This window comes from Chenopodium quinoa, unplaced genomic scaffold (assembly GCF_001683475.1).
Source record: "Chenopodium quinoa cultivar QQ74 unplaced genomic scaffold, ASM168347v1, whole genome shotgun sequence".
Classification (NCBI taxonomy): Eukaryota; Viridiplantae; Streptophyta; class Magnoliopsida; order Caryophyllales; family Amaranthaceae; genus Chenopodium; species Chenopodium quinoa.
In genome coordinates, this window is record NW_018743292.1 from 9,635,625 (window position 1) to 9,779,803 (window position 144,179).

At 37.3% G+C, this 144,179-nt stretch overlaps 6 protein-coding genes, 1 long non-coding RNA gene and 1 pseudogene across 7 annotated transcripts; 5 read left to right on the forward strand and 3 right to left on the reverse strand.

Annotated features, from left to right (window-relative positions):
- Nucleotides 1-11,545: 11,545 nt before the first annotated feature.
- LOC110736057 (histidine-containing phosphotransfer protein 1-like) lies at nt 11,546-14,173 on the reverse strand. The gene is made up of 6 exons (XM_021916207.1): nt 13,916-14,173; nt 13,690-13,820; nt 13,529-13,597; nt 12,317-12,388; nt 12,128-12,200; nt 11,546-11,840 (listed from the first exon to the last, which is right to left on the reverse strand). The coding sequence occupies exons 1-6, from the start codon at nt 13,979-13,981 to the stop codon at nt 11,784-11,786; spliced, it is 468 nt and encodes a 155-aa protein (XP_021771899.1). The 5' UTR covers nt 13,982-14,173; the 3' UTR covers nt 11,546-11,783.
- Nucleotides 14,174-20,649: 6,476 nt separating this feature from the next.
- Nucleotides 20,650-30,275, reverse strand: LOC110736936 (autophagy-related protein 18h-like). Its single transcript, XM_021917276.1, has 9 exons — nt 29,776-30,275; nt 27,295-27,753; nt 26,370-26,813; nt 26,027-26,272; nt 24,899-25,684; nt 24,365-24,543; nt 22,789-22,895; nt 22,174-22,710; nt 20,650-21,092 (listed from the first exon to the last, which is right to left on the reverse strand). The coding sequence occupies exons 1-9, from the start codon at nt 29,941-29,943 to the stop codon at nt 21,088-21,090; spliced, it is 2,931 nt and encodes a 976-aa protein (XP_021772968.1). The 5' UTR covers nt 29,944-30,275; the 3' UTR covers nt 20,650-21,087.
- Nucleotides 30,276-48,302: 18,027 nt separating this feature from the next.
- LOC110735916 (receptor-like cytosolic serine/threonine-protein kinase RBK2) lies at nt 48,303-53,737 on the reverse strand. Its single transcript, XM_021916091.1, has 9 exons — nt 53,709-53,737; nt 51,628-51,719; nt 51,175-51,528; nt 50,740-50,991; nt 50,496-50,650; nt 50,267-50,346; nt 50,060-50,195; nt 49,537-49,686; nt 48,303-48,930 (listed from the first exon to the last, which is right to left on the reverse strand). Exons 1-9 carry the CDS (start codon nt 53,735-53,737, stop codon nt 48,754-48,756), a joined length of 1,425 nt encoding a protein of 474 aa, XP_021771783.1. The 3' UTR covers nt 48,303-48,753.
- A 1,970-nt stretch (nt 53,738-55,707) lies between these two features.
- On the forward strand, nt 55,708-61,156 carry LOC110736939 (annotated as a pseudogene).
- A 392-nt stretch (nt 61,157-61,548) lies between these two features.
- LOC110736937 (sugar transporter ERD6-like 5) lies at nt 61,549-76,306 on the forward strand. Its single transcript, XM_021917277.1, has 19 exons — nt 61,549-62,117; nt 68,319-68,381; nt 68,545-68,634; nt 68,725-68,784; nt 68,884-68,949; nt 69,038-69,103; nt 69,212-69,287; nt 69,370-69,434; nt 69,516-69,570; nt 74,206-74,243; nt 74,332-74,412; nt 74,510-74,594; nt 74,880-74,923; nt 75,013-75,075; nt 75,147-75,206; nt 75,298-75,351; nt 75,592-75,651; nt 75,738-75,852; nt 75,942-76,306. The coding sequence occupies exons 1-19, from the start codon at nt 61,935-61,937 to the stop codon at nt 76,061-76,063; spliced, it is 1,446 nt and encodes a 481-aa protein (XP_021772969.1). The 5' UTR covers nt 61,549-61,934; the 3' UTR covers nt 76,064-76,306.
- Nucleotides 76,307-81,948: 5,642 nt separating this feature from the next.
- Nucleotides 81,949-83,649, forward strand: LOC110736058. The gene is made up of 4 exons (XR_002514192.1): nt 81,949-82,007; nt 82,081-82,959; nt 83,074-83,188; nt 83,297-83,649. It is a non-coding gene; the product is annotated as an uncharacterized LOC110736058 (long non-coding RNA).
- Nucleotides 83,650-109,430: 25,781 nt separating this feature from the next.
- Nucleotides 109,431-110,924, forward strand: LOC110735917. Its single transcript, XM_021916092.1, has 4 exons — nt 109,431-109,602; nt 109,760-109,878; nt 109,996-110,435; nt 110,477-110,924. Exons 1-4 carry the CDS (start codon nt 109,431-109,433, stop codon nt 110,922-110,924), a joined length of 1,179 nt encoding a protein of 392 aa, XP_021771784.1.
- A 1,609-nt stretch (nt 110,925-112,533) lies between these two features.
- LOC110736940 (sugar transporter ERD6-like 5) lies at nt 112,534-118,379 on the forward strand. Its single transcript, XM_021917278.1, has 16 exons — nt 112,534-112,874; nt 113,954-114,016; nt 114,143-114,232; nt 114,322-114,381; nt 114,484-114,549; nt 114,661-114,726; nt 114,814-114,889; nt 115,013-115,077; nt 115,180-115,272; nt 115,863-116,072; nt 116,177-116,239; nt 116,344-116,403; nt 116,553-116,606; nt 116,731-116,790; nt 116,886-117,000; nt 117,965-118,379. Exons 1-16 carry the CDS (start codon nt 112,707-112,709, stop codon nt 118,087-118,089), a joined length of 1,434 nt encoding a protein of 477 aa, XP_021772970.1. The 5' UTR covers nt 112,534-112,706; the 3' UTR covers nt 118,090-118,379.
- The last annotated feature ends 25,800 nt before the right edge of the window (nt 118,380-144,179 follow it).

Consider the following 144,179-nt stretch of genomic DNA (forward strand, 5'->3'; position numbering starts at 1 on the left):
TTAGAAGTACATTTTATTGATTAATTACAAAATAATCATGCAATTCGCCCCACGTTCAAGTTCAAACGTTACATATGCAGTAGAGCTCTACTTTGACGATGATCTTGATTCCAATCTTCTAAAATAAATACTACAACCCTAACCATCATACACCCCAAAAATTCCTAACCATGACCGAACCCGAAATCCATTCACGTCCAAGCATCACCCTCTTCACCAGTTCACCACATCAAACCCTAGTGGCACCCAAGACCGTGACCTAGCCCACAATCTTTGCACCGTAGTCACCAATTTTTTCAACAACGAAACCTCATCACGTGTACATGGACTAGTCCTCCCGGTATCCCTTGACTTGGAGACAGCTACTATGTTTGATCAAGGGGATGACAATTACATGTTTTTTTTTTGTTCTCGATTACATAGGGCACGTAAATGATATAAGGAAAGTCTTTGCTCGGAGATGGCCTTAAAGGGTTTCGACGTTAAGGGCAATTACCACGAGAAGGGGTGGGTGCCGGCTGTTCAAGTGGCTAAGCAAACATGGAAGCAATATTATGGACATAAGGCACATGATGAAATTAAAAGTGTTGGAAGGAATTTTGTGAGGGAAATGATCATGAATTAAGTGGAATTGTTACTAAGGTTGCAATTGTGCAAGCTTCTCCTAGGCGAGTTTTGTGGAAGATTTTACCGTTACTACGAAAAGATGAAGATGAAGAGGATGATTTTAGTTTAATTAGCATACATGCATGGATCAGAGTTGTAGTAATTTTCATATTTATTTATTTATTTATTTATTTTTTTTTTAAATTTTAGTTTTAATATTATGTGTTTCTTGGAAATAATTGATTCGGTTTATGTGTGGATTTTGCAAATTGTATCAAAGTTTTGTTTATGTGTGATTCATTTTATTGGAGATCAGATAATAGAGAATGAGTATATATGAAAATAATATTTTAATTTGATATTTTGGTAGTTTGATAAGTTTAGGAAACTAGTTATTTAATTTGTTTCCTAATTGTGTTTATTCTAAAGTAATATTGTGTTTGGTTGTTTGCTTAATCTCCAAGTTTATGAGCTAGTATACATTGTAAATTTTGTACTCATTTGCTTCTGCTATAACCAAGGTCAATTGAATTGACATATTAATTATATGTATTTTTTATGATTTAATATATATGTTTTTTTAATTATTAAATTTATATATATGAATTAATTTATTTACATTTGATAAAGATTTGTAGGTAAGATTAAGAAATTTTGCGTTGCAATAACAGAGAGAATAAGGAAAATAATAAATGTGCATTATTGCATTCCGTAAAGGATGATGCCATCATAATCAGCTATGAACTATGGTGATGGTTTGTGTGTTTTTCAATTTTATTAGGTGCTCAAAATATGTTACATGCATTTAAAATGCTTAACAAATAATTGTTTCAAAAAAAAGAAAAAAAAAACTTAACAAATAAGAAAATTTATAATTGTATAAAACTAGTTCCAAAATAGATAGACTATTTGACGGTTCATTGATAAAATCAATAACTCAATATATTGAAATTTACTTTATTTCAATAATCTATCATTATTTTATAATGAATTTATTCGTAATTATAAAGTTTAAAATAAAACAGTCAAAGACATACCTAGGTCGTGCAAAACCAGATTTATTGGAGATATATCAGATACAATAAATAGGACGTTTTCCCAAACTAAGCTTCATTTGCAAAGTATTTTGCAAAATGGTTGCGTGGCAAAAGTATTTACCAAACAAAGCTTGCAGGGTAAAACGCTGTCTCGGACAGAGTTTTATACCCTTTTTTTTTAAAAAAAAAAATTAATTTATAAAACGATGTCTGGGTCAGCGTTTTACATTTTGACTTTTTTTTTTTTTTAATTTCGTAATATGTAAAACGCTGTCCCGAACAGCGTTTTACATATTGACTTTTTTTTTTAGAAAAATAACCAAATTTTAAAAAGAAAAAAAAAATTAGTACACTAACCTTTTTTTTTATTATTATTTAAAAAAAAAATAAGATACTCCATGTAAACATACTCCACGTTCTCCATTGAAGCAGCAACCATTATTGTAAGGTAGAAAATTGTATTGATTAATGTACAAGTATAAAGCGAGATTTATAGATACAATAAGCAGTAGCTACAATAGTTATCTATACTACAATAATTATCTATTAAGCTAGATACTAGGAAAAGATAATATAACAAGCTAGGATAATATCAAATAATACTAGCTGATAATACTAGCTGTTGCCATTGAGATGCCGGTGGATAATATCAAGCATCTCTATCAATTACAACATACTCCACCTAAGGTGACTGATAATAGGTGCTAGTACACGACCCATAGTTTGGAAACAAGTGGCTTCCGACTAATTACTAACACCGATTGCACAGCACACCTCTCATTTGCATCCATTTTGAGTCTTCAACACCTTCCGACTTGCAGGTAGTAACCGAAAAGATTGATAACCGTACTCCAATGAGCAAGGATACAACAGAGATCCAGCATTCCCACATGAAAGAGAATTCCATTTGCAGAGATTTTTTAAATCACAATTGTGAAGTCACCTGAAATACGAAGTAACATAGAGCCTCATAGCAATATCCAGAGGCCCATCATCTCCACCAACAGCATGCTTCAATGGAGAATGCTGTAATGGTTGCTGCTTCAATGGAGAACATGGGGTATGCTTCAATAGAGAACGTGGAGTATATGTTTTTTTTTTTTTTTTTTTTTTTTAAAAAAAAAAAAATGTTAGTGAAACGCTGCCTCCTAATTTTGTTTTTTTTTTAAATAAAAAATTTGGTTATTTTTCTAAAAAAAAAATGTCAATAAGTAAAACACTGTACGGGACAGTGTTTTACATATTACGAAATTAAAAAAAAAAAAGTCAAAATGTAAAACGCTGTCCCCGACAGCGTTTTATAAATTAATTTTTTTTTAAAAAAAAAAACAGGGTATATTGTCTGGAACAGCGTTTTACCCTGCAAGCTTAGTTTGGTAAATACTTTTGCCACGCAACCATTTTGCAAAATACTTTGCAAATGAAGCTTAGTTTGGGAAAACGTCTCAATAAATATTGGAATAGCTTTACATAAATAACCCTAAGTATTTTATTTTCATCTATTAAAAAAAAGTATTTTATTTTCATATCAATATAAAAAATACATCACACAAAAATATTTTTTGATATTTATATTTATATTTATTTGGATTTTTTGACAATTACCACCTATATTTTTTTTTTTTGAATTTTACCACCTACTATTTTTTAAAACGTCAAAACTTCCCACCTACTTGACTCTCAACTCAAATGTGACGTCATGTGGGGCCCACTAACAACCTTCCCACCCTTTTCCCTCCCTTTCTTTCTTTCTCTCAATTTCTCATTCCCCTATATTGTACTCCTCTCAAAAGTGGGAAAAAACTTCAAATTGTGAAATAATTAACATGAATATGTAATTTAATTTGAAGTTTTTCCCCAATTTTGAGAGGAGAACAAAATAGGGGAATGATCGAGAAATTGAGAGAAATAAAGAAAATGAGGAAAATAGGGCGAGAACGTAGTTAGTGAACTTTTACTATGTCTGTTTACCCTAAGTTGTCAACTACCTATTTCACATAGCTAGAATCAACATCTTCTGGTATATCATCAAATGAATTGACCCTCCCCCCATTGTATATCATTTGACCACCAGCTTCAACCCATTCCCCACCATGATGAACTATTATGCAAGGTTTCAAATGCATCATATCTGTTACAAACATGGGAATATTGTTCAAAATTAAATGTCAAATCACTCATTTGTGCATCAAAATGGACATTAATGTCCTTGTTCAGCCACGCATGGAGGTCGCGGCCATCATTGAACAGCACATCCCGAAGTATCCACTCCTGTATGCTAGCCCTTGGGCCATGGAAAGGGTAGCTGAAGTTAGGTGGCGAAGGCGCCACCAGACCCGCCACTTCTTGCAGGTCTTTTCGACACTGGCCTGGTCCTCCCAAAGCAGGCGCTTGAAGATGTGAGCGACCAACACATCCTGCTGGCTGAATAGAGGGTGTGCATCAGAAAGGGCGTCCATACCTAAAGGCCAACATTTTTTAATCAAGTCAGTGAGGTCTACTTACACTACGGCTCTCTTGAACAAACTACCAACAAACATAATTTTCTCCCTTTTTTAACAACAAATACAACATAACAACAAAGATTAAAAGCTTAGTTTAATCTAAGTCAAACACTTTTGCAACAAAATAAAGCAAAATTAACATATTTTACTCAAGCGAAAAAGACAAACTAACACTTTTATGAAGAACACAACAACCAATCAACCAACACAAGATTCATGAACATAAAGACAAAGAAAGGGAATATACCTTCTCCTGAAGTTAATTTCGCTACTTTCCTGTCTCTTTCTTCAAATAGATCAATGGCAGGCCAACTCATGAATATTCTATTGTAACTTTTTGTTTTTGGAGCTTTTTAATGGAGAAAATCTTTGAAGCCCCCCCCCCCCCTCCCGTTTTACTTGCTTATATAAGGAAATGGGAAGTAAAGGTTGTCTGAAATGAGGAGGGAGAAATAAGGGGTATTCTTAGGAAGCTTGCAAGAAAAGCTTTGTGAAGAAGCATTTCCCGCCACAAGTTGCTGGAGCATCGAGATATGAGAAGGCATCAATTCTCAGTTACCAATGCACCTTCATCATTACTCTGTTTTTCGAATTTCATTAATTCTTTTTTTTTTTTTTTTTTTTTTTTTTTTTTTTTTTTTTGCCTTAAACCGGTTATATATAACCGGTTAGTACAAGTCACGTGCCCACAATATTCTGTCCGGAAAGTACTCTCCCAAAGTTCAGTACCCAATTTGCTACTTCTGAAAGTTGCAACAACCAAGATAGTTTAGTACCTTGTCTTATACTTCACTCCATTATTATTCACAAATTTTACTTTGGCTAGAATAGTTATGATAACATATAGCTATATGAGATCTTTTTAAATCGTATCAATTTATATTTTAACTAGATTATGGTCCCGTGCAATGCACGGATTTACCAAATTTTATAAAAGTTTGTATTTCAACAATTTTTTATAAAATTTTTTTCCATTTATAAAAAGTATGACAAAGGTCAATATATTTTAAATAAATGCTTCATGGTAAACTTTAAGTTGTACATACCCGTATAATATATATACTCCATACAAATTTATACTATATTAAAAATTATGCATATCTTTTTTAATAATAATATTTTGCTTAAATTTTCTATAAGTTGTTACAAAATATGACTTTCTCCACCGACTCCATCATTAAAGCACCGCCATCTCCCCACCAACCACTAATTAACCCCATCGCCATCACTGTCTCCTCATCAACCACCACCACTAACACCAACAGCCACCAGGACCACCACCACCATCAGAGGCTTCGAAAGTTGTTTTATTTAAAAAAAATTAAGAAATGCCTAAATATATTGTAACCCGCAGGTGGAAACGCCTAGATTTTTCATTCCCACCTGCAAGTTACGAAATATCTAGGTGTTTCCACCTTAGGGTATCGAAAATTTTGGGCGTTTTTCGACTACCATCAAAAACTCCTTCGCAGTTCGCACCCCACCTAGCTTCTCTGCCGCCAATTCTTACAAATGGTTCAATGGGAGCAAGAATTTCCAGCAGCAACATTTGGAACAAACTTTAAACTCCTAATTTTTTTTGTTAATTAAGGATTTCTACTTTCTAGAGGTCCAAATTTCAATCATATAATGCGGGAATACTCCTATGTTGTTACGTGTTAATTTTGTCATATTGATTGTTGTGATACTTTGGGAATTATGTATAGTGTATTACTGTATTAACTAGAATGATAATGTGCTCAATGGATGAAAGATTGAAAGCTCATAAGCCACCTTTAATGGAGAATTTAGAAGGATGGCTGGATGAGAGTGAGAAGGAGGGGGGGGGGGGGGGAATGGTCCATTTAAGACTTTAAGTTATAAAATGGGGGCGTTAGTATGTAAAATGAGGGCGACGTTTAACAACACCCAATTTAAATGTATAGAATATGTACTTTAACTGCAAAGAAAATGTCTAATCTATATATATCTCTTATCTCTAACAACTTGCCTTGTAAAAGGGTAAGAAATATTTTCGTCATCATTTAATCTAAAGATAAACCTCTGAACCCTGATTTATTTATTTATTTATTTTTTTTTATTTTTTTTTATTTTTGGGTATAATCTCATCTTTATAACTACACGTAATATTAGGTTAAAAAAATCTTAAAAACAATTGCCTCGGATTATTTTAGGGTTGGACTCTCTTTTATACTCCTAGCTAATACGAAATTCCTAAGATTTTCAATTCCGTAAAGCGTCTCTTTCTTTCAAAAAAAAAAAAATCTCTTGAGAGCTAGTTTAGCAGTATGATTATGGTTGATTGGTCTACGTTGCCCTTTGATCTTCTCATTGCAATTGCACTAAAATTATATTCCATTTATGACTTACTTTATTTATGCACTAAAATGATGTGTTCACCATAATCAAGCGAGAGCTGAATAATTCAGCCACACCTTGGCTACTGCTAGCCGATCCCAACCCCAAACTCGAGGTTTGTTCGTGTCGTAGTAAAATCTTTGAATTCAACAAAGTTAAGTGTATAGATTTGAAAATCCCACAAGCTTATAGAAGGCGGTGTCTTGGTTCTGCGTATGGATGGATTGTGATGATAGGTTTGGACGACAGGCAAGTTTCGTTATTTAATCCCGTCACTAAAGCACAACTAACCCTACCATCCCTTGCATCTTTGCCGGTGTTACGGAATTCTTCTAGGAGATATGAAATTATGCGGAGAGCAATAATGGATGTTTGGAAACCCATTGAATTTACAGTACTCAAGGCAATTGTATTAAAAATCGATGACAACAGACTTTGTTGTAATGGTAATCTATTATCACAATTTACAGCCTATAATAATACCCCCTTAACGTCTCTTTAACATATATGCGTAAATAGTTACAATCCAAACATATTTCAATAATAACAAAATAAAATTATGGATTTTCACTATATACTCCCGAGTAATTTTTTTATTCATCATATACCCTTCATATTCACCATATAATCATGAATTTCACAAAAATGTCGCTAAATATCCTTAATGACTAACGACAGTTTACTCTGTTAGTCATTAAGGTTAATTAAGTCACGTGGTAGCTTCCAATTGGCTATTTTTTTTAAAAATATTGTATTACTTATTTGAAAAATTAAAATATTGTATTACTTATTTGAAAAAAAAACCCCCCTTTTTCGATCTATTGCCATCCCCATCCCCTTGCCGGCAATCGGCCAGTCCCTTTCCGTCGCCGGGGCCAGGCCTCCCCCGTCGGCGACCGGCTAGTCTCTTTCCGTCATCGGCATCAGGCCTCCCCCAGCCGGCGGCTACCACCGTTACATCCCCACCCCTCCCTAATGCCCCAAACCTCTATTTTTCTCTCTCCTTCTGCACGAGCCCATACCCCTCCCCCATTCCGATGCCAGCATCGACCCTACCCTACGCCCCAGCGTCCCTCTCCCTTGCCCCTAAATCACGATCCCCCATTCTCTCCCACAAAACCCTAGAAAAACCCATCCCCGACCCCTAAAACCTCTCAATCGCCTTTCCTCCACCATCGAAAACCCTAACCACTAGGGTTTCAGGGTGGGCGAGGGGCGATTAGGGGGTTTCAAGGGTGGGGGGTGGGTTTTTCTAGGGTTTCGTTTGAGGGAAAAGCGTTTCGGGGTCGGGATCGTGGTATAGGGGGAGTGGTGACGATGGGGGAGGAGCGACGCCGCTACGGGAGAGGGTTTTTGGGCGTTAGCCGCAGGAGGGGGACTGGGGCGCCACCTAGGATGAGGGATGGTGGCAGCGAGTCTGGTGGAGGTGTGGTTGGTTTGGTGGGTTTTTTTAATAACTATTTTTTTAATTGTTATTTTAAGGTTTTTTTTAATAATTAGTTTAATTTAATAATTTAAAGGAACAATCAATCAGAAGTTGCCACGTGGCCTAATTAACCTCACTGTCGTTAGTCATTAAGTGCATTGAGTGACATTTTTGTGAAACTCATGACTATGTGGTGAATTTGAAAAATTTCATGGGTATATGGTAAATAAAAAATTACTCAGGAGTATATAGTAAAAAATTCGTAATTTCAATATGTATGCACATGTTGACCCACCAGGCCACCATGAGTCCATGAACCAATTTTAAATATGCCTTGAATCAGTTAGACATAATTCGTAATTGAACACAAATTTTATTTGACAACTTAAGCAATACTCCCTCCGTATTTTATACATGCTCCACTTTCCTTTGCGGTCGTATTTTATTACTTGCTCTATTTCCTTTTTTGTAAATTTTTAACAATATTATACTATTTACCTCTCCACTAGTGATCCTCTCACATCATATTTTAACTAGTTTTTAGGCCCGAACGATGCCCCGGATTACCGCATTATTTCCATGATAGAAATCCTTATTAATATTTAATTTTGATAGAATGACAAATAATATGGTAATAGCTTAGTAGCTAACATGTTAGAGTTTAAGTTGAAGGTTGAAGGTTGTGGGTTTGAATCTTGTAAGATATCCATACTTTTGAACATATGGAATGAAAAGTACTTGTACCATCTCTCTTATAGAGGCGTAACATGTACCAAGGACGACTATCAACTGAAGTGCCCTGCTATAGGTGTATTTTATTATTATTATTATTATTATTATTATTATTATTATTATTATTATTATTATTATTATTATTATTATTATTATTATTATTAATTACTCCATATTATTAACTTTATTTCTTTGTAGTTTCTTTTTTTATGTTTCTGTCGACCTTGTCTATTTTATTTTCATAGGGTTTAGATTGTTTTTCTAGTTTTTGAAGTTCACATCGTTAAATTAATCATTTAAAATTCCATGTTTTTCTATATTTTTTCTGCAACTCGACTACCAAAATTCTAATACTCAAAGAAATAAATTATTGTTAAAATCAAATATTGTCTGAAATTAATTTTACTTTTATTTGACTAAAATCATTATGATAAAATAAATCTTGTAAACGTCTAAATTTATATCTTATTCGTATAACCTGATCAAACAAAGAATGTAGAATTGTAGAGTAATAATCATATACTTTATGCAACTCAGCAATTTAACCACCGAATTTCTGATATAAAGAAATAAATTATTGTTAGAGAGAGAAGAGGAAGCTTTCCTTAATGGTTTTAATCTTTATCTTACACTTATAATCAGAGAGATAACTTTGATTTTTTTTTTTCTTTTTTTTTGGAAAGGGGATAACTCTGATATATCATTAGTTTACATATAACAAACTTTCCTTAAATAATAGTTTGTTACGAGATACAAAATACCAAATATTACATGTATCCCATATTATATTGATCTTGGGAAATGGACGGAAGGATTGAAAACCTATAATTTGCTAATACATTAAATAGAGCTTAAAAAGACACTAAAAAACTAGTGCGTTAAGTAAAAGGGGAAAATAAAGTGTTCATGGCTAACAACACATATTGAGTGACTCGGTAGCTATAACTGTGGGTACCTGTAATTAGTCCCTTCTCTAAGAAAAAGAAAACCTAAAACCTTTCCCTAATAACATAAATAGCTTAATATTTTTGTAAGAGACTTTCCATCATGTACAACATTTTATACATTTCCTATACTATTTTTTAATTAACCATAAATCTCTTTATGTTGGTACATGATGATATCCATTGGTTTTGTTGTTGTTGTTGTTATACTATTTAACCATTATCATATCTACTCTCATGATATTAAAATGATAACAATTATAGCATAATATCTAAGATATAGATTTTTTTTTTGAAGGGAAGATCAATTCATTAATAAGAAGTCATACAACATCTACAAAAGAAATAAAAAACGATAAATACAATGAAAATTGGATCAAATAATAATTCTAATTCTGTAGAACTACGATCGCAAGTGAGATTTGACATTGATGAATACCCTTATCTCTTAAATCGCTGTCCTCTGCAGCCTTCTACAAGGGGCCTTGCGATGTTTGATAGTTTTTGAATTGAACAAAATATGATTCAATTAGATATATCTTAATATCAAAGATATATGTATATATTTGACAATACAATGGTAAGGGGCATTATACATGCCAAAAACTAGTTAACATATGTAGTACCTACTATATAAATCCCCAAATTTTCCTTATGGAAGACCCCAAATATTTCATTTTGGGGAGCAGTGTTGAGAAAAATAAAATATCTAAGTCGAGGAATGAGAATTCATGGCTAAGCTAAAACTAACCTTCCATTACTTTGTTGACGGGATATTAACACCCAAAAAAAAAAAAAAAAAAAAAAAAAGTAATAACACCCAAATAACAAGTTAAGGACCAACCCTAATAAGAACCAAAACAAATCACAAAATTAAAAATCCCCAAAATTACATGAATCCAAAATCCAAAAGTCTTCTAAAGGAGCTTAATTTATTTTGTATTATATTGAAGGAATATTATGGTCAAAGTTTATTTCCTTTCAAATAAGCATTTCAAATTAAACAAACAAAAAGAACGGAAAGAATATGATATTTCATTAATCGGCCATTTTATTTTATTTTTCTTGAAAACAAATTCTTTTTTTTTTTTTAATGAAAGTAACACTCAAAAACGTTGAATGATTAAAAGGGTTATTTTATGTGTTGGATTTGTCAAATGTCAAAAACAAAAAAAAAAATGTGTTGGATTTGTCAAAAAAAAAAAATAATAATAAATAAATAAATAAAAAATTATGTGTTGGAGATACGATTATAAAAGTAAGCGCTAAAAGATTATAAATTAGAGGTATACTCCAAGAATCAAGCTAAGAATATACCCAAAATAGTGGTATGTCGCACAGTTGAAGACTTTAAAATAACAAAGGGCCAACTATGGACTAAGTTACTATTACATTTAATTAAATAATGACATTTTTCATACTATTTTTAAATTTGCCCCAACTTATCGCAACAGTGGTATACCATAAAAACAATGTTGCATTTTCAGAGACAATAAACTCTGACTTTCCTTGCTTTTATTATAAGAAAAAATTTATAAATATATATATAGATAAAATTTATAAATAAACATTTAAAATTTTGAATTAAAAAGAGCATAAAAACCACACATTATTATTTATTACTTCGTAATTTAGTAAGAATGTATTTGCAATTGTAATTTTATATTAAAAAAAAAATCATTTCGAAAGTAAAAGAAGGTACATAAAATTATCATATTTTGGAAATTAAATTTCAGTTTAATAACCTAAAAAACCAAGTTAAGGTTGAATATGCCACGGAAAAAATAAATCGATGTAACCTTTTTTTGTGACAAATAAGTTATAATGCTAGCCAGGTTCTAGCTAGTAAAAATTGACAGATATATGTAGACCAAAATATAACAAAAATATGTTTCAAAAAAAAAATATAACAAAAAGATGTTTCAAAAAAAAAAAATATAACAAATATAAAATAGAGCATGCATGCATATAGATTAATAATTGTCTTACAAAGGTTCATAAGAAAACCTTAAAATTAAAGGAATATATTAAAGATAGTACTATATTGTCTATTTTATTTAATATAAAGAGCTAGCAAAACACGAAAACATTCTTCTACCATCCAACGCTCCAATTGATCAGCAACCACCATGCATGCATGAATCACGATGTTGCTAGCTGATGATCGACGACACTACTAATAACCCACTGGCTTTGGAACTATGCCTCCGGCTGCCCGAATCTGCTGCTCCAGCTACACACATTCATAAGCACACATTATTAGCACGTCGCAATATTAGGTTATCGATCACCCCCTCCCTACCATATTAGTTGTAACATTTTTTTTTTTTTGCAACTCTAGACCCTTTTATGGATATGATCGACTTGATGAGCTAAGAAGTTTAAATTAATAAGTGTCTGATTAACAATTTTGAACATTATTACTTGAAGCCTTGAACATTATTACTTGATCACAAATTAAAGCATCGAGTTAATCAATTAAGTGTACGTAATTTAAGAGTAATGAAAATTTCTACTCACAATAAGTAAGGCCTCCAGCTTGAGCTTCACCAGTGCAAATGCATTGCTTGTTTGTTCCCAGCACTTAAAGCACCTATATATAATAAAGTGTTTTTAATAAAATGAAGTCTTTAAATATTTTTAGAACTATATTATAATATAAATATACAAAGTGATAATATGTACAAAAATACATAGTATAAAGCATACCCTTCAATGTCTTGCTCTTTACAGCAAGCTACAAATGCATTACATGCATTCAGCACACAGATTGCACCGATGCTGCAGTAATTAAGAGAAGAGAAAATTATCAATCATTTGCAAACATTTTAATTTCTTGATTATTAGTCAAATAATTATATCCATTTTTTGGAGAAAAAAAATAATAAATAAATAAAAACTGTTTGTGGTAACTTGCTAGAAGAACAAAGTGTGTGAGTGTGTGACATGTGTGAGCGTTTAAGGTCAATAGTCAAAACATATTTTTAGCTCATCACAGAATATAATACTTGATTATAAAGTATACTTTTAAGGGCAAATATTCACCCAAAAACATCAACGAAAAATATATATAGTGTTGTGGAATGATATCCGAATCTCGTAATCTATATTCTTGTAAAATGATAATTGACACGTCGGAATCAAATCTTGTAATTCTCAATTATTGTTAAAAAAAAAATTTAATATCAACTCAAAAGAGAGATGTCGGAATTAAATTTCGTAATCATTAGTCTATATCAATATATAATATCCGATATGTCAAAATTAAACTTTGTAATCCTCAATTATTATTGAAGCAAAATATAATACAAACAAATCTCGTAATTCATATTCTAGTGGAATGAAAACCGACACATCAGAAATTATTAAACCTCGTAATTCTCATTTATTCTTGAAACAAAATTTAATACAGACTCAAAAAAAGATATGTCGGAATTTAATTTCGTAATCTATAGTCTTGTGGAAAATACATACCCGACATATCAAAATTAAATCTCGTAATCCTCAATTGCTCTTGAAACAAAATCTATTACGTACGTACAAGCAAAAGGGCTTTTTTTTTTTTTTTTTTTCGACAGTCAAACAAAGGGTTGCTAGCAACTAAATAAAGTAAAAAAGAACTCAACTTGAATAACGAAATAAAAAGCAGTAATCGAATAAAACTCAAGAAAATGGAAGAAGTATTTTTTTTTATTTATCTTTTATTTTTCACTAACACCCTTTCTGTTAAAATTTTATCATTTAAAAAAATTGTCAAAGCAACTAAACTAGATAAAAAATAATATCAATTAAGCCCAGATTCTCTGAATGTTGTCAGATTATAAATTATGATATACCTTCATTAGCAATCAATTACACTCTTAATCAACAATTAATATCAACATTAACAACCAATTACAAATAATGAGAAAGATTAATTACCTTGAACTGCTGCCCTTTATATTATGGATAGTCTTATCAAGTTTCACGAAGTCCACATATTGCTGTTGCCTGCATAATTTCATCCATTCATTAAGATAAAATGAATTAATTAATTTAATTAATCACACTAAAAAATATTTAATTAGAGAGAGAAACTAAACAGATCCAGAGCCAAGCTATGTATGAGTTTTGGCATATCTCCAAGATAACTACTCAGAATTTCTGATAAAAAATTTGGGTTGGAATTATCTTGCATATTTTGGACACGATTGAATTGATCATCCATAATCCCCTGTTTTTACAAGAAAATAAAACAGAGATTAATAATTAAGAAGCTTAATTAGAGTGAGAAACAAGATTAATAACATTAATTACAATAACTAGTACCTGAGCAATCAAAGAGATGGCATACTCAGCATATTTGTTCTGCATTTCAACAACTCTAGAATTCATTTTTTTTTCAAGAAAATTTTCTCTCTCTAAAATAAAAGAAGAATGTAAAATGAGAATTTCTTTTGTTGTGATTTTTATGAGAAGGGGTTATTCATTTATATAGTAGTAGAATTGATAATTGTATGTATGTATAATGTGACATGAATAATGTAGTCAATTAGTCAAAGAGAAGAACACATTAATTAGTGAGTTACTATTGTTTGGCGTTTAATTTTTTCTTGTGTAATAATCGTGTAATTTGGCTAAGAACGCTTTTTTTGTGTGTTAGAGTCACATGGTAATGACACATTTGAATAAAGCCCCCACCAAAGCAGTTTAGGCCTTAATTTTTGGCCCATGTTTTTCATTCCAACTCACATGATAGTGCACATAAAACATTCCATTTGTAAATCTAAAAGAATTTCTACTTGCGTTGTTTTCATGACAACGTTTACGTTTATTTGTCTATCTTCTAAAAAAAATAAAATAAAAAACTTGTTCGAATTATACACTTTTACGTACATACTTGTATAAATTAAATGCGTATCTAAGATTTTTTGCGTTCATTGGACATGATTTATTGTCAATTCAATACACGCTCATATTTTTAGAAAAATACGATGGAACACGTGTCTTCACAACCATACTAAATCCGCTTATGATATTGTAAAAATCTCCACCAAATCCAAGAGTAATAATTTGATATCAGATTACCGCCTTTATTGGATGACTTGAACTCACAGTTATGGATTATGGAGTGATACTTTCAGGTCTAAGGTGACATTAATACAATATTTTTTTTTTTATTTTTTTTTTTTTTTTTTTGTTTTTTTTTTTCCTTGTGCTTGGTCTATTTGATGGGACAAGAGGTTTAGTGTAACAATTCTAGTCGTTATCGCAATAGTATATATAGAATATTGCTAGCTATATTTATGCTCGTCTAATTTTTTATTGGATATTTTCTACACAACAAAATACATATACGAAATATATAACAATAGATATAATATTACAAGTTAGAATTTCACTACTTTAAAATAATACGAGTAATACAATATTACAATATACTTCATATTTGTGTGAATATAAATGTACTCATTTTTTTTTAAGTATCCACTTTATTCTATTATTTGAATATAAATGTACTCATTTTTTTTTTTTAAGTATCCACTTTATTCTATTATTAACAATTTTTTTAATGCCCTATCTCTATTTTTTAATGTATCCACTGTATTCTATTTTTAACAACCTACTCATACTTTGTTTACTCCACATTATCTCACTCACCAATCAACTTTCCTAAGAATATACCGTAATTAGATTAAGTCATTAAAAGAAAACAGGAGAAAGTAATAAGATTCAAATGCATGAAAACACCCTTTTTCATGTCTTTAACTTTGATCACGTACTACTACTACAACTACTACTCTTTCAAAAACTATACTAGTTTCATGTTTTGTGCAATCAACTACATGAAATTATTATGATTTGTCTTGCTTTGTTAATTAATTAAGGTACTAGAATTTCCTTTGTAGTATATAATAGGCTTAATTAGCATCTAAGCTTGCTTGACTCTTGTGTCCTTTATTTAACTATTTGTCAATATTGTCATATATGAACATATTACTTTCTTATTTATCAATTTGTTCATCACCCCATTTACCCTATATAACTTAAATGATTTCCAATGTCCTTCTCGTTATGTAGCTAAAGTTTGTTGCGCCTAATTAATATATAGAACATGAACCATGTTTGTGTACGTGTTTCTTGTAGCCTTTCTTGGAGCGCCTAAGCTTAGTGAAGACATGCAAGCGCGGAATAACCTTTGTAGCCTTTGTATTTCAGTACATGCCGGCAATGACAATGTAAAAGACATGCAAGCGCGAAATAATCCATTGGTATTTTAGAATAGATATGTGTAACACTTTGACTTTTGCATGCAATCATATGATGTTATAAATTTTCATAAATTTTACTAATAAAAAGTAGAAGATTGCATAAAGTTGTGTTGCTTGTGCATTGGCAGATTTGTCAAACAAGTTGTTGCAATACAATATGTTTTGAAACAGATAAAGTAAGATGTTTTTTAGGAGTAGATCAAAAAGGAAAAACTCTTGTTATCTTACAACTTGAATCTTCACGATTTTGTTACTAATATATAAAAAGTTGATCAAAAGAAGCTTGGCTCGTCCGAAATTTGCCCAATTGTTAAAATTTGTTTGAGTTTTGGGCAACCTAATTTTAATTCGTAGTTTTATAACTTGGGCCTATTTGAAATGGTTAGAAAATCTGCGTCTTTGCCCAAAATAGGGAATTTGGGCACAAATTTTTGTTGCCTAAATTTGAAACCAATCCGGCCTAAAACAGTAACTTTATTGGCCTAGACCCGAGCATCCGACCTATGATCAAGTCTACTAAAATACTATTTTCCTTTATTATTAGATACGACTCATATGGTAATTAATAGTCAGATCAATAGGTGAGGGCCGGGTAACACTAGAAAACTAGCACTCCTAGTTCATGTAATCTTTTACCTAACGACCTCTTTCTTTTTTGTAGAATCTTTTCAAAATTCTACATCAACTTACTTTATTAGATCTTGTACCCTACAAGCCTTTCCTTATTATGGCTTTAATTTGTTGTTGATGTTGATGCAGTTTGTTTGGTGACAATTAGTTATTGGTGGAAAAATAATAAAAAGTTAACAGATCAAAGACAATTTAATTTGATAATAATAGGCTAATAGCCACTAGTAAGGTATTTATGTACCCTTTTACCTTTTTGGCTTTACTCCAGCCATGGTTTTCAAGAATCTTCCTATCCTTGTCAAAATAAGATATGTTTGTATTAGTACTCCATAATTTCTTTTCTTTTCTTTATTCACATAAGCACTTCTTTAGTTGAAGTTAATTAGTCTCAAACAAAGGACAAATCTAACTCATTGATCATTACGGATGATTCAAAAAAATATAACTTAGTTATAAGTCGATTAACTATGTAATTAATCACAAATTCACACATTATATATGATCAACCATGTCACAACGACTTTTTGTATGGTTTTACTCCAATTCAAGCTAGTAGCAACACTATGAATGTAAGTAACAATTCTCCATCTAGTCAAGTAAGCAATATTTTGTCAAGCCAAATGAACACCAGCCATCCAAGGTTGAGCAACACTATGAATTAGAGATTAACCAATGACCTAATTAATTGGAACCCTAACAACGTGTTGATATATATACTAGTATATGTTCGCGTGAGAGAATTATAGAGATGGATCGATATATTGTTGGAGTTCATGTAAATTCATTTAATTATTTCAAGTAAACTCACACTCAACATAATTGAATCAATGATATGAGTCATAAAATTAAATGAACTACTCCTTTGTTAAGAAAAAATGATTGCTTTACACATTGCTCTTAATAGGGTGAGGACCACTCTATTGTATAAACGACTAATGAAGATGATCAATCCAAGGCTTGAAAAGGCATCTCAACATGGGGCCACTACTAGTGAAATTAACAATCATTGAAATAATTATTGGTACAATACTACAAATAGACACTTCAAATAAGTGAATCTAGTGTGAAAAAAATTAAAGAGAAGAAGAGAAGATCAACCTCTCATTTATTATTACTTTCAATCTAAATTTACCTTATCATCAATGATTACTGAAATTATGATCAACGGTTGTTAAAAATAAAAAAATAGAGAGAGAGAAAGAGAGAGAGAGAGAGTGTTAAGAATTGAATGTCGAAGTCATGATAGAAAATTGGTTAATGTGTAACAAAGATTAAATAAATAGGGGAGTTGTTAAAAAAAACCACAAGGAAAGTTTATTCAAAAAAAAAAAAACAAGGAAAGTGAGGTCCAATCGCAAATGACAATAGGTAAAAGGATTTTGTTTTTCCCCATATTGGCATGAAGATCTTTTTATTAACACTAGTGAGAGGATCTAAAGATGATAATTGTGATTAATTATTAGATACATCTTTTAACCTTAATGCTTATTCTACCATGTTATATCTCCATATTGACTATGATAATAATGCCATAAGAGTTGTGTATAAACCTCGAGATTATTTCCTAAATTGGCATTAACATAGACGTATTAATCTGGAATAATCACACGTTGAATCGATAAAATGTTTAGAGTTCATTCATAACTGTTTATGTTTTTTTAGACTACTAAAAAAGAGAGAGAGAGAAAACCACAAAAAGTGGCTTCCAATTATTAGTTGCTAATTTCAAAAGTAATAAAATTATAGTTCATGATTTTAGAAATCTTAGAGCAAGATTAGCCCTAAGTCTTAGATTTCACATGAAATTATCATTTTGGGTTTTAAGACAAGACTCTTTGTCTGATCCCATTTTTCTTGAGAAATCTTAGCTAATTTTAAACTCAACATAAGACTTGAGTGTGGCCCTACTTTATTTTGTTTATTATTATTAAGAGTAAAAAATAAAAATAAATAATATATAATATATAATAATATATGGTATGAGAAGTCTTAAGTGAGTTTAGAGCTAATAAAGTGTTAAATATGAGTGAGTATTAAAAGAGTCTTAACTAATACAATGACATCATTTTTAATGGGACCTATCAAAAAGTGATGTCATTTTAAGTCTTAAGACTTTAGGGCTAATCTTGCTCTCAAAACCTAAAATTGAAGATTGACAATGATTGTGTAAAAAAAAAAAAAAAAAAAAAAAAAAAAAAAAAAAAAAAAAAAAAAAAAAAAGAAAAGACAATGATAAGACAAGCCCATAGTTAATGCTAAGTGTTTCTAATTTAAATTCATGTGCAATAACCAATACTATTTGCTCACATAAATGATGAGACATAAAAAAGAGATGGATAGCTAGATTGATTGGATTCTAAAAACTGATTGAACCAATTTTTATCAAGATACATGTGGCCTATAATATTAGAAAATGAAGGGGGAAAATAGGAAAATTTGATAAGATGAAAATTGTTCATCAATCCATTCTAGGCATTATAGGCAAATACCCGTGAGGTATAACAAATTAACAATTGGAAGAAAACAAAAAGAACAAAAAGATAAGAGAGAGGAGGAAAATTAAGATGTAACAACAAAAGTATTAATTACTGGTAGAAAAAAAAGACGGATGTGAGGAGGGGAAAAAAAAAAAGTAAAATCACAGAGGTTTTACACGTACCATTGAAAGTTGTTACTTACTCAGTATAACACTAGATTATTTAGACATGCAGTGTTACTACTTATTTATGAATTTAATGGTCTATAGCACACACATCAAAATTGATAAGATAAAAGAAACCGGGAAAATAATTAACATTTTTACAAATTGTCTTGGTACATATGGTGAAATTCATACCGAGTAGGTTTTAATTCTTCCAATTGATTCACATTAACGAGTCTAACTTGTACTCCCTCTATCCCCTTTTATTTGCATCATGAGCTCATTTTATGTGAGAGCTTTATGAGTCATATGGTGTAAACAAAAAGGGACAAAGGGAGTAAGAAATATGGGGTGGTGACGCTGTTGGCTAGCGCGTATGTCTCATAGCTTGTAAGAAATAGGGGCAAGATTGGCATTAAAATTTACACAAATTAAGCCTAATGAAGGGCTGTTTTTTTTTTTCTTTTTCTTTTTGACAGGCTAGTCCGCTAGTGAATTGCTTCTTATATGGGTAGAAATTCAAAATTGATTAACATAACAATTAATTTAAGATAAATGGAGTATTTAAGTTGTTGAAATTAAATACGAAGTACTCCCTCCGTCTCTTAATTTTTGCCCCATTTCAAAAATATGGGTCAAATTTTTAAAACTTTGACCATGAATTCTTGTTAATCTATAAGTGATAATATATTCATGTGAGATCATGTTAAAATCGTCTCATTGTATATAGTTTATTAATATCAAATTTTTATAATTTTTACACGTGTAGAAACGGAGATAACTGCGTTTAAAGACGCGTCTTGGAGACCGTGAAAAGTCAAATGGGGTAAAAAATAGAGGACAGAGGGAGTAGTTGATTACAAAAATGTACTCCGTAGTAGACAATTTTACTTAAATTTGTATTGCTGTGTTGCCTTTCGGTCTATCAGAAACAGTAAAAATTTACATGGATGTATCATGTATGACCCGACCTCATTCTTTTGCACTCCAGATTCCACATTCCAGTACTCTCTGACACCATGCTTGAATGAGTCAAAAGACAATGACCAACCCATACTCAAATCTTGAATTCAGACGCGATCAATACCCAAAACATACTCGAAACAGGATGACCCGAAACTAACACAAACCAAAATTAATCCAAACCAATACATAAACTCGAACCAAAGGTCTCCACATCCCAATATGACCCAACTTGTACTTAAACTGAAAGTTTCCTCACTCGGAATAGTCATCAAATATGAGCCGAACCTGAATTGGACAACCCGTTTTCCACAATTCCACCTCTAAGCCTAACAGCCATGCACATTCTATGTGAGACTACTTTCAAGAAAATTAGATCAAAAACAAGTAATAATTATAAACCATCCTTGGTTATTTGTTATCACCAAAGATTAATATACTACGTATCAGATTTTAAACCTACCACAAGAAGGCCAGCATGAACCATCTATCAGACTATAACGTTTATAATCAGACGAAAAAAAAAAAAAAAAAAAAAACATGCTTGGAGATAAAAATGTACAGCAGAACTAACAATCATTCAATTTTATTTTTCTTTCCTTTTTTCTTATTTCTAATTTTTCTTTTTTTTTTTTTTTTCCTTGAAGAAGAATTTAGTGTTACATATAGCATTACAAGAACATATGATCACAGAAATCATCAGAACTATTTCAATCTACAACATGTACAGGTAAACTAGAAGAATGGAAAACCAGAAGCACTTGCTTTGGTAGCAATGACACAAAAGAGGTAAGAAAAGTGAATTAAGAAAAAAATATACATCGTACCCCCCGAGTGAATGAGTCTGTTCAACAGATGCAATATTGAATGGCTATGATGGACTGAAAACCTTAAAATTACTCGAAACATCACCCTCCATGTGGCTGAACGCTGACCAGAATTTTACTATATTTGGCACAAGTCCAGCACAAAGAGAGCCGACTGGGGTTTGCTTCTCATCCTACAAAAGAACAGTATGAAGATATCAGATTTAAATACAGTAATTCTGCAGATTACATCCTACAAATTCGAAAGCGCTAAAATGAACTGCAGCAGTTTACAGAACACATTGAAAGTGATAAATGCACCGCAAACAATACAAAGGAAGGATAGATGTAGCTTAGGGATACACAATAAGGGTCCAATCTCAGACATCAAATGATAATTTTACAGAGTATTAATCCTTGGATAATTAATTGCCCTTATTCGTTTCTCAATAGTCATATGGTGAGATTAGGGTGGCTGTTAGATGCCAATTAGCTTAATTCATTAAAATCTTGGTGGAAAGAGGGTACCCAAGGCCAAAGATTAAATTCCGTCTACACTGCCCCTGCTGGACTAGTGGACTCTCTCTACACCAAAAAAAAAAAAAAGAAAAAAAAAAGTGTGGTTGGCTGTGCAAGTATATATAGACATGCAAATGTATATAGTTGTTTCCCATTATTAAAAACTTGTGATAGTTTCCTAGCAACATCATAGCATGTTCACGCCTACTGAGACCCTGTCGCAACCATCTACTGCATTCAATAGTCCTGGGTCACACCAACTCAACCCTATCATATGCAGAAAATTTTAATTATATAATTTTTGACTAAAAACTTTGGGTTTAAGTTTCTGGTAAAAACAAAAGCACTGCCATAATTCAATATGTATCTGGCTGTCTATGGGACTGCTGTTGAGAGCCACCTCTCAAAGACCACATGAAGCCTCCCATGTCTTCCTTGATCAGACCAGCTCAACTGATAATATCCAACTAGTCATTCTTACATTTTTCTTTTAATTTCATTTCTTTCGGCATACCTTGTGACAAATTCCTATATGTCTAAGATGTAGATCACCACATTGTACATGATCTTGACCAGTCATGAGTGTAAACAAGCTGTGTCTTTTTGAGGTTAGTAGCATAATTATTTCTAACAATATACATCTAAGACGTATCAGGTCAAGAAACATAGAATAAGGCGAGGCTAAAGCAAATCAGGTCAAAGATAAATGTATTGTTAACTATGCACTTTAATTAAGGTGAAGCTACAAGTTCATACCTTCTTCAGAAAAGGCAAATACACCTCCAAGCAATTCATCGTTCTCACCATCTTCTTCAGACTTCTCTTTCTCGCGGGGGCTGCTGCTACTATCTACATCAGTAACAACTTCTGATAGCTCATGGCTTTCGTCAAGAGGTGCAGCTTTACAATATTCCTCTTCGAAAAAACCCCCAAAATCTAGTGGGTCTTGAACAGAGCTCTCATCAGCAACGTTCATACTAAAATCAGAACGGTTAGAACTAACATTTGAAGCTTCACTGCCTCCCACACTGCTGGACGATTGAACTTCCTTTGGGTTAGCTCTTTCAGCTGAGAGTGAGGCATTCTTTACAGGGGATGGACTATTTACAAGGCAGCTGTTTTCAGGTGGTGAGATTTCCATGGTGGAAGTATCATCAGTATTTAATGAATTTTGAGTCAGTAAAGGTGAAGGAAATTTAGAAGAGACTTTCATCCCATTATTAATGATCTGATTTTGCGCAATTCCCAAATAAGACTTGACTGCATCCATCTGTGCATCTGGTGCAAAGGAACCTGACAGAAAATGCAGAAGATAATTTAGATCACAGAACCAAAAACAGACAAGCAAAACAAGCTTAAAAATTTTCTTACCAAAATGGGAGTTCTGTACAGTTTGAGGATGGACAATGGCAGGAGATGGATACTTGTCATCAGCCAAACGGGATTCAGATCTAGAAGTAGAATAACCAATTGCACCCCTAAAAAAAAGAATGAGATTACAAGGATGACAGTAAGAGAAAACCATGCATGGAATATATCTGCCCATCATAGATGATCATGCAAGGCGCCAAGGCTGTAATTGTGTTCAGAGAAACAATTTAAGTATAACTCCTCTAACTTAAAATGCGTGAGACTATACAACAGCTCTACAGAATGGACATGCACCAGAATCACAGTAATAACAGGATTACAGGAAGCCAAAATCAATTATAGAAATCAAAAGGTAATCTTTTTATATTTTCCTTATTACAAGTTACATGAACTTGAGTGCTGAGAATTTAACATGGGTAACTTTCAAGCCATTCTCTGCTAGCAATTTAAAACATTCTTATAAAACAAAAAAAGTCCAAGGCTTATATACAATCAAACTTGATTCAAATTGTACCAACAGCCTGCCTATTTAGTAGACAATAACAAAAACAATAACAGTAGTTTGCACATATTTGCAAGGATAACCTCACGCCCAAAGTCCATAGTACTACAATGCCATATCAAATACTAAGTTTTATTTAGTTGTTCTCACATAACTTTTTAAAAGTCAAAGTTAGTAAAACGTTGATTGTATTAGATACTTAATCAACAAAACATCATAATTCTGTTAAATTCAACGCAATTTAACTTTCAAATTATAAATTTTAATAATGTTTTTAAGTACTTAGCCACTGATAATAATGGTCAAAGATGTGAATTAGAGACCTAGATATAAAAAAAAAAAAACAAAAAAACAAAAACAAAAACTTTTATAAAAAAAGGCCATGTCATTTTTCTTCTGAAATGTCCATAGCCAGCTGTTACATATATAGATGTAGAAAAATGAGTGGGAATGGGGGTTTAGAGAAAAACATAACTACCTTCGTTTCAAATTATTTGCAACGATTTGACATAAAGAGTGAGTAGAAAATATTTAATCGCTACAAATAATTTGAAACGAAGGTAAAACTCTGTATTTGAGAAGGGTTAATGCCACATGCCCAAAAGCAATACATTCTCTGTTTCTTGATACCAACAACACTTCCATTTTCACGCTTGCCAATGCATAATTTCAACAATTAATATCTTTAGTTCTCAATAAGTAAAAGTTCTAAAAAATTTATATTTTGAAAGGATACTTTCAAGACAAATCAAGCAAGACCCCAAAAGACTAACATTTAACATGAATATAAAACACCACAGATTTCAAAGTAGATTTTTGAATAATGCAAAAGTCTAAAAGGGGGTGAAATATTAACAAAACATGTACACAGGTGAAAAAGGAATTCACAACAAACAAAAAATGCAGCAAACAACCAAATTTACATCAGCTAGATAAAATCATAAAAATAAGCTTATTCCTTGGTGATGACTATAGCAAGCTTTTGACACCAATACGGAAAGAGTTTAATAATGTGGTAGTTAACTGCCAAACAAAGAGAGGGTGGGCCAATCAATTGCAAGGAGGTATTTATACCTGTTGTTCCAATCAGGTTTCACATTGTGAAAGTGCTCAAAAACAGGCAACAAATCCTTCCTCTTTATTTCAATCTCGAGATGTGAGACCTTTTCGATTTCAATTTCTCCACCAATATTATCATCGACAGAAGATTTCTGATCGTCAGGCACCATAGAATTCATAGCGAAGAAATGTATCTACAAGCCAAATAACAAAGTGAGTTAGGGAATAACAATTCATAGATAAATACTTCCTCTGTTTTATTTTAATTGACACATTTTTTAAACACCTTTGCCAATGCATGTATTCAAACATTGATATGTTCAATAATCAATAAGAAAATAGTATAATAAGTATATATGTGGAAATTTTATTTTGAGATGAATCTAACAAGACCCAACATGACTTTTATTTTCTCAAAGTATAAAGCACGAAAGGAAGTCAAATTAACTAGAGTGAATACTGAATAGTGCCCAAAGTCAAAAACATGTCAACTAAAAAAATGAAACAAAGTATAAGATTGCTTAATGTATCTAAACAAACAACACTGACCTTGGAATTTTGCCATGATGGTATTCTTCCATAATTCATTTGAACTTCTGCATTGGAAAGATACAAGGTGGATTGTTCGTGTAGCTCTTCTCCCTTTCCACTATTGTCATTATCTTCAAAGTCAGATGTTTCCAAGACCATTTCTGAAGGTTCTTTTGCGCCAAAAGATATCCCCTTGATGGACTCCTCTCTTTCTGGCCAATCTGCTCTTCTGCAAACATCCCACCAATGGACGACTTCAGATTTCACCCTTAAGTCATCATCTTGTATCTGCGCCAGTGAGCCCGAACCAGTTCTAGGAGCTGTAACAGTGGTATCTATCCCCATCGATGGGATAAGTCCGTATTGGATAAGATGACCGCAAGGAGAATAAACCAAAAGGTGCTCCAAGGAGCGTCCACGGGAAGAGCCACTAGGCATCGAACAGTGGAAAACAGCAGAAACAGCAGAAGGTTGCGCAGAGCCCATTCCAGCGGCAGAAGATGCAGCGCTGCTAACTGTGTTGAGCCAACCAGAATTACCGGTTCTTATTCTACTAACAACAGAGAGAGTGACTGGAGGTGGTGGAGGAATAGACAAAGACTGCTGATTTACAGTATAAGATGAAGTAGACCACCATGGTAAAGATAGAACAGGGACCAGAGTTGGCCCATCAACGTGAGAATTTTTAACTTGGAGCCCACACTCCCCACCAAAAGGAGACAAAACATATATGTGGCAAGTCCCTTTCGATGAGATGATGGCTACCCATTGGCTATATTGGCTGAAACATATATCTTGAATAACCTGAGAGAAGATCATAAATTAACATGGGAAAAGGCCTTGAGAAGGTGAATCACTAAAATAACGGCACTTAGTACGTCTCTAAACATGTTTCTTAATGGTAAAAAGGAGGTTAATAAAGTGACTAAATTACCACAATATAAATATCATCTGAAAGTTGATTGCGGATACAAAGATGAGCATAGCAACATAGTTAGATGAATATAATAACAGAAGGCAAGATAGCAAACTTCTCTAAAATTTATACTTAATTGTAAAACTCTAATTTTGAGCCAAAAGAAAAATAAGTCTAGAAAAGACATATGAAATAATAGATAAGTAATGAAAGGTTAAAATCAAACATACTGCAGTTGTGAAGCCGCGATGAAGCTTATATAGATGCACGTGAGATGTTGTCCAATTGTAATTCTGACTACCTGTCCCATTCTTTGAGCTGGATGGCATTATCCGGAAGATGTTTATATTATTACCATGGATTGATGCAGTCACCAGAAGCGTCCCGCTAGGATCAAAACAAAGAGCAGAAATTGGGCTCGTGTGAGCCCTAAAGTGTGCTATAACAGCTCTGGAAACAAAATCTTTAACAATAACCTGCAACAATCAACACAAACACATGCAAAATCCATGAGCCAAAGCATGGGAAATGCAAGATCTTTTATACTTTCACTTAAGTATCAAGAAGACTCACCATCCCAGCAGTATCTGTCTCAGGTGAATTAGCTGACGTTTTGTTAACTCTCCAGCCAGAGCTGGAAGTTACAGGAGAATTAGAACCATCAGGAAGAAGTTCATTACAGTACTTGGAGAACGTTTTGTAGCTCATGTCACCAAGATTAATCAGCCCAGCAGCCAACTGCTTGCTCGACTCCATAGCATACCTAGCCACCATATTCCCACCGCTAGGTGATGTTGAAGGGCTTACACCAGGAGAAGGTGTAAGACTTTGGGGACTTAACCGCCCAGTGTTAGTCAGTAAGGGGTTATTAGAAGCATAAGCTAACCACCTGGGACCAACATCCATGGGACCATAACCGACATTTATACCAACCATTCCCAGGCCAGACATTTGAGGGACAGGATAAGTCAAAACACTGAATTTGTTCTCAAGAGTGAGAGCATCAAAGCAGTATATCTGCATATACATAAGAAAGCTGTTATTCAAGGTTCATAAAGGCAAAAATATCTTTCTTATCTTATTTCTCTTCTTTTCCTGTGAAGCACTTGCCTATTTTAAAAAAATACATAGCTAAAAAAAACTTGAGAAAAAATTTTAAAAATATCGAAACCAGCATATTAGTCATCAAACTAGGGTCTATAACAGCCTAAGAATACATCCTACGACCTTCTACACATAAAATGCTTTAAAATAGATAAATAACCATTGCAAATCCACTACTCTTATGGTGATAACACTTGTTTCAGGCTAACAGCTAGCAGTTGCATCCCAAATATTACACAGTCAATAAAACCCAAAAAGAACACGTAGTATAAAAAAAATGCTTAAAATGCAGATAGAACATTCACATGTAAAAACATTCACCAATGAGCTATTATCTCATTAACACAATATAGAAGTCTATCATTACAGTCTGACAAAAGGATCTGATACTCACTTGTGAAGCAAGTCCCACAGCGACAATGCGAGGACTGCATCTAACTGTAAGGACAGAAGAACGAAATCTCAGAACATGTACATAGCTGTGAGACCTCAGCGAATAAAAGCGAACAGCAGTGGGAGAATTGACCACATTCCCTGTCTGTGATTCGATATAGCCATCTCTAACCAGTCCATCTCTTCTCCTTTGAGTGGAATCTGGACCCATTGCTTCATCTCCTGCAGCAACGAAAAGTAAGGGATGTGATGCCCCAAACCCTTCACAACCTTCGGACATTGCAGGGAAAGGCTGTATTTGCAAAAACGTACATGGGCCATCACGCCTTGAAACCAGTTCAGTGACTATAGAGGCATCATCGACATCCAAGACTTGAAAACCATTGGTATAACCAAGCAACAGAACACGCTTAAAGATGGATGGACTGAGTTCTATCTTGTCAAAGCAAGCCCATAGCACCTGTTTTGCCACAATAAGTTGAAATTATAATTAATTATCAGACATGCCACACAAAGTAATAAATCACAAAAGCAGTATCCATCAAACAAAAATAAATTGAACCAAATGTAAGGTTTGGAGAAAAAAGAGGAAACACAAGCAGCAGAGAAACTAAATTTGATTCCTAGTTTCTCTTTTATACTTGATTACCTTATTCTTGGTTTTTTTACCTGATTACCTTATTCTTGGTTAGGAATTAACACTAATTGCTTTTAGACCAAATTATAGATGTATATCTTACAGATGCTTAAGTGTCAACTCCCTACCATGCATTGGTGATCTCTATAAGTGTAACTCTAGATTCTACAGTTGTGCTACAAAGACTCTTCACATAAGTATCATCTTAGAGTGCCTGTTTTGATAATTTAAATTAAAACTGTGCAAAACTCTACATGAAGATACGCAGCAACAAAGCATATTTGCAGTCAACTTCATCCAATACAGCTCCAAATATACACTGCTTCGATTCTAATGAATCTCGAAATCCAGTAGGTGAAAATACAATTGCCAAATATGAAAATTCAGAGTCTCATACAGCTCCCTGCCATGCATTGGTCAATATGACAGCAGTAATTGATCAAACACAGACATAAGAGTCATTTCCAGAAAATTAAGGAAATATTGCACTATTGCAGCAAATATCAGTCACTGGTATAAAGATTGTACCTAAGGGTTAGAAAAAGTAAAAAATCACGGCTCTCTAACTTCAAAATACCAAGCCAAAAAGCTATTCCACCAATTTCTCATCCAAGTTACCCATTGCCAGCCTGAAGATGTCACCCATGCAGGCTAAATAACAAGTATGAAAGTTTAGACCATTGACAACGACAATGTGTATGAGACCAGTGCCACCTAGGAAAACAATACACAATATATGATAATATAACAAGCAAAGCATACAGGTTGTATAGGGTCTCCTCTACTGCAAATTCACAATTGGAATTTGAAAAAAATGTTGACCACCAATCTATCAAGAAAAAACAATTAAGACCAATCTAAAATTCTAAATCACACAAAGAAAATGTGAAATCCTCCATCAACCAACCCATAAATAAGTCATCTCTCTATAAGACTATTCCTTTTTAGGCCATGTCTAATGTCCACTGAACAGAAGTCTATTAGAAATATGGTAAAAAAAAAAATGCATATCTTACCTTCAGGGAGAAGTTATTGCTGGAAGCACAAATCCCACACTTCCCGAAACTTTTAAAGAAGGCATTAATATAATATAGGTTCATGGATAGCACTTATCCATATGCAACAGGATTGAATTTCAACGCATCAGCAACAGAACAATTTCAACACAGAACACGCGACTTTGGGTTGCGATTAGAAAGCAACTTGTAAGGAAAGGTAGACCTGATCAAGTGCAGAATTCCAGCCCAAGAACAGATTACAAGCAGCTTAAGAAACTTCAAATGCATAAACTCCCAGCAATGTGTCAAACCCTATCACTACACCACGATTTCGCCCCAGAAGTAAACTCCAATGAACGACATAACCCGAACCCAAAATGAAACATCTAAACTTGTAAATCAACACAAGTCACCAACAAGCATAATTCATCAAACCCACACCTAACAACAAACAAAATTTACCCAAAATCCACCAAAAATTTCCCAATTTGCAACCCATTTCCTTGATCAATCATTCGATCATCTAATCATTCTCTTCTTACCAAAACAACAAAAGCCCATTTCATTGATTGCTCCCAAAAACTTCAAATCACAACCCAATTTCCCCAATTCCCCAAATGGGTCATAATCAAACATCCCAAAACACAACTTGATCATCCCAAAAAAACATAAAAATTACACAATCCCTAGCATAAACTAACTACTAATTACCATCACATTTTTTTCTTGGAACTAAAAATCAACCACTAATCCAATCAACAAGAACTAAATCGCAGTAATTAAACTCAAAATTAATCCCAAAACAAAAATAATCTCAAAATTAATCAATCAAAGAAAAAACACCAACCTGGTCTTTGATGTCATTAGAATCAGAAGAAATGGAAGCGGCAACGGAGGCACTAGCTGACCGGACACCGGAAGAGACGGTTTTGATACAAGATGAGATGAACTTGAAAGAATTACGGCTAAATCCATTCGTTTTATTATGAATACCCTTTGTTTGCTGATGTTTCATTTAATAGAAATTTCCTTAAAAGAAGAAAAAAGAACTAACTAAAAATGAAAAATTTTAAAAAATTAGTTCCTACTTCAAGAAATTAACGGTACCCTTTTCACCGATAACCGGGTAGTTACCGGAAAGTCATATGATATGTCACCGGAAAAGTTACCGGCGGTGATGATTATGATTAGAAAGAAGGTGGGTGAAAGAAGAGAGAAATATTTTGATGGGGTTGTCTTGTTTTTGTGGGTTTGTTGGGTTTGACGGTTTGACCTCTTTTGTTTAAATCAGGGTTCATCTTTCAATCCATCAATCTTTCTTTCTCTCTCTAACTTTCTCTCTCTAGAAATTAAATACGAAGTAAATAAATTAATTAATTGTTAGTTTTTTTTTTTTTTTTTTTTTTGAAGGCAATTAATTGTTAGTTTAATTAATTTGATTTATTTTAGTTTAGTTTCTTATACTTCAAGGACTTATTCTTTGGGTTTTTTTTTTTTTTTTTGGGGGGTTTAATTGTTGCTTATAAAGGACTAATTAATCTCTAGTGCAAGTTTTGTTAATTGCGGAATTAGCAAGTTTGGAAATGTGGCCAATATTAGGTTTTTTTAAAAGGGTGATAAATGTGGCCATTTTGGGAAACTATGATGACATTTTTTTATTAATGTGAAATTACATAAAATGGTCCATTTTAGTTTGGATTTTCATTAACTTTTTGGTAACAGATTTAATTAACTTTTGAAAACTAGTTTAGGAGTATAATCTTATCTATTGGGGAGTTGGGATTTTGGGTAGAAATCACTTGTCAACTAAATTTCTTTATTTGTGATAAGATTAGCTTTTTGAATGATTTTACTACCAATGACATGTACTATTTGTGTTGGTGAGTTCAAAAGGGGTTGAAAAGTTCATTCTTCATCTCTTCTTATTGAAATGTCTCATGCATTGGAAGTGTTTGTATTATAATTTCTAGTTAAGTACTCTAAGATAATGCCCATGCCCCATACTGACTTAGGTACTTAGGTAGTGTTTAATTTCACCTAAATTTCAATAATCTTAAATTATCTTAACTAATTAGTCTTGAACTTATCTTATTTGAATTTATTAGCCCTAAATTTTTTTTTGTTGTTCTAGAGGCTGCCACCTTACGACCAACCTTTTGGTTGATGGTAAGTTCCTGATTCTTTTTTTTTTTTTTAACTAAGGTCCTGTTTGGCAAAATTAGCGGTAATAGATAGCTTTTAGCGGTCGAGTAGCGGGTAACTGTTAGACTAGTGAGTAGCTGTCAATTAGTAGTGAGTAAAGGTTAACTGTCAATAATGTAAGCAGTTAATAGTATGAGTGTTTGGTAAAAAATAGCAGTTGAAATGTTAAAATACTGTAAAAATACATGCATAATGATTAGGGGATTTTTATCCACCAATCACCGTCTGACAAGTGGACCAACCAGGTTCCGCCACGTGTCCTTCACGAAGGCCAATAGGAGCCTGCCACGTGTCAATCACAGATACGTCCTCTACGGACCAATTGAGACACACCACGTGTCCACCCATGCCAAATGGGAAAACCGGCCAACAAGGCCCAATCCTGTCTAGAGGCCCGGTCAGCCCTAGGTTTACCCTAAACCTAGAGAGTGGCACGCTTCTCAAGGCTATAAATACTTAATTAATCCTCATTAATTAAGCAATCCAGAGATCAAGAAATCAAGAGAAGAACAGAAACATTACGGAACACTAATAACCGGCTAATCTCGCTAACGACGCAGATTACCAACATTAAACACTCTCACCTAGAGAGATCTTATTACTTTAATTTCCGTATTAATTACTCCTTAATCAGGTACTAACTTGACCGTTGGAGGCGGAGCTCTCAGGAGTCTCCGTTATTTTGCAGGTACAGGCGTCCGGTTCCAGTCTCGGAATTGTAACTCTCCCGCAGGACATCAGAAAACCCCGAAACATTTGGCGCCGTCTGTGGGGAGAGTACTTCAGAGATGGCATCCAAGTCTGTACCGACTCCAGAAGAGAGGCGTCCCCTAGACGACCCTCAAGTTCAGTCGAACCATGATACCGAAAGTGAATTTGAAGTGGAAACTCATACAGCTCCAGACGGGACCCTAAGGGCCCGACGTACCCGTCATACCGAAAGGAGGGAACGGGAGCATCTTCAAACAGGAAGCGAGCCAGCAGGCGCACCGCCTGCTCGGCAACAGCCAACTAATGGGTCTGCTCCCATCACAAGGAACGAACTCATGACCTTCATGAGGGACTTCAAGGGAGAGATTCAGGAGTTGATCAACAAAAAGCCGCCTGCTTCAGTCAAATAGCAGTCGGCCAAAAAACCTTCCACTTCACTGAAGAGGAAGCCAGTTCAAGGGCGAGAGGCGACTCCTCATCCTAAATCCAAGAAGCGGGAGCCACCTGCTCTTGATTTCACAAAACTCCGTTATCCTACGGGAAATAGGAAACCGGTTCGTCATATTCAGGCGGACGGGTCAAAGCAAACGTTCACAGATGCTCGGCTACTGCTAGAGCAGAAGAAGAGTGACCGATTGTCAGAGTCGGCTTCTACTTCAAATTTTCAAGACAGTTTGCGAAATGCCTCGATGAGGCATACTCAGTCGTACCATGAGAGTCAGTCAGGCGGCACCTCCCGTCAGTCCGGCTTTCATAGTGCCCAGGCGGTACCAAACTTACCATTTGTGCCGCAACAACAGTACTTTATGCAGCCACCTCCATTTGGTGGACCTGCAGCAAAAAACGTCCAACCTATGGACTGGCAGCTACGGCTGCTTAGACTTGGTGAACAGCCGTCGGCCTTCTCCAAGGAAATTACTGAAGCCGCTCAGCCGGCCAAAGTAAAAAATGTACTAGTAGGCGCCTATGACGGCACTACTAATCCAGAAGACCATCTGATGGCATTCACCAACCTGATGTACCTTCAAGGGTTGGATGATCCCACTTGGTGCAAGTGTTTCCCAGCGACTCTCAAGGGAATCGCACAGCAATGGTTCGGCAACCTGCCGACTGGTTGTGTAAACAGCTTCAGGACGCTTGCTTACTTATTTGCCTCCAACTTCGCTATGAACATCCCTGCGAAGAAAACGACCCTTGATTTGGGAACAATTCAGCAGGGCGAGAAGGAGGGGCTTCGTTCTTACATCAGGCGGTTCAACCTGATGAGAATACAGATTCAAGGGTTACCGGATGAGGTAGCTTATACTGACTTTTTTAGAGGTCTCAAAGACGGGTCTACCTTCAAATTTGATTTAGTTCGAAAAAGGGTGGCGACTCTTCAAGAGGCCTTGATTGAAGCAGAAGCCTATATACAGGCGACTGATCTGTGTACGATAAAACAGTCGGACGGGAAAAGGTTCGACAAAAGAGAGGGACGACAGAAACAGTCGTCCAATAAAGATGAGAAAAGAAAAGAGGTCTGGGCGGCTGATTCCTCTAAACAGCCGGCCCAGAAAAAGAAAAAAGAATTCAAACCATACTCCCCAAAGTATGTGTTTAACAAGGATAACCAGTTTATCCTAAAAGAAATAAAGGGACGGTTCTCAATTGAGAAGCCGCTCCCCATGAAGGGTTCTGCAAACAACCGGAACCAAGACAAAATCTGTGCTTATCATGATGACGTTGGTCATCACACCAATGACTGCATCAGTCTCATGCGGTACCTAGACCGCTTGGCTGAGCAAGGTGATCTTGACACTTATGTCAAAAAATCTACGGGGAACACTTCCTTAAAAAAGCAGTCGGCCAAAAAGAATCAACAGGCCGACAGTTCCGATACAGATGATGCAGTCGTCTACACCATTGCAGGCGGCTTCTCAGGAGGCGGCCCCACTATTAGGGGCAACAAAGATAATATAAGGCGGTTAGATGTAAAGAACGGCCGTCCAAATATACATTTCCTGAGATTGTCATCACTGAAGAGGATCTAGGAGGGGTAAGGGGGCCGCATGACGACCCTCTCGTTATTGAATGTAAAGTGGCCAACCAGAGAGTTGGCCGAATCCTCATAGATACCGGGAGCTCCTCAGATCTCATCAGCATCAAATGTCTGTCAAAACTGAAATATCAGACGGACTGCATACATCCGGCCTCCCACCCTTTAATAGGGTTTGGAGGAGGAGTCGTCCACCCACTGGGACGAGTAGATTTACCCATTCGCCTGGGCGAAAAAGGGGAAGGACGACACATGGTAGTCCGGTTCCTAGTAGTAGAGGAACTCTCGGCCTACAACATGATTCTGGGTCGACCAACCCTGAATAATTCCAAGGCTGTTATAATCCCGTCTCTTATGCTGCTTAAGTTTGAGAGGGATAATGGAACAGTCGGCTCCCTAAGGGGAGATCAGAGGATGGCCCGAGAGTGCTATCTCTCGGATGTCAAGCCCACTGTTATGGCCACTGGGTCAAGTGGAGAAAAAACAGACCTTGACAATGTCAAGGAGAGTGCGCCTGTTCAAGAAACAGGCGACAAAAAGAGAAAGGCGTCCCAGACAGAGTCCGCAAGAAAAGCAAGAAAATAGCAATCATTGGCAGAGGAGCGGCCGGATGAGTTCCGCCCTCAGCCGGCTGGTGAGCATGCGGACCTGATATTAGACGACTCACGTCCTGACCGAACAGTCAAAGTTGGGACGACTGCTATGAGAAACCTTGGTGACGACTTTCACAACCTGTTGAAAGAATACAAGGACATCTTTGCATTTGAAGTCCATGAAATGCCAGGCATTAGTCCTGATCTGGCAGTACATAAACTCGCTGTGGATCCGAAAAAGAAGCCGGTACGGCAAAAGAAGCGGAACCATGGTGAAGAAAGAGGTCAGGCGGCAGCCGCCGAAGTCAAAAAATTACTTGATGCAGGGTTCATTCGGCAATGTTACTTCCCAGACTGGGTTGCAAATGTGGTGCTTGTTAAAAAGCCGAATGGCACCTGGCGAATGTGTGTAGACTACACAGACTTGAACAAGGCGTGCCCCAAAGACAGTTACCCTCTGCCTAAAATTGATAACCTGGTCGACTCAACAGCGGGTCATGCCTTGATGAGTTTTATGGACGCCTATTCTGGTTTCCATCAAATTCCCTTATGGAAGAAAGATCAGGAGAAGACGGCCTTCGTCACTGATCAGGGGTTATACTGTTACACGGTCATGCCGTTTGGTCTTAAGAATGCCCCGGCTACCTTCCAACGAATGATAAACACAGTGTTCTTTGATCAGATTGGGAGAAACGTCGAGGCATATATTGATGATATGATTGTCAAGACTAAACTTCAGAAAGATCATCTGACGGACCTCCGAGAAACTTTCGCCACACTCAGGCGGCACCATGTCATGCTCAATCCCAAGAAATGTGTATTTGGAGTTGAGTCTGGGAAATTTCTCGGATTCCTTATCAATCAGAGAGGAATAGAGGCGAACCCTGAGAAGGTACAGGCGGTCATTGACATGCATTCGCCTCGTACCGTCCGAGAGGTTCAGAAGTTAACAGGTTGTCTGGCGGCCTTGGGGAGATTCCTAAGCCGACCAGGCGACAAATGCCTATACTTTTTCCAGGCAATTAAGAAAAAGGCAAGGTTTGAATGGGGGCCGGATGCTGAGGCCGCCTTCCAGAAATTAAAAGTTCACTTGCATTCCTTGCCGAGGCTGGTCAGCCCTTTGCCCAAAGAGGATCTCTACATGTACCTGGCCGTCTCAGATCATGCGTTAAGCGCTGTGCTCCTTGCTGAAAGGGACGGCTGTCAGCTCCCGGTCTACTTTGTCAGTCACGTACTGAAAAATGCCGAGTTGAGGTATCCCCTAGTGGAGAAATTTGGTCTTGCACTCTTCATGGCTGTTAAAAAATTGAAGCCCTACTTTTTGGCACATGCAGTCGTCGTGTATACCGACCAACCAATCAAGCGGCCCCTTACCATCATGGAGTCGTCAGGACGAATGATCAAATGGGCCATAGAAATACAGAGCCTCGAAGTTACTTTCGAGCCTAGAAAAGCAGTGAAGGGGCAAGCCTTTGCTGACTTTATTGTAGAGATGACTCGTCCTCCTGACTCTCTAGTTCCAGACCAAGTCTGGAAGGTATATGTGGACGGAAGCTCTACTTCAAATGGTTGTGGAGCAGGCGTCGTATGTCAATCTCCAGAGGGCGACAGGTTCGAGTATGCTCTACGCTTCAGTTTTCAGGCTTCAAACAATGAGGCAGAATATGAAGCTTTACTAGCCGGGATCCGCATGTGCAAGGCGGCAGGGGCAAGAAAAATAGACGCCTGTTCTGATTCACAATTGATAGTGAGTCAGTACAATGGCGAATACGAAGCAACCCATCCGGCCATGATCAAGTATTTACAGGCGGTCCGACAAGCAGTCGGCTCCCTTGAGGATTTCCATCTGATCCAAGTGCCGAGGTCAGAAAACAACCAAGCAGATGCACTGTCAAAATTAGCATCATCCGCCTCCTCCGATACTCCTCGAACTGTTTTTTGGGAAGTAATGGAGAAGAGAAGCATCGAGGAAAACCCTATTGGAATCCTAGACAGAAGCTCAACCTGGATGGATTCAATCAGGGCATATCTGACAAACGGTACACTGCCGGATGATCCTCAACAGGCGGCAGCACTGAAAAAACGAGCCTCCTGTTTTGAAATGATACAGGGAGAACTTCACAAGAGGGGGTACCTTCAACCCTTCTTAAAGTGTGTTACTCCTGAAAAGGGACGAGAGATACTAGATGATCTTCACTCTGGTTACTGTGCTTCACATATAGGTGGTAGGATGCTTGCTCAAAGGGCAAGGCGGCAGGGCTACTTTTGGCCTACTTTGGAAGCAGATGCAATGGAGATGGTGAAAAAATGTGACAAGTGCCAAAGGTTTGGCAAATTAATTCACCGTCCGGCTACTGACCTCACTACCATTCACAGCCCACTACCGTTTGCTAAGTGGGGCATGGACATTCTGGGTCCATATACGCCTGCTACAGGCGGCAGAAGGTATATACTTGTTGCCGTTGACTACTTCACGAAATGGGTAGAGGCGGAGGCTGTAAAGGGAATCAAGACGAAAGATGTAATTTCATTCATTTGGAAAAACGTCATCACTCGGTTCGGGGTTCCCATGTCTATGGTTTTTGATAATGGTCCCCAATTTGAGACGCTTGTTCTCAAAAGCTGGTTGGGAGACCAAGGAATTGCACACTACTTTGCATCTGTCGGCCGTCCACAAGCAAACGGCCAGGTAGAAGCCTTTAATAAAATCATCTCAGACGGTCTCAAGAAAAAGATTGAACGAGCAGGCGGCCTATGGGCGGATGAATTACTGCATGTTCTCTGGGCCATTAGGACGACTGAAAAAGGGGCGACTGGAGAAACTCCATTCCTCCTAACTTATGGTGCAGAAGCTGTTCTTCCAATAGAACACTACGAGCCGACTCTTCGAGTAATGCTGTATGACGAAGAGGCAAACTGGGAAGCCATGCGCCTGGCATTAGACTCACTTCCTGAAAAGAGGGGCAATGCTGTTTTGCGCCATGAGATCTATCGCCTGAGAATGACTAGATCATACAACAAAAAAGTACACAGGCGTCCACTCAAAGTAGGGGACCTTGTACTTAGAAAAATGGAAGCAGTTGGTAGGGCTAATGAGTCTGGCAAACTAACTCCCAACTGGGAAGGACCCTATCGAATCTATGAGGAAGTCAGGGACGGTACCTACCGTCTGGAAACACCAGACGGACAACCGTTGCCTCGAACTTGGAATGTAGATAACCTTAAAAAATATTTCTTCTGAAAGATGTAAAGTAAAGAGCTACTTAATAAAGTTTGCACTTACTATTCAATTTTTGTATTACGAGGGGCATGCCGTCTGTACCTTTACAGTCGGCTACTCTCCATTGAGTTTTTTCACTCTATCTTCAGAGGGCCATGCCGTCTGTACCTTTACAGTCGGCTACTCTCCATTTGAGTTTTTCACTCAATCTTCAGAGGGGCATGCCGTCTGTTCCTTTACAGTCGGCTACTCTCCATTGAGTATTTTACTCACAATACTTAGCTAAAAAGATTAGGGCCTGGCCGACCCTGTGCCTAACAGGCGGCTACCCTTCTTTTACTTAGCACCTACGTTCACCAAGAACTTACCAAGGCCACCGGCCGAATGATCAGACCAGGCGCCAAGCCACCTGATCAAATCTACAAAACTAATACGACCTGTCCCAACATCATAGCAGGCGTCCGACGGCATCCCTCCGGATGAAATTCGTCGCAGAGAGCAGCTCCCTTTTGGGTGGAACATTGTTCTATAAACTAATTACACGGCACCTATACGACTGTCCCCAAGGGTAACCACGTAGCCGTTTTTGAGACAAGGATAACTCTATCACTAACCAAACCAGTGGTAGCAGTTGACATCTGAGTCAGATGACCGCCTGTATTACTTGGGATAAATGCAGGGGGTACCTATTAAGTTAATAGCCAACAAACATTGGCGAATCAAGGGGTCTAGCCGGCCTACGCCGCCTGGTACCTCTACTACTCAATCTAGATTGTGACGAAGACTAAGTAACTCCTATGTTAACTTAATAGTCACTCAAACTTAGTATGGAGCCTAAAAGGTATGAGTCGTCCACCTGTTTTTAATAAACAGGGGCTCTCAACCACTACTCTTGCTAGGTTAACAAATTACGAGTTAAAAGCCAACATTGGCAATAAAGGGAAACAACCGGCACCCGCCGCTTGTTATCCTACTTAATTCCTTGGCGACTAGGTAATACTATTTACTTGGTCAGACCAATTGAATAAATAGTTCGAATACCGATTGAATAAATGGCCGACTGATCGTCTATCCTGGAAACAGACAACCAGTCGTCCAGGGGCATAGGCGGCGTACTTACTATTTGTACCTGTCTTAACGTTCGGCCATACACAACAGTCGGTCTAGTGAACAAAGGGATATTAGATATGGAATACTTAGACAAATTTAAATCAAAACAAAAATTTGATTAAAAATAAGCCGGTCATTAAAGACCAGCAGAATATTCAAAACCCCGGCCCCCTGGCCGGGTAATTACAAAGCAAACGGCACGCAGGCCGTGGAAAAAATACTTAAAGCTTAAGAAGGGGCAGTTCAGTATTAGCAGCTGCCGCCTGGTCAGCACTCTTCTTGCTGGACTCGGCTTTAGCTGCACCCTCTTTTGATGCCTTACCCCCAAGTGGCACAAGCGCCACAACCGGCTCTTCCTCCTCCTCCAACGTACCTTCCAATGCCTCTTCTTCAGCAGCCGCCAGGATCTGTTGATTATATGTTTCCGAACACTGGCGGTACGTTCTTTCCCATGAGGCAAAGTCGGCACTGGGGAACAGTCGGCCCCAGGTCATGCGCTGGATTTGAGCGGAGTCTTCCACCATCTCCCGGACGAGCTCTTTCTTCTCTTGCTCGGCCTTTTCCGTGAGCTCTTGGGTAAGACTCTTCTCTTGGCTCACCAGGCGTTCTTTTACGTTGGCCAAAGATTTCTCCATGGCTTCGTAAGAGTGCATTTTTTGGCGAAGAGGTTTCAGCTCGGCCTTAAGATTTGTGACGGTCGCCTCCAGCTCGTCAACCTTCTTTTGGGCCGCCTCTAACTGAGCCCGAACAGCGGCGGTAGCCTGCGCCTGATAATAAAGAAGATCAATGGTCAGTACTTCATTTTGGGCAATTTGAAACATTGCCTTATCACAGTTGGAGGCGGCCATAGCTTTTGCGGCCTTTACCTCTTTGTTTTTTCCGATCAATCGGCTTGCGAAGGCTGTTGACTCGGAGCAGGGCCTAAGTACAAAAAAAAAAAAAAAAAAAAAAAAAAAAACAGGCGTCCTGGAACTCAAATACTCAAAAATATGCTAAGTATACCTCAGCAAGGACCCCTGAAATCCCATCAAGGTCAAGGGTGTCGGCACCCCTGACCGCCTCCCTTTCAGATGGAGGAACTACTTTGACCATGGACTTGGCTACCTCTACCAAGTCAAGCCCCTGAGGGCCGGCTGCATCAAGCGTAAAAAAAGCAAGTTAGACCTAGTCAAGAAGGAAGCAAGTGTATAAGTTTTTACAAGTAATTGTCCATACTTCTAGGCGGCCCCGCCGGGGTTTTAGAAGAAGTGGCCGGCTGCTTCTTAGCCGCCACTGTTTTCCTGGAAGACCCAGGAGAGCTTGCAACAGTCGTCCTCCGGGCGTTGGGATCCGGCTGTTGCGAGGAAGAAGCCCTTGGAGTGCCAGACTGAAAACAAAAAGAGTTAGTATATGCATAAGACAACTAAAAGAGGAAGAGTTTTCGAAGCCTACCAAGGGTGCCCCCTTGTTGGGGGAGTCGGCATAAGACTGTTGCATGAGCGAGGCCCGCAACATGGCCGCCGCAGTCTTGGATGCTGTTATTTTACTCATGGCGTCAGCTGCAAAAAATAAACAGCAAAGTTAGTAAAGATCCCAAGTAAACAAGGCGTGAAAAAAAAAAAAAAAAAACAGAGTATTTGTCAGGCCGGCTACCTCTAGAGCACCGACTGCTGAGGCCACAGGCGGCCAAAAAGTACTCGTCATAGAGCCACTTGAAGCTCGGGACGCAGTTTAGGGGTACTTGCTCTCGTACCCCTGAAGTAGGGTTCACCCTAGTCTCTACTTTGAAGAGTCCTTTGTCTAGGATCTCTCTTTTAGCCTTTGGGGGAACAGGCGGCATGCTGCGGCCGCCTGCGAGAAGAGGCGGATCCCTATTCCACCTGTTAAAACGTTGGTTCAGCTCCGTGTCTGAACCCTCAATGATAAGGAAGGTGTTCCGCCAATCCTTCCATTTGTTCGCCTTACCTCTCGTCATGAGGTAACCCCTATGGCTTGTTAATTGATACCAGCCGGTACCTCCCGACTTAGGGGTCCGGCTGAGATAGTTCATGTGGGCGAAAGCCTCAAAGCTTGGCTCCACCCCGTACATTTCGCACCCGGCCACATAGCCGAGTACGTTTACCCAAGAGTTGGGGGCTAACTGCCATAACCCCAAATCATACCCATCTAAAATCCGCTGAACAGCCGGATGTAATGGGAAGCGCAGTCCAGCTTTGATGGCCGCCACATAGCAGCCAAAGCAGCCGTCATCATAGCTGGTACCAGCCGGCCAGACGACAGTGTCTTCTGGATCCGGCACGAACAGTAAAAATTCCGGGCCCATTCTGTGGTTAGCAATAAAGCTCGCCACGTTGTCTTGCATGGTTGCGATCCGGCCCCGGGGTACCATGCAGTAGTAGGGGGCGTTTTCCTCTCTGTAAGAGGCGGACGGCTCCGCCCAATTGTCCCCCTTCTCAACTGCATGAGAAAGTCTCGCCTCTTGTAGGCGGCTATGTCTTTCTTCTGAGCCTGGAGAACTGTGGCCAGAAGAGCTGGACTCGGACTCGTCCTCTGACGAGTCCGAAGAGGACGACTCCTCCCCTCTCCCAGAGGGGCCCGCCTCCTCTCCCTTAGAAGGAGCAGGAGGAAAATTAGACATGTCAACGGTAAGATGGGAAGGGACCACCTTGGCCCCTCTCTCAGAACTGTCGGCTTGGCAGCCGCCTCGTTTCAATTCTACATCTGGCGCCTGGTCAGATGTTTCACTAAGGAGCACCCTTTGGGAGGAGCCGTCTGAGTTTGATATCATAGCAGTCTTTTTTGTTCTGGCCATCACGTTCTGCATAGACACAGATACAGTCGGACTTTGTATAAAGGGCAAAGATGGGTCCAGAAAAGGGCAGGCGGCACTCCTAGTCCTAGATTCAGCCGTCCCCGGTGACCGGCTGATCACTAACTTAGGTCGTGTCGTGTGCTTCCGTGGTGCCATTTCAAAAAATAAAAAGAAAATTAAGAGTAAGAGAACTGAGTTACCTGAACGAGTGACGGTTGATGAAGTTCTGGAAGTCCGGTGCAGTCGGCTTGTCAGAACAGGCGGTAGGCAGAAAAGGTCCGAAATGTCAGAGCAAGTTCAGGGGTCCGAATGTTCTCGCAAAGTTCTCAAATATGAAAATGACCGAAGTCAGCACTTCCTTATATAGGCAAGGTGAGAAGGCGAAAGGTCGCTTCCAAATTCAAAATTTGGGCGGGAAAATCTCTCGGCCGTTTGCAAGGTGACACCTGTAGCAGGCCGTCGCCTGTCACCGTGCGACATCTGTCACAGGCGACACGTGACCAGTCACGTGCCACCTGTGAGGGGCAAATGATTAGGGGATTTTTATCCACCAATCACCGTCTGACAAGTGGACCAACCAGGTTCCGCCACGTGTCCTTCACGAAGGCCAATAGGAGCCTGCCACGTGTCAATCACAGATACGTCCTCTACGGACCAATTGAGACACACCACGTGTCCACCCATGCCAAATGGGAAAACCGGCCAACAAGGCCCAATCCTGTCTAGAGGCCCGGTCAGCCCTAGGTTTACCCTAAACCTAGAGAGTGGCACGCTTCTCAAGGCTATAAATACTTAATTAATCCTCATTAATTAAGCAATCCAGAGATCAAGAAATCAAGAGAAGAACAGAAACATTACGGAACACTAATAACCGGCTAATCTCGCTAACGACGCAGATTACCAACATTAAACACTCTCACCTAGAGAGATCTTATTACTTTAATTTCCGTATTAATTACTCCTTAATCAGGTACTAACTTGACCGTTGGAGGCGGAGCTCTCAGGAGTCTCCGTTATTTTGCAGGTACAGGCGTCCGGTTCCAGTCTCGGAATTGTAACTCTCCCGCAGGACATCAGAAAACCCCGAAACACATAATATTTAAAAAGTAAACGAAATTTTTCAAAAGCTACCCGCTACCTCTACCACTAACCGCTACATGAAACGCTACCTTACTAAACACACGTATTTTTTTCTACTAGTATTTTGACTTGGTCCAAACGCTAACTGCAATCTAAAACGCTACCAACCAAACAGGGCCTAATAGTAGCTAGTTTTTGTTTTATGCTTATAATAAATCCCCATTCTCTCTATTAGAGAGTTATTCTACCGAATTTTTAGGTCATATCTACCCATATATTCGATTTTTTGTTTCTCCATGTGAGGGTTTGGGGCTTTTTTTTTAATCTTGCGGGAAAAAATGATTTTTTTTTAATGAGGATTTGTGTAATATCACGACAAAGGTCAATTCTACATCTACGATCCGATCCATTGCATAATTTTGTTTGATTTCAAAACTACAATAGATTGAAAGACCCCTTGTGGAAGGTTGTATACAAACGAAAAGAGGGTATTCATTAATGTCAGATCTCATCTCCAACGATAGTGGTTTTGCCCAATTAGAATACTACGCATTTGATCCAATTATATTGTATTTGCTAGTTTTAATCTTTATTGTAAATGTCGTCGTATGACTTTTCTATCAATGAATATATATATATATATATATATATATATATATATATATATATATATATATATAAATTAAAAAAAAAAAACCCTTATTAGCCCTGACCCTTATCTTATCTTAATATATGTGAACTCAATCTTTATTAGACTGTATTGATAACACCTATTAGAATTTAATTGACCCATGTCTTATCTTATTAAAAGTTATTAAAAATTATAATAAGTGAAATAAGGTGAACAGAATAGAATCTTAATAGTGTTATCACCTTTCATATGTTTTTTTGGTGCACACGAGGGGCAAGTCCCAAAAGAACAAGAAAGCTAAACAAACTACGAAAGAAAACGGAAGACAAATAGAACAGAAAATAAAACTAAGCTACCTTTCATATGATGAAGGTTAATGAGAAGTTTTTGGGACAATGATGGACATTTAGATCTAAAGAGCATCCATAATATTAATAAGGACCTCCATGTTATTGATAAAGAACATGATACTATCATATAATGAACAATACATTAATTAACCATTAAACAATGAATATTATGTGACTATAGAAGTACATTAAACTTATCATCAAAGAACATGGACATTTAAAATAATTTATTAAAAGATTCAAAAAATATCATTATATGATATAATAATGTACATATGGAAATAACATAAAGTTAATAAATAATTGTATATTATAAACAAATATAATGTACATTATCTTTTCTGATAAAGAACGTTGTACGCATGGACACCAGACCAAATTAATAAAAATGAATATAACAAATATTAATAATGAACATGATATTACTATGAAATGAACAATATTTAAACCAACTTGCTCCCTCTGTCATAATACATGACACAGTCAAATATTGCACACATGCCAATGCACTAATTTGACTTTATTTTTATATAATTAAATATTAATGAAAATTACTTTAAAAATTATATTATGAAACTTTATATTAATATCTATCTAACAACATATTTTATGATAAAATATATTTTTATTATCTTAGTAAAAAATTATGGTCAAATCTAATGCATGAATAGTAAAAAAAAATAAAAAAATCCAACGTCTCATGTATTATGGGACGGAGGGAGTATCTTTTATGAGTCATCAAAAGAGAGGAGAAAAGATAAGCGAACTCTCACCCCAAAAAGCTGCTAGTAAAATTTAACGAGATGACATTAGAAGGTAAGCCTTGCATAGAATTTTTTAGTTGAACGATAATGACAAGAGAGAAAAGTGATGGAATCATGTGTAGTGATTATAAAAGTATAAATATTTAAATTTTAGACTATAAGCAAGAATTAAATATGAAGTACAAAGTATTTTATATAACTACTCATAATATAGAGTAAAAGTCAAACTGTTGTTAGAATATAAAAACGAAGAAAGTAAATAAAATAATATACCAACATAGACGAGTTAGCGAAACATGGGGAAAATGGGCTCGTAGCAAGGAAGACGAAGTCCCAGCAGGGCCAGCACCACAAATAAAAACAAAAAGAGAAATACGTCACGGTAGGATATTAGGGAATGAGAATATCTTAAACAAATAAAATTAAAGATGCTCAAGCAAACAACATCACATACAAGTTTGTAAACCAAATTACTTACTACTCGTAGTTACTACCCCTTCTTCAATCTTCATTGACGTGTACCAACTTCCAACTAATTAATCTTTACGATTTTATTTTTATTTATACCATATCATATGGCATATGCCATGGTCCATTTGCCTAGTTCAATAATTACTCATTTTTTCTTCGAAAATTTATCATCTATGAGACTATGAGTACTATTTTGCTTCATTTATTGCAAAATATTTTTAGGTATTGTTTGTCAATTAGGGGATAGCATGCATAAGAGGTGAACATGAATGAACTATTTGATTAGTTTGTCCGTTTACATTACCTAATTTCTTCCTTGAAGTACGTGCTGTGAAAGTGAATTGTAATTAAAAAAAATAAAACAGAGAAAGTATATTGCTTCATTTATTGCAAAATATTTCTAGATATTGTTTGTCAATTAAGGGATATCAAAATTAGCATTAAAGTTATGATCGTATGGTATATTATAGCTCTATTTTAGTATGGATTAAGACCCTATTTTTTTGAGTTGAATTAGAATGAACTGAACTAAACTGAAATGAGCTAAGCCGAATAATAATAATAATAATAATAATAATAATAATAATAATAATAATAATAATAATAAATTGAGCTTGACAGAATTGGAACATGTCCAAAGAACAAAGGCCTAAGTAGTTGTGCATTGTGTCTTTTGGTTTTGAACAAGTTTGGGATAATCATAGTCCCTGTGAGGCCTCCCCATATGTATTGATGGATAATCTATTAATATAAGGCACGCCATTCGTTTCTTTCAAAAAAAAAAAAAAGTAGTAAATTTTCTACTCCCTCCGTTAAATTTTTATTTGCAACTTTTGCCATTTTAGTCCGCTAACCATTATGTGCAACTTTCTATTTTATTTCTATTTTTAGTACACAAAAACCCTGAAAATTACAAATTTACCCTTAATTAAAAATTCTGATTTTAATAATTTTACTAGTGGGTGGGCCAACTTTCTCTTTCCAAACACTTTAATCACTTTCATTTGCTAGTGGGTGGGCCAACTTTCTCTCTCCAAACACTTTAATTACTTTCATTTACTCCCACTAATGTTTGCCCCTTAAATTTTGCCTCGTGAACCGCAAAACCCCCCAAAGTTGCAAATAAAAATTAACGGAGGGAGTATTTAATTTGTGCATTGCACAAGTTTTTCAGTAATTTGTTACCATGAGAATTAGATGTTTTTAACTATTTACCATTTAATTAAATGTTTAAATTTCAAATAAGTTGTTAGACCATGTTTTGTTTACTTTATTTTATTGATTCAAGAAAAACAAGTTTAGATATATATGGGTGAATACATTCAAATAAGTTATAATAAAGATCAACAAGGAGTGTCTCATACTTATATCATTATATGGCTATATTAGTACATTATATTTTGTGAATAAAAAACCCCTTAATTCACAGTTTAATTAAGGAAAAATTGTCCGGAATAATCCCACCTTTGGGGCGTCCGCTAAAAATAATCCCACCTTTAACCCCAATCTGCTCCTAATGGTCCCAAATGACCGGTTACCTGTTAAAAAGGATTTTATTTGTTTTTTCTTTTTTTTTGTTTTTTGAGTTTAAAGTACACATGTCACCGTACAATTTGTCTAAAATTTTAAAGTCAGCCAGGCACCCCTTACCAGCCCTAGCCACCGCAATACTTGATCGCCGAAATTGCAGCAACCATCAGATTGGAGCTTGCGTCGTCGCTATTGTAGGTGGTTTGGGCAGCAGAAATTGAGGCAAGGGAGAGTGACAGAGGCCGAACGACTGTGGGTGGTCTAAGTGACCGAAATCGAGGCTGAACGCCTATAGGTGGTCTGGGCGGCTGAAATCGAGGCAAAGGGAGGGGCCGGGATCGGGACGGAGATGACGAGATGATTTTATGGGCCGGAAAAGGGACAAGGGAAGAGGAGAGGGCCGAAAACGTGGCGGGGTAATGAGGTAGGGATCGGGACGGGGAAAGGTTTCAAAGGTGTTTGGTGGTTTAGGGAGAGGGATACGGCGGTCGGCGCGTTCAAGGGGAGGGGTATGACGGTCGGAGCAGCACGACACGTCGCTCCAATCCGGCGCTGAGGGACCGGCAGGCGTTTGGGCTGGTGGGAGTGGGCTGTCGTGATAGGTGGTTAGGCTAGTGGGGGGTGATTTTTTATTTATTTTTCGAAGGTGTTTGGTGGTTTAAAGGAGGGGGTTCAGGCGCGCCGCCGTCGCCGGCGCTGGGGTTGGGGGTCTGGGTGACTGGAGCTGGTGAGAGTGGGGGTCAGGGGCGGTAGGGAAGACTTGGGCTGGTGGTGGTTTTTAAATAATTAATTTTATTTATTTTTTCTTTTAAAATTTTTTTAACTTTTTTTAAATTTATTTTATTTTATTTATATTGTTTTGACAAATCACAGGCCGACACGTGTCACATGACCGGTTGGGACCATTTTGAGCGGATCGATATCAAAGGTGGGATTATTTAAAAATAACTCAAAGTTGAGATTATTTTTAACAGACGCCCCAAAAATGGGATTATTCCGGACAATTTTTCCTTTAATTAATTTTCCATTTAGCGTAACTCTTTTCATAATTAAACTTTCAAAAGAAGAAAAAAATCAAGGTAATATGCCCCACAAGATAATGACATGAATCACTTGAATTACCCTAAGCTAATTACATCCAAGTATCCAACATGACAATTTGTACTTTATTCCTAAATTTGGGATGATGATTACGCCTAATAATCCTTGGGCCTAAAATGGGTCCCAATCTCAATTAACAGGCTTCAATTTCAGGCCGAAAAATCAAAATTATGGCTATTAATATATGGACTCTATTTTACATGTCACAAACTAACAAACGAACTATTCGGCTTCACAGTTTTTATTTCTTCTGGCAATACTACAAAAGTTGCGTCCCTTTAGAAGCCAACCACAACTCTCAGATTGCATTTATGTGATTCTGAAGAATAATTTGTGTAATTAATGCCAAGGGGAACTAGGGAAGCATATGCTGATGAATTTTACATGTTTCCTAAGGAGGGGGAAAACTTGTGATCGAGACCGGGTATCCATAATTTTCGCATTATATGTCAATATACTTTGTATACGTAGTATTTCTACATGGGAGGAAGGGAGGAATATTAATTTGGGGTTGTTAAATAACACCCAACATAGCTCAAATCGCCCTACATAATTCCCGACTATGTCCTTATTTTTGTCTTTATCTCTCCCGTAACTACAAATATGAAATGTACGAGTTATGAAAATAAGATAATTGTTTCATACTCCGTAACATTTGTTTGGAGGAAACATCTCTCCGGTTTACATTGCTTAGTCTTATGGAATGATTACCACGACAGAAAAATTAAAATTTTACATTGCTATAAATCTATAATTAGGTAAAACGCTATTAACTGTATAAATATACTCTACAAGTCTGCATCAGAATTCAGACATGATGTAAAGTTTAAGCATATCAGAAACTTCACAAGTATTTTATGATTACCTAAATAGGAAAATAATGATAACTAAAGAGAAAGGAGGTAGTTATTATTTGGGAGCAGAATTTGAATTTTTAATAAGAATTTGTATTCATGCTCTCTTCACAATTCTCTGATATATACACTTTCAGTTTCAGTAACTGAGGTGAACATGAACAACAGAACAATACACAACAACGATCAAGGAAAAAAAAAATGAAAAAAAGGGATAGAAATCATTAAGATTTCCTATAATATCGAGCCATCATTTCCCAATTTAACTAAAATTTGATGGCTGAGTAATGAGTACATACTTCCTGGATTCTGAACCTCCAACCAAACTTTTTTTAGTTCAATTATTACAAGTTATGGTACCTGATCATCACTCCGGTTTTTGTCATTCTATGGAAGCAAAGGCAACCTGTCTATGGCGTTGCAGGGTATTAAGTTTCTTCGTTGAGTTGTATTCTTTGGCATCCAAGAGCTCTTCTGAATATGTTCTACGCAGAGTCTGTGTTTGGGTACCTATCGATTTCTTGGGATAGTAATTGTCCCCTTTAAGCAGAATAGCAACCTGATATGAACAAAGAAATTAGAAAAGCCAATGAAAAAATAACTAGAGAAGGATATGAATTGTCTAAATAAGGACATTCTGCATGACCCAATTCACAATCGCAATGCACATACCATGGAATTAAGTTCAACTTTAGATTCATTATAATCACAAGAACATAAATGGTAAAATTTGCTAATCTTGCCATGTTGAATGCTGTTAGGATATAAACATAGTAACAAGATGGGAGGAGTTAGGGTGCCCCCATAATCTTGCCATACATGGTAAAATTTGCTAATCTAGCCATGCTTAATTTGATTACTTAAATCATCACCGAAAGAAATTAGGGTGCCCCAATATTAATCAGACAATTCTTCAGTCAGAACAAACTTAGATGAATCAAGCAAATTTCACAACAGCAGTCATCGCAAGGAAATCTGCTTCGTATGTCACAATCACAATTCACAACAGCTAGTACATTGTGAAATAAATCATAATAGTCATCCAATAGAGCAGGCAGTGAGAAATAGAAGAGCTAATCTAAACAACCATCAGGTCCTTGTATTCTCTTATGGAAGACAAACCAATCATGTGGCCAAACCAGACAATTAATAAAATTTTACGTGCCTGATTCATTCGGGGCCGTAACACTGGAGATTGTTGTGTACATAAGGCAGCAGTCAAGACCATACAATCCAACTCCTCTTTATCATAATCTACACCAAGCATAGGATCAACAAGCATCTTCAGGTCATGCTCATCGAGCAAAGGTTTTGCCTGAGCAGAAAGAGTAATAATATCCAAAGTTATAGTGTACACTCTATCATTACAGTTTCAAAATAATGGATGCATTTTCCTGTTTAAGCTGTTTCAAAAAATGGTTACACTTTACCTTTACATTTTAAGACATGTGACCCACATTATTACATTAATTTCCATACCCTTTATATACATACCATTACACGTGCATCCACTACTATTTTTTTTTTACTAAATTCCACTTTTTTCATTTTTTCTCTCTTACTTTCCCTTCATTTCTTCAGACTTGATGAATGGTAAAGTGTAACCATTAATTTGAAATAGAGGGAGTATAAGGTACAGTATGAACTATGAAGCATTGGACAAAGAGGTGGTAAAAGTAGAAACAAACCCATAGCATAATGCTTTGACTTTCACTATTGAAAGCTCTCCGCCCCGTGATAAGCTCCAAAAGCAGCACCCCAAATGAATAGACATCAGTTTTCTCATCCACTATCCCATGCATGAAGTATTCAGGAGCAAAATAACTGCCATCAAAGAGAGTAAATATTGGACGAGGAAAATGGACATTGTCAACTGGGATCTTGAACTCACATACCCAAAAGTGCCTTCGAATTTGGATATGTTATGATGAGTCCATTGTCTTGGCAACCATTTAGCAAGTCCAAAATCACATATCTGGATAGAAGCATATAAGACAAATTATCAATTTATTATACCGGCATAAACAAGGAGACGATTATTCATTTATCTCAAACAGCGGCATATTTGATAATGAGAGATGATTATGGCAACCAATCATCTCAGATTTGGAGTCCACAAAATACCTGAGCCTCATAGTTCTCTGTAAGCAATATATTATCAGCTTTGATGTCTCTGTGAATAATTCGCCTTTGACAGCCCTCATGAAGATACAAAAGACCATCAGCTGTCCCCAAAGCAATTTTATACCTTAATCTCCATTCTAAGATTTCCCTTGAACCTGCTAGAGCAGGAAAGGAAATTATATAGGAGAAATCTTTATAAAGATCTTTGACCATTGTGTTTTAAGAATAGGAAATTCTCACAAACCATGAAGAAGAGACCCCAGGCTCCCGAGTGAAGACAATTGTAAAACAATGTAAAGTCCCCGTTCTACTCCATAGCCAATTAACTTGGCTGTATTAGGATGATCCACATGGGCTATGATACCAAGCTCGGAAAGAAAGCTAGTAATCCTTTCTTCATGTGTTAATGTGGTTAAGCGTTTGACGGCAACCAGCTGTCCTCCTTTTAAACATCCCTTGTAAACTTCTGCAAAGCCACCTTTTCCAATCAAATTATCTGCATGGTCATGGCAAAACATGTGAAAGTATAAGTATATAACAAGCACATAACTTCTCGAAGTTTTAATCAAGTACTTCAAGTTCCTTGTATTATAATTTATTTATTTATTTATTTTTTTTTTTTTTTTTGAGGGATGTATAATCATTTTTAATGATTATAAGTGTTAAATAAGGCAAAGACCTTGGCTGAAGTTGTCAGTTGCCTTTTGAAGTTCAGAGAATGAGAAGACCATCCAAGAAGCCTTCATCTTGTACATATCAGCGTTTACATTTGGGACTGGCTCATCGTCTCCACCTTTTCCCACTATATTGCGTATCTTTCTTACAGAAGCTTTACTTGATAAGTGTTTGGTTGATTTTTTTCTCCATGTTTTAAAAAGGGATTTCCATCGAAATTGAGGTTTGGAAGGTAAACAGATAGCTGGAGCCTTTGTTGGTGAATCTCCTTCAGAATCCAATTTATTTTTACCCGTTTCCCGTTCTCCTCTGGGCAAATCACCATCATTTAGGTCCTGTATATCTAAGGGTCTCAAAGCTGTATTTAAATGCCAATCACATCACAACAGGATATTACATATGATACCAGGAAATAAATATATGTTATGAATTTATGCGGGAAAGAGATTGATGCTACCTTGACCAGAAGGTATAAACAAGGAATTTAAAGTCCTGCTTCTTACAAGAGGCTTCACTGCTGGCACTTTCTTAGCAACCTTGCTAACCAAGCTAAAAGTGTGGAAAACAAAGAGAGACATCAATTTAGAGAAAGGTTAGAAAAGAAATTCCTAGACATAGATCAAGAACAAAAACAGAAACAATAATTCCAATTGACAAAACAGCACAAACATAAAATCCAGTAGCACAAACCAAATATTTAGGAAAAATATCAAAGTCTGTGTACTGTGTATACATGGACTCTGAGAAAAATATCAAATGTCTTCGAAGGTCAGGCAAAGTTAGGGGCTAGTTTCAAAAGAAGTTGAAAACTTAATGTACAAAAGCCAAATTTTACATTCACGTCAACTCATATCACACAAAGACTTAAATGGAAAACACAGTCACAAAAGTTTATGAGTGAAATCATTTTTAAAAGACAAAGGTAAAATAAAAAAAATAAAAAAAAAAGCGACACAAGATTTATGGAATTGTAAGCAATTAAAAACCAAGCTCAATAGAAGAATGTGCAATACGACTCACGCAGTGAAACAAACAGTTGAACCCTAATGGGCCTATTTTTAAGGTCAAAGACTCAAGTATGTGAAGGGGAGAAGTGGGAGAGGTCCTAATTTCACCTTTTCAATTGTGTTAGTAGAAGTCTTTAAACAAGTCATGTTAATTGACATAATCAAACAAATTAATCTAGAGGCTGACCCACCGGCACATGATTATGGATACAACACAACTATTCTGCCAAAGTAATAGATTTAAAAGAGATGTAATGACAAATTGCAGCCAGAAAGAGGGGTAAGAAGAAAATAAAAGGCCATCTGCGAATTACATCCAGTAATCATAATATATATTAGGAATATAATCTGAATTTTACTATTCTTGTCCCCTGAGAATAAAATCATTCAGCAAATGTTCACCTAAAAAAGATTATAATAGTAATCCATGAATCGATGGCCTTTGCTCTCAAAGAACCAAAGTAGGTACAGAAGTACTCATGTAGAGCATCTGTAACTTATTTTCAATTCTCAGCCAAATATAAATCTTGTTTGTAAACAAAAGGCAAAAGACCGGATTGTACCAAATAGATAACCTGATTAGATTGTGCTCTATCATATATCAAGAGGTACCAACATCATTAACCTTCCTCACCTGATAAAATGTATCAAGTCATACATTGTACACAGGAGCAAAGAAGAAAAATAGCAATGCAAAAATAAACTAACACACACAAGCTCAAAGTAATCAAAACCTTATTAGGCCCCAAGAACTAAGGACAACACAGTGAGGTGGACCGAGGATTTTATCACCCCCATCCCGTCTCAACCTAGTCTAGAGTACAACTAAGCTCGCCTTACACAAAACACAGTTAGTGATTCTATTACCCCCATCCTGTCTCATCCATGTCTAGAACACAGCTAGACTAGCCTTACACATAACACATTGTCGCCAATTTATTACTTCCATCCTGTATTCCAGTCTCAAGCAACCATGTCTAGACTATAACTAAGCTAGCCTTACACAAAACACACAATGACACAATCGCCAATTTTATCACTCCATCCTGTCTCAAACTTGTCTAGAGTACAACTAAGCTAGCCTTACACTAAACATACTGTCGCCAAGTATAAGAGTTTGAGGCAACAAGGGTTCGACACAATGTAACCACCCCGGGATGCTATCTCACTGAAGACATTAACTAGTACAATCCAACAAAGCATCAGGACATGAGGACAACCATATCTACTTTCTTAAACAACCTACATTTACAGAAATCCAGAAAAAATTCATTAAATCTTCTTCAGTGCATGTCATTGGTACCTCTTATACAAATTCATGAATGTACATAAACATACATCATCTTTACTCAAACCATGTTAAAAAGCCAACCTAAAAAATATCCAATTTTCAGAATCTTATAAATATGCATGATAATCACAAAAATCTGCAAAATTTAAAACCTAAAATTCAGCAAAAACCCATCAACAAAATTTGCAAAAAAAAAAAAAATCAAATTTAGGACCAAATAAGTTGGAAAAAAAATCATACCCAACATTTGCATCTTCAGAATCATCCATAGATAGAAGAAAGAAAACAGAAAATTGGCAGAGACAAATTTATTTGCGAAATTTAATGGGGTTGTTTTCTATTGTAGGTTGTTGAAAAAACCCATATATTTGACGCATTTGTCCACAATTATTATGCCTCCAAAGTTGGGCGATTATCAACAATATTGTTAGGGATAAAGATGAATCCATTACCTTAATTGGGAGTTTTTGAATTAATCGGTTACTCATCACGATTTTCACAATCACCACAATTTCTCTCTCCTACTCTAACAGGGGAGCAAGCAGCTGGAGGCCTGACATGTGGAGGGAGGAGATTTCTATCCGTTTTGCTTTTCCTTGTATTCCTGCTTTCATGCTTGCTTGCTTGCTCCGGTATTGTTTCACGGGAAGGCAAGACCGACCATACGTCCATATATAATTTGATGGGTCGACTCACGGTATACAGTGGGACGGGACTTCTCACAGGTTAATTTAGTGCAGGTTTATCCGTTTATAATCTCTTAAAAGTAAGGAGATTGAGAGATATGAAGTATAAATCAATAATAATAGTGTTCTTAAAATAAAAAAAATCAATAATAATAGTAAAAGAGGATTAGGTGAATGATACTAAAGATCAAAATTTTTTTCCTTAAAAAAAAAAAATGGAGATCAAAATCTTTCATTTAAAAAAAATATGGAGGTACTATGATTTCTATGATACGAAGGGAAATGGGGTGTCTTGTGTGTTTGCTTAATTGAAAATATGTTGAGACAAATGCGATTACATGTTACAGTGATAATATTTAGAGGGTGGAGGATCAAAAGCTAGAAATATTAGCTTTTGAAAATTTAGAGGTAGTTGTTGAAAGTTCAATCTATAGTTTTAAGAAAAAAAATATTGATTTTTATATGTAACAGCTAGTCAACCACTAATTTACCGAACACTCATACCTTAATTATTTATATTCACAGCTAACAATTGCTTCCACACCTAACAATTACCTTCATAGCTATATCATACCAAACATGCCTGAGTGGTAAATGAAGAGAGAAAAATAAAGTTGCAGGTAAGGAGAGAGATTGAAAGAGATGACAAGTAAATAGGAAAGAAAACCATTTATTACAAATAATTTATAGTTTTGTGATAAATGTTGCAAATAAATTAAAACGGAGGTAATATGTCAAATGTTTTCAAAAGAATTTAAGTGACATACTATATTATACCGTACAGAAGAAAAAGAAACAAGTGTAAGTTTGTACTTAACTAATTTTTAAATTTAATCCTCATCCTTTTTAACTTTGTCAAATCATTTCACCACCCCTTTTGCTAGCCTGTATATATATATATATTATTTTCCTGATTTCAAATATTCTCATTCTCCCTTTGTTCTTAAAAGTTCTTCCCAATTTTGTTGTGCGTATTCGTTAAAGCATTACTTTGAACATAAATACCAATAGTTGCAGTTAGGGGTGTACAAAAATTGGCTCGGACCTGAAATCGGACCTGAACGACCTGAACCGGACCGGACCAGACCCGGACCTGTTGATTCAGGTCCGGTCCCGGTTCTTAAAAATCCAGGTTCCCGGTCCCGGTCCGGACTCGGTCCAAACCCGGGGTTTTCAGGTCCGGACCTGAAACCCGGGAAAATCGTAATTAAAAAAAAAAAAAAAAAAAGAAAACCAAACTCTGAAAAATTGAAACTGAGTTTTCGTGGACTTATTTGTATTTTCGGTGGACTCATTTGTATTTTTGGTGTTTGAGAATCGGGACTTTATAGACTTTATGTAGTTTTGTAATTGATAATTTTGGTTTGTATGTAATTATTAAATTATGCAACAGGTCTAAAAATCACAAAACAGGTCCATATGCAGGTCCAACAGGTTTTGTATTAAAAAAAAAAAAAAACGAAAAAGACACAAAACAGGTCCATTCAGGTCCAAACCCGGACCAGACCTGATTTTTCAGGTTTGGCCCGGAACCGGACCTGTTAATTCAGGTCCGGTCCCCGGTCCTCATAATTACCCAATTCAGGTCCCCGGTCCAAACAGGTCCGGTCCAGGTCCGGTCCGGTTTTGGATCGGTGTACACCCCTAGTTGCAGTCCTTGCAGATTAGTAAAAAACACAACAATTGAAAATTATAAACTACTTATTGGAACGAAACAAATTAAATAAAATGCAACAAGATTGTCTTATTGTCTCGTCTTACATGATTCCAAATAAAAAAAAAAAAAAGAAACAAAGAGATTAATATTACTCCGTACAATTTAATCACAATTGGGGATTCTCTAGAAAAAGAGCAACCAAACAACATACAATATTATGCAAGAAATTTGAAAAGGAAAATTGAAAACAAATTAAAGATGAGAAATCTGTGAAATTGACATTCATTATTGACATGTGTAAATTTCCAAATTGTGATGCTACATTGCTACTACACTTACTAGCCACCCAAACTAACTACTCCGTGACTTGCTATGAATTTATGATTGATACCTTGGTCCACCCCATATAATATAAGGAGGTCCATTACTTAAAGGAATTCTCATTGTAATAAAGAAATATACTATTATTCGATACTTTATTTTACAAAAATTAAAAAAAATATTTCATCAGTAGTCTAGCTAAGTGAAGCTGGAAAAAAAAATGAAGGAAGAACTAAGAGTAGAACTTCTACTGAATTCTAACAATAATGGTAATGGTAAGCTACATGATGATGTGGGGCCAGCAGCAGGAGCAATGGTTGAAACGACGCCGTTGTCGTCGTCATCGATTACTCCAATGTTGGTTTTCTCCGCCTTCATTGCAGTGTTGGGTTCTTTTTCCTTCGGTTTCATTGAAAGTTCTGCTATCTTTGCAACCATGCTCTTATTTAACTAGTGCCATTGTGCCAACAGTGTCTTTAGGCACGACCGATGAGATGTCGGTCGTGTTGGGCTTGATATTGTAGTAAAAAAAAGGAATAACCCACATGTGAGTTGAAATAAATTAAAATATCCCAGCGAAATTTTACCTTAGTTCTCAACCTATTTCAACAACTTATTAATAAGTTATAAGAATGATACAAATACTTTATTAGATCAAACTAGAAATAATTATTTGTGTTTGTTAGAAATAATTGATAATTTAAAAATAATGGGGCTAGAGTTATCATCTCAATAATGTAGTATAAGTGAGTGTATAATACTAATAATAGTGGCCCCTTATGTCATTTATGGTATTACGCAAATACATTTGAACAACCAAAAATTGAATATGAGGCAATTTTATTGGGATGAAGGAAATACTAAATACTACTCCATTACAAGTGATGAAAGTTAAATATTTGGAAAATACGTATTTAGGAAAATCTAACAAGCTCCTTTTTTTTTTTTTTTTTAATTCATTAGTGTAAATATACAAGTTTATTCAACTATGACAAACATCAAACTAGACCAAATTAATCCTTTCTATTGCTCCAAAGTCCAAACTTGGGAGGATCTTCATATTGAGCTTCATAGAGGCCTGACCCCCCTAACTAATTTAAAGCTATTATATTATTATATACTTCCTCCGTTCCTTTTTAGATGACACGGTTTGACTTTTGCACTATTCACAAACAACACTTTGACTAGCTTTTGTGATTTGTAGCTACGATAAAACATAATCATGTGGGATCTTGTTTGAATCGTCTTAATGTATATTTTATTAATATCCACTTTTTATAATTTTACAATGATGATAATGGGAGATATATCTCGTGAAAATTGTACGTTGGCAAACGTGATAAAAGAAACGTGTCATCTATTAAGGAACGGAGGAAGTATAAAATATATATTGCCTTATACTTCGTATTAGTTATTATATACTCTGTATGTACTAGTATATATAAGTTGTCAGTATAGTTAGGTGCCTATAACACCATGTCAGTTTACATAATTTGATCTGAATTTTTACGATATGATATAATGTGATTTTATTTCATAATTTGACTAAATATTAACTTTATTTGTACACTAATTTTTCAGACACATACATTACATGATTCACTAAAATGTAAAATTAGGGTGGGTTAAGGGTTAATGACTTAGGTCCGACCATAGACCCAAACATGAAACCATATTAACTTTATTTGTTCATAGAGGACAAATAGATTCAAGGCATATTCTAACAGGTGGAATATACATCACCTGTGCAAGCTGAGATTATGGAAGAACTTGATCTTTCAACAGCACAAGTATGACTACTTTTGACTCTTTCTTTCAATAGACAACTTAAGCATTTCATGTTCAATATACTCCAAATCACAAAGTATTATTGTTAATGTTCTGCTTCTATATATATGTTTGTATGTATTTGTCTAGTACTCTCTCTTTGGATCAATGGTTCCTATTGGAGCGGCATTGGGTTCTATAGTATGTGGCAAGTTAACAGATTATCTAGGCCGAAGACATGTAAGTTTTATCTTATACTATGTTCTGATTTCGCGATGTTACAACCCTGGATTGATTCTGTTTTCTTGATCACTTTACTTGGCATTTGATAAGGCAGGTACTACAACTAACTAACCTACTTCTCATATTTGGCTGGTCTGTCATATCACTAAGCCAGGTTCTTCATTCTCTTGAATGTTTAATAAATTTTCAATTATATTAATTTTTGAAACTCTTTACTTTATACATTTAATTAGTAATCTAGTTTGAAGCTGTGATTTCATCAATCTATTATTCATTCCTTCTGATAAAAGGGTCCAAGGCTGCTCGATCTAGGTAGATGGATGCTGGGTTTTACTTCAAGCATTTCAGGCTTTGCTGTAAGCAAGAAATTCTTCCTTCCATCTAATATTGATCATGTCTCAAATGTCATATAGTTTGCGAGTCATGCATCATAATGATTTCTCAGGTTCCAGTATATGTAGCAGAATTTACTCCCAAAGATCTTCGGGGAGGGTTCGTGATTCTCCATGTGGTAATGATTAATTCTGAAACAAGTTTTCTACAAATGTAATTCATACATGATTTAAATTTTTATATATGCTTGCACCTGCTTTGCAACTTTGCCTTATTATATTCTGTTTCAGTTAATGCTAACAGTTGGTATATCAGCAACATATCTCATAGGACTAGTCATTTCTTGGCGTACTTTAGCTCTGATAGGTAGTTTCTGTGTTTATACATGTACCTCAGTTAAGTTATTTCAACCTAAAATCTTCTCTGATAGCTTGAACATCGTCATGTTCCAGGAATTATTCCGAGTCTTGTACAGATAGTTGGTTTATTCTTCATTCCAGAATCTCCTAGATGGCTGGTAAGGCATGTTCCTTCCAATTCCTGTAAAAATTGTCATTATCCACTGATAAGATGAAGATTAAGATATGTTTCACAACAGCTGATGATGAATAAAAACAAGGAGTTCGAAGCAGCCTTACAGTGTTTTAGGGGAGGCTTTGTTGATGTCTCTCAGGAAGCAGATGATATAAGGGTAACAGATTTTAATCCACGGTCTATAGTTCAAATATTTACATGGAAATTTTTTTTGTATGACATGATGAAATGTCTGTGAATTTTTGTGAAGGACTCTGCTAGAGCCTTACATCAAATGGAAAAAGTTAGCATCATACAACTATTTCAGAGGAAATTTGCATATGCGCACACAGTAAGCTTGAGACAAATCAATTATGAACTTATATTTTGTGGGTTTTAACACTTCGTCAGCTAATTGAGGATAATATGCATTCATATTAGGTGGGAATTGGTCTTGCAATACTCAGTTCCTTTGTTGGTTTAAACGGAATCATCTTCTATGCCAGCTCTATATTTGAATCAGCTGGTCAGTTAGCACCTTATAGCTCCATACTTCACAAACTTCTCCATAATAGTACTTCCTCCGTCCCATATTTAACATTCCACTTACCTTCTTGGAATATATCGAAATAAAAACTTTCTCCATAATATTATTTTCTTAAATTTCTCCCTCAGTTCTGATGCTTCTCTCACTAAAATTTTCATTTACTTTCGACATGTTCTTCTTAATCTCTGTTCCGTTTCTAAAACAGAATAGTTAATGCCTTAAAGTTGATTCTATCATTGGTGTTGAGCAGGATTTTCAGCTAAAGTGGGAACTACGATACTGGCTTTTTGTCAGGTACTTGATTTCTGATTAATTTCAACTGCTAATTATAAGTAATAGTAATTGAAGTTGCTCTGAATTGCAGGTGACAAAATATCTTTTTATTGCAGCTTCCAAGTATGGCATTGGCTATAATTTCGATGGATAAATTTGGGAGTCGCCCTCTTATGATGGTTAGAACAATGCATGAACTAATAGTCAAGTTTTAATACATCATAAAATCTATATTTCATAAATTAAGGTCAAGAGAACATAACTTGCAGATTTCAGCAACTGGTCTTTTCTTAGGTTGCTCACTGACGGGACTTGCATTTCTGTTTCAGGTTAGGTTTAACTACTTAACATTTTTGTTGCCACAATTTTTCTGAGTTTAACCAAAATGATTGACTTTATGATATGATATCGTTTGTTGTTCAATCAGGAGCATCAATTGCTGGGCGGTTTCAGTCCTTTTATTGCGCTTATTGGCATATTGGTAACAGAACTGATCAAAGTGCTGCACTAGTGTTGTTTTTTTCTTTGACCAATGAATCAAAGCTTAACTTATATTCATTACACACAATATCAAACGCAGATACAATTTCCATTACGTTATAGGGCATATAGTCATGCATATATATGTATAGAGCCACTGAATTGTATTAAGAGCAATTTACTCAGTCTGATAAGATCCTTGTTTCTGCAGACCTATGTTGCTTTATATCCCATAGGCGTAGGCGGAGGATCTGCTGTTATTATTTCTGAGGTATGACTACTTTCAGCTCTGAATTATAGTTTTCAAGTGCATAAGATAGCAAGATGAAGATTTCGCGATTTAGTAATAAATGGATAGATGAAATTATTGATTCAGTGAATGTTACAATCAGATATACCCCTTGAACATAAAAGGGTCAGCAGGCAGTATTGTTTCTGTAATAGGCAATCTATCATCATGGATTGTTTCTTATACATTTAACTTTTCAATGCAATGGAGTTCTTCAGGTAAACGTTCGTTCCATCCCCTTTGATCTTTAGCTCTCATTTTTGCCTTTTCAACACTCATGCGATAATATCATCTGCATTGCTGTAGGAACTTTCTTTGTATTGGCGGGTGTTTGCGTGTTACTGATAATATTTGTGGCAAAATTGGTGCCGGAGACTAAGGGGAGAACACTTGAAGAAATTCATATGGCAATGAGTGATGCTTGGCAATGATGTGACACAGTCCTAGCTTTAAATACATTATTAATCATTACATATGGATATATAGTTCAAATTTGTGTTGTAAACTTAAAAGGGAATGTAAAAAAACATGCAAAGGTTGATTACAAAACAATAAGTAATGGTAAGGAACTCTTCCAATCTCTCCATATTTGTTAAGCTCTAGTTGTTAATAATGACTTAAAAGATTATTTTACGCAAGTTATTAGAGACTATTTGTCTCACATTGTAGATGAAGAGGTATACGACGAACATATTAATCTTTCCGATATCCTTCACCAATTAGGCTATCATGAATTAGGATGCAATCTTTCAATTATGCTTGTATGTGGTTAAAGGCTCATTTGTTGAACACTTATTAATGATTTATACTTGAGGATAATAATAGTCATGAGTCTTGTTAATTTCGTCTCAAGTAATTTATACTTTCATAACAACAAAAATTTTATTATATATATATATATATATATATATATATATAATATTCATATCGATAATTAGAGATATATGTGATTATCCATAACACATTAAAAAATGTGAAATAAGAAGCGTTGCAACTGAAAAAAAAATCAGAGTTAGTATTTCCGGGATTTCAATACTTGTTACAGATTACTTGTATCATAAGTTTTTCGGAATTGGGTTCATCAATGTGAGGACAAGATATAATTGTGAACAAATGCGACTAATGCGTTACAGTTAGTTAGTTATAGCCACAAACAACACCTAACTTGTTAGAAAGATCCAGTATTCCAGTGGTCCACCAGACAATTATAACAGATGAGGAGCATCTATCAATAATTTATTATTTCATACCCCAAATTTAGTAACTTCCAATTCTTCTAAATAACTAAAATAAAAAAATAAAAAAGTAATAAGTAAAAAAATTAACAGAACATCAGTTTCAGACTCTGAAAAAAGTGATGGAAGAAATAAGAAAACAGCTCTTACAGAAGCATGCTGATAGTAATGATAAGATAGATGATGAAGCTGATGATGCGAAGCCAGCAGAAGCAGCAATGGATTCGACCTTGTCGTTGATCACTCCAATGCTGCTTCTCTCCGCTTTCATTGCAGTTTTGGGATCATTTTCTTGTGGTTTTATTGTAAGTGTTGTGCGACAGCGGAAGCAAAGGTCGTAAACAAACAAGAAAACAATAAAGAAATTCAATGCAAACAATAAGAACAACACCAAGAATTTACGTGGTTCACTATCGATGTGATAGCTACGTCCACGGGCACCGAGATCGAATGATTTCACTATAAACTGCAAAGATTACAAAGATGATTCTTGTATTTCTCAAGAACGGCTTTCACTCTATCTCTTTTCACCCTAATACTGATATTAGGGAGGTTTTATATTAATCCCTAATTAAAAGATACTTGGGCAAAAAGATAATAAAATAAGATAACCTAAAACCGCAAAATCCGCGTTCCGTATTTTTCCTTCTCCGCCCGGTCAGACCGGGCAAGGTCTGCCCGATCGGGCGCGAGAAGAAAACTCCATACGAATGCTTCAACGTATCCAACCCCCACCGCCCGGTCAGACCGGGCAAGGTCTGCCCGATCGGGCGAAGGCTCGCCCGGTCGGGCGAAGGCTCGCCCGGTCGGGCGCGAGAGCAGCTTCTTCAACGAATTTGCCAGGCACCTCTTCTTCTTCCGCCCGGTCAGACCGGGCAATGTCCGCCCGATCGGGCGGACAAAGCTACGAAGTACGAGTCACCTAATATACTTATCAACAATCTCCACCTTGACGAGAACTCGTAGTCAGCAAACGACCCCATCAAGACATAGTGAAAAAAACATCTCAAGCCAAACCCGATGCAAGACTCATGCATAAGCCATACATCCCGATAAGTCTTCAACCAAGACCCATCACATACTCGTCTCCAAGTATAACAACTCATAATGCTCCACCTGCATCACAAGCCCCGGGCAAGCTCCACCTTAATGCCAACACACCTACACCAGGAGCTCCCCAACTTCGCCCCTCAGGGCCTACTACATCACGTAGTAATCAATATTTAGCAAGTCTAAGCAATGTTTAAACTTGCTAAACGGAACAGGCTTAGTGAAGAAATCAGCCGGGTTGTCAGCAGTCCCAATCTTCTTCACCTTAATCCTCTTGTCAGTACGCAAGAAATGATACCTGACATCAATGTGCTTCGTCCGATCATGGTGTACTTGATCTTTAGCTAAGCAAATCGCACTTAGACTATCACAATACACTGTAGCAAAATCCTGTGCAATACCCAGTTCACCTACTAGGCCTTTGAGCCAAATAGACTCCTTAGCTGCAGAAGTTAAAGCCATATACTCAGCTTCAGTAGTTGACAACGTAACTGATGACTGCAATGTAGACTTCCAACTAACCACAGAACCACCCAAAGTGAACACATAACCAGTCACAGACCTCCTGGTATCCACATCAGCTGCATAATCAGAATCACTGTACCCAGTGACCAAGCATTCCCTACCATTCCCGTACACAAGACCAATATCAGTTGTCCCTCTCAGGTAGCGAAAAATCCTTTTCACCCCTTGCCAGTGTTCCCTCCCAGGTCGAGCCATAAACCTGCTTACAACACTAACAGCATGCGCAATATCCGGCCTAGTACAGACCATAGCATACATCAAACAACCAACCGCGTTTGCATATGGAACTCTAGACATATAAGACAACTCCTCCTCTGATTGAGGTGACATAGACAAAGACAACTTACAACTAACAGTAGTTGGCGTACTTATAGGCTTCGATTTTTCCATCCCAAAACGAGACAGAATCTTTTCAATGTAGCTTTTCTGAGTCAAGAAAAGCTTACCTCTAGCCCGATCCCTGTAGATCTCCATACCCAAAATCTTCCTAGCTGCACCCAAGTCTTTCATGTCAAACTCCGAGTTAAGCATCTCCTTTAATCTAGCAATATCAGATTTATTCTTTGTGGCAACCAACATGTCATCAACATATAACAAAAGATAAATCATGGAACCATTATCCAGCTTACTATGATACACACAGCAATCATATGAATTCCTGTCAAAACCTTGTGAAACCATAAAAGAATCAAACCTTTTGTACCACTGTCGGGGGGATTGCTTAAGTCCATACAATGACTTTAGCAATCTGCAGGCATAGTGTTCCTTTCCAGGAGCTTCGAATCCTTCGGGCTGCTTCATCAGAATCTCCTCCTCCAAATCGCCATGAAGGAAGGCCGTTTTAACATCCAACTGCTCCAGCTCAAGATCAAAATGTGCTACAATTGACAATAACACACGGATAGAAGTATGTCGAACCACAGGTGAGAATATCTCAACAAAGTCAACCCCTTCTACCTGACTGAACCCCTTAGCAACTAGCCTAGCCTTAAAACGTATTTGCTCAGTTTCCGACAACCCTTCTTTCTTCTTGTAAATCCATTTACAACCCACAAGCTTCCTCCCTTCCGGTACCTTTACCAGTTCCCACACTCTGTTCTTGTAAAGGGACTGCATCTCTTCACCCATTGCGGCAAGCCATTGCGCAGACTCACTACAACTAATTGCTTGTTTATATGTGGCAGGTTCAAATGACTCTACATCATCAGCTACACTCAATGCATAACCTGTCATCGCATCAACACAGCAATTTCTTCCCTCCATCTCTTCAATCAATCTAACAGGCTTCTTGATAACTCGTTTAGGCATCTCAAGAATGGTGTCAGGTTGACTAGATGACCCCTGATTAGATTGCTCCACCTCATCCCCAGAGTTAGAACGAGTAGGAGTAATCTCAGGTTCAGGAGTACCCGGCACTGGAACATCAGCATCATCATCAATATATTGTACCCGAGGTAAATCAGCAATGGTAGACTGATGTACCTCAAGTACCCCATCTGTCTGTAATAAATTGTCTCCTTCCCTTCTCAAATCTGAAATCTCTGCATTTTTAATTGAATACATGGTGTTTTCATCGAAAGTAACATCCCTACTAAGAATGACCCGACCCTCCGAAGGTGAAAAAATTCTAAACCCCTTCACACCATCCCCGTACCCAACAAAACACCCCTTCTTGGCTCGTGGATCCAGCTTACCCTCAATAACATGATAATAAGCAACACAACCAAAAATCTTCAAATTCGAAAAATTAGGCAACTTACCACTCCAGATCTCAAACGGAATTTTGGAATCAATTCCAGAATGAGGACCCCTATTAATGACATAACAAGCTGTTAACACAGCTTCACTCCAGTACCTCCTCCCAAGCCCTGCATTAGAGAGCATGCATCGAACTCTCTCTAGCAGTGTCTGATTAACCCGTTCTGCTACACCGTTCTGCTGTGGTGTCTTCCTGACAGTATGATGCCGACCTATACCCTCATCTGCACAGAACTGATTAAACTCGTCTTTGCAAAACTCTAGCCCATTGTCCGTTCGTAGCTTCTTGATCTTCCTTCCTTGTCGATTTTCCACCAAAGCTTTCCATTGCTTGAAAACTTTGAAGGCCTCATCCTTTGACTTAAGCAACCTAAGCCATGTGTATCGGGACTTGTCATCAACAAATGACACAAAATAGTGGTAACCTCCCATACCTTCAACTCTAGATGGACCCCAGCAATCTGAATGGATGTAATCGAGCACTGCATCAGTAATGTGAGCACCCTTGCTGAACTTTGACCTGTGTTTCTTACCAAACACACAATGCTCACAAAATTCAAGGTTGGCAACCTTGACCCCGGATAGAAGACCCCTCTTGGACAATAGCTGCATCCCCTTCTCCCCCATATGACCAAGCCTCATGTGCCAAATCTTAGTCATCTCCTGGTGAGATACAGATGCGCAAACCGCAGAACTAGGCAGTGTAACACCCTCAAAAACATAGAGGGTGTTCCTTTTGATACCCTTAAGTACCAACTCAGAACCTCTGAAAATACACAACTCCCCATCTGAAAACACACCATTGTACCCCAATTCATCCAGGGTACCCAATGAAATCAGATTCTTTCCTAAAGCAGGAACATGCCGTACATTAGTCAAAGTTAACCTCCGCCCATCAACAGTCCTCAACCTCATGGAACCAATACCTGTGACCTTACATGGAGCATTGTTACCGACTATAACCATACCCCCATTGCGAGGTTCATATGTATCAAACCAATCTCGACGTGGACACATATGGAACGAACACCCCGAATCTAGAACCCAGTTATCAGATAAATCATCAGACCTAGCAGAACTGACTAATGCTAAATCTTCCTCTGAATTATAGCTCTCATTCGGTTTCTCTTCAACTACAGCAGCCTGGGACTTGTTTTTCCTCACCGGACAATTATTCCTAAAGTGACCCGGTTCTTTACAGTAATAACATGTTTTAGTAGTAGTTTTACTAGATCCATCCTTGCCGTTTCCAGCACCCGACCCAGCATTGTTCCCCTTGTTAAACCCCTTATTCTTTTTAGACTTTCCGGACTTAACAAATAACCCACTACCATTATCCCCATTATCACTCGTAGCTTTCATTCTGAGTTCCCTAGTATGAAGTGCTGCCTTCACTTCTTCTAAGGTTATAGAATCCTTACCAACAACAAAAGACTCTACAAAATTCTCAAAGCTAGACGGTAGAGATACAAGTAAAATCAACGCAGCATCCTCATCATCAATTTTAACATCTAAATTACGTAAATCAAGCAAAATAGAGTTAAGTTTTTCTAGATGTTCCCGTAAGGAAGTACCTGACTGCATCCGGAGGCTAAACAACCGCTGTTTCAGTAATAATTTGTTGGTCAACGACTTAGTCATATACAATGACTCCAGCTTCAGCCACAATCCAGCCGCCGTTTCCTGATCAGCAACCTCCGTGATGATTTGATCATCAAGACTAAGTAATATGGTAGAGTGTACCTTCTCTTCCATAACTTCTAACTGCGAGTCAGTCGGTCCGTCTCCTGACTCCGAAGTAGTACTCTTTGGAGCCAACGGACGCCATATCTGCTGTTGTTTTAACAGAGCCTTCATCTTAATTTGCCATAGCCCGAAACTATTTTTCCCGGTAAACTTCTCAATTCTTATTGTTGAATCTCCTGCCATTGTTATCTTCAAGAAACTCTCCAAGGATTGAACCTGAGCTCTTGATACCAATTGTTGTGCGACAGCGGAAGCAAAGGTCGTAAACAAACAAGAAAACAATAAAGAAATTCAATGCAAACAATAAGAACAACACCAAGAATTTACGTGGTTCACTATCGATGTGATAGCTACGTCCACGGGCACCGAGATCGAATGATTTCACTATAAACTGCAAAGATTACAAAGATGATTCTTGTATTTCTCAAGAACGGCTTTCACTCTATCTCTTTTCACCCTAATACTGATATTAGGGAGGTTTTATATTAATCCCTAATTAAAAGATACTTGGGCAAAAAGATAATAAAATAAGATAACCTAAAACCGCAAAATCCGCGTTCCGTATTTTTCCTTCTCCGCCCGGTCAGACCGGGCAAGGTCTGCCCGATCGGGCGCGAGAAGAAAACTCCATACGAATGCTTCAACGTATCCAACCCCCACCGCCCGGTCAGACCGGGCAAGGTCTGCCCGATCGGGCGAAGGCTCGCCCGGTCGGGCGAAGGCTCGCCCGGTCGGGCGCGAGAGCAGCTTCTTCAACGAATTTGCCAGGCACCTCTTCTTCTTCCGCCCGGTCAGACCGGGCAATGTCCGCCCGATCGGGCGGACAAAGCTACGAAGTACGAGTCACCTAATATACTTATCAACAGTAAGTTTTGTTATCTTTTCAATTATGGTTTTATTATCATTCGCTTCCTCTGCATGGCATTGGATTTCCTTGCCAGCAGTGTCAATAGGCATGATCCATGAACAGTTAGTCGCGTTGTTACATGTCCCCTTGTCTGGGGGCAGGGCATGACATGACACAACACGACCTATGAACTTGGTTTTGTGGTATGAAAATAACCTACGTGTGAGTGGGGATTATCACACATTGTAAAAATGAGGATGACTAATATATAAGTCTAAAAGATTATATTAGATCAATTGATGCAATTGGCCTGGTACAAATTTTGTTTTATGAAATAGAGATATATATCCCTTTTTGTTTATAATATGTCCCTAAATGTGGGTTGTTAATCCAACATATATATATATATATATCGATGTAGTCTCTCATTGGAATTCTAAATTAAGTGGTATTGATAGTGAAAATATATGAATGTTCAAACTTTATTGACGGAATTTAGAAAATGGCCTATTATTTTGGGACGACTGAAATATCATTTTTGGTGAAACGTACAATCTTTCATAGGAGTAGTGGCTAACAGGTGGGATATACATCACCGGTGCAAGCTGAGATCATGATGAAACTTGATCTTTCAACAGCCCAGGTATAAACTACTTATATATAGTCTTTCTTGTAATACAAAACATAACAGTATTGCATGGCTTAGGGCCTTTGACACTTTCTGAAATATCTCCTAACTAGTTCAGTACTTCAGTAGTCCTCAAATATTCTGCTTCTCTAAATTTTTTTGTATATGTGTTTGCCAGTATTCTCTCTTCGGATCAATGGTTCCTATAGGAGGGGCATTAGGTTCTGTAGTATGTGGCAAGTTAACGGATTATCTAGGTCGAAAACATGTAAGTTTTATCCTATTATGTTCTGATTTAACGATTTTACAACTCCGGATTGATCTGATTTCTTAATAAGCTTTGCTTTTGGCAAGGCAGGTACTGCAACTAACTTCTGTAGTTTACATCTTTGGCTGGTCTGCCATATCAGTAAGCCAGGTTTTTTTCATTCTCTTATGTCTTTGGTTTAATTTCAAAAGTTCAATTGAATAAAATGTCTGATTGAAGTTATTATGAAATCCATTATCCTGATGCAAGGGTGCAAGGCTGCTCGACTTGGGTAGATTGATGTTGGGTGTTACTTCGGGCATTACAGGATATGCTGTAAGTAGAAAATTCTGCACTTCATTTAATTTTGATCATAAAACAAATATTGTGAAATTGCAATACATGCATCATAATGTTGTCTCAGATTCCAGTGTATATAGCAGAATTTACTCCCAAAGATCTTCGAGGAGGGTTTGTGATTCTCCATGTGGTAAATAATCGATACTGAAATAACAAGCTCTTGTCTTCATTTAGATAAAAATTGTATTTTTACACTTTCGATTTTATAACCTTGCCTTTGAAAATCCTGTTTGATCAGTTAATGATAACAGTCGGAGTATCAACAGCATTTCTCATAGGACAAGTCACCTCTTGGTGTACCTTATCTCTGATTGGTATTTCCTATGTTCTTGAGGTATCTAAGTTCAGATCTTTCAATCCCGGAAATTTTCTGACAGTTTTAATTTAATGTTCTAGGTATTATCCCGGGTCTTGTGCAGATAGTTGGTTTATTCTTCATTCCAGAATCTCCTAGATGGCTGGTAATGCATGTTCATTCATTTCCTTTGTCAGTAACCATAAACCTTTTCTAAGATGATGATCTAAGATATGTTTCAAGACAGATGATGATGAGCAAAAACAAGGAGTTCGAAGCATCGTTGTTGTGTCTTAGGGGAGATTTTTGTTAAGAAAATAATGCAAATTTTCTATTTAATCAAATTTGAGGGAGAAATAAATTACATAAACAAAATGTCTATTTATACCAAAGTGCAAAAAACACAACCCCTCTTTTCTCTGAGTTATTTTTCTTCTTTCAGATTTTCTCTTGAAATTATTACATACAAATGAAGGAAATGCTCAATTTATAGTTTTCCTAAAACAACCTAAGCCATTTAAAATTTAGCCTACAATATTTATTACCATTAGTTATTTTTCCCTATATTTGGAAACACCTTTAATTTTCAATGGTAATGCATGGTTATTTAATAACCATTTATTTTTTTTCTTTATGTTTCTTAATTATCTGCCAACAATCTCCCACTTGAAGACTGATTTCAATCTGTCTTCACACCAAGGAGTAGAACCTCAACTAGTCTTCTGTCATTTTAAGACCAATTGATGTTGAGCACAATTTCAACTTGTCAATCGTCACTGTTTTCGTTAACATGTCTACTGGATTCTTACTGCCAAGAATCTTTTTAAGAGTTAACACTTCATCTTCTAGAAGAGACCTGATAAAGTGATAACGAATACCGATGTGCTTTGTTCTTGAGTGAAACGCCAAATTCTTTGCTAAATGTATAGCACTCTGACTATCGCTATACAAAATATTATTCACTTGTTTGAACCCCAGCTCATCTAACAAACCTTGAAGCCATATCATCTCTTTACTAGCTTCGGTCACTGCCACATACTCAGCTTCTGTAGTGGATAAAGCAACAATCTTTTGTAGTTGGGACATCCAACTTACGGCTGTATTTCCAACTGTAAATACATAACCCGTTGTGCTCTTTTTATTATCGACTTCACCGCCAAAGTCTGCATCAACGTAACCTTGTATTTTCAATTCACCTTTACCAAAGTACAAACACTTATTAATTGTACCTCGTAAATACCTCAAAATCCATTTAACAGCTTCCCAATGGACTTTTCCTGGATTGGACATAAACCTGCTTACAACTCCCACTGCATGTCCAATATCTGGTCTTGTACAAACCATTGCATACATCAAACTTCCAATAGCCGAGGCATAAGGAACCTTGGCCATATATTCTTTATCTTCATCTGTCTGAGGGGACTGATCCTTTGATAGACGAAAATGACTCGCCAACGGTGTACTAACAGGCTTAGCATCACCCATATTAAATCTCTGAAGAACACGTTTGATGTACTCTGATTGTGATAACTGCAAAGTGCCTCTCTGCTTATCTCTTGTGATTTGCATTCCTAAAATCTTCTTTGCTGGACCCAAGTCCTTCATGTCAAATTCCTTTGACAATTGATGCTTCAACTTTATAATATCATTCATATCAGAACCTGCTATTAACATATCATCAACATAAAGTAATAGGATGATATAACTGGATGATATCTCTTGAAGTAGCAACAGTGGTCAGCGTTGCACTTCTGGAAATCTTCCTTGTGCATGAAGTTATCAAACTTTTTGTACCATTGTCTTGGGGCTTGTTTTAGCCCGTATAAACTTTTATTAATTTTGCATACCATCTGCTCTTTCCCACTTTTTATAAAACCTTCTGGCTGGTGCATGTATATTTCTTCATCAAGATCTCCATGAAGAAATGCAGTCTTCACATCTAACTGCTCGAGATAAAGATCTTCAATTGCAACAATACTCAACACTGTTCTAATGGTATTGAGTTTCACAACAGGAGCGAATATCTCATTATAATCAACTCCTTCTTTCTGTTGAAAACCTTTGACAACTAGTCGAGCCTTATACCTCTTGGAATCATCGTGCTCCTTTTTTGCTCGATATATCCATTTGTTATGAAGGGCCTTCTTACCTATGGGTAACTCAGTTAGTTCCCATGTCTGGTTTGAAATCAGGGATTGCATTTCATCTTTCATTGCAAGCCCCCACTTGCTAGCATCTCTGGTCTGGGAGGCTTCATAATAATCTTCTGGTTCCCCATCATCAGTTAATAACAAATAATTCATATATTTTCTATTAGGCACATGTGGTCGAGTACTCCTTCTTAGGGTAGGAGTTGGACAAGAAGGTTGTTGTATGTCATTTGATTGCGATGTACTGCCCTGTACAGTCTGTTCTTCTTGTTGCGGAGTACTTATGATAGTGTACTCTTGCATCGTACTGTCTGGGACATAATCTTCATCAATGAATGTAGATTCTTTTTGGTTTGTTTCATAACTCTCAATTTTATGCCTATCTTTGTACATGACTCTCTCATTGAAAATTACATCTCTTGAACGAATAATCTTTTTGCTTTCATCATCCCAAATGCGGTATCCGAACTCATCTTCGCCATAACCGATAAAAGTGCAAACTTTTGATTTAGGATCAAGCTTATTTCTGCCTTGATCACTAATGTGCACATAAGCTACACAACCAAATACCTTTAAGTGCGACAATTTGATCTCTTTGCCGCTCCATACCTCCTCTGGTAATTTGTACTCCAATGGGGTTGATGGTCCTCGATTGATCAAGTAAGCTGTTGTATTGACTACTTCTGCCCAGAATTGTTTTGGTAGACCTGACTGTATACGAATGCTTCTGGCTCTTTCTGTCAATGTTCGGTTCATCCGCTCATCTATGCCATTATGCTGAGGCGTACCTGGCACAATTCTTTCCATCTTAATACCATGCTCGTAGCAAAACTTCTTGAATTTGGTGTCCTCATATTCTCCGCCATTGTCGGACCTGAATCTTTTGATCTTCAGACCTGTTTCATTTTCAACCCTAGCTTTCCATATCCTGAAAACTTCAAACACTTCGGACTTGTATTTTAGAAAGTAAACCCATACTTTCCTAGAGTGATCATCAATAAAAGTCACAAAGTACTGTTTTCCACCTATAGACTGGGTGGTTGTTGGTCCCCACACATCAGAATGAACAAGCTCCAATTTTTCTTTCATTGGAGTTCTTCCATATGTCTGAAAGCTTACCCTCTTCTGCTTTCCAAGTATGCATTCTTCACACATGTCTAAATTCACAGATTTTAGACTAGGGAGTTTTCCAATTGAATGCATGATCTTCATTCCTTTCTCACTCATGTGACCAAGTCTTTGGTGCCATAACTTGGAATTTTCATTCTCTGTTGCAACTGCAATCGAATAACACGCTCCAGCTGTCAAATAGAGAGTACCATTCTTTTTACCATGAGCAACTATCATTGCTCCCTTTGAAATCTTCCAATTATCACCTTGAAAGATTATAGTGTAACCTTCACGAGCCAACTGCCCAACTGAGATCAAGTTCTTTCTTAGGTCGGGAACATGTTTGACATCCTTCAGCTCCCAAGCTGACCCATTTAACTTAATTTTGACATTACCTTGACCAACAATATCACAAGGTTGGTCATCACCAAGGTATACCTGTCCAAGGTTTCTATGGACATACTTCTCAAAAAAGTTTTTATTAGAAGTAGCATGGAACGATGCTCCAGAGTCTAATACCCAAGACTCTTCTTTGCTCTCCAATGAGCATATCAACGCATCATCACCTTCTCCGGTAGAAGTGACATTTGCCTCTGCCTTCACTTCTTTGCCTTTTGGTGTTCCCTTGCACTGATTTTTATAGTGCCCAATCTTTCCACAATTCCAACACTCCACAGTCTTTGAGTTTTGGAAATTATTTGGATTCCTGGATTTTGACCTCCTATCTCTGGATTGTCCTCGATAGTTTGATCTTCCGCGTTCATTCCTTCTGATTAAATTTCTTCCTCTTGACTCTGTATGCAATACTGAAGAGGATGAAGATTCACCTGATTCTCTTCGTCGAATCTCCTCACTAAGAACCAGATCACGAACGTCATCAAACTTCAACTTGTTATTTCCCGATGAGCTACTCACAGCTGTGACTGTAGCATTCCAACTATCTGGCAGGGAAGATAAAAGTATTAACGCTAATACTTCATCATCAAATTTGATTTCAACAGAACTCAATTGGGTTGTGTCAGAATTGAGTTCATTAAGGTGTTGAGCTACCGATCCACCTTCCGATATCCTCAAACTAAACAACCGCCTCATCAAATGAACTTTATTGGAGGCTGATGGCTTCTCATACATATTAGAGAGAGCTTTCATGAGACCTGCCGTTGTGGTTTCCTTTGCAATGTTAAACGCCACATTGCGTGATAACGTCAATCGAATAACTCCGAGTGCTTGTCTATCTAAAAGCTTCCATTCTGCTTCTTGCATGCCATCTGGCTTTTTCTCTTCCAGAGGTTGATAGAGTTTTTTCTGGTATAAATAATCTTCAATCTGCATTTTCCAAAATCCGAAATCTTTACCATCGAATTTTTCAAGTTTAACTTCTCCTTTGTCTGCAGCCATTTCTCCCACTCAAATTTGACTTTTTCTTTTAGGATCGTTTTTATTTTTATCGTAATGTGGACTAATTGTCAACCAAGCTCTTGATACCAATTGTTAAGAAAATAATGCAAATTTTCTATTTAATCAAATTTGAGGGAGAAATAAATTACATAAACAAAATGTCTATTTATACCAAAGTGCAAAAAACACAACCCCTCTTTTCTCTGAGTTATTTTTCTTCTCTCATTTATTTCTCCCTCAAATTTGATTAAATAGAAAATTTGCATTATTTTCTTAACAATTTTGTCGATATCTCTCAGGAAGCAGCTGATATAAGGGTAACAGATTTTAATCAGTCTATAGTTCAAATGTTTGCTTGGAAATATTTGTTGTATGACATGATAAAATGTTTGGATTTTGTAAAAGAAATCTGCTAAAGCCCTTCATCAAATGAAGAAAGTCAGCATCGTACAGCTATTTCAAAAGAAATATGCTTATGCACTCACAGTAAGCTTCAAACAAATCATGAACTACTTTTTCAGTATTGTGCACTACTAAGTTGTTGGCTGATTGTGGATAATATGACAATATGCTTGGATTTTAGGTGGGAATCGGTCTTTCAGCACTTCCTGCCCTTGTTGGTTTGAACGGGATCATATTCTATGCCAGTTCTATCTTCGATTCAGCTGGTTAGCTATCCACTAAAAGCTTCATAATAATCTAAAAACTAAATCTCCATCTTACATCCCATTTTGACTTCCCACCAACACTTAAAGAATGCACTAAGAAAAAAATTTATGTTACTGCTTTTTTCTCTCTCAATTCAGCCAATAATTTCTCTCACTGCTTCTTTCACTATCCATTGTCATGTTCCATTTCGCTTAGAAGTGGGAAGTTAACTATGCTGGGACGGATAGTGTATTTAAGACAGAATAAGTTAAGCATTGAAGGTTTATTCTGTTGGTTTTGAGCAGGATTTTCAGTAAAACTAGGAACTATGGCACTGGCCTTATTCCAGGTACTTCAACTTTGATAGATTTTAGCTACTAATAAAAGTATTAGTAACTGATGTAAATCCGAAAGTAACAAATAATCTTCTGTTTGCAGCTCCTAAGTGTGGCTTTCGGTATAATTTTGATGGATAAATGTGGGAGGCGGCCTCTTATTATGGTTAGGATAGTGAACTATGTATCAAGTTTTGTATTAATTGATCATCAAGATCATGAGCTCATGACTTGCAGGTTTCAGCAGCCGGTCTTTGCTTAGGTTGTTCACTAACAGGGCTCGCATTTCTGTTTGAGGTTTGTTATCACTACTTGCTTTCATTGCCAAAATTTCTCAGTGTTTTTACCATTATGATTTACTTTTTTTTTTATTGCTTATCTCACTCAGGACCATCACTTGCTGGGTGACTTCAGTCCTTACATCGCGCTTATTGGCATACTGGTAACTCAAAGCACTGAATTTGCTTTGTTATTGCTGTTGCTGTTGTTGTGTGTTTCTAATCAATAAATCAGGCGCATCTTATGGTCATTACTCACAAAATGACTCGCTAATATGATTGCCACTACCTTATAGGCGTATAATCTTAAACTTTATATCTAAGATAGATCATGGACTAATGAACTGTATTTCTTATTAAGAGCGCGTAGTTGGTAAAGTCTGATAGAGAACTTACTTCTGCAGATATACGTTGCTTTATATCCAATAGGTATAGGTGGAGGATCTGCTATAATTATTTCCGAGGTATGATTATTTCCAGGTTTGAATTAATAGTGGTTAGTAATAATATGGATTTATGGACTAATAAGTTAAGTAAATGCTACTTTCAGATATTTCCCCTGAACATAAAATGGTCAGCTGGCAGTATTGCTGCTGTAGTTACGAACCTATCATCATGGATTGTTTCGTATGCTTTTAACTTTTCTATGGAATGGAGTTCCTCAGGTAAATGCTCCATCCCCTTTTCGTTATTATTTACTAATCATTTCTTTACCTTACGACGTTCACTCAATAAGATCACCTGCATTGTCTAGGGACATTTTTCGTGTTAGCGGGTGTCTGTGTGTTTACACTGATATTTGTGGCAAAGCTGGTGCCAGAGACAAAGGGAAGGACTCTTGAAGAAGTTCATATGTCAACATGTACTTCTATTTAGCTAAAGTTCAATTACTTTCATCACCAAGCAAGTATAGTTCAAATTTAATTTGTAAAAAAGAAAGAAAAGAAAAGAAAAGAAAATGATTAGATTTATATTGGTCGTCTCTTATCTTTTGAACCAATTACCAACATCTTAAAATCTTAGATCAACTAAATAGGGTAGAGGAGTAATTAGATTTATATTGGACTACATTCTAAATATATTGCTTAATTCTATGAGTGTATTTAGATTCAACTTTTAGATTCCAATATTAAGAAAAGGAAATATTGGCCGCAACAGCTCCAACAAAGGTACATGTAGCAGCACAACCTTTCAAGGATGCATTTCACATACATAAACTATGCACTTGGGTGCATATAATAACATAAATGACACCAGCAAAACTAAGATTTCACGGAATGTGGAATTTTTAACATTTTAATGTTTGTTAACTACATTATTTTTTTTTAATATTTGTTTAATTCTATCCTACTTGATTTTCCATCAATCTCATATGACTAAGTAATCTTCTCTTCCATTTATTGTTTTCCTATAAAAACTTTTTCAACCTCGATCTACCACTAAAAGTTTTCGCCATTAATTTCCTTCATTTGCTTCTCCAATTTCTTTCTCTATTTTTTGTTTTTTTTACACCTCACGTGGTTGACTTAGTTTACTCTTCCACTTTATTTAATTTTCTCCCTTTAAATTATTAATTCTCTCAACCTCTGCAATTAAATTGTTGTACATCAAAAACCAGAAAATCAATTTGGCCTATTCTAAAATCCAATTCTAAAATTGTTGTTTGAATTTAGTATTTTGAAGGATTTTGTGGGGCTTGGTATTAGAAAGTGAATTATGTATCTTGAAATTTGGTGGAATGAAATGGTTTTTACATGATTTTCTTTTATTTATCAATTTTTCAGTATTTGACCAAGTGGAGAGGGAGAGGAAACTAAGTCAATCACGTGAGGTCGATATTAAAAAAAAAAAAAGTAATTGAAAAAGCGAACGAAATAAAATAAAAGTGAATTTTTTTTTAGAAGGAATCCACTTTGATGGTGGTGGAGGTTAAGAAGTGTTTAATTGAAAATAATTAGTAGAAGGGAAGGTAATACTAACTTATTAGTCATGCGTGATGAAAAATCATGTAAGTATAAAAAAATATTAAAATCAATAAAAAATAATGAAGATATTAGATTTTTTTTTTTTTTAAAGTTAGTTAGTTGTAACTAACTCCCCTATAAATAGTGTACTCTCATAATGATAGTGGTAAGATTCATTTCTACAATTTTCTTAAATAAAATCTTCTCTCTACATTTTTCACTCTCTCTCTACAAAGTTCTATAGAAGATTCCACTTAGCTTTTCCCATGAAATTTTAGTTCGTTGGTGTTATTTATGCTGTTATGCGCACCCAAATACATAATTTGTGATGTGAACCACACTCTTGAAAGATTGTGTTGCTACGCGTATCTATCTTTATCATAGTTAGTGTTGTTGCGGCCAGTTTTTCCTAAGAAAAATTTACAGCTAAATTATGATAATGCTCCATATTCAATGAGTATTCATAATTGGAAGTGAATAAATCTAATAATGATAATGATTATGTGAACGGACTTGACTTTTGAGAATAGAAACGTGATATTTGATATAAGTTTGAAAATTGATAAGGATATGAGTAATGGAAAAATAATGAGCATTGAGAAATATGAGAATGGAAATAGAGGTGGATGGAAATTGTGGCAATGCTTTATACTTCTTATTAGCCCTTCAACTTTGAGGTTTGCTACTTTCACTTATGTGAATTCTAGAATCGATTTTAAACAACCCTTAATTTGGATGATTCGAACATCTCACGTAAACATATCACATATCCTACATACAATAAAATTAAAATTAAAAAAAAAAACCTCTACCGAACTTGAAGTATGCAATTCAAGGAAAAGAAAGTTGCTCTTCTACAATTATTCTCAAACTAAACTAGTCTCAAATGAATTTCCCTAAAAAAATAAAAAAAATAAAAAAAAACCATTAATGACTTTTGTCAATGAAATCTCTAAGACTACAAAACAATATTATAGCTAGTCCCTTTGATCCGGTTGTGTCAACTAAGATGTGTCAACCCTTCCTCAAAAAATAAAAAAAAAATAAAAAAAAAAGGAAAAGGAAAGACATGTCAACCCACTTAATCTAATAAGGCGTTTGGCAAGTGGGAATGAGAATTTAGGAATTCGACAATAGGAATGGGATTGAGAATTTAGAGTAATTTCCATGTTTGGCTAATCATAAGAATAAGTTGGAAATATATAACAAATTTACTGATATAGCCTCATTAATACATATATATATATATATATATATATATATATATATATATATATATATATATATATATTTCTATCTTATCATTGAGAGTACATATGTGCATGTGTCAACTAAGATATGTGCTTGTTCTAAAAAAAAAAGGTACAATATATTATAGCTGATTATTGGAATACTTTGTAATTTAGAAAGTATTCCCTCTATTTTTTAGGGCCGGGGTATTAGGTCATCACTTTCTTTTTTTTGGAGATTTTCTTTTATTATTTACTTGTATCGTACTTAGTTTCCCCCGTTTTTTAATAGTTGCAACACACACTTTATCACGGTATTTTAAGAAAAGTGAGGTTTACATGATTTAATACACTTTAAAATGGGGTGAGAGATTGTTCGGAGTCTAATTAGTGGGTCATGTGCTTTAAATAAGGGAAATAGTACAATTTTTTCCCAAAATAATTTTCCAATTATAGTGTGTTATAAGTATTGTGACATTTCTATTTTAGGAAAGTGTTGCAAGTATTAAAACAAAGCCTATTTCGATTAAAAGGTACGGAGCAGTACTTTTGATAATATTACAATTTTTTTGATGAGTTGTCATTTTTTTTTCATTTTCTTTTTATACATCATGATTAAAAGATATCAATTTCCAACACTCTCTCTTATTCTCTTCAATAATTCACAACTACATTATTTTTAATTCTTTCAATCTCTCTCTAATCCCACATGCACATATGTAATCTCAATCTTTAGTTTTAAGGAATTTACAATCTCGTTAATTCTCGTGAAAAAACTCAAATAGGCTTTGTATTGTGTGACGGAGGGGATATATTAATTAACGTGGCAAAGCAAACTATAATACGCATTGGAGATGCTCTTAGCTTAGCAAACCAGTCTAAAGTCTAAACCAACCTACGTCTCTTTAGCTTAATTTATACAGTTGGAGGAGAAGCAAAAGCAAAAGTATCAACAATGAAGGAAGAATTAAGAGTCCAACTCCTCCTTAATGCTACCAATACTAATCATCAGCGTAAACTAAATGAAGTTGATGTAAATTAAAACCATGGCCAGCTGCAGCATTGTCGTCGTCGTCGTCTATCACTCCTACGCTGCTTCTCTCCGTGTTTGTTGCCGTCTTGGGTTCATTTTCCTGTTGTTATACTGTAATCTTTTTATCCCAACTTATATTTATTTGATTCTAGATCAAAATTCTAATTGGAAATTTATTCTATATAAAGAAGATGTTTGAATGTTATGTATGTATGTCTTGAATTTTTGATCATTTGAGACTTGTGATTTGTTATACTTGCTCCAAATGTGGAAATTAATCTCCACGTTGAATACTCCCGCTTTCTCTATTTTGTTTGTCCCATATTTCTGTTTGGAATATTCCTTTAAGACGGTTTAATTGCTTAAGAGTATATAAGCCAATTATGAACTTTAACTATTAGCTTAAGTTTTTGGCTGGGTTGGTGTGTAACAATTGCTCCATACTTCGTATTTTGGTGATTTTTCCCACTAACTTCAATTTTTTTTTTTTTTTTCGCCTTCCTTTCTCATCAATCACCATTCAACCCCACTTGCAAACCAGCCATGTGCACAAATTTGTCTTATTTTTGTAAAACAAAAAAACTTTGTTCGATGAGACAATCAATATCGGTTTTCGTAGATGGAAGTAGCACTGTAGGAGCATTAGATCTGAGGATTAATATTGTTTTGTTTTTGTTAAGGAGTCCAGGATGGTGGTGTGGGTAGTTGAGTTAAAAATGCACAATTCTTTTACTTTTTGCCTTTTAATTTATTTTCTTAGAAAGTTGATGCTCTAGGAAATGGTAAAGGCTAATAGTGGGTATGTAGATCAATATTTTTGAATTTTTTTAAAGGTTTTTTTTTTTAAAAAAAAAAGTATATTATTAAACAAATTCAAGTATATTTTAAAACTGAATTTAGTATTGTCAAAAAAAAAAATAAAAAAAAAATGAATTGGTGTTGTTAAAATAATAAACTTTTTTTCCCCTTGTTAATTAAAATTTTAAATGGTGTGAGCTAAGTATCTCAATGTCACTAAAATTTTCATTCATTATTAATGTAACTGATTTCCAATGATACACTATATACATTTTATTTATCTATATATAAAAAGCACTACAATATATTGTGTTATTGTCATTTTATTACATTTAAAAAACTACAAGCTTACCAATCATTTTTATATAAATGGTTAATACGTATATATAGCAAGTCAAACCAATTATTATTACATTCAATCAGATAACAACTAATGCTGTAAGATTTTTTTTATTTATAAATGTTAATAATATATGTATATAATTAGAGATAATAATAATCAAATATAAATATTGATAATTGGTAAACATGCTCAAAACCGCAAGAGCTAAAAAAGACGGAGAGAGTAACAACTAACAACTTGTTAAATGTTACCAAACAAGGCCGCCTATGTTTGATCTTTATATTTAGTAGTAATTGATGGAAAAAGAATACAATCTTTAGGGTGGCACATAAGAAGCTAAAAGTGGAAAATATTAAGCAAAATTAAATTAGGAAGGAACTTGACCTTATAACATAATGCAGATGGCATATTCATCACCAGTGCAAGCTCAAATCATGAAGGAACTTGACCTTTCAACAGCAGATGTATGCACTTCTTCATCCTTTAATTACCTAGTTGATCATTCTTGGCTTCGACAACTTACACTATTCTGCTACAGCATTTCTGTTTTGTGTAACTATATACTAAACGATTTTGTGCAGTATTCACTCTTTGGATCAATGCTTAATTTTGGAGGGATATTTGGGGCTATAGTATGTGGCAGGTTAGCAGACTATTTAGGTCGAAAACATGTAAGTTAAATCGTATTAGTCTTAAAATTTGTATGGTTGATTTCAACTTTGGATTACATTAGTCCTGTATCTAAATTCCACTTCTTTTGGCATTCTATGAGGCAGGTCCTAAGACTAACTGTCTTAATTATATCTTCGGATGGTTATCTATAGCAACAGGCCAGGTTCTTCCATTTGGCTTGCCTCTTTTACTTTGATCTAAATCAATTTTCTTATTAAGTTGTAATTAGTTTGATTGTCTGATTTCCTGATCAAAGAGTGCTTAGTTGCTCAACTTGGGTCGTTGGCTGCTGGGTTTTTCAATGATCATTGGAAATTATGTTGTAAGCACAGAATCCTGCATCTTAACTTTGAGCATCAACTTATAAACTTAATAATATATTTCCTACATTTCTGTTGCCTGTCTCAGGTTCCGGTATATATAGCTGAATTTGCACCAAAAGATCTTCGAGGAGGGTTTGTAAGCCTCCATGGGGTACTCTGATAAAAATCAGTACAATTCTTGTTTATACTTGCATTTATTAGTACTTCTGCTTGGATTACTTACCTTGTTATTATCCTGGTTTAGTTAATGACAGCAGTTGGATCATCATTGGACTAGTCACCTCTTGGCGTACTTAAGCTCTGATTGGTAATTGATGTAGTGTTTCTTGATGTATCTGATTTCAGTTCTTGGAGTCTTCAGAAGTCTCTGATGCCATATTACCAATGTTTCAGGAACTATTCCGAGTCTTGTACAGATAGTTGGTCTATTCTTCATTCCAGAATCTCCTAGGTGGCTGGTAATGCATTTACAAACCAAGTTCTTGCTAGTAATTCATCAGTTCTCAGACAGAGTAAATATTTGTTTTGCAGTTGATGAAGAGTAAAACCAATGCATTTGAAACAGCCTTACAGCGACTTAGAGGAGGTTCTGTCGTGAACGAAGCAGCTGACTTAAGGGTAAAGTGCAATCCCTGGATTCTATAGTTCAATGATTGACATCCCTCGGAAGAACTTATTGTATGAAATCTAATGAAATTCACTTTTTGATTTGTGTAAAGGAGAGTATTGAAGCCCTTCATCAAATGGAAAAAGTTAGTTTCCTACAACTATTTCAGAAGAAATATGCTTACACATTTCACGGTTAATTAGATGGTTTAAAAAACTTTCTTTTTTTTTTTATTTTTTTTTATTTTTTTATTTTTTATTGTGAGTTAATTAGAATGCAATTGACACAATAACTTAATTTAGTTTTTTTTTTTTTTTTATGGTTTTTATACTCTAATATTTATATGTTTGGTTTTTATACTCTAATATTTATATGTTTTTGTATATAAATGTGGATTAATATAGCATGGCTTATTTCTAGCTAACATGGTTATACACGTGGCACATAGACAATTTTAGGGACGCCTTTTAATTCTAGTTTCTCAAATTTCAAATTAATAATGTTCCATAGAACCAAAGACTTTCAATTGCAACATTTTAACACACAAATGCAAAATCTTACATTACCTTTTGATATAGTATAAAATATATTCCTGGGCTTCAACCACAAGCTTAAGCTTTTGGTTGAGTTGGTCTTTTAATATGACATCGGAGTCAGCGTAACACAAAGGTCACGGGTTTTGATTGAGTTGGTCCACTAACAGAATTGTATAAGTTATGCTGAGATTTGTTCATTGAATGCAGATTTATTTTGTTTCATATCCAGTAGGCATGGGTGGTGCGGCTTCAGTTAAAGTTTCAGAGGTATGGCAACTTTCAGTATAATGATGCAGGGAAATATCTAAAGTCCATAATTAGTAACAATTGCATGATTAGTAACAAATAATGGATTAATTAACTTAAAAATCTTACTTTCAGATATACCCGGGAAACGTACAAGGATTAGCAGGAAGTATTTGTTCCATAGTAGCATGTTTAGCAGGATGGATTGTTTCTTACACTTTTAACTTTCTTATGGAATGGAGTTCTTCAGGTAAATTAAATTTGCTTTCGATCAGACTAATTTCTAAATTTTCGTTAGCTTTACAAAATATATTTATATTCACACAAATATATATATAATCTGCATTTGGATTTCAAGAACGTTTTTCATAATGGCGGGTATCAGTGCATTTACACTGGTTTTCGTGGCGAAATTGGTTCCGGAGACAAAGGGAAGAACACTTGAAGAAGTTCATGCTTCAACAAGTATTGTTTGGCAATGATGGAAGAAGTGCATCTTATGAAGTTGCAGTTCAATTATCAGTCCTTTTTTTTGGGATCTCCGTGAAAATGAATCAAGGCTAATTTTTTTGTGTAAAAAAAAATGAAAAGAACAAGCAAACTTGTTAATATAACAAGTTCCCAAAATTTTCGAGGATGGTGTTTCTTATGCAGCCTTTGATTTATCAAACTTATCTAACCTAAATCTATTAGAACTCAAATCAGTTTCAAGTTGACCTCCTGAGTCCAATTGCAACCTGCCAATTTGAGATGTTGGTTCAGATTAGTTTGGGTCAGGTCAAGTCGGTTATTTGTATGTTTTGTTCGGTTAGAGTCAAGTCATATTTAGTTTGGTATATTTCTATGCATGCAAATACATTTATATTTTATTATGAGTTACCAAACTAAACTTGGTTTAGGGAAAAGAAGAGCACTTTTCAATCAAAAGGTTGGAAGTTCATTTCCCAATTTTCCACTAGTGACAATTTGAGGAATGGGATTTCTTTATCTTTTCCCCGCTCTCCCAAATTGTCTATCCCATTAATTCAAGTGGGGTTGATCTGTGAGGGGTTCTAGTTCCTTTACCAATTCATCTAAATCACTTTATTTTTGAATTAATTCTATAAAAGCTTGACATTAAAAAGTTTGGAAATTTTGACAATAACCATCTAATTTTTATTTTTATGTTACCACTAATTATTTTTTAAACATTAAAATTTCCCACCAACTATCTTTAATAATGCTAGTTGATTTTTATTAAACGTAGTGGAAACAAAATCGCTTATAGCAACTCTAATAGTTGGAAAAAGGGACTAGCTTGTAAATATTACTAAAAATCTTAAGCTAGTAGCTATACCATTGTTGCACATCTTGTTGATTAGCTTTAGCAACAGAGCTAATTAGTTTGGTAAATACTTATTAGATAAAAATTATTATTAATTTAAAAATAAATTAATTTATAACTAGCTTAACCATTAGAGCAACAAATAGCTGAAATTGTTGTACCTTAAAAAGATGATGTGGCATGACAAGCTATTAAATGAAGTATAAATTATGTAAAATTTAGCATATGATTCACATTCACTTCAAATATTTGTTTGTTTGGAGATTGGGTTGCTTTAAATATAAGGCCCACATATGTTTAAGCAGCTGACGTCATGGTAGTAGTCCACACGTCCCCCGGCCACAAGTCCAAACGGTGAGACGGCCACTCCGTCAATTATACTTATAATTAACTCTCATTTTTAATTAGGGGCGTGTTACTCGTCGAATATAAAATACTGGTAGTGTAACTGTAAAGTGTAATAGATAGACGAGTAATTTGAACAAGTCAACGCATAAATAGAAGAATTATCCAACTGTACTCAATACTCATTACTCAATAATGGGATCCATCCACGTCATCTTCTTATCCAACCTGGCTATGTAATTGCCATGCGATATTACTCTCTCTCCTCATTTTCTTTGACTATCTTTTTTGTTTGCTTTATTGGGACGAAATAGTTTTAGTAGAGCTAAAATGTAATCAATGTGACAGTAAAGTTATATGAAGTAATTGATTGAGTTGGGCATGCGTTGGTTAATATTAGCCAATTAAGCATGACACGAAATGGCCCCAATATGGCAATATGAGCTCGCCAATTGCCACATGTATCACTGTCAAATTTCAAATCGAAACCGTTTAACTGCTCGAATCCAACCGCTTTAAATGAAAACCGAACCGATTAAAAATCAATTTTTTGAAACCGAAAACCGACCTGAACCGCATTTTAGTAAACCCGAAACCGAACCAATCCGAGTAACGTTAAACCATTTAAGAACCGAACCAAATGTAAACCGAACTGAAAGAAAACCGAACCAAAAATGAATCGAACCGTTTCTAACCCAAAACCGTTTAAATTGGCATAAAAACCGTTTACACCTAACCGTTAACAAACTGCAACCCATTTGCACCGCACCGTTTATAAACCGAACTGATTATAAACCGAACCGCTTATAAATCGAACCGTTTACAAACCGCTTACATACTATAAAGAAAAGATTAAAACCAAGTTAAAAGGTATTTTAAATGAAATCTAATTATGCATACATGTGTTTTTTTTTTTTTTTTAACATAATTATTATGCACACATGTTTATTAATTATTTTCCCCAACTTTTTTTATATGTAATTATAATTTTTTTTTGGTACACTTTTTTTATGTAATTATATGGAGATTTGTGACCTTTGGAAATGCAACTTTCTCTAAAATTGTATTACCTGATCATAAAAGCGGGCCGCTTTGGAGAGACATCCCTCTCTTAAGAAGAAGAAAAGATAGCCATTAAAATCATTCTAATTTGAGGGTATGTCATCGGCTAATTCAAAACCCACTGGACTTAAATGCCCACTAATACTCAAAAATCATATTTTACAAACAAACTTCAACCACAAACAAATTCGTCAAAATACAATTAACATATTATACACAACATTCTTTGAATTCTTCAGAATCTATCAAACATAAAACCCAAAAAAAAATTCAAACAAAAAACCCAGAAAATAATACAAAAAAATCGCAAGCAAAAAAAAAAAAAAAAATCAGAAAAAAAAAATGTAAAAAATCAGAACAACTAGATGGATGAAGTATAGGCAATTATCACTAACAAAATTTATATACTTACATTATAATTTCATCAAAAAATAATTATAATCAGAAATTTGAGAAAAAAAAAACTAGATCTACAATCTAACCTAAATTTAATCTGTATTTAAACTAGATCTAAAGTACAAAAAACCTCAACAATAGACGGTGGTCGGCCGGGCTTGCTGTGACAGTGACGGTGGCTAGCTTACTCACGTGACATTGCTGACTTGCTCGCGTGAAGAGAGAGAAAGAGGAGCTTTCCGGATGAATTAAAAAAGGATTATTCGAATATAAAGAACAAAAATCAGAGAAGAGAAGTTCAAATTCGAATTTTCTGGATGAATTGAAGCTTTCGGATGAAGATAGAGAAGGAGAAGAGAATGGATGAAGAGAGATACAGAAGGAGAAGAGAATGGATGAAGAGAGAGAAAGAGAAGAGAGATTATGAGAAGGCTGAGATTAGAGAGTAAGAGTGAGTTAGGGTTTCTGTTTAGAGATTATTTTCGGTGATCCGTGTGTGTTGTGGGAGGAAGAAGTTAACCGTAGAATGTTTTTAATCTATGGTTGAGAGTAGATGATGTTTTGTGTGTTGTATATTCATATCTACAAATAAAGTACTCTCTCTATTGCTATTTTTTTGCCCCATTTGATCGGGCACGGTCTCTAAGACGTGTATTAAAAAAATAAAATGTCTATATCTTTATTTTCATACAGTACATGTAAAAATTATAAAAACGTGATATTAATAAAATATATAATGAGACAAATTTAACAAGACCACTCATGACTAAATGATGTTTTATAGATTAATGGTAATTTATAGTCAACGTTTTCAAATTTTGACCACAAAATGATAATGAGGCAAAAATAAAGGGACAAAGAGAGTATTAAAATAAAAGCTGGTGACGGTGTAGATCATTATACTTTGAACTACACGAACAATGATATTTAGCTAATCTTAAGACTACAACTCAAATTATTGATCCAGTCAAAATAATGTTACTAATACATAACTTTATACTAATAAATATTTAACTATGATAATATGAGATGGTTAGATGTTATGTGTATGTATAATCGATTGAAAGAATCAATATTATCTTCTTAATCATTAATGTTTTCTTTCATTATACAAATCAAACTACTTTGTAATATCTTCATATATAACTTTATGCAAATATATAATAATAAACAAGTCTTAATTATCAGTCTTGTTGACTAATTAAGTATCGAATACCAAATTGCAAATTTCGATATCACAACAACTCATCAAATCATGATTATGACACTATTAATTAAATGATCAAATAAGAAGCAGATAATAATCTGACAGTAAAACAATAATACATTAATGCACTAAACTTTTATAATCTACTTCGTAATAAACTAGTAAGATCAGTATGGCTAAACTTGAAACATAACATGATATGTATTTATAAAATTTATGACAATTTGTATATAATATGATGCCTAAATATGAAGTGGTGAAGTCTCGGGTTGATATAAAACTTGTTAACCAGCAAAAAGTTAGAAATTACTATCAAATTTTAAACCAAAACCGTTTAATTGCCCTAATCCAAACGACTCGATAAAAAACCGATTTTTTGAAATAAAAAACAGACCCGAACCGTAATTTAGTAAACCTGAAATAAAACCGTTCCGAATAATGTTAAATCGTAGAAGAACCGAACCTGTTAACGAACGAACCAGTTATAAACCAAACTAAAATAAAACTGAACCAAAAAAGAATCGAATCGTTTCTAACCCGAAACCGTTTGAACCGGGAGAAAAACCGTTTACACCGAACCGTTGACAAACAGCAACTCGTTTACTACCCGGACTGTTTACAACTCGAACCGAATTTAAACCGCTCAAGAATAAACCGAAATCGAATCGAACCGATAATTATTTAAACCGAACTGAAACCGACCAGTAAGACACTTGAACCGATTTCAAACCGACCCAATTTCAAACCTAACCAAAACCGAACTGTCAAACCGTTTTGACAATACTAGTCACATGAAAAACGTGTCTTAAGAAGTTAAGAGACATGAAGGTGGGCCATGGATGGTACATATGTACATCCTCTTCAATTTTTGCAAAAGCACCACGAGTTAGATTGCATCCGTTAATATTTGAACAACTTATAAAAAGAAATAAAAATTATTAAGAGACATGCTTGTATAGTTGTATGACACGACAAGTGAGTCAGATTATGCATGAACTTCTTTTACGAAACAGTAATACAAGGCCGATATGACAATTTTTTTCTCAATCCATTAGTCATAAAAATAAAATATTTTGTAAATAGTGTAATTGACAACATATCAATAATAACTATAGTACATTCACATTTTTACAAAATGCGGCTAACGTTTTAACTTTTAAAGTGAGAATGACTCAAAATTTTCCAAAAATATAAATAGTGATTTTGGGAATTTCTTTTTTGTTTTTTGGAATTTCTTTTTTGTTTTTTTTTTAAAAAAAAATTAGAATTAAATAGTGAACTTTGTTGGTTAGACATTCGGAAATTTTTCCAAACTAAGCTCTGATTAGGGGATTTTGCTCCCACCAATCGGAATGCGTCACGTGGACCAATCAGGTCCTGCCAAGTGTCCCCTGGTTGGAACTGTCAGGGCTTGCCACGTGGCACGCGCTTATTCGTTCACCTTGGACCTGTTATGTCACGACATGTGGCATACTCCATGCCTAATGGAGAACCCGGCCACCCAGGCCCAACTTCCGAGGGAAGCCCAATCGGCCCTAGGTTTACCTAAACCTAGGATGGGCACGTTTCCCAAGGTTATAAATACCTCCCTTAATCCTCATTAAGGAGGGGGGGACACAAGAAGTTTACGAAAAACATTACGGAACAAACACATTAATTACACACAGTAATAACCGGCTGATCTCGCTAACAAAGCAGATTACCTACATTAAACACTCTCACCTAGAGAGACCTTATTACTTTAATTTCCGCATTAATTACTCCTTAATCAGGTACTAACTTGACCGTTGGAGGCGGAGCTCAAAGGAGTCTCCGTTATTTTGCAGGTACAGGCGTCCGGTTCCAGTCTCGGAATTGTAACTCTCCCGCAGGACATCAGAAAACCCCGAAACAAGCTCCATTTAAAAAATATACTCCATTTTAGACGCGTGACAAAAGTATTTACCATACTAAGCTTGAAGGGAAAACGCCACTCATGGTAGCGTTTTACCCCTAACTGAAATGTTTGAAAAAAAATTCCGCTAAGGCTAAAACGCTATCCTGGGTGGCTTTTTCCTTCAACATAAAACGCCAACCACGTTGGCGTTTTTACTTTCAACATAAAACGCCAATCAAGTTGGCGTTTTACCTGTAAGATACTACAGGCAACAGCCTGCTCCTGAAACCTGCAGGCTTCTTGCCAACCTGCTGCCACTCCCACCACCAGTTCAACTACTGACAACCACCACTTCCACTGCTACCAACCACCACTTCAACCACTCCCAACTAACACCAACCACCACAAACCACCACTTCGTTCACCTATAACTAACAATTTAACAACCTTCATCCACCAATTCTATAAAAAGCATGAATGCGTACAGTAAAGTTGATAAATGGAAAAAAATTAAGTTAAAAGCCAATTATATTAATAATATTTGTTTGTATACTACGTACTAGAGAATCCGATTACAACAAACAAACAAAAGCAATTCTAAGATCCTGATTCATCTATTCGACGTAATTGTTCTCTATCAACTCGTGCCCTCTGACGACGAACATACTGAGTTACAGTTCTGAAAGGATCTGGGGGAGGAGTCCTGAAAGGATCTGGGGGAGGAGTCTGTTGGCTGGATGACGGTCCCTCCTGTGATAAGTATGGCGCAGACATGGGTACGGTGAAATCCTCTGGGATTTCACCAAACTGCGAGGACGCTGTAGGGGACGTGTGAGTCTGTCCCCTACTACTCTGGCCTACCTTACGGTGTGAATGTTGTTGGGAGCCTCCACCGTACTATTGCTGTGATTGGTCCCGCCTCTGGATAAGATGACCATGACCATGTCTTTGTAAGCTAGTCACAGTCATCGCTTGAATTTCATCTATTTGCGGTATGGTGGGATATGATATGCCAAAGACTCCCAGTGCATCATGTATAGCCAGCATATCAAACGCCTGCATAAGTCAACAATCAGTCAATTTAATAATATCAGAAATTATAAATTGATAAAAAAAAAAATCTATCTAAAACTCACATATCCACTTATGTCTCCAAAAGCTGGCTGATAATGAGTTAAGGGTGGGGTGTAGTTAGGGTTGATGAAGCGCGGGTAATGCTCCTGTACCATACCATGTATGAATCGTGATACTCCATCCGGCCTTGGAAAGGCGCATCATCCACGACGTGCTGCAACCGCTGATCCTAATTAAGGGATTTTTCCCTAACCAATCATCGTTTGACAAATGGACCAATCAGGCCCTGCCATGTGTCCGCGACATGGGCCATTAGAAGCCTGCCACATGTCAAGCGTTGATCGGTCCACCATGGACCACTTGTGTCACGCCACGTGGCCACCCCTATGCCAACCGGGCAAAACGGCCCCCTAGGCCCAATCCTTGGAAGAAGCCCAGTCAGCCCTAGGTTAACCTAAACCTAGGATTGGCACGCATCCCAAGGCATATAAATATGATCATTAATCCTCATTAAAGGGGGATTACGCCAATTAATTATTCTTACCTAGAGAAAACACTTTATCCTTTTCCGCATTAATTACTCCTAAAACAAGTACTAACTTGACCGTCGGAGGCGGAGCTCCTTCCACCCGTAGTTTCCATTGTTTTGGAGGTACAGGCGCCCGGTTCCAGTCTCGAAGTTGTAACTCTCCCGCAGGATATCAAAAAACCCCGAAACATTTTGGCGCCGTCTGTGGGGAGAGTACTTTCGAGATGGCAACTAAGTCTGTACCGAATCCAGAAGAGAGTCGTCCAGAGGACAACCCTCAAGTCTACTCAGACCACGATACTGAGAATGAGGTTGAGGTTGAAACACACACGGCCTCAGACGGGACCCTAAGGGCCCGACGCACCCGTCACACCGAAAGGAAAGAACGGGTAGATTACCAAGCTGGAGCTAGCAATCCAGCCGGCTCACCGCCTGATCAGCTACAGGCGGTCGAAGAATCTTCCCCTATTACACGGAACAAACTCATGACCTTCATGAGGAGGTTCAAGGGGGAGATCTAAGAATTAATTAGTAAGAAGACGTCTGCTCCTTCTAAGGAGCAGTCGGCCAGAAAATCTTCTTATTCAGGAAGAAGGAAGCCTGTTTAGGGTCGAGAGGCGACCCTCCACCCTAACTCTAGAAGTGGGAGCCTCCTGGATCGACTTAACCAAATATCGTTTTCCCTCACCAGGGAAAAGGAAGCCCATTCGTCATATACAAGCGGATGGGTTAAAGAAAATATACTCAGATGCTCGGCTACTACTAGAGCCGAAAAAGAATGACCAACTGTCAGAGTCGGCCTCCACTTCAGACTTCTAAGATAGTCTGCACAATACCTCTGTGAGGTATACTCAATCAAACTATGAGAGTCAGACAGGAGGTACCTCCCGTCGGTCTAAATTTCGTAAAGAACAGGTGGTACCAAACATGCCATACGTACCGCAACAACAATATTTTTTGCAGCCTCCTCTGTTTGGAGGACAGGCGGCAAAAATTGTCCAACCTTTGGACTGGCAACTACGGTTGCTAAGACTTGGAGAACAACCGTCCGCCTTCTCCAAGGAAATCACAGAGGCCGCCTAGCCGGCCAAAGTTAAGAATGTGTTAGTAGGCGCTTATGATGGCACTACTAACCCTGAAGACCATTTGAAGGCGTTCACCAACCTAATGTACCTTCAAGGGTTGGATGATCCCACTTGGTGCAAGTGCTTCCCAGCAACTCTTAAAGGAATCGCACAACAATGGTTCGGCAACCTGCCGCCTGGTTGTGTGAATAATTTCAGGACGCTTGCTTACTTGTTCACCTCCAATTTCGCTATGAACATCCCTACAAAGAAGACGACTCTTGATTTAGGGACCATTCAACAGGGTGAGAAGGAGGGACTCCGTTCATACATCAGGCGGTTCAACCTGATGAGGATTTAAATTCAAGGGCTACCGGATGAGGTAGCCTACACTGATTTTTTCAGAGGTCTCAAGGATGGGTCGACCTTCAAGTTTGACCTGGTCCGAAAGAGAGTTGCGACTATCCAAGAAGCTTTGATTGAAGCTGAAGCCTATATACAGGCGACTGATATATGTAATACTGGAAAGCAGTCGGATGGACGGAGGTCTGACAAAAAAGAAAGCCGACCAAAGCAGTCGGCCAATAAAGATGAGAAAAAGAGAAAAGAAGTCTGGGCGGCCGACTCCTCTAAACAGCCGGCCTAGAAAAAGAATAAAGAGTTCAAACCATACTCTCCGAAGTATGCGTTCAATAAGGATAGCCAAGCTATCCTCAAAGAAATCAAGAGCCGGATCTCAATCGAGAAGCCGACCCCCATGAAGGGTTCTGCAAGCAATCGGAACCAGGACAAATTTTGTCATTATCATGAAGACGTTAGTCATGAAACCAACGAATGTATCAGCCTCATGCGCTACCTGGACCGCCTGGCTGAACAAGGCGACCTTGACTCCTATGTCAAGAAGTCTAAGGGGAACACTTCCTCAAAGAACAAGAAGTCGGCCAAATAGAATCATCAACAAGCCAACAGTTCTGATACAGATGATGCAGTCGTCTACACTATTGCAGGCGGCTTCTCAGGAGGCGGCCCCACTATCAGGGGCAACAAAGACAACATCAGGCGGCTGATGTTAATTCCGTTCACCAAGAACGGACGGCCAAGAGTTCATTCCCAGAGATTGTCATCACGGAAGAAGATCTGGGAGGGGTTAAGGGGCCGCATGATGACCCCATTGTCATTGAATGCAAGGTGGCCAACCAAAGAGTAGGCCGGATCCTCATAGATACCGGTAGCTCCTATGATCTCATCAGTAGCAAGTGCTTGGAAAACCTCAAGTACAAGACTGATTGCATACATCCGGTATCTTACCCTTTAGTAGGGTTTGGAGGAGGAGTCGTTCACCTAGTAGGGCGAGTGGATCTACCCATCCGTTTGGGTGAGAAAGGGGAGGGCCATCACATGGTCGTTCGTTTCTTAGTGGTTGAGGAACTCTCGGCCTATAACATGATCCTGGGACGACCCACACTGAACAACTCTAAAGCTGTCATTATCCCCTCTCTTATGCTGCTCAAATTTGAGAAGGATGATGGAACAATCGGCTCCCTAAGGGGAGATCAGAAGATGGCTCGAGAGTGCTACCTCTCGGATATCAAACCCACTGTGGTGGCTGTTGGCCCAAGTGGTGAAACTGACCTTGAACTTATCAAGGAGGATGTGCCTGCTCGGAAAGCAGGCGGCAAGAAAAGAAAGGCTGCCCAATTGGGGGCCGAAAGAAAAGAAAAAAGATAGCAATCACTGGCAGAGGAGTGGTCGAATGAATTCCGCCCTCAGCCGGCTGGTGAGCATACGGATGTCGTGTTGGAAGACTCACTGCCTGACCGAACAGTCAAGGTTGGGACGACTGCTCTTGATATTTTGGGAGAAGGTTTTCACCAACTTTTGAAGGAATTCAAAGACATCTTTGCATTCGAAGTTCTTGAAATTCCAGGCATCAGTCCTCACCTGGCGGTACATAAATTGGCTGTGGATCCGAAAAAGAAGCCGGTCAGGAAAAAGAATCGGAACCATGGTGAAGAAAGAAGTCAGGCGGCAGCCGCTGAGGTTAAAAAGCTGCTTAATGCAGGGTTCATTCGACAATGTTATTTCCCTGACTGGGTTGCAAATGTGGTACTAATAAAGAAGCCGAATGGTACCTGGCGAATGTGTGTGGATTACACTGACTTGAACAAGGCGTGCCCCAAAGATAGCTATCCTCTGCCCAAAATTGACAGCCTGGTCGACTCAACAGCCGGCCATGCTTTAATGAGCTTCATGGACGCCTACTCTGGCTTCCATCAGATCCCTTTGTGGAAGAAAGATCAGGAGAAGACGGCCTTTGTCACTGATCAAGGGCTATATTGTTACACGGTCATGCCGTTTGGTTTGAAGAATGCCCCGGCCACCTTCCAAAAAATGATAAATACGGTATTTTTTGACCAAATTGAGAGGAATGTCAAGGCATACATTGATGATATGATTGTTAATTCCAACTTCAGAAGGATCACCTGGCGGACCTCCGAGAAACATTCACCACACTCAGGCGGCACCTGGTCAGTCCCTTTCCCAAAGAAGTGCTTTACATGTATCTGGAAGTATCTGACCATGCTCTAAGTGCCGTTCTCCTTGTTGAAAGAGACGGCTGCCAGCTCCTGGTCTACTTTGTTAGCCATGTGTTGAAAAATGCCGAGTTGAGGTACCCCCTAGTGGAGAAATTCGGTCTTGCTCTCTTCATGGCTGTTAGAAAATTGAAGCCTTATTTCTTAGCACATTCAGTCGTCGTGTACACAGATCAACCGATCAGGCGGCCACTGACAACCATGGAATCGTCATGCCGAATGATCAAATGGGCAATAGAGATTCAGAGCCTTGAAATCACATTCGAGCCCAGGAAAGCAGTAAAGGGGCAAGCCTTTGCTGATTTTATTGTAGAGATGACTCGGCCTTCTGATTCTCAAATCCCGGACCAAGTCTGGAAGGTCTATGTGGACGAAAGCTCCACCTTAAATGGTTGTGGAGCAGGCGTCATATGTCAGTCGCCAAAGGGCGACAGGTATGAGTATGCTCTACGTTTCAACTTTCAAGCCTCAAAAAACGAAGCAGAATATGAAGCATTACTGGCTGGTATCCGAATGTGCAAGGCGGCTGGGGCAAGAAGAATAAACGCCTACTATGATTCACAATTGATAGTGAGTCAGTATAAAGGTGAATACGAAGCAACTCATCCGGCCATGATCAAGTATTTGCAGGCAGTACGACAAGAAGTCGGATCCCTTGAAGAGTTTCACCTTACTCAAGTACCAAGATATGAAAACAACCAGGCGGATGCTCTTTCAAAATTGGCATCCTCAGCCTCCTGTGATACTCCAAGAACCGTCTTCTAGGAAGTTATGGAAAAGAGAAGTATTGAAGAAGATCCTATTGGGGTTCTAGATCGAAGTTCCACCTGGATGGACCCAATCAGAGCATACTTAACAGACGGCATCTTGCCGGATGATCATCACCAGGTGGCCTCACTGAAAAAGCGAGCATCCAGCTTTGAGATGATAAAGGGGGAACTCCACAAGAGAGGGTACCTTCAACCTTTCTTTAAATGTGTTACCCCAAAAAAAGGGCGAGAGGTCTTAGAAGACCTTCACTCTGGTTATTGCGCTTCCCATGTAGGCGGTAGGTCGCTTGCTCAATGAGCAAGGCGGCAGGGTTACTTTTGGCCTACCTTAGAAGAAGACGCAATGGAAATGGTGAAAAAATGTGACAAGTGTCAAAGTTTTGGAAAATTAATTCACCTACTGGCTACTGATCACACTACCATCCATAGCCCACTACCGTTTGCTAAGTGGGGCATGGATATCCTGGGTCCCTATACGCCTGCTACAAGCGGCAAGAAGTACAGACTTGTTGCAGTTGACTACTTTACTAAATGGGCAGAGGCAGAGGTTGTCAAGGGAATCAAGACGAAGGATGTGATTTCATTCATCTGGAGAAATGTCATCACTCGGTTTGGGGTGCCCATGTCTATGGTTTTTGATAATGGTCCCCAATTTGAGACGCCTATTCTCAAAAATTGGTTGGGAGACCAAGGCATCTCGCACTGCTTTGCATCAGGCGGCCACCCTCAAGCAAACGGCCAAGTAGAAGCTTTCAACAAAATCATCTCAGACGGTCTTAAGAAGAAGATTGAACGAGCAGGCGGCCTATGGGCAGATGAACTACCACATGTTCTCTGGGCCATTAGGACGACTGAAAAAGGGTTGACTGGAAAAACTCCTTTCCTCCTAACCTATGGTGCAGAAGCTGTTCTTCCAATTGAAGGCTACGAGCCGACTATTCGGGTAATGCTGTATGACGAAGAGGCGAACTGGGAGTCCATGCGCCTGGCATTGGACTCAATTCCAGAAAAAAAGGGGCAATGCAGCCCTACCCCATGAAATTTACCGCCTGAGAATGACGAGGTCATACAATAAAAGAGTGCATAGGCATCCACTCAAAGTGGGTGACTTTGTGCTAAGAAAGATGGAAGCAGTCCGTAGGGCTAATGAGTTAGGCAAGTTAACTCCCAACTGGGAAGGACCCTACCGAATTTGCGAAGAAGTTCGAGACGGTACCTACCGCCTGGAAACACCAGATGGCCAACTCTTGCCTCGAACCTGGAATGTAGATAATCTCAAAAAGTATTATTTTTGAATGATGTAAATAGCCGAGAGCTAATAATAAAAGTTTGTTTTTTCACTTCATCTATTTTAATTTGTACTAAGAGGGGCATGCCTACTGGTAAAACAATCGGCTACTCTCCATACTTTTCAAATATGCATTCAATAGAGAGGGGCATGCCGCCTGTTCCTAAACAGTCGGCTACTCTCTCATACTTAGTTCATCAAGAACTACCTAAGGCCTATGGCCGAAATGATCAGACCAGGCGCCCAACCAACTGATCCAACTTTTAAAACTAATCCGACCTGTCCCAACATCATAGCAGGCGTCCGGCGGCATCCATTCGGATGAAATTTGCGCAGAGAGCAGCTCCCTTTTGGGTGGAACATTGTTCTATAAACTAATTACACGACACCTATGCGACTGTCAACAAAGACAACCACGCAGCCATTGTTGAGACAAGAAAAACTCTATCACTTATCCAACGAGTGTTAGTAGTTAACATCCGACTGTATTACTTGGGATAAGTACAACCGGTACCTTTTGAGTTAATAGCCAACAAACATTGGCGAATTAAGGAGTCCAGCCGGCCTCCGCCGCCTGGTACCTCTACTACTCAAATAGAAGTGACGGCGACTAAGTACCATCAATGTTAACTTATAGTCACTCCCTAAAACTTGGTTCGAAATCTAAAAGGTTTTTTAATAGACCGCCTGTTTCTTAAACAGGAGTATTTAAACCCCTATTCTTACTAGGTTATCGCATCTTGAGTAAATAACCAACAAAATTGGTGAATCAAGGGGACTAGCCGGCCTACGCCTCTTGGTACCTCTACTACTCAAGCTTAAACATGACGAGTGAGTAAACTTCAAGATTACCCATAATCACTCTCATACTTAGCCAGGATTCAAGAGGTATGACGAATCCGCCTGTCTAAAGGTCGACTGCTTTTTGGCAAGCAAGGACTCAAGAACTTTTGCTACTTTCCTTTCACAAGTAAAGCAAACCTAACGTATTCTCCAAAATATGTTGGGGTCCGACTGCGTAGATGGCCGACTGTTCGCCTAACCTGGAACTAAAACAACCAGTCGTCCAGGGGCATAGGCAGCCCTCACATTGTACCTGTTCGCAACTATCGGCCATACAAAACAGTTGGTACGATACGCAAGCGGATATCAAAGATCCTCGATACTTAGCAAAAATTCAAAAAAACAAAGCAAAATTAGAAACCTGGATAAGCAAAGATGGTCGCTGAATTCATATAAACAGCCGGCCATAAAGACCGGCAAAATATTCAAGACCCCAGCCCCTCGGCCGGGTAAAGAGATACAAAAATGGCACGCAGGCCGAAGAAAAGTTGAACACAAAAAGCTTTAAGGTTGTGGTAGGGTTTCGGTATTTCCCGCCACCTGATCAACAAGGGGTGCCTGGTTCTGAGAGGCTTCCTTCTTGCTTATTTTGGCATCAGGGGCCGCTTTTGTAGATGCACCTACCACAATCGGCTGCAGGGCCACTTCCTCCTCCTCTTCTTCTGAGCTGGACTCGGCCGCTTGGTCCTCCTCAGCCGCCTGCCTCATGATTTGCTGGTTGTACTTTTCAGTACAAGCAGCGAACTTCTTCTCCCAGGCGGCATAATGAGCTTTTGGAAAAAGAGTCGTCCAGGCCATCCTCATGATTTGAGCAGAGTCCTCCATCATGGCCTTGGCCAGCTCCATTTTCTCTTTTTCGGCCTTAGCCGAGAGCTCATCAGTGAGGCTCTTCTCCTGCTGCACCAGGCGCTCCTTGACAGAAGCCAAGGATTTCTCCAAGGTCTCGAACTGAGTCATCTTCTGCTTAAGCGGCCTCAACTCATCTTTGAGGCTCTTGACCGTCGCCTCCAGTTCGTTGTTCTTCTTTTTGGCCGCCTCCAACTCAGTACGAATGTTGGCAGTGGCCTGTGCCTGATAATAAAGAATATCAGTTGTCAAAAATTCATTTTGGGCAATTTGAAACATTGCCTTATCAACGTCAGAGGCGGCCATAGCCTTAGAAGCCTTTACCTCTTTGCTTTTGGCATTGATCGGCCTACGAAGGCCGTGCACTCTCAACATGGTCTGAAAAAAGGAAAAAAAGGCGTCAGATTCAAGAAAAGCAGGCGGCATGCAAAGTAATAAAGTTGAAAAATGTTCTAAGTCTACCTCAGATAGGAGACCCATGATGCCGTCTAGGTCAAGGGTGCCGACTCCCTTGACCGCGTCCCTCTCCTCTTGAGGGACGGCCTTAATCATGGACTTGGCCATGTGGACCAAGTCAGGTTCTGAAGGGCCGCTTGCATCCAAAAAAAAAAAATCAGAAACATGAAGAGAGTGATAAAGAAAAAAACAAGTCTAGTAGAGCAGGCTATACCTCTCGGCGGCCGTGTAAGAACAGGTGGTAGGTTCCCCACACTTTGTGGGGTGGCCGGCTGCTTGTCAGCCTACTGTTTCCTGGTAGAACCAGGCGTACTCCCACTAGTCAGCTTCCGAACCTTCAAGTCTGGTTGATGGGAGGATGAGGGTTTGGAAGTGCCCGCCTGCAAAGGAGACGAGTGGTCAATATTTATTAAAGCAGCCTTTCAAAGACAAGTTCTAAAGATTGAAACTCACTGTGGGCGTCTCCTTGGCAGGAGAATTAGAAGCGGTCCGCTGCTGTTGCATTATGGAGGCTCGCAGCATAGCAGCCGCCTTCTTGGAAGCAGAAATTTGGTCCATAGCTTCAGCTACAAAAGAAAACCTCAAAAGTTAGAAAAATTTTCAAGCAAGTCAAAGTGAAGGGTACATATTTTCAAGTGGCCGGCTACCTCTGGAGGACCGACTGCTTAGGCCATAAGCGGCCAGAAAAAACTCGTCATAGAGCCATTGAAACTCTGGGACGCAGTTTAGGGGCACCTGCTCTCTCGTACCCCAGTAGTAGAGTTTGCCCTAATCTCTACTTTAAACAACCCTCGCTCCAGGATCTCTTCCCTGGCCTTGAGGGGGACAAGCGGCATGCTTCGATCGTCTGCTAGAAGAGGCGGATCCTTGTTCCACCTGTTGTAGCGTTTGTTTAGTAGACGGTCAGGGCTGGCAATGATGAGGAAGGTGTTTCTCCAATACTTCCATTTATTTTCCTTACCCCTTGTCATCAAATAGCCTTTGTGGCTCGTTATCTGGTACCAGCCGGTACCGCTTGCCTTAGGGGTCCGGCTGAGATAGTTCATATGAGTGAACGCCTCAAAATTTGGCTCCACCCCGTGCATTTCACATCCGGCTATGTAGCCAAGGATGTTGAACCAAGAATTAGGGGCTAACTGCCAAAGCCCCACCTTGTATCCATCGAGGATTTGCTGAACGGCCGGATGCAAGGGAAATCGCAATCCAGCTTTGATAGCCGCCTCGTAGCAGCCAAAACAGGCGTCCCCATAGCTGGACCCTGCGGGCCAGACGACAGTATCCTCGCCATCTGGCACAAAAACTTGATAATCCGGATCGATCCTATGGTCCGAAAGAAAGGTGTCTATGCGCTCTTTCATGGCCTTAATAAGGAGTGTTCAACTCTATATGGGAGGCGGATGGCTCTTACCAGCCTTCTCCCTTCTCAGCCGCATGAGAATCTCTTGCCTCATGCAAGCAATTACGTCTCTCCTCCGAGCTTACGGATAGGCGACTCGACGAGCTAGAGCCAGACTCGCTATCAGAAGAGTTCGACTCCTCCCCATTTCCTGAGGGGGCCGACCCCTCTTCCTCTTCGGGGGCCGTCTGCTGACTAGCTAGGTCAACAGTAAAGTGAGAAGGAACTACCTTAACTCCCTCCTTAGGGCTCTCGGCTAGGGGACCGCCTTGGGTCCCTGCGGTATCAGGCGGTTGGTCCGATGTTTCACTAATCGGAACCCGGAAAGAGGAGCCGTCAGAGTTTTCTATTCTCTTGGTCTTCTTAGTTCTTGCCATACTGTCCTGCATAGATACAAAGACAGTTGGATTCCGGGACTTGCGCAAAGTTTGAAGTACCGCAGGGAAGTCGGTACCCCTAGTCCTAGACTCAGCCGTCCCCGGTGACCGGTGATTGCTAACCTAGGCCGTGCCGGATGCTTTTGAGGTCTCATTTTCAAAAAGAAAGAAAAAGTGCAAAAGCAGTAAAAATAAAAGAACAGACGGTTACCTGAAACTTAAGTTCTGAAAAAGCTTGATCGAAGTAGGCGCCTGGTAAAACAGTCGTCCTGGCAAGTCAGAAGTTGCAAAGTGTCAGAGCTCAAGTTCAGGGGTCCGAGAGTTCTCTTGAGAAGTTCGCAAATGTGAACAAAAGACTTGGTCAACATCTCTTTATATAGGGCAAAAGAGAATGCGAAGAGTCGCCTTCAAATTCAAAAAATGAGCGGGAAAAATGCTCGGCCCATCATAGGGCGACACCTGTAGCAAGTCGTCGCCTGTTACAGGCCGACACCTGTCATAGGTGACATGTGAACAGTCACTTGCCACCTGTGAGGGGCAAATGATTAGGGGATTTTTCCCTAACCAATCATCGTCTGACAAATGGACCAATCAGGCCCTGCCATGTATCTGCCACATGAGCCATTAGGAGCCTGCCACGTGTCAGGCGTTGATCGGTCCACCATGGACCACTTGTGTCACGCCATGTGGCCACCCCTATGCCAACCGGGCAAAACGGCCACCTAGGCCCAATCCTTGGGAGAAGCCCAGTCAGCCCTAGGTTAACCTAAACCTAGGACTGGCACGCATCCCAAGGCATATAAATATGATCATTAATCCTCATTAAAGGGGGATTACGCCAATTAATTATTCTCACCTAGAGAAAACACTTTATCCTTTTCCGCATTAATTACTCCTAAAACAAGTACTAACTTGACCGTCGGAGGCGGAGCTCCTTCCACCCGGAGTCTCCGTTGTTTTGCAGGTACAGGCGCCCGGTTCCAGTCTCGAAGTTGTAACTCTCCCGTAGGACATCAGAAAACCCCGAAACAGATCCCACATGTCAATGAAAGGGGCATGCTAAATTGCCCAACTCACGTCCCCCTTTCCTCGTCGGTCTGTCCTGTGCAAGTGGACACTCGTGTCACACATGGCGGGGACGGCCTGACGAAGGCCATACTGTCACATGACTCTGTCGAGGAGGTGAGCCTCCACTACCTCAAAACAGATGAGGATTGTCATGGCACGCCACTCCATCTGATGATCACGAAGATATGGGGGCATGGCACCGACTAAGCCAGCGACGTACGGATCCCATGTCATCTGCATTAACACGCCGTCAGTAACATCATAATTAAGTTATTGAAACAATGAATGGGGTGTTAAATTAGTTTTCATAGTGTAATTGATCACTTGAGACTCGCTCAGTCTGTCGAATGCGTCTATGTAATACGGTAGACTCCTCGCTGCATGCACACGAGTAAGTCTATGCACCAACCACCTAATTATATATAATAACAGTGTTCATGAAAAATTATTAGCAAAACAAAGCGGTATATGGATAACTTAACAGTAAGTCATACATACCTACAACCGTATGCCTGATCTGGTGAAGGGAGTGGCGGAGCCTCATATGCATGCTCCCGATCGTCTTCCTCCTCATGGCCACCCTGCTGTCGATAGTTAGCAGCCCTAGCTGGTCTATCAACGTGGATGTGCTCCCAAGCCCATAACTGTAATAAAAAAACACAAGTTAAGTTTAGTCACCGTTAAGTACGTAATATTTAAAAAAGGTACAAAATTAAAGGGACTACCTGAAGCACAATCAAGGAACTACCTGAAGCACAATCAAGGGACCACCGATCTCCCATCTACCTTGCTGGGATGTTATGCATAGATGGCGATACAAGGTCGCCATACACGCACTACCCCAGCTGTAGTCACGTATCCGCTCCCAGTTGTTCTCTAACAACTGTAGGTAGATTAACTGTATGTGACTACCACTCTTGTTACTAAATAACAATCCTATCAACATGAACAGGTACGCTCGAGCATATCTCTGAACGACTCCATCATCAGCATCAGGAGGCAATACCCCAAATGTCTCTCGTAACCATATGTGTCTCAGCCCTATGCCTCTAATATCGGCGACCTCAGGCCTCACCCCTAACACCCTCTCAACAAGGCCACGAGGGTTCTCTATAATGGGCCCTGTCACTGCCCTACCACGTATTGGGAGTAGTGTCAATATCGCCACATCTCGGAGCGTGATGGTGGCCTCCCCAATCGGTAGATGAAAGGAGTGGGTCTCCTGTCTTCATCTCTCAACGAGCGCAGTAATAAGCGCTCGATCTATAGGTGTGAATGTCATCCTATGAATTCCGCAAAAACCCACGTAATCGATGTAACGTAGTACATGCGGGCCGACAACCCAGTCTTCCACCACCTTGCCAATATGGTGCATGCAAAGCAAGCACCGTGCTAGATCAACCTGTAGAACAAAAAAAATTACATAGTTAGATAAATTAACATAAAAAGTGCAAAAAACATTAAAGATATGGTAGATGAAAACTTACTAATTGCTCCCATATGTCACGGCTCCGATGACTGTCCTGAAGTGTCAGGATAGAAGGGTCAGCTGGTCCTGGTCCTTGATCGTGTCCCTCCATGGTCTCTGTTCATTGCATAATGTAAAACAAAAAATCAGCAACATCATTGTGTTCGTAATAGACAAGTTCTCTTATTGTGTCCATCCTGATGACAACAGCCACATTTGATTGGTGGACGGTTAGTCTCATCCATTTCATTTCGTATGCGCTTTGACTTTGGCCTACCAAGTCCTCGGACCATGCTCTCATCAGAAATGATTTTAGGCCCTCTGTATATCCTGCAGTCGTTTCACAAGGAATAGGCCAGAACTTTGGGACATAAGTATTCACATACGCCTCCGATCTTAGGAAACTGTCCACCCATGGTTCCTCAGAAACTGAATACTTAAGACATACGGCTAGAACATGAGAGCACGGTAGGTGAAATGTCATAGGTTTGGTGCATGTACATGTTCTCAAATTGAAATTGACGGTATGCTTATGGTTTCTTTTTTTGCCTATCCTCTCTCCCCGGTGTGTTTTTACTTGGTATATACCAAGCTGACGGTCATAAACATCCACTTTATGGTATTTTGCTTTTCCGTTATTCTTCTCCAAAATGGAAGTGACCTTAGGTGGGTATGCATATCCGTCGGCACATCTAGCATGTGAACTATCCCTTCTTATATTAAAATATCTGTTAACTCTGTGGAAAGTTAACTCGACAAGGGACATGATCGGTAGAAAACGAGCTTCCTTCAACACATTGTTAAATGTTTCCGAGAAATTTGTAGTACATATCCCATACCTACGACCAGCGTCATGAAACAAGGATCATCTGGGAAACGACACATCCATAATGTACTCTAGGGACTTGACACAAGATTCACCGATAGAACGCATATCTTCATCAAAATATTTTTCTTGGCGTTGGTAAGCAGTAGCCTTGAACCTATCTCATGTTGTTGTTCTTCACATGAGTGCTCAAGTTAGAGGTCATGTGTCGAACGCAAAACCTGTGAAAGTTCCGTGGCTCATGAAATCCAACATTCGCGTCAGTCATTGCAGCAATAATCCCAACATGTCGGTCAGATATAACACATAGGCCATCTCGATCAGTAACATGAACCCGATTGCAGCTTAGAAACCAAGACCAACTGGAAGTGTTTTCCCCTTCAACTATTGCAAATGCTAGAGGAAATACCTGAAAATTAGCATCAACACTTGTAGCAACTAAAAGTGTCCCTTTACCAAAAGAATCGAAATGCATATTTGATGACACAAATACACAACAGAACTAAAACCACAATAATTCCATTAAACCCTCAAGCTAAGTGTATATACAAAGTAGTGTTCAACAATGTACTTATTTACCTAATTAATCAACAATGTAGTATATACTTAAATGTACCTAATTCAACAATGTAGTTTGTGCTTAAATTACATAATTACACAATAAATATACATATTTAGCAAAAAACACACTACATACTTGAACAACAATGTATGCTTCATATACTTAATTTGAAATTAAACAACATACATATAAATATACTTAATTTCAATAATTAAACAACAATGTATTATGTAGTTATACTTATTTCGCATACTTGAACAACAATATAGTACATAAATTGTATATTACAAACATAAATTCCCAAAAAACATGAAAAACAAGTAACATAGTTAAATTGAACACATACCTCAAATACGGTAAATTCAATGCGTAAAAGTGTTAAAGAAAGAAGGAGGAACAATTTTTAGTGAGTATGATGAAGATCTAAGCAATGGGAAGTGATGAATTTGCTGCAAATATGGAGGATTGGGCGAGGTACTGTGTGCGGGTTAGGGTTTGGGAATTGGGGGTTTTTTGTTTTTTTGAAGAACAATGAAAAAAATAGAACGAAATTGCCTGAAATACCCGATGCAAAAACGCCAACCAGGCTGGCTCTTTTGGTACAACAGTAAAACGCCAACCAGGCTGGCGTTGTTACCCTGGCCAAATTTTTTGAAAATTTCAGTCAAGGTAAAACGCCAACCAGGCTGGCGTTTTTGCCCTGACTGAAATTTTTTTTAAAAAAAATTGGCCAAGGGGCTACCCTGTATGGCGTTTACCCAGGAAGCTTATTTTGGTAGATAGGTTTGCCAAGTGTCTAATATAAAACATTGTTTCTCAATTAGGCTTATTTTGGAAAATTTTCCGAGAGATTCCCCTCAAAATTAGATTAAGTGGCATGCTTGTATGACATGACAAGTGAGTAAGGCTATGCATGAGTTTTTATTTTATTTTATGAAACACTACCATAACTCCACAAGACCGATATAACATAACTTTTCCTTGATCTATTTTAGGCATAATATAAAAAAAAAATGTTAGTAGATGAAAAAAAGGGAAATTGACAACAAAGTAATATGAGTACGTAGTAATAGCCACATTCACATTTATTCAAAGTACGGATTAACGTTTTAAATAGTCGTAGCTCGTAGGAGATGTAAAATGAGATCAAGTGACTCAAGTTTTTCCAAAATGATAAATAGGGATTTTTGGGGATTTTTTTTTAAAGAATTAAATAGCAAACTTTGTTGATTAGAGATTCCCTTCAAAATAAAATAAAATATCTTAATTGACTTTTTTTCTCTTTTTTTTTTTTTTTTTTTTTTTGGAAAATTTGTCAAAAAAAACCTTTTAAATGCCTCATTTTGCAAGAAAAAACCTTTTAAACGATTCTTTGTTTAAAAAAACCACCACAATCACTTTTTGTTTGTTTAATGAAACCTGGGCTCTCTTTTCTGGCATTGACTCCCAATTTCAGGCGTTGACCCATGGGTTTTCCTACTTGCTGCCACTTATTTTGATAATTGCACTCCCCCTTTTATTTTCCCCTCTTATTTTCCCTCCAAAGAATTTCCTCTGTATTCTCTCTCTCCTTTCCTCCGTGAATGCTTTGCAACACTATCACATCAAATTGGGTTTTTTTCTCTCTCTCTTTCATCTCGCCATTAATACTACAAGCATAAATTAAGGTAAGTGTGAAATCATCAGTTCTATACTAGAAATAGTAAAAAAAAAATTGGGGCTTTTTTTAGACAATTGAAAAAACTCATTTTCTTACCATTTCAATGGCTAAAGGAGGGGGAAGAAAGGGGACGCTTGGACGCAAAACAAGGTTTCCCAATTACGTAGTAAAGTACAAACCCAGGGTTTATCACAAAAAATCGACAATAAATAAACTCAATTAACCTAATTGTTGTTGGTTGTTTGATGATTTTGAACTGTGATTCTTAAATAATACATGCAAACTGGATTGGATTATTGAATTTTTTTTACTGGAATTGTTCATTTGTTTCTCTGGAATTTTGTTTTTGTTGGTGTGTTTGTCAGGTTTAATGGTAGAGTGAATGTATTTGAACCTCGGTTTAAATTCATGGAACCCATTAACATTAGGATGTATTATGGTGGCCATTTTATGACTAAGAAAAACATTACAACTTACGAGAAAAAACCAAATGTAGACCCAGCAAAGTATGGAATAGCATTGCGTGTGAATGTAGAGGAGGTTTGCTATTTTGAGTTTGCCTACTGGATTAAGTCTGACTTAGGCTTTAATGAGATTGGGGAAATTTGCTATAGGAACACTACTAGAAAACAGCTAATCAATGACGGAAATTTATCTGTCGGAATATCCTGAAATTCCGTCGGAACTGCCGGTTTCCGACGGAATTCTGTCGGAACGCGCCGTCGTATTACATTTTGTAGGAATTTCGCTTTATTCCGTCAGAAATTCCGTCGAAACTGACCGTTCCGACGGAACTGTGTATTCCGATGGACTTTTTTCATCGGAAAAGGTACTTCGGCCACCGGAAAGTCCGTCGGAAAATTCCGACGGAATACAAGTCCGTCAGAAAATTCCGACGAAAATTTCGTCGAAAAATGCTGTAAAAAAAAATAAAAAAAAACACCTCCCACCACCCCCCACCAGCCACCCCCACTAGCCACCCTAAACTAAACCCACCAACCCAGACCACCCCCACCCAGACGACCCACCCAACACACCCACCCAGACTACCCCCTGCCACCACCAAACCCACGTACTTCACCCACCCCACCTAACCCTAACCAAACCACCCCCAGATAGACCACCCCCACCCACCACCACACCCACAAATCGAACCCCCCCACCTAACCCTAACCAAACCGAACACCCTAACTCAGCAGGACCAACAAAGCACCGATTTCAACACCCCCACCTAACCCTAACCAAACCACCCCCACCACCAGCCACCACCACCCCACCCAACCAAAACCCTAACCCTCCCGGAAAAACGAAAAAAAAATACAAACAAAACAGTTATAATTCAAAATTCACCGAATTCGTACACAAAAAAAAATTACAAACACAAAAACATACCTTAAAACTTGAATTGAGTTCGAGTTTGGTTTATTAAGGCCAAATTTGACCATGAAAAGTCTAGATCTACACTTTTCATGGTCAAATTTGACAAAAAAACCATTAATTTACCGTAGACGAAGGAGAAGGGGCGAGGAAGGAGGAAGGGGTGAGGAAGGAGAAAGGGGAAGGAGAAAAGGGGTGAGGAAGGAGAAGGAAGAGAAGGAGGAGGAGAGAGAAAGAAGAGAAAGAGGAGGAGAGAGAAAGCGAAAATCTGAAGGAAGAGGCGGAGGAATGAGGAGAGAAGGAGGGTTTTTTTTTATATATAAATATATTCCGACGGATTTTAATTCCGTCGGAAAAATTGTATATTCCGACAGATATTTTTACCGTCAGAACTTTCCAACGAATTTCCTACGGATTTTTAAAATTCGTCGGAATATCTGAATTTTCTGACGGAAATACATGTCCGTCGGAAACTGTCCGTCGGAAATCGGCCCATTTCTAGTAGTGGAAAAAGGGATGTTCTTTACACACTGGGAGGGCTAGAATAGAGGAAGATAAGGACATAGCAGAGTTCATTGAAGCATATGAGAAAGATGGATTTTATCACCTTTATGTTGTGCATGAAGACAAGGTGGATGATGTTAATAGGAGGTTACTTTATGGGCTAGGTGTCTCTTTATACACAGATAGTGAGAGCACAAGTGGGAGAGGCAGTGATATGACAAGCAATGGGGTTGGAGACTCATTAAATATTGAAGAGGGGGTCCACCAACACACAAAGTGTATGATTTCGAAACTAAAAACCCTAGATCTGAGTTTTCTAGCACTCAAAGTACATTGCACAAAACACTTTCAGAAACTGTTCTCCCCTCCAAACCATTTGATACAACCACAAGGCCAAAGCTTCCAATAATTTCAACGCACAAAAAACCACCCACCAGTTCATTGATATAAGTACCCCTTCCAATTCTACCTGCAACTTCCCTGTTCTTCCGGATGTCACTGTTCTTCCTGCATTGCTAGAAACCAACCCAGAACCAAACACCCAGAAGTTGATGGTAACTCAAAATGACACAACAAACCTGAGTGAGGCAGAACCAACTGGTGAATTAGTGCCTGCTGTGGGAATTGTTGAGGAGAATGTGGTGGGTGAGGACTATGAGGTGCAAGAAATTGAGGAAGATGATGCTGAATTAAGCAAAAATGATTATGAGGACAAAGATGATGATGATTTGTTTGATGAGTTTGTAGATCATGATATATAGGAGAGGGTTACTAGGAGTTTAGGGGGTCTGTCAAAGGATGTTGTGGAGGATGATGTTGAGCAGAATATTGAGGATGGTTTGCAGATTGGGAGTAATGAAGACATAGTGGATTCAAATGATGAAGTGGTCAGTGAGGTTGGTTCAGATGATAAGGGGCCAAAGTATCCTGAGTTCAACCCAGAGGTTGATTTTAAGGGCAAAGTGGTGTTGACTAAAGGCTTTAAGTTCCCAACCAATAAGTGCTTTAGGAGGGCTTTACAGTACCATGCTATTGACCATGGTTATGACTTTTACTTTCTCCATAACAACAACCAAAGAGTGAGTGCATCCTGTGCTCATAGATGTGGACGTCCTTGGAAGAGAGCAAGAATTTTGGAATGCAAATGCAATGCTAGAAGAAAGTGTAGGTTTATGATACATTGTAGGAAGTTAAAAGGTGAGGCAACTAGGCAAATTAAGAGTCTTAGGCTTAAGAATATATGTGGGCACCAACATAAGAACTCAAAGATTACTTCACAATACCTAGCTGATGACTGGAGGGATGACCCCACACGGAAGCTAGGTGCATTCATTAAAAGGGCAAGAAGAGAGTGTAAAGTTGAAATAGGCTACTACTTAGCATGGTATGCTAGGCAAAGGGCATTCAAGATGATTTTTGGGGATGCAGCTTTGGAATATGAGAAGGTTTGGGATTATGCAGCTGCCATTTTGAAGTATAACCCAGGAAGTACATCTGTTGTGAAGGTAGATGGAGTGCTTAACCCCCAACCTATTTTCCAGGGGTTATATGTGTGCTTGCAAGCCTGCAAGTAGGGATTCATGGCAGGATGTAGACCAATCTTGGGAGTGGATGGTGCTCACTTGAAGGCGGCTTATCCAGGTATTCTACTGACAGTTGTGGGGAAAGATGGCAACAACAACACAGTAGCATGGGCAGTTTTTGGAGTTGCTAAGAAAGGACATAGCAACAGTTGCAGACTATGTCACTTGGGTTCATAAAGCTGATGAACTCACTTACATGAGTGATAGGAAAAAGGTATTTGTATTGCTTATAACTTAGTTCATTTGTCAAACCAAACTCACCTATTGTATGCTTATTGCTTACTCTGAACATATGACACATGGCCTATTGGATGCATTTGCTACAGTTATGCCTGATGCAGACACTAGGTACTTCTGCAGGCACATTTGGAGCAACTTCAAGAACAAATTCCCTGGGACCGTCTACAAAGAGCACTTTTGGAAAGCTACAAGGTCAACCACAGAGGTACAACATATTTGACATGCCTTTGACTTTTGGAAAGAGCACATTTGATTGCTTATATATGCAACATATTTGACATGTTTTTGACTTTTGTGTACTTTTGGTTATGTATAGCCATAGCATCACTTCAAGCAGCATATGCAAGAGATCAAAAAGCTAAGTGTAGAAGCCTTTAACTACTTACAAGCCATTCCACCTGCTCATTGGTCAAGACACAAATTCAGCTACTTCTCCAAGTCAGGTATGCTCTTGAACAATTGTTGTGAGAGCTTTAACAATGTTCTCAAAGAAGCTAGAACCAAGCCTATTCTGCAGTTGATGGAGTGGGTAAGAAGATATGTAATGGGAAGGTTTTTTGCAAAAAAGGAAGGGCTAAAATCTTTCGCTGGTGTGATCATGCCAACTATTCTGAAAATGGTGCATAGAGGTCTGCAACGAGTGTCCAACATGAGAGTAAGTCAAGCTGACTTAATGGAGTTTGAAGTTGATGACTCAGAAGACACTTATGTTGTCAATTTGGAAACCAAAGCTTGTAGCTGCAACAGATGGACACTTATGGGGTTCCTTGCTGGTATGCACTTGCCTGTATTCAATTGAGAAGGCTTGACATTGAGAACTTCATCCACCCAGCTTATCATGTGGAGACCTACACCAAGACATATGCTCCAACTTTTAAAGCAATGCTAGGTCATCATCAGCAGTGGGAAGTCACTCCTTATCCCAGGCCATTACCTCCTGTACACAGAAACTTACCTGGAAGGCCTTCAAGTAAGAAGAGGAAGAATGAAGCTGGAGAAGATAAAGAGAGGAAGAATGTCAAGAGGGCAAAGGTGCAAAATAAATGCTCTAATTGTGGTGGGTTGGGGCATTACAAGAATAAGTGTCCAAGCCCACCTATTGATAAGCCAAAGAGGAAGCCTGGAAGACCAAAGAAAGTTGCAGCAGCAGGGCAAGCAGTAGCAGGCCAAGCAGCAGGAGCTACCTCATCACAACAACTGAGTCAATCAGCCCAAGCTTCACAACACTCCATCTCATTGTTTGCACCCTAACATGGAACCCAGCAAGCTCATTGAATGATGCCAGGAAATATGTGATGTTTATTTTGAACAAGTTAATCAAACTTTTAATGTCAGGATATATATATATATATATATATATATATATATATATATATATATATATATATATATATATATAAATATATATATATATATATATATATATATATATATATATATATATATATATATATATATATATACACTGTATGTATTCAAAGTTGCTTCTGACAACTAATCTTTTGAAAAACAATTGGTGTACTTGTTTTTTACACCAATTTATGTTATGGTATTTATGTTTTAACCAATTTCATTGCTTCAATTTCTCTTACATTGTGTGCATGTTATTGTTGCTTCAACATTTGTGACAGTATTTAGAAATTAAAACATGCAGTGAGTAAACAAGATGGCACAAAAAGAGTAGATACCAAATTAGATTTCATTTACAAGGGTCCAAAATACACAAAATATTTAGCACATTCTACTTAGCTAAAATCCCCCCACATACTTAGCTTAAACCCCTACATACTTACCAATCTAAGCAATCTACTACCTGAAGCAAACTAATCACCAAAACATCCCACAACCTTAGCATTCTACCTAACTAAACATTTTCATCAACACCACACTAACAATCACAGAAACAACAACACATATGCCAACTTGCTTAAACCCCCCTGCTGCATTTCTGGTAAGAGCCTCTTTGCATTCCCCTTTGAAGATTGTTGATCTTTTAGGCAAGCAAGCCTAGCCTTGACAATAGTCAACTTGGTTGCCCTCTGGTGCCTCTCAGCTAGTAGAACATTAATCACTTCACGTTGCCACTCCGTCTGCTCCTCATCCAGCCATTTGAACGTGTTGCAACCTCGTTCTCCAGCGTCGTGGTTGTACTTTTTGCAAGCCTCGAACCTTCTTCTTGGATTTTCATGAGTTTAGGAATGTCGCTTTGCACAAGGAAAGCCACATGCACAATTCACCATTTTACCTTCAAATTTACCGGCAACAACAGAGGAATTAGTGAAGAGCAAAAAACACACAATAGAAGAATTAGAGAAGAAAAGTACGATGGAGCGCTACGATGGTGAATTCATCACTACATTTGTTGAAGAAATAGATGAAGAACCCTAATTTACCTTTCAATTGCTCTGATTTGGGTGGAGATTTGCCTTAATTTTTGTTGGAGTGATTTGGGGAGGCTTGCCCTAGAATATTTATAGAAGGAAAATTTGGGAGCCAAACAAAAAAGGAGGGAAATTTATCCAACTGTAGGCTACAAGTAGGAAAACTCATGGGTCAACGCCTGAAATTGGGAATCAATGCCAGAAAAGAGAGCCCAGGTTTCATTAAACAAAAAAAGTGATCGTGGTGGTTTTTTTAAACAAAGAATCGTGTAAAATGTTTTTTCTTGCAAAATGAGGCATTTAAAAGGTTTTTTTTGACAATTTTTTTTTTAAAAATAATCTTAATTGATTATTTAAGATTAACTTTAATGATTACAATAAATTATTACTATTAATCGATGGTAGTTAGACAAAGAAATAAACAGCACAGAATCACGTCAGAAATGCCATTTTCAGATTTTCTAATTTGTTAAAATAATGTGACCTTTAGAAAATGATATTTGAACCTTATTATCCAGTACTTAGTCTACCCACCAACTCACCAATGGTTTCTTTCCTCTTCTCTTCTTCCTTCCTTTTAATATAAATTATAGTCATCAATCATTTTCTCTCTCTAAAAATATTTGACAGCTAAAATATCCAAGATCAAATAATGGTTATGGAGAAAAGCCACAGTAGAAAGAATCAACACCGAGAAAAACTTCTCTTGAAGTTGGAGGATGGCGCCACTAATGATGTTTATAACGACGGTGGCGCCACCCCCGTTCTTTTACTTAGCGTTTTCATTGCCGTTTGTGGCTCTCTCGTTTGCGGTTGTGCTGTAAGTTGTTTTTCGGTTATGCTGTAAGTTGTTTTTCTTTTTGTACTCTTTTATTTTTTGTCCGTGGTACAGGATCACCGCGTCATTTAGGATCGGTCGCTTTATATGTTAACCTTAAAATCACTTTCTATTTTCGCATATGTCACAAATTTTTATTTTTTATTTTTTAATTTCATAATAGTTGCAAAATACAGAGTACATCTCATTACTCATTAGGTGTTCGAAAAATTGTTAGTCAGGCCTATTTGGGATGATCAAATGAATTACTCAGTAGTAATTTCAAATTAAATAGGCGCCGTAATAAATGATGGTAATGATAAAAAAAAAATAAAAAAAAAAATATTACTCCGTATTACGTCAATATCGATAAAATTTTTCTGACAGGTGAATTTCTTTTTAATCAGTTTTAATTACAACTTGTCAACTTGGGAATCATTAAGCAAATTTTCTGGTTTACGTTGTTGATCTTCATGTAGTTCGTACGTTGCACGTCTAGCCAAAATTAATACGAAGAATAAGTAATTAACATTGATTAATATTCTGATATATCTGGAGCCACTGGATGTAATGTTTAACCATATTGCTGTCTTTTTAGCAAATTAGAATAAGCCCATTGATTATAAAATAGAAAATCAACTGCAGGCTGCTTATGTTATGTTATGCCCATGATTGTCATCATGTCATGCATTTAAGTCAAATTGAAATATTTAATAATAATAGTAATTAATAACAGTTGAGAGTTGAAAATTGACAGAGTTTATCTTTTTTCAATTTCATGGATTAAATCATTAGATTATTACATGCAAATATTAAAATTAAAAAAAAAAAGGTCCAATGGTCCCTGTTCTCTTCGAGTGGTACTTTGAATGGTTGTGGCCGTGTATGACCTAAGATGGTACATTAAATGAGTTTAGTAAATAGTAATATTATATATTCGATGGTTGTGAGAGACTAACAATTGGGCACAATTTTGTAACACAGTTTTATGTGTTGGGTTACTTTCAATATATAGAATCTCAAAATTGATAAGCAGGATAATTAGTTGGCTAATCTAGTTTTTCGCTATTTGTTATGCATAGTTGGGCTATAGCTCCCCTGTACAGTCTGGAATCATTGCTGACTTGAAACTCTCAACAGCAGATGTAAGTTGCTTTGTTTATGCTTTCTAATCTTATTATGGAGTACTTTGCATATCTTAGTTAGTCTTTTGTAAGTGTCACGGAGTAGCTTCTTGCCTTCTACTTTGATGGCCTTATGTTTTTCTGCAGTATTCCCTCTTTGGATCAATGTTGACTGTTGGAGGTTTGTTAGGTTCACTAGTCTGTGGTAAACTTACAGACTACTTTGGTCGTCGAGGAGTAAGTTCTTGTTCTTTTTAACCTTTTTCGAGCATGATTAGTATTCAAATGGAGCTTACACTAATCAATCTTTGTTATTTTTGGTGCAGACTATGGGTTTATCTGACATACTCTTCCTCACTGGATGGGTTGCAATCGCATTTTCTAAGGTTTTTCCCTAGACATTTAATTAAGGATAAATTTTTCGAGATGTTAATAGTTGCTAAATTTCTTCTCTCTAAATCCGACTTTCTGTTGGTATAAATTTGAAGGATGCTTGGTCACTTGATGTTGGTAGACTATCTGTGGGTTGTGCTATGGGGCTTACTGTTTATGTGGTAATTGTTTCTGGAACACATGTTTTTAATACTTTTATGACTTAGTTGTTATTCAAACTAAGTTGAATACTGAGATTACATACTGATTAAGCAAAACATTTGCCACAACAGGTTCCAGTGTACATTGCAGAAATTACACCAAGAAATCTTCGCGGTGGATCTGTGCTTCTTCATCAGGTTAAGATAAAGCACTTACAGTCCAATACTTCTTACGATTAATAAAAATAAAAGTCATAAGTTCTAATATATGCCCTCATATTTCAGTTGATGTTATGCTGCGGAATAGCTCTAGCTTACATCTTGGGACTTTTAGCAAATTGGCGCGTCTTATCTTTGATTGGTAATTTCATTATTTCTGTTATCTTGTTTCTTTCAATCTTTATTACTTACATTGTAATGGCCATTTATATATCCAAGCTTCATCAAAACAATATTTGTTAATATCAAGCATAAACTGTTTCAGGTGCTGTTCCGTGCATCATACAGTTTTTGGGCTTATTCTTCATTCCAGAGTCTCCTAGGTGGTTGGTAAGTCACAATCAGATTCTTTTTAGTGCGTAATTGATTAGTTACAGCAGGTTAAAGGCATAAAAATTTGGAAATTAAGCTGTGCAACCCCTGTTCTTGCAGGTAAAGGTTGGTCATGAAAAAGGTTGTGAGTCTACTTTACGAAGACTTAGGGGAAAGAACTTCGATATAGCTCACGAAGCAGCTCAAATCAAAGTAATATACATTCTTCAAAATAGTATCAGAGGACTTAAACTACTTGATTTAAGGAAGATTTGTGTAAAAGGACTTTTAAGTGGTTGATTTTGTTTAAAAGCACCTTTTAAGTGAAAAGTTGTGAAAAATGACCTTTTAAGTTGTATTATGTTGTGCGGGGGTACTAGGCTGGGTTTTCCGGGTGGTCAACAGTGGAGCTCTGACGTTGACTCTCACGTGGAGATCACGTGACTTCGGAAAAAAAGGCCACACGTTTTTTTTCCCTTTCCCTTCAAATTTCCCTCCTTTTCGAATTACCCCTTTCATTTTTTCCCCTTTCATACTTCCTAAAAAAACGTGTGGGCTTTTTTTTAAAAAGTCACGTGACTCCCACATGAGAGTCAACGCCGCAGCTCCACCGTTGACCACCCGAAAAACTCAGCCCAGTACCCCCTCACAATATAATACAACTTAAAAGGTCTTTTTTCACAAATTTTCACTTAAAAGGTCCTTTTAAACAAAATCGACCACTTAAAAGGTTCTTTTACACAAATTTTCCTTGATTTAATTGCATAAGTGCATGTAAGATTTAAGCATTAAATATCTTGCAGGACTGTGCTGAAACTATTGATCAAGTCTCGCAAGATAGCTTCTTCGACGTGTTCCAAATGAAGTATGCTTTTGCACTTACAATAAGTCTTGGGCTCATGGCACTAGCATCATTTGGTGGAACGAATGGGATTTTGTTCTATGCAACTACAACATTTGAATCAGCCGGGGTTTCAGGCAAATTGGGTACCATTGCAATGGCTCTCATCCAGGTAAAATAGGATATTTTCAGGACAATGAGCATTATCAGTGATGAAATATAAAATACTCTCCTTTCTTCTGCTAAAAGTATTTATTCTGCTATTAAACTCTGCAGCTTCCCCCTACTTTTCTTGGTGTATTTTTGATGGATAAAAGTGGAAGACGACCACTTCTACTGGTGAGTATGCTATGTGATGTAACATGTAGCTAACACTTCGTAGTATTCATCTTGCGTGTCCTTGGAAGGTGTTTGACCGAGGTCTGTTGTTGTTGTTGTTATAGTTTTCTGTTACTGGAATGGGAACAGCTTGTCTATCAGTGGCGCTGTCTTTCTTGATGAAGGTTTGTGTCAATGCATTACATGCTTTCTTACATAGTATCTGCAAACTTTAAACTTTTTTCTTATTGATTATAGCTCTTTGGTTCTTCTTTCTTAGCTGAATTAACTTATTTGTTGTTTGTGTGTGTGTGCGCGTTTGTTTTCTGTGCAGGATTATGGATGGATGCCACACTTCAGTCCCTATTTGGCCCTATTTGGCATCCTGGTAAATCAAATTCCTCAACGCAAAAGCTAAACTTGATCCGAAATTGCATGACCTGATGTTAACCTGATTCAGAACTGATCAAAAAACAGTTTGACTAATGCTCGGTTTCATGATTCTACTACAGATTTTCTCAGCAACATTCCCTGTAGGAATGGGAGGGATACCATTTATTATAATGTCAGAGGTAGACATGCTTCTCTTCTTGGTTTCTTTAGTTTCCTACATTTGTTTCCTAAGTTATTGCAACAGAGTTTCTGAACTACTAGTATGTTATTGCAGATATTTCCAATCAACGTAAAAGGGGCTGCTGGAAGTCTAGCGACTATAGTCAGCTGGTCGAGTGCTTGGGTTGTCTCCTACTCATTTAACTTCATGATGGATTGGAGTTCATCAGGTGAACATTCTTTGCTCGGCTTTTTCGAAATAAAGACTACATCACATGATCACCTCAATTGACTGTTTAAAAACTCTAAAACACTAGTGTCTATTTCCAGAGTTTTGTGCCTATAAACATTGTCCAGCTAACCTATAAAAATTGCTACTATTGTTAGAATTAAAAAACGAGACTCCACGTATAGTAAAACCCTGCAAAATTGACTCGACTTGAATGAATCGACCCATACCTAAATTTCACCAAAAATTGATTGACTTGAATGGTCTGACAAGAAAAAATTATACTTGTAGTTGAGAAACTTGAGATCAATCAATTTATAATTACACATTGAGAGAAATCTAACCAGATTCATATGAGTATATATATTTTTATTCTTATATGTAATTCTGTAAATCGCATAAGCTAAACAAAATAGAGTTTGCAAACAATGACAGTGTCAAAAATCAAAATGTGTCAAGACTGTCAACTAATCGAATGTAAAGAAATGCACCGTACAGAGTAGTTTACTGTTTATAAATGCCACGCAAAAGGATCTGCAAGGCTGCAACTAATTGTCTATGATCTACCTAGTGGAGCCCATTGGCCCACTATCTTTAAAGCTACTCTTGGGCCCAATTCTCTTGATACTCATTGCTGACACTTAGAAGTCTGGCCCATATGGTCTTCTTGTCCAGCAATCTACACAGTGCCCATAGTACTAGTACGGTTATTAACCAAACAAGCAAAGGGACCTTCAACCAAGGTCATTTAGGGCCTGAATACCCGTAAATTATTGTAATGTAATAAATTAGTTAATGAATTTAAATAATCTATATCTACTTATAAGGGGACATAGTGATTAGTTTTGAGCGAAAGGTAAAAGAATCAAATCTTAACCCCTTTAATATTTTCGATCAAGATCTGCCATTGTAAACAAGCACTTAATATAATACGTAATCCCTAACGCGACATATTTGATTTACAGGCACATTCTTCATATTTACAAGCATCAATGTATTGGCTTTGGTCTTTGTGGCGAAACTTGTTCCGGAGACAAAGGGACGTACATTGGAGGAAATACAGGAATCACTCACTCATACTCTGTATTAGAAATGTACAAGATATATATAGGAGAATATACATGTACAATCAAATAAAAAGGGCTGCTAGGACGAATTTGGGGATTGATTGTGACTTGTGGAAGGTTGTTAGGGTGTATGTGCTAGGAATTTGGTATGCATTGAAGAAATGAACATGTTATGCCTTAAATATGTATTAGTTTGTACCTGATGCATCTATTTCTTGTTGTTTCTCTTCTTTTTAGCTAAATCCTGTAATTACAAATGCATTCAGTGATGAATTTATCTATTAATGAAAATATCAATTTTTTTTTTATGTGATGAAAGTCTTATTTTATACCTGCAATGCTTGACTTGAAATGGTGTTGGTGTTTTGGCTTTGTTGTTGGCTTGACATAGGGTATATTGATCCTGACTGAAGGAGTACACTGTTTTCTCTCCTTCAATGTCAATGTAGAAGGCCCTTGTGGTTGTTGTTGAGAGGGTCTTTGATGGTTTGGGACCTCCTGTAAAAAAAAAAAAAAAAAAAAAAAAAAAAAAAAAAAAGAAGTTAGTCGTATGAATAATTTGCAAAAAATAGCAAATGCAGATGAATAAGTGAGAGATACTTATTGATGCAACTCTTTGATAGCCATTAGGGTATGTGTAGACCCCAAATCCTCTCATATGCATGGGAACAGATGTATTAGTTGCATCTGCAGGAGTTGCTGGCACGTCTGTTGTGGGTGTGTGTTGGCTTTCTTTTCTTGGAGCATTCTTTGCCGCCCTTTTTGTTATGGGCCTTCAAGCCACATAAGCTGCAAGTCTGAGGATTTCCTGTTTTCCTCAGCTTACCAGTAGTTGTGGTCTCCCCAGCTTGATATCTCCTCTTTGCCTTAGGTCTGCCTTGCACCTTTTTCAATTTAGGTGGGATCACAAGGGAATTAGCTTGTGGTCATTCTTGAGGACCATTCAAAGGCTCTAGCAGAAGTCATATGCTTTCATGTACTTCTCCTTACTAAAACATTCATTGACATAGTGTTCTGGTCGGTCCACCTTATTCCAAATAGCATGTAATACCCTGGAAATTTCTTTCCCTTAAAATACTCTTTTTACTCTACATAAAACCCTTTTTAGGAAATAACCAAAATATTACCGCCACCGTGATAACGGCTAAGGCAAATTTTTAAAGTCACACAGCGGAAGTCTAAAAATAAAAACCAACTTTTAAAAATTAAAACCCGAGTTTACAACCTCAAAACAAATGTAAAATAAAACATTCACAAGTTGGAACCAATTCAAACATGGCCCTTCTTAAAACCAATTAAAAACAAACATAATAATGTTAGTCTATAACAAATCAATAATTCAAAAATATTAAAACTAAGAAACATAACAAGTAACTCTCTGCACTCTATCCCATCATGCTCTTCATGCTTCAAGTACCTGTTACTTTCTCTTTACTCAACTCTCTACTCACCATATAAATGGGTCATAGTAGGGTCAATCCAAAGGAAAGCCAAACACAAACACAAAAGTACGAATCAGCAAAACTGAGTACATATGCACCACACTAACATGAATATCCTAACATCAAAATAAAAAATAATTAGAACATGCCCGCCGCACAATCACAAGTCAACTTACCTTTGACTCATAAATAGCAATATTAATTATTAATAATAATTTTGGATTACACATCGAACGGGTTTCCTTCCTTGAAAATAGCCGCCCATTTAAATATGGAGCTTCCAATCAGGGAGCTACCCCAATTGGCACCTACTATGTCACCTTGTAACGAAATTCCAGCGCATTAATAATAAAAGAAAGTACAGCGTCCTGTACCCCTATAGAAGCTATGGTTAAATATAAAACCCCATAACTCCCCCCATATATTCATACTCAAGGTATATACGTTCCAAGAGTTTTGGTGCGTATCCTCTTACACTTTACGTGATTTACCAATTTAACTTGTGATGACTCAAACCAATTAATCAAGAACAAACATAAAAGCAATCAATTCATATTTCCAATTCTTGAATTAATTAGTGAGCACATACTATTTATTTTAATTAAAGTTCCTTGCCTAGTTTTGTGCACAAAATTGCACAATTATTAACTTCGTGCATAAAATACACTTATAAACTTCCTTGATTCAATCTCAACTTATGTGAGTGAGTAATAAACTAACTTCCTTGACTCAACTCCAATAATAAATGGGTGAGAAATAAACTCATGAATCATACTCAATAATTCTAACTTTAGCTCTTTAATTCATATATAAGTCTTGCTTATTAAATACATGCCTTCTTGATACTTGAAAATAAAACATACTTCCATTATTCATACATATTCAACTTGTATCATACCTCAAATAACATATTCACATGCTTGCATAACAATTCATGATCAACCAACATCAATTCCAAGCATATAATCAACCAAACATGCTACTAATTCATCACTTAAATTATACTTTATAATCCTAGCATGATACTACGCATTACACATTATTCTTGTGCACATATGTACCTTGAAAAACGCCTAAACTCGGCCACACTCGCTAGAAATCACCTAGCTCGAAGCTTCCTACAAATAAGAATGCATAACTATAATTAATCTACTATTCTCACAAATTTCCAGCAACTATAATACACTTTAAAACATACTAATCAACCCAATTTATTTAATGACATAAAAGCCATAAAACCTTTTCTTTAAGTGGCTACCTCAAATCCTTTCAAAAAGACTTAATTTTTAAGACTTAAATAAAATTTCAGCATATTTATTTAATATAAAACATCACTAATAGACAAGGAAATCATATTTAAATCACCAAAACCTTTTTCCCTTTTATGCGTAATCAAACCCTAACTCAATAATTAAAAAGTAGAGTGCATAGATAAATTTCAGCATTAATTGAGGGTTTTAAACTCATTAAAAACATGTTTAAATCACTAATTAAACAACAACAACAACCTAGGATCAAACCCTAACCATAAACATTAAATTCCCAAATTCTAGGGTTTGTAAATTGGGGTTTTTGATTGAATAAAAATCTGAAAATTATATAAAGAATTTAACAACATCAAATACCCAAAATCAAAACCAAAGCATAATCAAAATCATGCTTTAAATTAATAAAAACAACAGAATTAAATTAGGAAGAGAAAAGAGTTTTTTTTTTTTTTTTTAGTAATAATACCAAACCACAAAAACAAAAGGAGAGAAAAGGAGGGGTTGGTCGGCGGTGCGCCGACTGCTGCTGGCCTCCAGTGGCTGCCGGCATGAGGGGAGGAGAAGAGGGAGAGAAAGTCTAGGGAAAGAGGAAAAAAAAGAGGAAAAAGAAAGGAGAAAAAGGCGAGAGAAAATAAAGAGAAAACTTTTGGGATTTTTGTGAAATCTGACAATAATGATTTTAGAGTGAAAAATCTTGAGGTTTTGAAGTATTTATACTCCCCTTTTAAAACAAAAACTCGTAATTACAAAACTGTCATTACTCCCCCTTGACTTCTTCCTTTGGGGCCAACTTGTTGGGCTCTTAAGTGTCCTTAATTTCCCAACATTTTGATCCAATCAATTAAATAAAGATGACCCAATTCAAAACACTTTTATTGCCTCAATTAATGACTCATATAATTTTATGCACACTTACATAATATTTAAATAATTAATTTCTTTTAAAATGAAATGAATCATTTTAATCTATAAAAATAAATAATTTATATATATATAAATATTATAAAAATACGGAGTATTACATAGCAACCACATCATGCTTGCAGGGAATGCCACTAACTTAATTGCCAAGCATTGCAGCTGCAAGTCCTGTCCTGTAATTTAACCCCTCCCTGTCCTGTGTGGCACCTTGTCTTACCCCATAGCAGTAGGCCCCATCCCAGAAAGCATTCCAACCCCTAGCCCAAATCTTGTTCTTTTCTAATCTCTGTTGTATCCTTGGGCACAACATGATTGATTTCTTTCCAATCTCATCTCTTTTTTTGTGTAGTCTTTCCATTAGCCCCTCCCTGATGTCCTCAAGCATTGTAATGATTGGCTTATGCCTAGAGGTCAAAATGTAGGCATTAAAAACCTCACTCATGTTGTTATCAACACTATCACAACATGACATTAGACTGTAGAAAGTCCGGCACCATTTCTTGTAATTTCTTTTCAACAAATCTTCAGCAGCATCTGCAGAAATGGCTATCATCACTTCAATATTTTTTAAAAATTCATTCTCAGTGCTACTTTTTGTTGTTATCCAAAATTGTTTTCCGAATTCAAGGCCCCCACCAAAAACCCCTATGAAGTTGCAGTACACATGCCTAGCACACACCCTGGTTTCAGCTTCTGGGAACACACCAAACACTACTGCTAGCAACCCCTTCTGCTGGTCAGACATGAATGTGTAATCAGCCCCTGTAGTTGTCTCCAAATCATTAGCAAGTAGAGACAGGAACCATGTCCAACTTTCAGTGCTCTTTAGGGAAAACATTTGGTTGTTTTCATCCCTCCCTACAGCAACAAGTAGTTGCCCCCCAAAAGGGTCTTTAAGGAAGCAGCCATCTAGGGAGATAAAGGGCCTATAACAAGCCTTAAACCCTTTTTTCAGTGCTTCAAAACACAAATACAATCTCTCAAAAACAATAGCACTCATTTGCAACTTAACTGTATTCCCTCTGTAACTCCTTAAAATTTCTGCAGCATACCTAGGAAGTAAAGCATATTGCTCCAAGTATTCACCAATAATCAGGGCCTGACCCTTCTTCCTAGCCCTGTAAGCAAAGAACTTGCTCACCCTAATTCCTTTTTCCACACATATTGTCTCCTTGATATCATGTAATTTCATGTAGGGGTTTACTCTAAACCAATTTGCATAATTGGTAGCAATCCAAGTAGATGTCATTCTTTTCACTTTTGCTGCCCTGCCACAAGTGTGCTCTTCTACGTGAGATTTGACAACAATATTTCTTTTGTCTTTGTCCCATGAATCCCATATTTTCCAAGGGCAACCTTTGTCATGCTGCCTACACTTAGCACCCACCCTGTTAGGATCATTTCTGTAATACTGTATGTTCCTCCCAGACCCCAATGCTGTAGTTAGTCAAATTAAAGCTTTTCTGAACATCACGACATTCTCAAATGGTTTACTTAAAAAGAAATCAGATTAAGTTTTCTCACATGCCCTCACTTCTCTTGCCTTTTTCCCTTTTTTAGGTGCAATGAGGTAACCATGATCCTCTTCATCTTTAGAATCACTAGGACTATCTTCATCACTCAACCCTTCCCAATCATCTCCAAACATGTTCATTTCTTTTCCTTTAGAATCTGCAATCCTTTGCAACATAACCAACTCATCTTCAAACTCTACTTCATCTTTGTTTTTCTAAGTTGGTTTGTCCCTAGCACTAACAAACTCCACATCATCTTCATCAGTCCCCTCACTGTCATAATCATATTGAATATCTTTATTAATCCTAGGTGTAGAGCATCCAGCACTAACACCAGTCAAAAGACCATGAAACACTACTAGAAAAAGGCAAATTTCGACGGAAAAATTCCGTCGAAAGCACCCTGTTTTCCGTCGGAATCAGTTATCGAAAAACATTTTGTAGGGAAAACCACCTTTTCCAACGGGATTCATTCTGTCGGAAGAGATTTTCTGGCCCGGAAAAGTCCGTTGGAAATTTCCGACGAACTGTATTCCGTCGAAAATTTCCGAGGGAAATTCCTTCGAAAAATGCTTAAAAAACAAAAAAAAAAAGGCCTACCCCCACCACCAGCCACTACCCCACACCAGCCCACCTAACCCGTACCACCACCCACTACCCAACCACCAAAACCTCTACCAGAACCCACCTAACGGAACCAAACCCACCCCTAAAACTAAACGACCAAATTCACCACCTTAACCTACCCCACCTAACCTAAACCCACCCAAACCAAACCCAGATTTACAACCCTAACCCTAGAGGTGGGCATGGGTCGTGCTGGCCCGAGGGCGGCACGAGCACGGCACAGTGGTGGCATAGTGGTGGCACGGCCCAGTAAGATCCCACCAGCGGCACGGCACGACACGGTAATCAAGGAGTGGGCCGTGGGCCGTGAACACAATTTTGAAAAATCGACACGAGCACGGCACATGCACGGTGGGCGACACGGTGATTTGGCCCGCCGAAGGGCCCGCAAACACGACACGCGGCACGGCCCAGCATGGCACGTGGCACTCCAGGCACGGCCCTTGCATAACAGCTACATTTCCCTGCTTCCAACAGCCATAAAACGACTATAATTCCAACAACTAGTTTTTAACGGCTAGTTTTCACAATCTAACGGCTAAGTTATCAAATTTCCTATAAATACTTCACTTCTTCATCCATTTTTTTCCACAATTCATCAACTCATCTATTCTCAAATCACTTATTCTCTTATTTTCTAATTCCTACATTGTTACTATTGTTGTTATTATTATTGTTATTGTTATTATTATTTGTATTATTGTTGTTGTTGTTGTTGTTGTTGTTATTGTTGTTGCTGTTGTTGTTGTTGTACTAATCATGGCATCAAACCCGAACCCTTACTCCTCCTCTAGAAAAGCCAAGTCAAAACGTACTAGTACTAGTAGGGAATCACCAAATCCAAACACTTCAATGCCCTCCCCTAATATGCCCATTCCGAACACTTCCACCCCCTTCTTCCATCCCCAACCCATGGGAGTATTTGAACAATTTGACAATATATCTCCTTGGAATATGTCTAGTTCGGGATTTCAACAAAACCAATTCCCACCTCATTTATACGGCTCACAACATGATTTTTCTTATCAAACTATCCAAGGTAGCCAAACAAATGTCGTCGGGTCTAGTGAACAATCCACCCAAATGCCAAACACCCAAATTCCAAACACATTAGAATGGTGTACCGAAGAGGAACTTGCTACTACCAAACGAAAGAGTAATGTTTGGGCACATTTTCAATTAAGTAGATATGGAACCAAAGCCAAGCGTAAGACATGTAAGAAAATTTACTCGATCGAAACGAAGGGAGGGACGAGACACCTTAGTAGACATGTAAAAAGATGTGGTGAACCATCTAAACCATCTAGTGACCCAACTCAACCCAAAATTTCTCAATTCCATCCACATGGCTTCACTTACAATTATGAGAGAGATAGGGATGAACTTTGGAGAATGTTAGTACATGCCGAACCTTTTCTTTTTGTCGAAAATGATCCCTTTAACAATTACATTAACCGAGCACTACAACCTCAACACAAAAAAATCTCTAGAAAAACTGTCTGTTCGGCTGCCATGAAATCTTTTCTAAGAGTACAAATTGAAGTTATATGATGAATTGAGTAATCTTACTTGTAGAGTTTCTTTGACCGCTGATGCATGGGATAGTGGTTACGGATATCACTTTTTGTGTGTGATTTGTCATTAGTTGGATACTAATTGGTTATTACAAAAACGCATTATCCATTTTAAAATGCTTGAATACACCCACGCCGGTCTTAATATTTCTCAGCATTTAATGCAAGCTATTGATGCTTATAATCTTAGGCCCAAAATCATGTCTATGACTTTTAATAATGCAACTTCTATGACATTTAGTGCAAATTTACTTAAAGCACAATTGACCGATGTAATATTAGATGGAGATGCACTTCATATTAGATGCATTTGTCATGTTCTTAACTTGTGTGTGAAGGATAAAATACAAGCAATTGGTCCATTTTATCACAAATTTAGAAATTCTATTATGTCTATTAACAGCTCTAACATGAGATTTCAGGAATGGAAAGCTTTTTGCAAGCAACAAAGGATAAAGGCTATTAAAATCAAAACGGATTGTGCAACTAGGTGGAACTCCACTTATGAAATGTTGAGTATGGAATCGAGTACAAGGGTCCATTAACAATTTTTTATAATAAAAAATTTCCACAATTTGCTTTACTAGATGATGATTGGTCTAATTGTGAAAAATATAGGCAGTTTTTACAATTATTATATAGTATGGCACATTGTTTTTCTTCTGTTTATAATCCTTGTACTCATTCTTTTCTTAGCAATGCATGTTTATCTGCACAACTTTTCGCTGAACACCGATCACAACACGATTATGATGGATATCTTCCATCAATGGAGGAAAAATGGCGTACATATTACACTACTCTTCCTATGATTTATATTTTTGCTTCTATATTAGATCTAAGGCAAAAGTATGATGTCACATTTTTATTAATTGATATTTATTTTCAATGCATGAATTTTGAAGATGATATTGAATCTTATAAAACTAATGTGACCATCAATTTTTTGCCTTATATAAAGTTTATGAATCTAAATATGGAATTGTGTCTCGATTTGCTCCTTCTTAATCATCCAAAAACGTAAGTAAAAGGGCCAAAGGTTTATTTGTACAAGCTACTAACATGATGTCTAAGTTTTCAGGTAGTGATTCATCATCTAGGAGAACACAATGCAAAGCGATGTTTCGGAGTTGCAAATGTACTTAAGTTACGACTTCATGAAAGATATAGAAGATGAAGAGAAGTATGGCCTCGACATCCTTGATTGGTGGAAACACAAAACACGAAACATCCAATTTTGGCGGCAATGACTCGTGATATTTTTGCTATCCAAGTCTCCTCCGTTGCCTCTGAAAGAGCTTTTAGTGCGTCAGGAAAGGTTTTAGACGATAGAAGAACAAGATTAAAACCCGAAACACTTGAAATGTGTGTTTGTTTCATATATTGGTTGGATGCCGAAACTCGCTCCCAAGATTGTACTTATGCACAAAACGATGACGATGAAGTAACGTCGGGTTCTACTAGTTCTTAATCAATTCAATTGGCCGATGAACTTGAACAAGAAGAAGAAGACGAAGACGAAGAAGAACAAGAAGAATAATTAGATTACAATTATAGCTAATTTTTGTATTATCGAACCCCGTATAATAAAATAAGCTATAAAGTTAAGTTATTCATCAATTATTGTACGATTTTTATCATTATAAATTATTGTATTATCGATTTATCGTACCAGCATATAACAAGATAAATTATCCATCATTTTTTGTGTTATCGCACTCGTAAATTTTTTTAATTATATGCATTTGCTAAATAATAATAAATATGTATAATAATAAATAATAAAATTAATTATAATAAATTAATATAAAAATAAAACAAATAATTATAAAGAGTAAAAGAACTATAATAATAAAAATAAGAATAATAAAAAGAACAATAATAATATAGTAATACAAAAACATAAATATAAATTAATAAAATTATTTAAATATACTCATTTTAATAGTTGTTTAAAAAATATATATATCGATTTTAAAAATTAAAAAAAAAAGGGAAGGCCCGCTGCCTGGCTCGACACGACACGCCAGGCACATGGCCCGTGCTGTGCCGTGGGATGGGGTGTGCCAAATGGTGGCACGGCACGGCCCGACACGAGCCACCACCAGGCACGGCGAGGCATGGCACGCTGCCCACCTCTACGGCTAATCCTAACAAATTCGGCCGAACCACCCATCCTAAAACCACCACCGTGGCCGCCGAAAACCACAATCACCACCAAAAATTAACAAAAAAAATAAAGAAAGAAAATTTAAATCCCAACCAACCCCCAAAACTCGAACTCCAACAACAACCACCCACCACCACCATAAATAGTAAAAAAAAAATCCGATAAAACAACAAAATAAAATCAAAATTGAAAAAAAAGAAAGATACATACTTTAATTCGACCACAGAAAACCTCGAAATTAGGTTTAAAAGGCCAAATTCGACCATAAAAACTTAGGTTGAATTTGAACTGAAAATCTTTGTTTTCAACATGAGAAGAGAGAAAAAGGGCAAAAAAAGACGGAAATTGTTGTTGATGTTGACGCCAATGATGGTGTTGATGATGATGTCGGTGTTGGTGGTGTTGTTGTTGTTGTCGGTGGTTAGTGTTGGCGGTGGTGGTGGGAGATACGAGGTGGTCGAAAGAGGGGAAATAAGAGGAGAGAAAGAGAAGAGAAAAAGAGAAGAAGAACGAGAGAGAAGAAGAGGAGAGAGAAGGAGAACGAGAGAGAAGAGGAAAGACAGAGAGAAGGATAAGGAGAAAGAAGGAGAAGAAGCGGAAAATAGAATATGGGAGCTGTACGTTTTAGGGTTTTCTAGATGTTTATGTTTTTCTTTTCTTTTTTAATTATATTCCGACGAATTTCCGACGGAATTATTGAATTCGTCAGAAATATCCGACGAAATAAAAATCCGTCCGAAATTTTGATTTTTCCGACGGAATAATGTGTCCGTCGGAACTAGTCCGTCGGAATTTTCTTGTTTTCTAGTAGTGAAAGACCCTTGGCCAGCATTGCCAACATTGAAGTGTGTTGGCATGCCCAATTCATGTTCTGAGTAAACATGTATCACTCTGAACTCCTACAATAGGGACAGAAATGAGTCAAAGGTCCTACTGTCAAACCCTAAAAACCTCATTCCATCTTGCATAGTTTTCCTAGGATCCAAGAAGTGAAGTTTCACAATATCAGTGTATCCCAAAGAGTCTATGAGTTGCTTGACATATGAGCTATCAACTGTGTGAGGGATATCATAAAAAACATTGATCCTACCACCCCTATAGTACAATTCTTCTCCATCTACCATCCATATTATCTGCCAATTTGTAAATAGTTTAACTTAGTAAAGCCAATATCATTATGTGATTTGCTTCAAATGAAAACAAACAATGTGATTATAAGCATAGAATTTGAAACATGGAACAACAAAATCATAATAAGAATAATCAACAATGAGATATTCAAAATTATATATATATATATATATATATATATATATATAGAAATGGGATCATGTGAGAACCCACCCCTTAGGTGAGAACCCTCTTAAAATAAGAACCAATCTTACACTATCAATTTTGAGATTATGGATGGCTGAGATTAATTATCACTTTCCCATGCATTTTCTTGGGAACACGCATTTCAGTCATTGGTACATGCTTTTTAATTTTTTTTCCTTAACTTCTGCATTGAAACACCGATTTATGTACTATAAAACCAAGAGATTCAGCCATTGAAGAGAGAGAAAATGGAAAATCTGGTTTCAATTTAATTTAGCCATTGAAGAGAGAGAAATGAAGGCATATTTCAAATGAAGATTTCTCTCTCATAAAGAAAGCTTTTGAAGCGATTTTTTTTTTAATTTGATTATTTTTTTGTGTAGAATAAGCATACAAAATTTCATAATTTTTGGAGTTCGTTTGATATTTTTTTGGGTAGAATTTTCGAAGTAGTGCAAAAAAGGAGCAAATCTGGAAAGACAGATTTCAAAAGAAGATTTCTCTCTCATAAAAAAACCCTTTTGAAGCGATTATTTTTTTGAATCTGCTTATTTTTTGTGCAGAATAAGCATACAAAATTTCAGAATTTTTGAAGTTCGTTTGATATTTATTTGGTAGAATTTTCGAAGCAGTGCAAAAAAAGAGCAAATCTGTATGTGGTACAATAGTTGAAAATTCTGGAACGACATATTTAAAATTCGAAAACTAGGGGCATATCATATAATTGGAACACTAGTTCTTATATATGGAACAATATATAATATTTATGGGACAATAATTCATATTTCTGGAACAATATAAATTGTATTGACAATAACGGGCATATCATCTAATATAATTGGAACACTAGTTCATGTCTATGGAACAATAGACCATATGTGTGATACAGTATTTCAAATTTCTGGAACAACATAATTAAAATTCGAGAACTATGGGCTTATCATGTAATTGGAACACTAGTTCATAAAAATGGAACAATAGAACAATAGAGCAACATAATAGTTTATATTTCTAAAACAATATAAATAATATTTGAGAATAATGGATATATCATGTCATTGGAACACTAGTTAATATATATGGAACAATAGAGCATATGTGTGGTACAGTAGTTCAAATTTTTGGAACAACATAATTAAAATTCGAGAACTATGGGCATTTATTGTTGTGTATATATTCCTATTGGTTCTCAAACATGTATACTTATTGTTCTTAATTAGACAATTAATTTTTGTTTTTTAAGAAAAAAAAAGCACATTTATGTAATAAATCTGCGTATTTTGTTTACAAAATTTGCATATTTGATTTTTAATTACTTATTTTATTGTATTAAAGAAATAATTTTGAGATGTTTCAAAAGATGTTATTATTGTTTCAAAAAGACTTGTCATTGTTTCAATTAAAAAATGTAGTTACATTAAATTGTGTTGTCAACGTTATGTTAAAATGTAGTTGAAGTGTACGTTAATGATGTTTCATAAAATATATTAAGTGTTTCAATTTATAATATTAATGTTTCATATATTGCATGTTTCATATAGTTGGGCTCTATATGAACTAGGTTTACTGTGATTTCTTATACCTTATTGATGTTTCAAAAAACATACCTTATGTTTCATTTTATACTACTTATGTTCCATAAAATATATGTATTGTTTCATATACTAATGATATTGTTTTATACATAAATTTGAAATACTGTATCACACATATGGTCTATTGTTCCATAGACATGAACTAGTGTTCCAATTATATTGGATGATATGCCCGTTATTGTCAATACAATTTATATTGTTCCAGAAATATGAATTATTGTCCCATAAATATTATATATTGTTCCATATATAAGAACTAGTGTTCCAATTACATGATATGCCCCTAGTTTTCGAATTTTAAATATGTCGTTCCAGAATTTTCAACTATTGTACCACATACAGATTTGCTCTGTTTTTGCACTGCTTCGAAAATTCTACCAAATAAATATCAAACGAACTCTAAAAATTCTGAAATTTTGTATGCTTATTCTACACAAAAAAATAAGCAGATTCAAAAAAAGAATCGCTTCAAAAGGGTTTTTTATGAGAGAGAAATTGTCATTTGAAATCTGTCTTTTCAGATTTGCTCCTTTTTTGCACTACTTCGAAAATTCTACCCAAAAAAATATCAAACGAACTCCAAAAATTATGAAATTTTGTATGCTTATTCTACACAAAAAAATAATCAAATTAAAAAAAAATCGCTTCAAAAGCTTTCTTTATGAGAGAGAAATCTTCATTTGAAATCTGCCTTCATTTCTCTCTCTTCAATGGCTAAATTAAATTGAAACCAGATTTTCCATTTTCTCTCTCTTCAATGGCTGAATCTCTTGGTTTTATAGTACATAAATCGGTGTTTCAATGCAGAAAATAAGGAAAAAAAATTAAAAAGCATGTACCAATGACTGAAATGAGTGTTCCCAAGAAAATGCATGGGAAAGTGATAATTAATCTCAGCCATCCATAATCTCAAAATTGATGGTGTAAGATTGGTTCTTATTTTAAGAGGGTTCTCACCTAAGGGCTGGTTCTCACATGAACCCACCCCTATGTATGTATGTATGTATGTATGTATGTATGTATATAAAGTTGATCCATTACAAAATGGCTATACAAGCCAAGCCAATTTCTAATTATTAAGCAATGTCATGGTAGTGAGAAGTCCCAAAAGATGATCATTGATTTGTCACATACAAAAACTACCCTTCCATGACATTGTGATCCTACCATCAACAACTTAAACCTATCATAAACAACTAAAATTCAGAATAAACTTAAAAAAAAAAAAAATTAAACTAGCAGCTTCTCACAACAAAAACCAACAAGCTGCACCTAATTAGCCCCACCACCCCCCCCCCCCCCCACCTAGCAGGACAACCTATTGCTCCTCCTTGAAGAGTAATGGAAACCCATCAAAGTAAGTAGTCATATCCTTGTTGAGCTAAGCATGAAGATCCCGCCCGTCATTGTAGATGAGATCATTGAGAATCCACTCATTGACGGAGGCCCTAGGCCCATGAAAGGGTTGGAGGTTGGCCAAGTGACGAGTGCGCCACCACAGCCTCCACTTCTTGCAGACCTGCTCAACATTCTCCCGACTCAACCCAGCCAACCTTCGGGAAGATGTGGATGCAAAGGAGGTCGGGGTTGTTGAAGATGGGTTGAGCATTTGATAGAGCATCCATACCTAGGCCAAGTAATGGATTTAGTCAAGGTTTGTTTCGTTTTCAAAAACCCCCTGTTTCACCAAAACCCTAGACAATTCCCCCAATTTAATTTCTACCCAAAAATTACCCTAAAGTCATGATCAACCACCACAACAAAAATTCAAACACAATATAGCACATGATGACCAGAAAAAATAAGCAAAAAAAAAAAAAAAAAAAAACCCATAATTCAGTACCCTCAAACCCATTAATGGCGAAATGAGGAAGAACAAGACAAAAAATAGGAATATACCTTCAGCAGAATTCAGTTTTTGTACTTTGTCGTGCTTAGATTCTCTACCACAATCCCACATTAATGGCGATTCTTGAAGAGGAAGGAAGAGGTTTTTTTTTCTTGTTGAAAGAACTCTATTTTTTTTTCTAAAAGGTGGAAATGGTGAGGAAGCCAATGGGGGAAGGAAAATAAAAAGGCATTAACCTTTCCAATTCTCGCGCCAACGTCGGAAGGAAATGATGGTATTACGATTTTCGATACATAGCTCAACTTTTTTCTTTTTTTTTCTTGTTTTTTTAAAGCTTGAAAATGAGGTAACCGGTTGGAACAGGTAACCACCAAATTTTTTACCTCCAGCCAAGGTTTGAGTACCTTGTTTGCAACTTTTGAAACTTGAGTACCTTATTTACAACTTTTGAAACATTAGTACCTTGTTTTCGTATTTACTCCATGATTTAATATTTTGTAGTACACAACAACATTTGCTAGATATAAAGTGTAAATACTAAGGTGTCATTCTTGGATAATAGTTGTATGAGATGAACTTAAGTTTAATGGATTTGTACTTATATTCCTTTGGGTTTGGTACTTCGCATCACATAGGCCCAATCCAATAGGACTATATAGATTGATAGCAAATTAGCAATAATTGCCATTTTCCATCTATACTTAATAGTTAGAGCATCCACAACCACAATTGATTGATAGCTACAATGGATGTAGCTAGCTTTGGTTTGCAACATCATTATTCTCATATTATATCAATCTAAGCTATGACCTCCACAATGTCAAGTTATGACATCAATTTTTGAAAAAAAAAAAAAAATTAAAAAAGGAGAAATTCTTCCAAAAAAAAAAAAATCACATGCAATTTTCTGTTTTATTAGACAATACATGGTTATTTGAGCTTTGTGAAACGACATAGCTTTGTAGAGATACGTAGTTTCACCAAAGCAACAACTAATATATAGCTCTACATTGATAAACTACTAGCTACAACTACTGATAAATTGCAAGCTAGGACCTCTTTTACATCATTGTGGGTGCTCTTACTACATCTTGTACATTAGAGGTGTCATGAATCTTGGACGTGGTCCGAATGTGGTGGATTCAAATCTATTTTAATGAATTTGGATGTTCAATATTTGGACTTAAAATAGATCTAAATTGGAGTCATACACGTTTCCGACGTATCAAATCTAGATTGAGGTTTGACTTCGGCTTAAATTTGACCCATGAATTCGATTTTAGCACTACCTCTATTCAAGTTTAAGTCACTTATTTTCATGTAGTAAAAAAAATAATGTTTTGTATACATTTAAATTTATATAAAATAAAAAAGTATATAAATAGTGTTAGATTCATTTTTAAAATATTAACTTGTTATAATTAAATAACTTACACATATTGTTTCGGGGTTTTCTGATGTCCTGCGGGAGAGTTACAACACCAAGACTGGAACCGGCCGCCTGTACCTGCAAAATAACGGAGACTCCTGAGAGCTCCGCCTCCAACGGTCAAGTTAGTACTTGTTTGAGGAGTAATAAATGCGGAAATTAAAGGGGGGAGATCTGGTTCCTCTAGGGGAGGAGTGATCAATGTGTTTAGACTTCTCTAGGTGAGAGTCATTCTGTTGAATATGGAGGCTAATGACATGTTTATATAGCCTCGAAGTATGTGCCCAATACTAGGTTTTCTGGGAAAACCTAAGACTGATTGGGCTTGCCTCGGGAATTGGGCCTGCGATGGCCGTTTTCCAGGTTGGCGGATAATGGGCCAACATGATGTGACCTGATTAGTCCATGTTGGACCTATTAGGGTGACAAGTGGCGGACGCTGATTGGCCCACGTGGTGGACACGTGGCAGGTCCGGATTGGTCCATTTGTCATGGGTAATTTTACCCTAAACATTTGCCCCTCGGAAGGAGTAATTTCTCTTTCCAGGAGGGATTGCTCCTTTCGAAAGTTAGACCCTCGAAGCTTTGCTAGGTCGGCATCTTGTCTAGTTCTAATGGGAGATGGATTTGATTAACTTAGAAAATTTTGATACCTTGGGCGGTATGACATTTTCAAAGTTAATCAATCATAATAATGATTGCCGCCGAACTAGACAGATGCCGATTCTTTGCCCTACTATGCAGATAGCCCCTGATCAGGTGGACTGTCAACTATTGCATAAGGGGTAAGCGTTTAGCATTATTCGGGCGTTGGCCTCCTTTGATTCAATATACTAAGTTTGGTACTTAGCTTATTTTGTTGGGGGATGGCTGGTCGTCTGCTTTGGTGACTGCATAGAAGCAGGCGTCAGACAGGACGTCCAACCAAAGTAGCTACGCCTGTTAGGTTACAGACGGCAGCTTTAAATGTAGCCAACCTAGTATGAATAGTGGTCGAGTACCTCTGTTTTCCAAAAAACAGGCGGACTCCTCATACCTTTTAGGCTCCATACTAAGTTTGAGAGAGTGACTATGAGTTAACTTAGGAGTTACTCAGTCTCCGTCACACTCTAGCTTGAGTAGTAGAGGTACCAGGCGGCGGAGGCCGGCTGATCCCCTTGATTCGCCAATGTTTGTTGGCTATTAACTCAAGAGGTACCCCCTGCATTTATCCCAAGTAATACAGGCGGTCATCTGACTCAGATGTCAACTGCTACCACTGGTTTGGTTAGTGATAGAGTTATCCTTGTCTCAAAAACGGCTACGTGGTTGCCCTTTGGGACAGTCGTATAGGTGCCGTGTAATTAGTTTATAGAACAATGTTCCACCCAAAAGGGAGCTGCTCTCTGCGACGAATTTCATCCGAATGGATGCCGCCGGACGCCTGCTATAATGTTGGGACAGGTCGGATTAGTTTTGTAAATTGATCAGGTGGCTTGGCGCCTGGTCTGATCATTCGGCCGGTGGCCTTGGTAAGTTCTTGGTGAACGTAGGTGCTAAGTCAAAGAAGGGTAGCCGCCTGTTAGGCACAGGGTCGGCCAGGCCCTAATCTTTTTAGCTAAGTATTGTGAGTAAAATACTCAATGGAGAGTAGCCGACTGTAAAGGAACAGACGGCATGCCCCTCTGAAGATAGAGTGAAAAAACTCAATGGAGAGTAGCCGACTGTAAAGGAACAGACGGCATGCCCCTCTGAAGATAGAGTGAAAAAACTCAATGGAGAGTAGCCGACTGTAAAGGTACAGACGGCATGCCCCTCTGAATCAGTATCAAGTTGAGGACGGTCTTCAGCATGCTTGATAGATTGTCACACAAATAAGTGGAGGACGGTCTTCAGTAGGGTGCCGCCTAAACAGCCGGTTTTACTAACCTTAGGCTTTTCTTTTTTTTTTTTTTTTTTTTTTTTTTTTTTTTTTTTCAAACAAAAGTGACGGCGACTGAGTAACTCCAAAGTTGACTCATAGTCACTCCTTCAAATTTGGTATGGAACCTAAAAAGTTTGAGTCGTCCGCCTGTTTTATACAAACAAGGGCACTCGAACCCCTATTCCTACTGGATAACCTATTGAGTAAATAGCCAACAAACATTGGTAAATCAAGGGGTCTAGCCGGCCTACGCCGCCTGATACCTTTACTACTCAATCAAGATTGTGACGAAGACTAAGTAACTCCTATGTTAACTTAATAGTCACTCAAACTTAGTACTGAGCCTAAAAGGTACGAGTCGTCCACTTGTTTTTAATAAACAAAGGCTCTCAACCAATACTCTTGCTAGGTTAACAAATAACAAATTAGAGGCCAACATTGGCAATAAAGGGAAACAACCGGTACCCGCCGCTTGTTTTCCTACTTAAATTCCTTGGCTACTTGGTAATTCTATTTACTTGGTCAAATTGAATAAAGAGTTCGAATACCGATTGATTAAATGGCCGACTGATCATCTATCCTGGAAACAGACAACCAGTCGTCCAGGGGCATAGGCGGCATACTTACTATTTGTACCTGTCTTAACGTTCGGCCATGCACAACAGTCTGTCTAGTGAGCAAATTTCAAATACTTAGACAAATTTGAACAAAAACAAAAAATTTGATTAAAATGAGCCGGCCATAAAAGACCAGCAGAATATTCAAAACCCCGGCCCCTGGCCGGGTAATTACAAAGCAAACGGCACGCAGGCCGTGAAAAAAAAAAAAAAAAAAAAAAAAAAAAAAAAAAAAAATATACTTAAAGCTTAAGAAGGGGGCAGTTCAGTATCAGCAGCAGCCGCCTGGTCAGCACTCTTCTTGCTGGACTCGGCCTTAGCTGCATCATCTTTTGATGCCTTACCCCCAAGTGGCACAAGCGCCACAACCGGCTCTTCCTCCTCCAACGCAACGTCCATCGCCTCTTCTTCAGCAGCCGCCAGGATCTGTTGATTATATATTTCCGAACACTGGCGGTACGTTCTTTCCCATGAGGCAAAGTCGGCACTGGGGAACAGTCGTTCCCAGGTCATGCGTTGGATTTGGGCGGAGTCTTCCACCATCTCCCGGACGAGCTCTTGTTTCTCTTGCTCGGCCTTGTCCGAGAGCTCTTGGGTAAGACTCTTCTCCTGGTTCACCAGGCGTTCTTTTACGTTAGCCAAAGATTTCTCCATGGCTTCGTAAGAGTGCATTTTCTGACGAAGGGGCTTCAGCTCGGCTTTAAGTTTGGTGACGGTCCCCTCCAGCTCGTCAACCTTCTTTTGGGCCGCCTCTAGCTGAGCCCGAACAGCGGCGGTCGCCTGCGCCTGATAATAAAGAAGATCAATGGTCAGTACTTCATTTTGGGCAATTTGAAACATTGCTTTATCACAGCTGGAGGCGGCCATAGCCTTTGCGGCCTTTACCTCTTTGTTTTTCCGATCAATCGGCTTGCGAAGGCTGTTGACTCGGAGCAGGGCCTAAGTACAAAGAAAAACAGGCGTCAGTTTCCAATCATAAGGGTTAACAGGCGTCCTGGAACTTCAAAAGGGTATACCTCAGCTAGGATCCCCGAAATTCCATCGAGGTCAAGGGTGCCGGCACCCTTGACCGCCTCCCTGTCAGAGGGAGGAACTACTTTAACCATTGACTTGGCTACCTCAACCAAGTCAAGTCCCTGGGGGCCGGCTGCATTAAGCAAAAGGAAAAACAAGTTAGACCTAATCAAGAAGGAAGCAAGAGTGAGTTTTTACAAGCAAGTGTCCATACATCTAGGCGGCCCCGCCTGGGTTTTTGAGGAAGTGGCCGGCTGCTTCTCAGCCGCCACTGTTTTCCTGGAAGACCCAGGAGAGCTTGCAACAGTCGTTCTCCGGGCCTTGGGGTCCGGCTGTTGCGAGGAAGAAGCCCTTGGAGTGCCAGACTGAAAACAAAAAGAGTTAGTATATGCATAATACAACTTAAAGGGGAAGAGTTTTCAAAGCTTACCAAGGGTGCTTCCTTGCTGGGGGAGTCGGCGTACGACTGCTTCATTAGCGAAACCCGCAGCATGGCCGCCGCAGTCTTAGATGCTGTTATTTTACTCATGGCGTCGGCTGAAAGAAATAAACAGCAAAGTTAGTAAAAATCCCAAGTAAACAAGGCGTGAGAAAACAGAGTATTCGTCAGGCCGGCTACCTCTAGAGCACCGACTGCCGAGGCCACAGGCGGCCAAGAAGTACTCATCATAGAGCCACTTGAAGCTCGGGACGCAGTGTAGGGGTACTTGCTCTCGTACCCCTGAAGTAGAGTTCACCCTAGTCTCTACTTTGAAGAGTCCTTTGTCTAGGATCTCTCTTTTAGCCTTTGGGGGAACAGGCGGCATGCCGCGGCCGCCTGCAAGAAGAGGCGGATCCCTGTTCCACTTGTTAAAACGTTTGTTCAGCTCCGTGTCTGAACTCTCGATAATAAGGAAGGTGTTCCGCCAATCCTTCCATTTGTTTGCCTTACCTCTCGTCATGAGGTAACCCCTGTGGCTTGTTAGTTGATACCAGCCGGTACCTCCCGACTTAGGGGTCCGGCTGAGATAGTTCATGTGGGCGAAAGCCTCAAAACTTGGCTCCACCCCGTTCAGTTCGCACCCGGCCACATAGCCGAGTACGTTTACCCAAGAGTTGGGGGCTAACTGCCATAACCCCAGATCATACCCATCTAAAATCCGCTGAACAGCCGGATGTAATGGGAAGCGCAGACCAGCTTTGATGGCCGCCACATAGCAGCCAAAACAGCCGTCACCATAGCTGGTACCAGCCGGCCAGACGACAGTATCTTCTGGATCCGGCACAAACAGTAAATACTCCGGGCCCATTTTGTGGTTAGCAATAAAGCTCGCCACGTTGTCTCGCATGGTTGCGATCCGGCCCCGGGGCACCCTGCAGTAGTAGGGGGTGTTTTCCTCTCTGTAAGAGGCGGACGGCTCTGCCCAATTATCTCCCTTCTCCACTGCATGGGAACTTCTCGCCTCTTGTAGGCGGTTATGTTTTTCTTCTGAGTCAGAAGAACTATGGTCAGAAGAACTATGGTCAGAAGAGCTGGAATCGGACTCGTCCCCTGACGAGTCCGAAGAGGACGACTCCTCCCCTCTCCTAGAGGGGCCCGCCTCCTCTCCCTTAGAAGGAGCAGAAGGTAAATTAGACATGTCCACGGTTAGATGAGAAGGGAACACCTTGGTCCCTCTCTCAGAACTGTCAGCTTGACAGTCGCCTCGTTCCACATCTGGCGCCTGGTCAGATGTTTCGCTAAGGAGTACCCTTTGGGAGGAGCCGTCTGAGTTTGATATTCTAGCAGTCTTTTTTGTTCTGGCCATCACGTTCTGCATAGACACAGATTCAGTCGGACTCTGTATAAAGGGCAAAGATGGGTCCAGAAAAGGGCAGGCGGCACTCCTAGTCCTAGATTCAGCCGTCCCCGGTGACCGGCTGATCACTAACTTAGGGCGTGTCGTGTGCTTCCATGGTGCCATTTCAAAAAATAAAAAGGAAATTAAGAGTAAGAGAACTGAGTTACCTGAACGGATGACAGTTGATGAAGTCCTGAAAGTTCGGGTCAGTCGGCTTGTCAGAACAGGCGGTAGGCAGAAAAAGTCCGAAAATGTCAGATCAAGTTCAGGGGTCCGAATGTTCTCGCAAAAATTCTCAAATGTAAAAATGACCGAAGTCAGCACTTCCTTTTATAGGCAAAATGAGAAGGCGAAGGGTCGCTTCCGAATTCAAATTTGGGCGGGAGAGTCTCCCGGCCGTCTGCAAGGTGACACCTGTAACGGGCCGTCGCCTGTCACCGTGCGACACCTGTCACAGGCGACACGTGACCAGTCGCGTGCCACCTGTGAGGGGCAAATGATTAGGGGATTTTTATCCACCAAGCGCCGTTTGACAAGTGGACCAACCAGGTTCCGCCACGCGTCCTCCACGGACCACTTAAGACACGCCACGTGTCCACCCATGCCAAATGGGACAACCGGCCATCAAGGCCCATTTCAGTCTAGAAGCCCGATCGGCCCTAGGTTTACCTTAAACCTAGAGAGTTGCACGCTTCCCAAGGCTATAAATACTCGATTAATCCTCATTAATCGGGGGACCGAATAATTAACGGAACGGAGGAGAAACATTACGGAACACACTAATAACCGGCTGATCTCGCTAGCAAGGCAGATTACCTACATTAAATACTCTCACCTAGAGAGACCTTATTACTTTAATTTCTGTATTAATTACTCCTTAATCAGGTACTAACTTGACCGTTGGAGGCGGAGCTCTCAGGAGTCTCCGTTATTTTGCAGGTACAGGCGTCCGGTTCCAGTCTCGGAATTGTAGCTCTCCCGCAGGACATCAGAAAACCCCAAAACACATATTGTTAACATTAAAGGTCAAAGATTCACAATGAATAAGTCATAAAAATCAAATGAGGTCAAACTTTCAGATTTAAAGTATATAGTGTGCATACGGCTTCACCATCAAATTGGGCAGGGCATATATCACTTCACATTGACCTCGATAACTTAAAATATAACTTTAGATTTGATGTTGGCAATTATACGTGAAGTTAAGGGCGTATGTATATCGTTATATACTACAAGTCATACAACTCAAATGTGGTTCAAAGTATTGACCAACCTTGAATAGTATTGTCGGTTTTGCCTAGCTTACTAATATTGATTGATAATATATTGCATATTGATATCCCACCAACATTTTCCCACCTCTTTATGGAGTAACAGGGCCCATCAAAAAGGAGCAGATGGCGACTGATAAATTTTCAAAGGATGAGAATCAAACACTATTTTGTTAAGTGGGAAATCCCTTTCTTACTTCCAATTCCCACTAAGTACGTTTGGTTCTTATCTTTTCTTGTGCTATAATGCTATCAAACAAGTTAATAGTCACCATGCAATTACGATCATGATCCATGCAAATTTTATTCATTCAAGTTGCCCTTCAAGATTTTGATTTGATAGGTCAATATAATATACTAGTCTTGAATAAAAGCCAATCTCATTTTGATTAGTTAAAAATTTTACCCCTAAATAGAAGTTTTATACAAGTATTTTTTTAAAAATTTCTTTTCCCATTATCAAGGAATAAAATCAACCAGACCCAATTATATTTTTCTATTATGAAAATTTAATAATCAAATAAATTAATTATTATCATTAATTTTTTATTCAAATTGTTCAAGACATCTTCAAAAAACAATTAGGACTTTTATGGAAAGTCAGAATAAGTAATACTATATTTGTCCCATAATATATATAATGTTCATTCTCATTTTCATGGTCCATCCTTGAACATTTTGAGCAAATATTGTAATAATAAATAAATAAATAAATAAATAAATAAATAAATAAAAACAAAATCATATATAATTCTTTGAATTCGTCTCACTGTGCAGTTTCAAAATCATATATGTTTCGTAATTAGAGATATTGATAATCATCTATATCTATATTTATATTATCTATACTAATACATTAAAAGGTGTTTATAAGAACGTCTACGTGTCACGTAAACTCCCTCTCACTACGCCACGTCACACACTCAACTACTCATTACGCCACGTGGCTCTTCTTTCCGTTTGTGTTTTCATTGCATGGCATGCACTTATAAAATAAAAATAAAAAGTTCTCCATAAGATTTGAACACACAACCTCTAATTCTAGAACTAAGGCCTTGTTTAATTCAACTTATTTTAACTTATTTCAGAAAAAATAAGTTCAGATCATATCAGACCAGATCAGAAAAAATAAGTTCAGATCAGATCAAATCAGAAAAAATAAGTTCAGATCACATCATCGTTTTATGTGCAATTTTTTATTGCTAATATCTTTAATTTCGTAATGAAAAAATTATGAAAATTACATATTAATAAAATACACATTATTACGAATCTAACAAGATCACACTTGATATATTTTTCCTTACAAATTATCGTACACTTAAAGTCAAAGTTTGGTCAAATCAGACAATAAGATCAGATCAGATCAGACTAGATTAGATTAGACCGGATTGACCAGATTAGATAAGATCAGATCAGATCAGATAAGTTCAGATAAGCAAAAATAAGGTGACTTAAACAGGGCCTAAGTGTCTTACTACCAAAGTATGTGATTTTTTATGCAATATTTTAAATACAAAATATTAATATGTAGCAAATGACAATATGAACAACAATTTCAATTACAAGAAAATTGAATCATAAATTACAACGTATATTAATGATCAGTTTCAAGTTTTAATCCAGGGCATTGCTCGGACCCAAAAAACTAGTTATATACTAAAAAGCGTTCTAAACAAAGTATATGTGCCACGTGCACGTGGCGCTCTCCTCCATATATTTTTCATTGTATGTCAAATGTCACCAATTTATAATAAAAAAGTTGTCCACGATATTCTAACATGCAACCTCTAATTGTAAAACTAAGTGTCTAACCGCCGAGCTATGTCTTTACGTTATTATTTTGATACAATATATTAATATGTAGTAAATGACAATATAAATAATAAATTTAATTACAAAAATATTTCATAAATTAAATCGTAGTATTTTAATGTCAACCACATGTAATGACCTAGGGCATTGTCCGGAACAAATACTAGTTGTATATTTTAAAAACTGTCTAAATAAAAATATACACTATATTATTATACGAAGAGAGTATTTGAACGATTAATTGCATCTAACTTTTGACAAATTTGTAGGGTTAGTCCGTCCTCATAATGACTTGATTTTTTTTTTGGTATTAATAAATACAAAAAAAAAAAATATATTCTCAAATTATATTCCGCATCTTCCTTGAAAAAGTTATAGAAAATGACGTGTAGAAAAGGGAATGATGTGGCTTCATTAAATATAATTGTCTTTGTCTATTTACTTTTATGTTTCTTCCCACATGGTTGATTGATTTGATTAAACAATTGTCTAATTGGGTTGAAGATATTGACCAAACATGTCCCCCCCACAAGGAAATGATGGAAGTAGAAAGCAACCATACAACTATGAGTCTTTGACACGCATAAATGTGACAAAATACATACAAAAAATAAAAATAAAAAATAAAATAATCAGACATAATACATCCGTTAAATATTAGTTGCAACTTTAGAATGTTTTATATCTCACAAATAATACCCCAAAGTTGCAATTAATATTTAACGAAGGTAGTATAACTTTTAATATTTATTATATATATTCCTCTGTCTTCTAGTTTATAACGATTTGATTTTTGAAATATTTATTATTTTATACCATAGACAAAGTATTTTACAAATACATCAAATCATCAATTAATCATCAATAATAACTTAATTCTAAAACAGACACCGAGAGTGACACATGTCACATCTTGTTTTTTTCCTGTAAAACCCCCCTTCCATTTTACACCAAAATCATTTTTTTTTTGTAATATCTGATACAATTATAGTAAAATTATTTCAAATCTTTTATATTATCTTTATGACAAATATATTCCCTTTAATTTGGTGTTCATAATTCTTCCATACACATTTGTCAAAAATATTATTACTTCCGTTTCATAAATTTTTACAACTTTAAAATATTTTATATCTCACAGATAATACCCAAAGTTGCAAGAAAAATATGAAACAGAGGTAGTATTAGATTTTGCTAAAAAAAGTAATAATAAATTTGATTCATATAATTGATATTAAATAAAGTACTTTAATGAATCGCTTTAAAATAAATTCAAATACCTCAAATATTTATTTCAATTTAAATATTAACTACACATTTAAATTAATGACAATTTTATTTCTGAGAATCTCTCACTATATACTAAAAAGGCAAATAAAAATGATACGTGACATCTCTTAATTAAACTTTTTCCCGCTAATAATTCCTTTTTATGATTTTTTTTTTTGGTTGGTTTGATGTCAAATCTTCATCACGGTATAACCTATAATATTTTCTTTTCATATTGCAAGATATGATATTAGATTATTATCCAAGATTACTATAAATTATAATTCTTTTATTTGGCAATAATGCTTATTCCAGTTAAAATGAAAATAATTTTGGTAACAAATTATTATTATTTTTTGTTAGATTTGGGAAAACTCTTCAATTTGGAGTGTGTATCAATATATATAGAGTTTTACAAGACTCATCATTCTAGTATGATAAGGATACAGAAAATAAACAAATATTATCCTAATCTGCGACAAATATTATCGTAACTATAATACCTATCACACCCCCGCAGTCATAGCGAGAGGTGGTCGTACGCTAAGACTGGATCTAAAATCCAAAATTAATTCTCGTGATAGGTCTTTTCTGAAAATGTCCGCAAACTGATGTCTAGAAGGAATGTGTAGAACCCGAACTTGTCCCAAAGAAAAATTTTTCTCGAACAAAATGAATATACATATCCACATGCTTGG

Coding starts and splice junctions, on each gene's coding strand:
- LOC110736057 (XM_021916207.1), bottom strand. CDS start 13,981: ATGAATTCTAGAGTTGTTGAAATGCAGAACAAATATGCTGAGTATGCC. Junction 13,598..13,689: donor CATAGCTTGGCTCTGGATCT/GTTTAGTTTCTC, acceptor GAAATTATGCAG/GCAACAGCAATATGTGGACT. Junction 12,389..13,528: donor ATAAAGGGCAGCAGTTCAAG/GTAATTAATCTT, acceptor TAATTACTGCAG/CATCGGTGCAATCTGTGTGC.
- LOC110736936 (XM_021917276.1), bottom strand. CDS start 29,943: ATGAAACATCAGCAAACAAAGGGTATTCATAATAAAACGAATGGATTT. Junction 26,273..26,369: donor AGACAGATACTGCTGGGATG/GTGAGTCTTCTT, acceptor TGATTGTTGCAG/GTTATTGTTAAAGATTTTGT. Junction 22,896..24,364: donor AAACCTGATTGGAACAACAG/GTATAAATACCT, acceptor TCTTTTTTTTAG/GGGTGCAATTGGTTATTCTA.
- LOC110735916 (XM_021916091.1), bottom strand. CDS start 53,737: ATGGATGATTCTGAAGATGCAAATGTTGG. Junction 50,651..50,739: donor CCTGGGGTCTCTTCTTCATG/GTTTGTGAGAAT, acceptor CTGCTCTAGCAG/GTTCAAGGGAAATCTTAGAA. Junction 50,347..50,495: donor CAGAGAACTATGAGGCTCAG/GTATTTTGTGGA, acceptor GCTTCTATCCAG/ATATGTGATTTTGGACTTGC.
- LOC110736937 (XM_021917277.1), top strand. CDS start 61,935: ATGGAAGAAATAAGAAAACAGCTCTTACAGAAGCATGCTGATAGTAAT. Junction 68,635..68,724: donor ATTATCTAGGTCGAAAACAT/GTAAGTTTTATC, acceptor TTGGCAAGGCAG/GTACTGCAACTAACTTCTGT. Junction 75,853..75,941: donor TATGGAATGGAGTTCCTCAG/GTAAATGCTCCA, acceptor TGCATTGTCTAG/GGACATTTTTCGTGTTAGCG.
- LOC110735917 (XM_021916092.1), top strand. CDS start 109,431: ATGGCAGGATGTAGACCAATCTTGGGAGTGGATGGTGCTCACTTGAAG. Junction 109,603..109,759: donor TTGCAGACTATGTCACTTGG/GTTCATAAAGCT, acceptor CATTTGCTACAG/TTATGCCTGATGCAGACACT. Junction 109,879..109,995: donor CTACAAGGTCAACCACAGAG/GTACAACATATT, acceptor GTATAGCCATAG/CATCACTTCAAGCAGCATAT.
- LOC110736940 (XM_021917278.1), top strand. CDS start 112,707: ATGGTTATGGAGAAAAGCCACAGTAGAAAGAATCAACACCGAGAAAAA. Junction 114,550..114,660: donor TGGGGCTTACTGTTTATGTG/GTAATTGTTTCT, acceptor TTGCCACAACAG/GTTCCAGTGTACATTGCAGA. Junction 114,727..114,813: donor GATCTGTGCTTCTTCATCAG/GTTAAGATAAAG, acceptor CTCATATTTCAG/TTGATGTTATGCTGCGGAAT.